We start from the raw sequence: 144,179 nt of genomic DNA, 5'->3' as shown, positions 1-144,179 counted from the left end.
TATCCTGCAACTTTACCAAATTCATTGATGAGCCCTACTAGCTTTCTGGTGGCGTCTTTAGGATTTTCTATGTATAGTATCATGTAATCTGAAAACAGTGAAAGTTTTACTTCTTCCTTTCCAATTTGGATTCCTTTTATTTCTTTTTCTTGTCTGATTACTGTGGTTAGGACTTCCAAAATTATGTTGAATAAAAGTGGCGAGAGTGGGCATCCTTGTCTTGTTCCTGATCTTAGAGGGCATGCTTTCAGCTTTTCATCAGTGAGTTTTGATGTTAGCTGTGGGTTTGTCATATATGGCCTTTATTATGTTGGGGTATGTTCCCTCTGTGCCCATTTTCTGGAGAATTTTTACCATAAATGGATGTTGAATTTTATCAAAAGCTTTTTCTTCATCTATTGATACGGTCATATGGCCTTCAGTTTGTTAATGTGGTGTATCACATTAGTTGATTTGCAGATATTGAAAAATCCTTGTATCCCTGGGGTAAATCCCACTTTTTCATGGTGTGTGACCCTTTTAATGTATTATTGGATTCAGATTGATAGTATTTTATTGAGAATTTTTGCATCTATGTTCGTCAGTGATATTAGCCTGTTATTTTCTTTTTTTTGTGATGTTTTTGGTTTTGGCATCCGGGTGATGGTGGCCTCATAGAAAGAGTTCAGAAGTGTTCCTTCCTCTGCAATTTTTTGGAATAGTTTCAGAAGGATAGGTGTTAAGTCTTCTATAAATGTTTAGTAGAAAAAACCCTTTATTTTACTCTCCTCCCCTCACAATTACTGTTTTCAATATCATATATTTTACATCTAATTGTTTTGTGTATCTCTTAACTGCTTATTGTGGATACAAATGATTTCATTATTTTTGTCTTTAACATCCCTACTAACTTTGTGTATGGATGATTTCCTACCTTTACTGTATGTTTGCCTTTATCAGTGAGCTTTTTCATTTCATAATTTTCATGTTTCTATTTGTGGCCTTTCTTTTTTCACCTGGAGAAGGTTCCTTTAACAATTGTTGTAACGCTGGTTTGGTGGTGCTGAATTCTTTTAGCTTTTGCTTGTCTTAAAGCTTTTGATTTCTCCATCAAATCTGAACAAGAGCCTTGCTGGGTAGAGTATTTTTGGTTGTAGGTTTTTGCCTTTCATCAGTTTAAATATATCTTTCTACTCCCTTCTGGCCTGCAGAGTTTCTGCTGAAAAATCAGCTGATAGGCTTATGGGAGTTCCCTTGCATGTTATCTGTTACTTTTACTGTTGCTGCTTTTAATATTCCCTCTTTATCTTTAATTTTTGTCATTTTGATTACAGTGTGTCTTGGTGTGTTTGTCTTTGGCTTAATCCTGTATGGGACTCCCTGTGCTTCCTGGACTTGGGTGAATGTTTCCTTTCCCAGGTTAGGGACGTTTTCAGCTATTATCTCTTCAAATATTTTCTCAGGTCCTTTCTCTCTCTCTCTTCTCCTTCTGGGTCCCCTATAATGCACATATTAGTGTGCTTGATGTTGTCCCAGAGGTCTCTTAAACTGTCCTCATTTCTTTTCTTTCTTTTTTGTGTTCAGTGGCAGTGATTTACACTACTCTGTCTTCCAGCTCACTGATCCATTCTTCTGTATCATTTAGACTACTATTGATTTCTTCTAGTGTATTTTTCATTTAAGTTATGGTATTCTTCATCTCTGTTTGGTTGTCCTTTATATTTTCTAACTCTTTGTTAACAAATTCTAACTTCTCACTCTACATCCATTCTCCTCCTGGAGAGAATGATATCTTTACTTAGTTCTTCTGAGGTTTTATCTCATTCTTCCATCTGTAACATATCCCTGTGTCACCTCATTTTGTCTAAGTTGCTCTTTGTATTTTTATGTATGTGGTGGGTTAGTTACATTTCTCAAACTTGGAGAAGTGGCCTTCTGCAGGAGATGTTCTGTGCATCCCAGCAGTGCACTCCCCTCTCATCATCCAAGCTATATGCTCTAGGGGTTCCCCCTAAGAGGGCTGCATGTGTCCTTTTGTTGTGTCAGGCTATGTGGGTGGTCTGGTAGGCTTGCTTGTTGCCAGGTCCTGCCATATGCAGATGCTCCAACTGCAGTTTAGCAGAGCCTGGCCATGAGGCAGCTGGTTACAGAAGCCTAGGGGGCCAAGGAGCTAGTGCTGTCTCACTGGTTGGTAGAGCCAAGTTTCTGAAGACTCCAGGGCTGTTGCCAGATCCTGGGGTTAGTGCCAGACTACTGGCAGGCAAAGCTGGTTCCTGGAGTCTGCCTGCAGGGCCCAGGGGTCCAAAACCTCATTTCAGATCATTGGGGTGGGGGTGGGAGCAGTTCCTGATACAGTTGGGTATGGGGTCCAGGGTGTCCTGAAGGTTGCATTGGCCAGCTAATGGGCAGGGCCAGGACCCAGCTGGTCCCAAGGTAGGGTATGAGCTGCTATTGGTGGACTCTGTGTGCAGGATGCAAGATCATAGTTTTCTTGATTCTGGTGTCTACCCCCTGATAGATGGAGCTGGTCTAGAGGCTAGTGCAGACTTCCTGGCAGGAAGGGCTGGTGCCTGCCCACTGGTGGATGGAGCTGAGTCTTGGCCTTCTGCTGAGCAGGGCCACATCTAGGGGCATGTCTAGAGGTGGCTATGGGCTCAGAAGTCTTTAGGAAGCCTGTCTGCTGATGGACGGAACACTGCCCCTGCTTAGTTAGTTGTTTGGACTGAGGCATCCCAGCACTGGTGCCTACAGGCTGTTGGTGGGGGGCCAGGGCTTGGTACTACTGAGCTAAGATGGCAGCAACCAACAGGAGTGTTTACTTTAGTTGAATGTTCCTAAATATGTCTGTGTCCCCAGGGTAAGCCACAGCCACCCCCCCCCACCTCTCCAGGAGGCTCTGCAAGACCAGCAGGTAGGTCTGACTCAGGATCCTATCAAATTACTGCATTTGCTCTGGGTCCCAGTATGTGTGATATTTTGTATGCACCCTTTAATTCTTCTAGGTCTTTGTTAAACATTTCTTGCAGCTTCTCGATCCTTGCCTCCATTCTTTTTCTGAGATCCTGGATCATCTTCACTATAATTATTCTGAATTCTTTTTCCAGAAGGTTGCCTATCTCTACTTCACTTAGTTGTTTTTCTGGGGTTTTATCTTGTTCCTTCATCTGGGACATATTCCTCTGCCATTTCATTTTGTCTAACTTTGTGTGATTGTGGTTTCCATTCCACAGGCTGCAGGACTGTAGTTCTTCTTGCTTCTGCTCTGTATTTCTTTCTTGAGATTCCTTTCAAAACAGGTGAAATTTTCACACCCTGTGTCACCTTTCACTATTTCTCAGAGATCACCGAGGTCTCTGTTCGCCCTCTTATCAGCTTCCTTGGTTCTGACAGGCTCAGGCCTTTCTTGTCTTTCTGTGGTGTTGAGAAAACACAGGGGACAGCAGGGCTGAAAGATGAAGGGCAGCTCTGATCTCTGCTGAGTAGGGACGGTCGACCAGAAGGAGATCACAGCAGCAACTTTACCTGCTGCCAATCAGCCTTCTGCCTGATCCACATGCCCAATTTCTGCAGCCACATGATGGTCAGGATCCAGGGGTAAGCCAAGAACTTCTTGTAGTGCAGCCCAGCCCCTTGACACAGCACAGACCACCTCCTAACTGTGCCCCTCATTTGGTCTAAGGGTGCTTGGTGCCTGTGATAGTGCAGGTCCCGAACTCTTTAGTTGGCTGAGGCCAGCACTTCAGGGGGTCCCTCCAGTTCATGTGCACCCTTTAAGAGTGAAATCTCTTTCCCCCTTCAGTTAATCCCCACTGGCCTTCAAAGCCAGGTGCTCTGGGGGCTCATCTTCCCAGTGCTGAACCCCCAGACTGGGGAGCCTGATGCAGGGCTCAGAACTCTCACTCATGGTTTGCAAGCAGTTCCCTGACCCCAGCTACAGAGCCATGCCACAGCTCTGGGGACCTCACACACCTCAGCTAGGTGAGCTAGAGCTCAAAGTGTCTACCACTACATGACATTTTAGGATCTTTATTAACTATTTAATAATGCCATACATTTGTATAAGGTTAGACTGTTTGAAAACATCTGTTTACATTCCATATTCCAATAAAATGGTATTGGTAGAAAAAAAAAGGGTCATCCACATAGGGGGTATGGGATTTCATTATATCAGGAGTCCTCCCCTCTTACCCATCTTGTTGTGGTTCCTTCTTTGTGTCTTTTAGTTATAGAAGATCTTTTCTGGTAGGTCCCAGTGTTTTTGATTGATGGGTTCTTCTGCAGAGAGTTGTGATTTTAGTGTGCTCATGAGAGAGAGTGAACTTACTACTCCACCATCTTGGCTGCTCTCCTTTACTGGACTTTTTTTTAGCATACCACTTTTATCTTTAATCACTTAATTCTTAAAGACCTTTAACATTATTTTTACTGCTGTTTATGTAATAACTGCAAGAAATGGTCATCTGGACAAATGTTCAACAGGATACTTCTCTAAAGCTACTCCCTGTTTTGAGCTAAGACTTGAGGCCGTGCCTTAAGATGGCCCAACTCCACTATCCAGCCAGTGTTTGAGGAACCTCCTAATAAGATGGTACTCTAAAGAGTCCTACACTTTGCAGGTATCCTAACATAAAATGGCCACACGACCTCTTGACTGCACAGAGTGGCTACACTTGATCCAGCCCACTAAGCCTGCCCATTTCAGATCAAGATATCCAAGAGTCAGCTACAGCCTACTAAATGCTTAAGTTAGAGAGAGCTAATGGCTTTCCCCCAGACCTGTAGATTTTAAATCATCTGAAATTTATTCTTTATCTCAGGTGGCTGAGATCCAAGGCTCTAAATCCATATAATGGCTGTAGAGCTTGCCAGGGCTTTAACTAGAGATAATCCTTTCAAATTTCCAAATTTCATTAAATATTTATTGTGCGCCAGGCAGTATGATAGATATAAGAAGTGTAAAGTCGAATAAGACATGGATTCTCTCCTCAATGACTTTATGGTTGAGTTGGAGAGCAAAACAAGTAAAACAACAATTTAATACAGTGGGGGTATGTTTTATTGAGATATGTTATAAGAACACAGATGAAGGGTATCTAAAGCAGAGAAAGCCTCCAGGAAAGGGTGACAGAAGGTAGGCCACCAGGATCCCACACTATCAGTAGACTACTGAAGCCCTTCCCCAGCACCCAAGAGCCCTCTGAACCATGACACAGAGTACCACAAGCTGACAGGAGGCATCCCATGAATGCTGAATTAAGGAGGGAACCAGGCACAGAAGGGGGCCCCTTCTGTAGAGACCCCATACTAAGGAACAGAGGTACATGAAGTAGAGATAGGAGCAAGCAATAGTATAATCCCACCTGTCCCCAACCCCCTGCCACACACACACATGCATGCCCATCCACGGAGCCTCTGCAGTGGACAACAGAAGGAAAACTGGACACACACAAACACCCAGCACTCAGTCGTGACTCCAGGAAGCCAGGAGGGAATAAGACAAGACACAGCAGGTATCATTAAGGCTTTACTGGGGATCAGACAGGGCTGGGCAGGAACCACCCTGGGAGGCAGGGCCTGCACACCAGGCCAATTCTGATCTTCAGGGCAGTGCTGGGAGCTCAGAGCAGAGCTCTATGGGCCAGGGGTCTGGTCGGGCTCCTCACAGCAGAAGCAACCATGGAAGGGAAGGATAGTCTGGTTGGCTTTAGTGCAGGAGGGATAATGTGGGGTGGGGGAGGAACTTTGCTGAAGAAAAGTGGGGAACTGAATAAAGGATGGATGAAAAGGGGGTTGGGAGGGAGATAAAGGGGGCCAAGATGGCATCTAGAGTGAAAAGAAGGAGAAAGAAAAAGGTGGTTCTGTGCACAGGGAGGTCCACCTGGTCTCCAGAGCAATGGCTCCTCACTCCCGTCTCCTGGTTACAGGGCAGTACTTGTCGCCCCACACAGCAGTCTTTAGAAACAGAGGGCCTGGGAGGAAGCGACTGGCCTTCATGTAGGCAGAGATCTTCTTCAAGCCCTGAGGGTGGGAAAAAGAAGGCCAGGCCTCAGGTCTGCTGCCCCACTGGGGCTCATGCAGGTCTCCCCAAGTTTGGTACCCTGGTACAGCCCTTCCATGTGGGGTCAAATGTTGGGGCAAAACACAGTCTTTTGGGATGCTCAGCTCTGGAAAGTTGACTCTTCCAAGTTCCTGTAATTCATTTGATTTCTTAATAAGACATCACATATGGAGACTCTCCCCTGTATAAGGTGCTGTATATCCACTAGAGATGATAATATAGGTTTAGAATCTCTACACGACTACCTGACAAGATAGGTTCTACTGTCACCATTTATCAGAAGGGAAACTGAGGCACACAGAGGATAAGCACCTCCCTTCTGCTCACACAGCTCCTAAGTAATATGTCTAGAATGCAGCCTGGCTTGCTCTCTCCATTCTGAGCTCTTTCTGCTGCACTCCCTTCCTCGCAGCTGGAAACAAAAAGAACAAGGAGGTTCATTCATCATCCACTTATACAAAGAGTTAAGTCACCACTCAGGGCAGTTGCTCACCAGCAGTGTGCCTGGAGGGGTATTCAGGATGGAAAAAAACAAGATGAAACATTCTGTGTTTCCGATACCTGGCCCCTAGATAGTTAGGATGCATAACTAAGGAAAAACTCCAATCATCTCAGATTTGTGCATCTTTCCATCCACAGAAAAGCACTAAAATCACTAACTTGAGATACCTGTTTTTTGGTCATTAGCAGTGATCTTTTACCAAGACTTAGAGTTGATTATTCCTATTTCCCAAACCTCCTCCCCTATTTCTTGAGAGCAGTTCCTCAGAGCTATCTGAGAGGCTGTCTCCTGGGATACAGTCCTCAGTAAGTTCCCCCCAAAAAGGGAAACTCACCTCTCTTACGTAGTGTGGGTTTTACTTTCCAGTGGACAGTTTTGGCGGCCACAAAGGGGCCCAGAGGAGACTTCTTCCCCTCACCGGAACTTTACAAGGATCTGGAGCCTTGGTACCAGCAAGGCCCCTTCTGCCGGTCCACCTCTCTACATGTCCATATGAATTTGGGTGAGTCTCTCCTGATCTCAGTTTTACCATCTTGGTTGACAATCCTGAGTTTTATTCAGTGGTAGATGAAAAAGGTACCTGACTTATCAGTTCAGAGATACTGAGAAAGTACCCAGTCAAGAGCCACTGGGATGGTTCAGGCTGGGTGAGTAGGTAAGGGGCCGGTTGGCATCTTTCCTTGAATTGACTACTTTAACAGAATTGGTTGGAATATAGTGTAGATGCCATGTAAGAGCTCTTAGCTCCAAAGATAAGGGACAGAGCTCTTCCTGGCCAGGTGTGGCTTTCTCAGGCAACTGAGAAACTTGCAGGAGTGGTGGAGGCCAGTCCTTCATACCACACAGTCCCATAGGGAAACCCGTTCTTTAATTTACAGAAAGTGACCCATCTTGGGACACACAAAAAGATTTGGCCATCCAGTGTTCCCAGTGCCCATCGAGGCTTTAGACTGTCAGAGGGAGAAACTGAGACGTGTAAAAGACCTGAAATGAATCTAGGGTGACAACTAGGAGAGTTCAGCTCACAAACAGCACACTGGCCCACCACATACAGTTATCAATAGTAATTTATCCTGACAAACAGACTCTGAAATGGGAAACAAATCTTTCTAAACAAAAGAGAGAAGGGTGACAGATTGCTAACCTATGACTAACACCACAGCCAGGTTTAGGTACATTACATACGGAGCTTATACCCGCAAATACTTAATTGGGGAAACTATACCAAAGGAGATCTCATCCTAAAAATGGCCAAAACGGGGTTCTTTGGACATTCCAATACTGGGTTTTTTGGGTGTACACAGCTAGAGAAAGCGGGCTATAAGATCAAACAGACTGAATGGAATGCTCATTTCGATTGGTATTTAGAAGCTTCTAAAAGAGGAAATGAGAAAGTAACTTCTTGCAGGAAAGCAACAAAAAATGGCTTGAAATTATATCCGAATTTTTAAAAGGCCCCTGAAGCTGGACCTGCTCTCCATTGCGCCTCCCCGCTCCTCTAAGTGTCCACTGCAATGCTCTCCTTCATGCTATTCATCTCTCTCTCAACTTCATTTTTATAACACCAAAATTGACTCCCCACAGAAAGCAACAATAATTCAAAAGCCTTGGTAAAATTGTGATTATTTTAGTCAAAAAGTTTTTAAAACTTTTTTTTTCAAAATTCTGACCTTAAGGAAACAAATGCCCTTCTAAAAAACTTGCATCATCTCCCCATGCCTTTGAGATATAAATGTTCTACCTGATCTTAGGCATCTTCTACTGTGTTTTGGTAGCTTAGTCTCTGCAATTGAGAAGGCACACATATGGACTACATTTGGCAGAAAGTTGCATAGACTGGGATTCCAAGCAGTCTTTTTGTCCAGCTATGCCAGCTTTAGGGAAATGTGTCATAAAGGGTCCCAGTCCACAACGCGCCTTTGTTGTCTCAACCTTCCTTGTGTCCCTGTACAACAAAGGCCTTTACTTTCTTAGACTATATTTGGGAGTAAACGTTCTGGTTCTTGTGAAGGCTGCATTCTTTGCACTCTCTTTTGGGGATGCCTCTTGCATCTTATTGGTTTGAATCACAACTAAGGATCCTAACAATGGATCCTTTTTTTTATATATAAATTTATTTATTTAGTTTTGGCTGCGTTGGGTCTTTGTTGCTGTGCATGGACTTTCTCTAGTTGTGGCGAGTTGGGGCTACCCTTCATTGCAGTGTGCGGGCTTCTCATTGAGGTGGCTTCTCTTGTTGCAGAGCACGGGCTCTAGGCACATGGGCTTCAGTAGTTGTGGCACACGGGTTCAGTAGTTGTGGCTTGCAGGCTCTACAGCACAGGCTCAGTAGTTGTGGCGCACAGGCTTAGTTGCTCCACGGCACGTGGGATCTTCCCGGACCAGGGCTCGAACCCGTGTCCCCTGCATTGGCAGGCGGATTCTTAACCACTGTGCCACCAAGGAAGTCCAATGGATCCTTTAAATTGGAAAAACTTCTAAATTGGTAAATTTTTAGAGACCTCTCATTGTAAACAGTTGTTTTATTGGTACCTATGGAAACACCAAACTAGAAGGTGGATACAAAGAGATATAATGGCTAACCTTAAGAACTCCCTTAGTTTATAGGATGGAAATCTTTAGATGGTTATTAAGAGATGGGGTAAATGAAACAGACTTTGACAGCATTAAAACAAAGGTTTTGATACAACACTACCAAAAAGAATGTTTTGGAGAGGCCAAAAAGACCCTTTATTGGTCCTCCTAATGTTAAAGGGCCCCAAACAAGTCCACTCTATTTACCCCAGTTTAGAAAAATTTTAAAGGCAAGAAGGTAAAAAAAATTACACTCAGATACTTGACCAGCAATTGCTCGGGGCAACATGCCAATCAATCAGGTTAAAGATTGACAAAAAGCTCTGGGTCCCTTGGCTCAACCCCTCACTGGAGACTCCAAAGCCTTTTATACAGAAATGGGTAAAATGGCCAGGGAATAAAAAGGAAAGTTTCTGGGACTCCTTATAAGACCAAGACTGGTTAATAGGGTCCTAGTGAGTGCTACAGTTAAAGGTATAAGAGTTGATATAATTGAGATGAAAGTTTATTAAAAATTGGTGTATTTGTGTTTTTTAAAATAAATTTATTTATTTATTTTTGGCTGCATTGGGTCCTTGTTGCTGCGCTCGACCTTTCTCTAGTTGCAGCGAGTGGGGGCTATTCTTCGTTGCGGTGCACGGGCTTCTCATTGCGGTGACTTCTCTTGTTGTGGAGCATGGGCTCTAGAGCACAGGCTCAGTAGTTGCAGCGCACGGGCTTAGCTGCTCCACTGCCTGTGGGATCCTCCCAGACCAAGGCTCGAACCCATGTCCCCTGCATTGACAAGCGGATTCTTAACCACTGCCCCACCAGGGAAGTCCCAAAAAATTGGTGTACTTGAACAGGCTTTATGTAAGATGGTTCATCTCTTTTACCTAATATACTGTGGGGATGTACAGTATGTCTCACTGGGGAATGCTCCCCTGCCTGGTATAAGACAGGGCATATAATCTGTCTCTCAGGCAATGTTAATTAAACATGGTAAAGGAAACCAATACGGTTACATGAGTCCACAGAGTATGAGGTAAAAGCTGGGGTCTAATATTCAGGGGCTAACAAAAGCAATAATGGAGTTCGGTTTGGGGGTTTTGTTTGTTTGTTTTGTTTGTCCCTAGGGTAAATTGGTCTGAGTTTGACTTGTGCACTCAGAAAGAGGACCTTCTGCAAACATTTGAAGGCATGATACACTGATCCCTAAAGTTCTGGAATATGGAAATCTTTTTGATTTCCAGTGGAAATTTTCCTTCTGATATAAAAAAACAAATTAAAGAAAATGTAGTTGGGCAAATCAATCTTTTGATATCATTTAGGTGGCAGCCCATTTCTTTGGGGAATTAAAAGCAACTGTGGGGACTTCCCTGGTGGTACAGTGGTTAAGACTCCAAGCTCCCAATGCAGGGGGCCCAGATTCAATCCCTGGTCAGGGAACTAGATCCTGCATGCATGCTGCAACTAAGAGTTCACATGCCACAACTAAGGAGCCCATGAGCTGCAACTAAGGAGCCCACCTGCCACAACTAAGACCTGGTGCAACCAAATAAATAAATAAATATTTTTTTTAAAATAAAAGCAACTATGTCTTGCGAATCCCCACATTTCAGAAATGTAAATACAGCCCACAATGACCTGAGACTGAACCTGATTAACTTAATAAGGTAGAACCTGAAACCAAAGGGAAAAAATAAAGGAAAAGAGGCCTTTTTAAATTCAAATGGTTAGAAAGGCTCCTTCACCCAAAATCTAATTCACAGCCTCTTTTAAGGATTTGTCAAGAATGAATGTAAATCTTAAGTCTTTTCCACGAATAGTAAAAAGCCTAAAGAGTCTCCCTCATTATCGGTTTTAGAAAGGAGTAAGCTGCAACCCACTGTAGTCACCCACTGACAGTGCGCCCTGAGGGGAATTCAGGATGGAGAAAACCAGGATGAAACATTCTGTGTTTTGGATATGGGGGACCTCAGAGAGTTAGGATGCATATCGAACAAAGAATTTCAGTCACCCCAGATTCATGCATCTTCCTACACATAGAAAAGCACTAAAATCATTAACGAGATATTTGTTTTTCGATAATTAGCACTACTCTTTTACCAAGATGCATGCTTGACTACCTGTACTTCCCAGCCAAAAATTCGTATACGTACTGTCTCCTACCTTACGTCTTGAGAGCATTTCCTCCGAGCTCTCTGAGAGCCTGTCTCCCGGGCTACAGTCCTCAGTAAGGTCCCCAAATAAAACTGAAACTCACTGCTCTTAACTTGTGAGGGTTTTTTTTTTCCAGGCAACATCCTGTTATAGGAGTACTTGTTCTTCCCATTCTGCAAAAACGTTCTTTTTTTCAGAAAAGACTTCTAGGTTCCCAGGGTTTGCCCACAAAGGGATGGATGCCTAGCAAAACAAAGGGGCTCAGAAAGTGCCCAAGCAACTTGCAGAAGAGACCAGATCTCACTCAGCAAAACCTGGATGAAAGGTGAGAGTGAGGCAGGAGATAGATGGGACCCAGGCCAAACAGCTGAAGTTCATCCCCTGTGGACAGAAACTCCATAATAGCAGAAACTCCATAAAAGCAGGATGATGGAGGAGGCTGGGCCCTGCCCAGATAAGAGATAAAAGACCACATATTCCTCATTCTCGAAGTCAAGGAGACCTCCCCGACTACACATGCACAGAAAGCCTCCTTGGAGGTCAAAAAGGGAGGGGGCGCCACCTCATAGTAAGTGATGTCAACTACCCATAGGCCTCTTCGCTAGAATCCATCTTGGCTAAGAGAAGTGCAAGCACATAGGGGAGGACTCTGAGATATACCAAATATGGACTGAGAACCAGGCAAAGCAAGATGACTGGTCAAAGGAAACCTGGAAGAAATGCCCCATAAAAGTGATTCAAACTACCACAAGGGTGTGACTCTCTCTCTGAGCCCAACCGGTGTCTATCCACACGTACTGTACTCTTTTTTTTTCTCCTAATAGACACTTTACTTGTTTCACTACTTTGCATCTTTGTGGGAATTCTTTTCTGCAAAGCCAAAGGGCCAGGGCCTTGTCACTGACCACTGTTCTAGTGGCTAGGATTTGGTGTTCTCACCACCGCGACCCGACCTTGGTCTCTGGCCAGGAACCAAAACCCTGCTTCAAGCCTCTACAGGCCTAGGCCACTTGAGATCATATTTGGTGCTGAAACCAGGGAATTTAAGGTAAATTGCAGGTTTTGCCCAGCTGCGGCTTGAGGCCTCTGACTTTCACTCTTGCCCTCTTTCTCTTGCTCTCTGCTTCACTTTCTTTTCAAGTCCCACCCCTCAGGCCCTCAGGTCCTGACCCCCATGGCATTTTCCATTGCGGCCAACTCCAATTCCTCCGGAGTTCCCCCTTCACTCCAGGCGTTGGCAGTCAATACACTGCAACGGACAGCCTATTGGGCTGGCCACCTTCAAGCAGACTGCAATGCTCAAGGAGACCCCTGGCAATGCACCAGCCAGTGGTTCAAGGAACCCCTCACTCGAGGGACTGGGTAGACCAGAAATCTCTGGTCAGGGATCAGTGGGAGAGTAGAGGACACTCAAAATCCCACCAAGCACAGGATTTGAAGGAAATTCAGAGGATGCTCTGAATCTCCTTCAGGTACCTCCTAGTAATGTTTCCAGGATGCTGGACTTCATTTCTAGGAGTGCAGTTAAGCCAGACGGACTGAGAAAGGAAAGCTTAGGTCCTGCTGAAACATTGCCTGGCCTTTATTTAAGTAAGGGGATGGAAAAAAATGGCCTGAAAATGGGTCTCTTACAATTAGATCTTTACTGCCATAGTATGGGAAAATGGACTGAGGAAGACTCTCCTGATGTTCTAAATGATCCCTTCTAACTTCTCCCAACTCTCAGGGGGGAACCGAGCTTCCCCTTCCTGCAAGTTCCCTCACTCCTTCAGACTCCTCTGATCAAACTAAGACCCCACCTCCCTGGAGGGACAATCCCTGCCGGGACAACATTTTATCAGCCAGTCTGCCCCTGTATCCAGGCTAATCTGAGCATTAAATTGGTCTAAATTTTAGCTATGAAACTACTCTGACCAAGGAAAAAGAAAGATGATTTTTGACAGTGTGGCCACAATATTCTTTAGACTCTGGAGAAAACTGGTTAAGAAAAAAACTTTTTTAAATTCCAAAACTGGTTCTTTTTTCATGTGCAATTAGAAAAAGCTAGCTTGTTACTTTTTTTCAGAATTCTGACACTGAGGAATAAGTCCTACTAGCAGAACTTGATTTTCTCGCCCTGTGCCTTGAGACCAGGGCTCTCAGGAACACTTATCTTATCTAGACTATCTCTAATTCCTGAAACTGAGAAAAAAAACTGGAATGAAGCCTTTTAAAATTTTTCTTATTCCAACTGTTATTTATAAACTAGTGAGTTTTACATTGTGATACCTAATTCATGACTAAGTTTAGAAAATGAAGTTAGATCTCTCGTTGTGTCTGTCTGGATATATGTATGTCTCAGTGTATGTCTTTGTCTTTGGATAATATTGCTGAGGTTAATTTGTAAGTGAGCTCTATTTAATTGGCTTAAAGAAAAGTAAGGGCTTATAAATCAGGCAATTCTAAATACAAGAGAAATTAAATGAATTTCAGGTTCACATGAACTGGGAAATATTCAGTATTAAATTAATACCTGGTATTAATGTTTAAGTTTGTTGATCTAATTAATATAGACATGTCTTTAGAGTCACCAACATTAAGTATAACATTTTTATTGCATCTAGGTTTAATATAAGCTAAATAAAATCTTGTTATATCCATTGTAAATTTGTCAGCAAGGAAAGTAACTCAATGTGAAGAAACTTTGAAGGAAAAAAATTCAAATGAGATAAGAGCTTCGGGTGAACTTTTTAGGAATAAAATAAGATACTGAAACATTAATTACTGAACACTGGCTTCCTTTTACAGAGAAACAAAAGGTCTAGAACTATTAATAAATATGTTTGGTGCCACACTGAGATATTTTCTGTAAGAAAGCACATTTTTCAAGAAATTATTATTTGGATTTATGTTTACCAATCTACAGAGTGCTGATATAAAGGACAGTTCATGCTTGCTTAAAGAAAGTAGGATGTGTGTTTTTAGTAAAGAAGGTATGAGAAATGGAATTGCATTTTATTAAGGGAAAAAGAAGTAGGTCTGGGGCTTCCCTGGTGGCGCAGTGGTTGAGAGTCCGCCTGCCGATGCAGGGGACACGGGTTCGTGCCCCGATCCCGGAAGATCCCACATGCCGCGGAGCGGCTGGGCCCGCGAGCCATGGCCGCGGAGCCTGTGTGTCCGGAGCCTGTGCTCCGCAACGGGAGAGGCCACAGCAGTGAGAGGCCCGCGTACAGCAAAAAAAAAAAAAAAAAAAAAAAAAAAAAAAAAAAAGAAGTAGGTCTGACTTACAGGTGGCTGCTCTAGATAGAAAAGTAAAGTAATGGATACAGAAACTGATAAAAAGGTGTGTGGCAAGTGGACCCCAAGAAAAGAGTTTGGAGCATGGTCAGGATTGACTAAGCTTAAAATAAATTTAACTGAGTAAATGAATTTTAAAAGTAAGCTGGTGCAAAACTTGAATTTGGGGACTTCCCTGGTGGCACAGTGGTTAAGGATCCACCTGCCAACACGTCCTCAATGGTGAAAAACTGAAACCATTTCCACTAAGATCAGGAACAAGACAAGGCTGCCCACTCTCACCACTCTTATTCAACATAGTTTTGGAAGTTTTAACAACAGCAATCAGAGAAGAAAAAGAAATAAAAGGAATCCAAATTGGAAAAGAAAAAGTAAAACTGTCACTGTTTGCAAATGACATGATACTATACGTAGAGAATCCTAAAGATGCTACCAGAAAACTACTAGAGCTAATCAATGAATTTGGTAAAGTAGCAGGATACAAAATTAATGCACAGAAATCTCTTTCATTCCTATACACTAATGATGAAAAATCTGAAAGTGAAATTAAGAAAACACTCCCATTTACCATTGCAACAAAAAGAATAAAATATGTAGGAATAAACCTACCTAAGGAGACAAAAGACCTGTATGCAGAAAATTATAAGACACTGATGAAAGAAATTAAAGATGATATAAATAGATGAGAGATATACCATGTCCTTCGATTAGAAGAATCAACATTGTGAAAATGACTCTACTACCCAAAGCAATCTACAGATTCAATGCAATCCCTATCAAACTACCACTGGCATTTTTCACAGAACTAGAACAAAACATTTCACAATTTGTATGGAAACACAAAAGACCCCGAATAGCCAAAGCAATCTTCAGAAAGAAAAACTGAGCTGGAGGAATGAGGCTCCCTGACTTCAGACTATACTACAAAGCTATAGTAATCAGGACAGTATGGTACTGGCACAAAAACAGAAATATAGATCAACGGAACAGGATAGAAAGCCCAGAGATAAACCCATGCACATATGGTCCCCTTATTTTTGATAAAGGAGGCAAGAATATACAATGGAGAAAAGACAGCCTCTTCAATAAGTGGTGTTGGGAAAACTGGACAGCTACATGTAAAAGAATGAAATTAGAACACTCCCTAACACCACACACAAAAATAAACTCAAAATGGATTAAAGACCTAAATGTAAGGCCAGACACCATCAAACTCTTAGAGGAAAACATAGGCAGAACACTATATGACATAAATCACAGCAAGATCCCTTTTGACCCACCTCCTAGAGAACTGGAAATAAAAATAAACAAATGGGACCTAATGAAACTTTAAAGCTTTTACACAGCAAAGAAACCATAAACAAGACCAAAAGACAACCCTCAGAATGGGAGAAAATATTTGCAAATGAAGCAACTGACAAAGGATTAATCTCCAAAATTTACAAGCAGCTCATGCAGCTCAATATCAAAAAAACAACCCAATCCAAAAAAGGGCAGAAGACCTAAATACACATTTCTCCAAAGAAGTTATACAGGTTGCCAACAAACACATGAAAGAATGCTCAACATCATTAATCATTAGAGAAATGCAAATCAAAACTACAATGAGATATCATCTCACACTGGTCAGAATGGCCATCATTAAAAAATCTAGAAAAACTAAATGCTGGAGAGGGTGTGGAAAAAAGGGAACACTCTTGCACTGCTGGTAGGAATGTAAATTGATACAGCCACTGTGGAGAACAGTATGGAGGTTCCTTAAAAAACTACAACTAGAACTACCATACGACCCAGCAATCCCACTACTGGGCATATACCCTGAGAAAACCATAATTCAAAAAGAGTCATGTACCAAAATGTTCATTGCAGCTCTATTTACAATAGCCTGGACATGGAAGCAACCTAAGTGTCCATCATCAGATGAATGGATAAAGAAGATGTGGCACATGTATACAATGGAATATTACTCAGCCATAAAAAGAAATGAAATTGTGTTACTTGTAGTGAGGTGGATGGACCTAGAGTCTTTCATACAGAGTGAAGTAAGTCAGAAAGAGAAAAACAAATACCATATGCTAACACATATATATGGAATCTAAAAAAAAAAAAAAAAGTGGTTCTGAAGAACCTAGGGGCAGGACAGGAATAAAGACACAGACGTAGAGAATGGACTTGAGGACACGGGGAGGGGGTTAGGGTAAGCTGGGATGAAGTGAGAGAGTGGCATGTACTTATATACACTACCAAATGTAAAATAGATAGCTAGTGGGAAGCAGCCGCATAGCACATGGAGATCAGCTCCGGGCTTTGTGACCACCTAGAGGGGTGGGATAGGGAGGGTGGGAGGGAGATGCAAGAGGGAGGAGATATGGGGATATATGTATATGTATAGCTGATTCACTTTGTTATAAAGCAGAAACAAACACACCATTGTAAAGAAATTATACTCCAATAAAGATGTTAAAAAAAAAAGAAACGAAGACCCAATACAGCCAAAAATAAATTAATTAATTAATTTAAAAATAAATAAATAAAACAAACAAAAGACCCAACTGTCCACAAGTCAGCTTTCTTTTTTTTTTATGTGAACTTCACCTTGATAAAAAAAAGCTATGCATTTTAATTTCCATTGTTTTGAACTTTACATGAAGGCATGCCTATGTGTAATCTTTTGAGACTTTTTAAAAACAACGTATTTCTCAGTTGCATTTATACTGTTCTTTTTTTTCTTTATTTATTTATTTTCTTTATAACAAATTTAATCAGTTATACATATACATATGTTCCCATATCCCCTCCCTTTTGCGTCTCCCTCCCACCCTCCCTATCCCACACCTCCAGGCGGTCACAAAGCACCGAGCTGATCTCCCTGTGCTATGCGGCTGCTTCCCACTAGCTATCTACCTTACGTTTGGTAGTGTATATATGTCCATGCTGCTCTTTCACTTTGTCACAGCTTACCCTTCCCCCTCCCCATATCCTCAAGTCCATTCTCTAGCAGGTCCGTGTCTTTATTCCTGTCTTACCCCTATGTTCTTCATGACATTTTTTTTCTTAAATTCCATATATATATGTGTGTCAGCATACAGTATTTGTCTTTCTCTTTCTGACTTACTTCACTCTGTATGACAGGCTCTAGGTCCATCCACCTCATTACAAATAGCTCAATTTCGTTTCTTTTTATGGCTGAGTAATATTCCATTGTATATATGTGCCACATCTTCTTTACCCATTCATCCGATGATGGACACTTAGGTTGTTTCCATCTCCGGGCTATTGTAAATAGGGTTGCTATGAACATTTTGGTACATGTCTCTTTTTGAATTATGGTTTTCTCAGGGTATATGCCCAGTAGTGGGATTCCTGGGTCATATGGTAGTTCTATTTGTAGTTTTTTAAGGAACCTCCATACCGTTCTCCATAGTGGCTGTACCAATTCACATTACCACCAGCAGTGCAAGAGTGTTCCCTTTTTTCCACACCCTCTCCAGCATTTATTGTTTCTAGATTTTTTGATGATGGCCATTCTGACTGGTGTGAGATGATATCTCATTGTAGTTTTGATTTGCATTTCTCTAATGAGTAAAGATGTTGAGCATCCTTTCATGTGTTTGTTGGCAGTCTGTATATCTTCTGTGGAGAAATGTCTATTTAGGTCTTCTGCCCATTTTTGGATTGGGTTGTTTGTTTTTTTGCTATTGAGCTGCATGAGCTGCTTATAAATTTTGGAGATTAATCCTTTGTCAGTTGCTTCATTTGCAAATATTTTCTCCCATTCTGAGGGTTGTCTTTTGGTCTTGTTTATGGTTTCCTTTGCTGTGCAAAAGCTTTGAAGTTTCATTAGGTTCCATGTGTTTAATTTTGTCTTTATTTCCATTTCTCTAGGAGGTGGGTCAAAAAGGATCTTGCTGTGATTTATGTCATAGAGTGTTCTGCCTATGTTTTCCTCTAAGAGTTTGATAGTGTCTGGCCTTACATTTAGGTCTTTAATCCATTTTGAGTTTATTTTTGTGTATGGTGTTAGGGAGTGATCTAATCTCATAATTTTACATGTCCCTATCCAGTTTTCCCAGCACCACTTATTGAAGAGACTGTTCTTTCTCCACTGTACATTCCTGCCTCCTTTATCAAAGATAAGGTGACCATATGAGCGTGGGTTTATCTCTGGGCTTTCTATCCTGTTCCATTGATCTATCTTTCTGTTTTTGTGCCAGTACCATACTGTCTTGATTACTGTAGCTTTGTAGTATAGTCTGAAGTCAGGGAGCCTGATTCCTCCAGCTCCATTTTTCGTTCTCAAGATTGCTTTGGCTATTCGGGGTCTTTTGTGTTTCCGTACAAATTGTGAAATGTTTTGTTCTAGTTCTGTGAAAAATGCCAGTGGTAGTTTGATAGGGATTGCATTGAATCTGTAGATTGCTTTGGGTAGTAGAGTCATTTTCACAATGTTGATTCTTCCAATCCAAGAACGTGGTACATCTCTCCATCTATTTGTATCATCTTTAATTTCTTTCATCAGTGTCTTATAATTTTCTGCATACAGGTCTTTTGTCTCCTTAGGTAGGTTTATTCCTAGATATTTTATTCTTTTTGTTGCAATGGTAAATGGGAGTGTTTCCTTGATTTCACTTTCAGATTTTTCGTCATTAGTATATAGGAATGCCAGAGATTTCTGTGCATTAATTTTGTATCCTGCAACTTTACCAAATTCATTGATTAGCTCTAGTAGTTTTCTGGTAGCATCTTTAGGATTCTCTATGTATAGTATCATGTCATCTGCAAACAGTGACAGCTTTACTTCTTCTTTTCCGATTTGGATTCCTTTTATTTCCTTTTCTTCTCTGATTGCTGTGGCTAAAACTTCCAAAACTATGTTGAATAAGAATGGTGAGAGTGGGCAGCCTTGTCTTGTTCCTGATCTTAGTGGAAATGGTTTCAGTTTTTCACCATTGAGGACGATGCTGGCTGTGGGTTTGTCATATATGGCCTTTATTATGTTGAGGAAAGTTCCCTCTATGCCTACTTTCTGCAGGGTTTTTATCATAAATGGGTGTTGAATTTTGTCGAAAGCTTTCTCTGCATCTATTGAGATGATCATATGGTTTTTCTCCTTCAGCTTGTTAATATGGTGTATCACGTTGATTGATTTGCGTATATTGAAGAATCCTTGCATTCCTGGAATAAACCCCACTTGATCATGGTGTATGATCCTTTTAATGTGCTGTTGGATTCTGTTTGCTAGTATTTTGTTGAGGATTTTTGCATCTATATTCATCAGTGATATTGGCCTGTAGTTTTCTTTGTGACATCCTTGTCTGGTTTTGGTATCAAGGTGATGGTGGCCTCGTAGAATGAGTTTGGGAGTGTTCCTCCCTCTGCTATATTTGGAAGAGTTTGAGAAGGATAGGTGTTAGCTCTTCTCTAAATGCTTGATAGAATTCGCCTGTGAAGCCATCTGGTCCTGGGCTTTTGTTTGTTGGAAGATTTTTAATCACAGTTTCAATTTCAGTGCTTGTGATTGGTCTATTCATATTTTCTATTTCTTCCTGATTCAGTCTTGGCAGGTTGTGCATTTCTAAGAATTTGTCCATTTCTTCCAGGTTGTCCATTTTATTGGCATAGAGTTTCTTGTAGTAATCTCTCATGATCTTTTATATTTCTGCAGTGTCAGTTGTTACTTCTCCTTTTTCATTTGTAATTCTATTGATTTGAGTCTTCTCTCTTTTTTTCTTGATGAGTCTGGCTAATGGTTTATCAATTTTGTTTATCTTCTCAAAGAACCAGCTTTTAGTTTTATTGATCTTTGCTATCGTTTCCTTCATTTCTTTTTCATTTATTTCTGATCTGATTTTTATGATTTCTTTCCTTCTGCTAACTTTGGGATGTTTTTGTTCTTCTTTCTCTAATTGCTTTAGGTGCAAGGTTAGGTTGTTTATTCGAGATGTTTCCTGTTTCTTAAGGTGGGATTGTATTGCTATAAACTTCCCTCTTAGAACTGCTTTTGCTGCATCCCATAGGTTTTGGGTCATCGTGTCTCCATTGTCATTTGTTTCTAGGTATTTTTTAATTTCCTCTTTGATTTCTTCAGTGATCACTTCGTTATTAAGTAGTGTATTGTTTAGCCTCCATGTGTTTGTATTTTTTACAGCTCTTTTCCTGTAATTGATATCTAGTCTCATAGCATTGTGGTCGGAAAAGATACTTGCTACAATTTCAATTTTCTTAAATTTACCAAGGCTTGATTTGTGACCCAAGATATGATCTATCCTGGAGAATGTTCCATGAGCACTTGAGAAAAATGTGTATTCTGTTGTTTTTGGATGGAATGTCCTATAAATATCAATTAAGTCCATCTTGTTTAATGTATCATTTAAAGCTTGTGCTTCCTTATTTATTTTCATTTTGGATGATCTGTCCATTGGTGAAAGTGGGGTGTTAAAGTCCCCTACTATGAGTGTGTTACTGTCGATTTCTCCTTTTATGGCTGTTAGTATTTGCCTTATGTATTGAGGTGCTCCTATGTTGGGTGCATAAATATTTACAATTGTTATATCTTCCTCTTGGATCGATCCCTTGATCATTATGTAGTGTCCTTCTTTGTCTCTTCTAATAGTCTTTATTTTAAAGTCTATTTTGTCTGATATGAGAATTGCTACTCCAGCTTTCTTTTGGTTTCCATTTGCATGGAATATCTTTTTCCATCCCCTTACTTTCAGTCTGTATGTGTCTCTAGGTCTGAAGTGGGTCTCTTGTAGGCAGCATATATATGGGTCTTGTTTTTGCATCCATTCAGCCAATCTGTGTCTTTTGGTGGGAGCATTTAGTCCAGCTTTCTTTAATTAGTGTTAGGAAGCTAGCTTCTAAATGTAATTCAGACTCAAAAATTTCCTCCCTGAAATATTCTTTAGCTAGCGCAATTACAAAACATGAGAAACTGTCTCCCTAATCATCCCCTTTAGACATTAATCAGAATTAGCTCGTGATGTTATTCTAATTCCCTTCCCACTTTTTTGTTGATGGTTTAACATCAAAATGTAAACCAAAATTGGAAAATCACTCCATTGCACGAACTTCAGTTTCTGGTTAAGCTTTTTTTTGTTGGTTTGTTTTGTTTTGTTTTGCGATACGCGGGCCTCCCACCGCTGTGGCCTCTCCCACCGCGGAGCACAGGCCCCGGACGCGCAGGCCCAGCGGCCACGGCCCACGGGCCCAGCCACTCCGTGGCACGCAGGAGCCTCCTGGACCGGGGCACGAACCCACGTCCCCTGCATCGGCAGGCGGACTCCCAACCACTGCGCCACCAGGGAAGCCCTGGTTAAGCATTTTAAAGAAATTTTGAAGACCAAAAAACAAAAGAACTGCCATAAGAAATTGTCCTATTTGTCTAAAGAGATCACTTTGTTTAACGTGGGATGCATGCCCTCCTTCATTTACATACTTTGGGGGTCAATAGGTGCTTATGCTTTAATCTTATGGCTACTTTTTGTGTCCCAGACAAGGTGAGGGCCTCAGAGCTGGGCTGGGATGTCCCTCTTTAGTGCTTACTTAAGCCCCAACCCAAACCTTGAGAAGAGTAATCGTGAATGGTGACACCTGTCAAATATGAGTTTTTGGAGTCAGACCACACCTTGAAGTGGGGAAGGGAGAGGATTTCCCCCAAGGGGATATTTGTTCCCCATTTGCTCCACTAATGGTCAGAGGACTGGAAGAGAAGGATGGGGGAGGGATGGAGTGGGGAGTGAGGCAATTTGACCTGGAATCCCAGGTGTGGGGAGCCATGCTGATAGAGGCTGAATTTGCATCTCCTGTTTAAAGTCTTCTGAGAGTTACATGGGACTCTCAGTAAGGTTTATGCCTGTGGCTGCTACCCGTAAACCCTCCTAGAGACACACTAGCTTCTTTGGCTTAGCTGCCTGAGGTTGAGAGATTAGTTTCCTCATCTGTTCAGTGGGGATAGTAACAGTACCTACCTCACTGGGTCGCTGTGAGGATGAAATGAAGCAGTCGGAGCTGCCTAGCACACAGTGTTAGCTGTGAAGATGATGATGATAGCAATGATGGTAATTCCTTTCATTGTTCTCACACTTGGAGGAAGGTCTTGTTAACTGCTTTCCACCTGCTTTCAGTTCAAGGCTCTGAAGTGGAAACACAGGGGTATGAAGGATGTCACCACAGGAGACAGCTGTGCCTGGCTCGAGGCCATCACACTGGAGTCAGAGCAGGGGAACAGGGGACACTCATAGAGTAGTGCTCTGGGCAACTAGCAGAAAGAGAGAATATATGAGCTGGCACTTGGGTCAAAGAGGCTTCTGCCATTCACAAATCAGTGTAAAAGTGAAACGTTATCTCAGCGTAGGTTGGGAACATACAGGTTACAATATCCCAAGTAGTTCTGCACAGCAAAAGAAACAATCAATAAAATGAAAATGCAGGGGCTTCCCTGGTGGCGCAGTGGTTGAGAGTCTGCCTGCCGATGCAGGGGACACGGGTTCGTGCCCCAGACCGGGAAGATCCCACGTGCCACGGAGCGGCTGGGCCCGTGAGCCATGGCCGCTGGGCCTGAGCGTCTGGAGCCTGTGCTCTGCAACGGGAGAGGCCCCAACAGTGAGAGGCCCATGTACCACAAAAAAAAAGAAAAGAAAAGAAAATGCAACCCACAGAATGGGAGAAAACATTTCTAAGCCATATATCTGATAAGAGGGTAACATCCAAAACATATAGGGAACTCATACAACTCAATAGCAAAACCCCCAAAAACCTGATTAAAAAATGGGTAAAGGACCCAAATAGACATTTTTTCCAAAGACAATATACAAATGACTAACAGGTGCATAGAAGGTGCTCAACATCACTAGTTATCAGGGAAATGCAAATTAACACCACAATGAAATATCACCTCACACCTGTTAAAATGGCTATCAAAAAGATAAGATATAGCAAATGCTGGTGAGGATACAGAGAAAAGGGAACCCTTGTGCACTGTTGGTGGGAATGTAAATTGGTATAGCTTCTATGGAAAACAATATGGAGGCTCCTCAAAAAGTTAAAAATAGAACTAGCATATGATCCATCAATCCCACTTCTGGGTATTTATCTGAAGGAAATGAGATCACTACCTCAAAGAGATACCTGTGCTCCCATGTTGATTGCAGCATTATTCACAACAATCAAGATATGGAAACAACCTAAGTGTCGACAGATGAATAGATAAAGAAAATATGGTATATATATATATATACACACACACACACACACACACACACACACACACACACACACACACACACACGGGAATAATATTCAGCCTTGAAAAAAATAAGGAAAAGGAAATCCTGCCATTTGTGACAACATGGACGGACCTTGACCATTATGCTAATTGAAATAAGTCAGACAAAGAAAGACAAATACTGTATGATCTCACTTATATGTGGAATCTAAAAACACCAAACTCAGAGAAACAGAATAGATTGGTGGTTGCCAGGAGCTTGGAGATGGAGGAAGTGAGGAGATGTTAGTTGAAGGGTACAAACTTATAGCTGTACAAGGAACAAATTCCCGGGACCTAACGTACAGCATGGGGACCATAGTAAACAATATTGCATCGTGCACTCAAAAGTTGCTCGAAAGTCTACTCGAAGTGAGTAGATCTTAGATGTTCTCACCGCACACTGTGCAGAAATGGTAACTGTGAGGGGATGGATTTGTTAACTAACCTTGCTTTGGTAATCATTTCACAACATATACATACATCAACTCATCACATTGCCTTAAACTTACGCAATGGTATGTGTCAATTATATCTACTTCAATAAAGCTGGGGGAAAAAATCCCAAGTAAGCCTCCTGAGCACATTAGTTCTTTTCACAGAATCAGCACAGTAACTCTAAATACATCCTTTCATCTCTTTGTCATATAATCCCAAGTTAAGGAAACCTGGCAAGACAGAAGAGCAGTTTGTCAATCAAGGCCCGCATCAGAATCACCGGTGGACAGAGTCTGTGAATGCACATCCCTCAACTCTCCCCCAGACCTGCTGAGTTCGAATCTGGGGAGGGTGGTGGTACAGGGCACTTGCATATATTTATTCCAGACGCACAAGTGCTGCTGATGGGCAGCAAGGGTTGAGAGGCCCAGACTGGAGAGAACATCCCCAGGCTGGGCAGGGCAATGCTCAAAGCCCTCCAGGCTCCAGAACAAGAGAATGAGCAGTTCCGGGGCTGAGGCGGGAGGGGAAATGGTGAGAAGTGGGTAGAGGGAGAGGAGGGACGACGCGGAGAGGTGGGGAGCAGAAGAGCCCCAAAGTGAAGTGGAGACCCAGCCACACCGGTGGCCACTCTCTTTCTAGCTTATCCTTGATTTCTTTCCAAGTTAGTTTCTTCTCTAACAGATGACCCCTTGTAATAGGGAAGAAACATTGCTATTACAAGTTAATCACTAAAGGAATGTCACCTGTAAGTTTAAATTATACATAATGGCCCATCTCTGGGAGCCCTGCCTCCCAGGTAATGAGCATTAAACTAAAATACCTTTGTTTAGCTCGCAGGAAACATCCTGACCAGGCCCACCTGTGAATGACTGCAGGGAGGAAGAAACTAACACATGCCCTCCAGCTGACCGGAACCAAGACTTTACTCCCCAACCTTTTAGTACAAAAGAAGGCTGAATTCTAACTCAGGCAAGATGGTTCTTCCAGACCATCTTCTCGGTCTTCCAGCTTTCCGAATAAAGTCGCTATTCCTTGCCCAACAACTCGTCTCTCGATTCATTGGCCTGTCATATGGTGAGCAGTACAAGCTTGGACTCGATAACACCCTCACAGGCTGCCCAGAAGGAAGGGCAGGTTCAGACACCATCACACCCATTTCTCACATCCTCACTGAACGTGCAGAACACGCTTGGACAGTCCAGAAGGATTTCCAGTTGGATGCAAATCCACCAGCCTTCAACCCTGGAGATCTAATTCCCTGCAACACCCTTGTCATCAGGAAAAACTAGAGTCTGCAAACTTGTAAACCAGACCTTTTATTGAAATATAGGAAAATTGTATTCTGTGAAAATGGGAAATCAAGGGTAGGTGAAGCTAAGTGCCCCAAACGTAACTCTCCTGAGGTTACAAATATCTACAGATAGCCAAGGTAGGAAAAGCTCCAAGTAAGCAGGTCACAAGAAGGGAAAGAAACTGGTCAGACGTTCTGTGAAAACAGGCAGTGGGGAGACTGGGAATCCAGAGGCTTGCAGACAGCTTCTCACTGTGGCCTGGGTTCCAATCCTGACTTGGCCCTTTACCAGCTGGGGAATCTTGGGCAAATTACTTAATCTCTCTGCATACTTGAATTTCCTCTGGCAAAGCTCACTGGGTTTGTTCATTCACCGAATTTGTAGCAGGTATCAACTATGTGGCAGGAACTCTTGTGAAATTCAACAGTGAACAAAATAGACAAGGTTCGGATTTCGCAGAAGCCATTAATGGGGGGTGGCTTGGGAAACTGAATCTCCTAACATGTGAAAAGCACTTTGATCAGTGCCTTGCACGTGGCGAATGTTCCGTGAGCGTGTGTCATCCTCAGGCCGGGCCTGGCTTGCTGCCTGTGGAGTCTGCAGCCACTCTCCTAAGACTGGGGCCTGAGTGCTCATCTAAGGCCCCTCAAAGCTCTGTTATTCTCTGAGGTTTGATCCCACGTTTGGCTGCGGGCCTTTTACCTAATTCCTCAGAACAGCGCTGCCTCTGCCTCACCCAGCCCAGATGGAGGGCCCAGCTCCTCAAACCAGCAGAAGTTGGAAATGGCCTTTCTCCTACTTTTGTCTGAGGGTGCAGGTCCCTAGCACCACGTGGCAACGCCTCTCCCCTGCACCCTGAAATACCCCTCTCCCTGACCTCTGCTCCTGGATGTCTTGGGGAACAATAACTTCTTGGCAGCCAAAGATGTTTGGAAAAAAGCTGTCTTCCTCTGTAAAGGAGGGGTCTGTTTGCATTGACTGATGATCCCAGCCAATATTTCTGAGTGCCAATCACATCTACTATATATACTTTCTCACTGAATTCTCAAATCATCTCTTTAAATTACATATTTCTCCCCCCATTTTTATGGATGAGGAAACTAAGGCTCAGAGAAATTAAGTAACTTGCCCAAGGACACACAGCTAGTAAGTCACTGAAATGTTTTTGATTCAGTCCAGCCAACCCCAAGGCCCAGTGCTACCCAGGATACCACACTGCCTGAAAAGCCTGCAGAGTGAAGCCACAGGACCGGAAGATCCGACAACAGTCCAAGACTGTTTCCAAACACTGTGGGAGCTGATGCTAGGCAAACTTGGCAGTAAGCAAAGGACCCTCACACACCAAGCACAGTGGATGTTTCTTAGAACGCTTTGTGTCCCTTGTATTCCTTATCAGCAAGAAATGCAACTTCACAAGGCCAGAATATTTCAGTGTAAGTAGATCTTATAAACACTTGAAGTGGTGTCAACAAGGTAACTGATACACCCGAGAGAGACCATAAGCCAGAAAGAATGTGCTGGAAAGATTCAAAGCAGTGGGTTGGAGAGCAAAAACCTCATTGGGCTGCAGAAGACCCGTTGTATCAAACCTTTGGGCTTTTGCACACCATGATAAGATTAGTGAAGCAAACTTCTAAGTACAAAGAAAGTGTCAGAGAAAGGCTGGGACCATGTGGAGCGAGGTGTAAACAAAGAAGAATAGAGAGCATTGCTCATCACCCAGTTCTGCAAGGACTGACCCACTGCAGTTGCTAACTGATAGTGCACTCGGTGCTCCAGACAGAGGAAATGACCATAATAACAGGATGTCCTGTGCTTTGGACAAGCAGACCTCTTAGATGTATATCTCAAGAAGAATTTTAATGACCCAATATTCTTGCACCTTCCCATACATAGGAAAACACTTAAATCATTAACTTGAGATATCTGTTCTTTGTGGCTAGCAGTAATCTTTTACCAAGATGTATGCTTGACTGCACATATTCCCTAGCTAAAAATCACATATAAACTGGCTTCTCCCTCTACCTCTTTGGATTAGTTTACTCCAAGCTACTGAGCGACTGTCTTCTGGGCTACAGTCCTCAGCAAGATGCTGAATAAAACTTAAACTCACAGCTCTTACACTGTGCATCTTTCTTTTGGTTAATAGTTTCGGTGACCACAAAGGGACCCAGAGCAAACTTCTCTCCTTCACCTGAACTCTACAAGGATCCAGAGCCTTGGTACCAGCAAAGTCTCCTTGTGCCCATACACCTCATCAGCAAGTCCAGTCAACTGGGTAAGTCTCTCCTGGCTTCAGATCTCACATCTTGGTTGATGATCCTGAGTTTTATTTGATGGTTGGTAAACTCCTTGCTATGAGGAGAAGGTTTCTCTGAACTTAAGGAAGTTCAGGAAGAGGTACCTGGATTCTCAGTTGAAAGACAGTGGGAAAGTTGCTCAGTTGAAAGACACTGAGAGGGTTTGGACTGGGTGACTAGGTAGGGAGCTGGCCTGGTGTTTTTCTTTAATTAGCTACTTTAACAGAGTTTGTTGGAATAACAGTGAAGATATCATATAAGAGCTTTCAGCTCCGAAGGTAAGGGACAGAGCTCCTACTGGCCGGATACAGACTTCTAAGGCAACTGAGAAGTTTACAGGAGTGGTGGAGGTCAGTCCACATACCGTGCAGTGGTCCCATAGAGAAAACCACTCAGTAATTTTAAAACTGCTTGTCTAAAGTGAGAGAGTGGCATGGACGTATCTACACTGCCAAACGTAAAATAGATAGCTAGTGGGAAGCAGCCGCATAGCACAGGGAGATCAGCTCGGTGCTTGGTGACCACCTAGAGGGGTGGGATAGTGAGGGTGGGAGGGAGGGATATGCAAGAGGGAAGAGATATGGGAACATATGTATATGTATAACTGATTCACTTTGTTATAAAGCAGAAACTAACACACCATTGTAAAGCAATCATACTCCAATAAAGATGTTGAAGACTAAATAAATAAATAAAATAAAAACTGTCTGAGAGACACACACATAAGGATTGACCATCCAGTGCTCTGAGAGCCACAGTGGTTTTAGGCTGCTGCAGTGAGAAGCCAGACACGTAAAAGAGTTGAAACGACTCTCGGGTGACACCTAGAGGAGTTCAGCTCACAAACAGCACACCAGCCTGCCACACAATTTTCAATAGTAATTTTATCCTGACAAACCAACACTGAAATGGGAAACAAAGGCTTCAACTAAAAAGAAAAAGGGGCACCAGATTGTCAAACCCCGACTAACACCCCAGCTGGGTTTATGTATGTACAGAGCTTATAATACTTAGAAGTACTTACTTAAATGGGAACTAAAGGAGATCTCGACCTGAAATTGTCAAGATGGGGCTCCAAATTGTGTGTGTATGAAGCTAGAGAAAGCCAGTTTGAAAAAACATTTTTTCAAAGTTCTGACCCTAAGGGAACAAAAGTCCTTCTGGGGGGAAATTACATTTATCTCCCTGTGCCTTTGAGATGTGAATGTTTCTCCAGGTTTTCTCTTATCTAGAACATCTCCAGGACTCTCTTATCTAGAACATCTCCAATTCCTGAGACTGAGAGGGGAAAAAAAGGGAAAATAGGCCTTTTTAAACTCAGACAAGTAGGGCTTAATTTATTCCAACTGTTATTTATAAACTAGTGAGTTTTGTATTATACCTGTTTCATAACTAAAACCTTAAAATGAAAACTATGCCATCTCTGTGTCTATCTATTATGTCTGCATATATACTATAGATATGATATGTTTCTAACTCCAGAAAGTATTGCCAAAATTAATTTGTAAAGCAGCTCTATTTAACTGGCTTAAAAGTAAATACTTATGAATTAATTTTTTTTTTTTTTTGGCCACACCGTGTGGCTCGTGGAACTTCCCTGACCAAGGATCAAACCCATGTCCCCTGCCGTGGAAGTGTGGAGTCTTAACCCCTGGATTACCAGGGAAGTCAGAATTAAATATTTCTAAATGTAATAGAAACTAATCCAAATTCTTTTAAGATCACGTGACCTAAGATTAATCCTTAGTAAATAAAAACAAGTTCATTGGTTGGTGTAATTAAATAGGCCTATCTGTCAAGTTATCAACATTAAATGTAAAACTTTTATTCTACCTAGGTTTACCAAAAGTGAAATGTTCATGTTATCTCTTTAACAAAATTTGTCAGCAAGAAAACTAAGTTGGTATGAGAATTTTTTCATAAGTAAATTAAATGTAAATGAGATAAGAGCTTTTAGACAAACTTTTAAGAATAATTATGTTTATGGTATGTCTACTTAAAAACAGTTTCTCCAGATCTTTTTAGTAACTTGAAACTTTAGAGTTTTGCTACATTAAATTATGGAATTCATTGAATGTCCAGATTATCTCCAAAATAAGATTAAATACTTATGCATTAATTGCTAAGCAAGTCTAAGTTTACCTACTTTTGTCTTCTTACTAGAGAAAAAAAAAGAAAGAAAGAAAGATGTTTGGGTTTATCGGACACACATCTTGTACCACATTGAGGAAATAAATTATGCTGTGAGGAAATGTGTGTTTCTAGAGGCTGTGGAATGTGTTCGTAAGTTTGCCAATCTACAGACTGCTAATGTGAAAGACAGTTTATAATTGCTTCTTAGTTTTCACTAGAAATTAAGTTTTTTCAAAGTTAAGAATTCTAATTAATATGTGTGATTAAAACTACTAAAATTAATAAGGAAAAACATCTTGGTATGCAAGGAAAGAAAGGTATAAGGAATGGAAATGCGTTTTGTTAAGGGGAAAAAAGTAATTTTGTCCTAAAGAAAGGTTAAAAAGAGAAAGAGAAAGGGAAAACATAGAACAAAATCTGAAGATAACAAAGAAGGTTGTAAAAGGTTTGTGGAAGAAACCCTGAGAAAAGAGTTTTGTGCATGGTCAGGACTGGCTAAGGTTAGAATGAATTTAACTGAATGAATGAATTTTAATATTAAAAGTAAGATGGTACAAAACTAGAAATTGTTTTTCTCTCTATTAAGAGGACAAAGTTTTCTTGGAATATCAATCTGCTTTTGATAACAGATTGTAAAGTTTCTTCACCTTTTAAGTAATCTGTTGAAACTTTGTGTATTTGCCTTTGAAATCTTTATTGTCACTTTGGTTAAGTGAATAAGCATTGTTTCACAGTGACCTATGACTCTATTTGGCCAAGTGTTTTAAAATCTTTTGATATCTTTGACAAACTTTCCAAAATCAAATTCTAAATGAAGTCCTTTTGACTCCTAGCTAACTTCGGAACATTTCAGAGGGGCTCTGAAAATTTCAAAGAAAGATATTAAACTAATTAGGCTTATTTGGTGTATTAAATTACATGAGAAGCATTGTCAAATCAGTGATAATAAACCTTCTTAGGTTATATTGTATGGATAAGTGTTATTAATATAAATGCTCTAGAAATTATACTAAATTTGCATATGCCCTGGTATAATGTTATCAGTCACAATTCTAGTTATTATCTTGAAATATTGTATGTCACAGAAATAACCAAATTTCTTTGTCAATTGCATCATAATCAGATCTTTAACCATGCCATTTTAAGTCTTGTCATTTACAGACAGTTATTGTTTTACTCTGATGCTTTTACAAAAGGCTTTATAATCTTCAAGACAATTCATAGAAAGAACTTTTTGACAAGTAGAGGTTTCTGATAACTTTTAGATCATACCACTGAACTAGGTTAGAAATTATAGAACTCCAGTGGAGAAACTGATGGCTTCCTAAAACTGTTAACAGGGGCTTCCCTGGTGGCGCAGTGGTTGAGAGTCTGCCTGCCGATGCAGGGGACACGGGTTCGTGCCCCGGTCTGGGAAGATCCCACATGCTGCGGAGCAACTGGGCCCGTGAGCCAAAATTACTGAGCCTGCGCATCTGGAGCCTGTGCTCCGCAACAAGAGAGGCCGCGATAGTGAGAGGCCCACGCACCGTGATGAAGAGTGGCCCCCGCTCGCCACAACTAGAGAAAGCCCTCACACAGAAACGAAGACCCAACACAGCCATAAATAAATAAATAAATAAAGCAAACTGTCAACAAGTAAAAATAAGCACTATTATATTAAAAAAAAAAACTGTTAACAGAAGATCAAGATCAACAAGAATTAGTTACATAGGGCTGAAGGTTTCCTTATGTTGGAAACTGTCAAATCATACTAAGGATTATCAGCCTAATAACAGTAGGAAAGTGGGCTGGGTGTCTTATGAACAATACCAATATATCATTACCCTTAAAGATAGCAGTTGGTACAGAACGGACTGAGTCAGGTAACTGGGGATAAACTGGGCTGCACCTAATGGAAGTTCTTGACTGAAATTTTTACTTGTTATTAGCTATATTGTATTCGGCTTATTTACAAGATTGTTGTTTCTTGTATTTCCCAATGAGTAAGTGAGCCTCCAACAAAGATAATGATGACTAAGTTACTTGAAATGATTGACCAAATATATAGTGCAATGTAAGATTAAAGTGATTGTAATAGTGTAACTCTTGGTATAGGAAGAAACAACAAGGCAGAATCATGTCCTGGACCATAACAGTAAGACAGGTGGTCCAGAGACTTTTACAGCTACCATTAGAAGGGCCCATTCCAGTCGTAACATATTGAGTGGCCTGTCAACAAAATCCTCATTTGACCTAGGAATGAGCCTTCCTAGCACAGTGGGACATATTGGTCATGAAATGCCTCCCAAATATTGGTTGAATTTATCAACAAAAGGGGAGAAACTGTAAGTAAAGAACAGAGAGCATTGCTCATCACCCAGTTCTACAAACATTAACCCACTGCAGTCGCTGACCAACAGGGCACTCTGTGCTTCAGAGGGAGGAAACGAAGACAATAACAGGATACTCTGTGCTTTGGACAAGTAGCGCGTAGACAGTTAGGTGCATGTCACAGGAAGAATTTTAATGACCCCAGATTCTTGCACCTTCCCATGCACCGTAAAGCACTAAAATCCTTAACTTGAGATATCTGTCCTTTGTGACTGGCGGTAACCTTTCACCAAGATGTATGCTTGACTGCATGTATTCCTAGCTAAATATCACATATAAACTGGCTTCTCTCCCTACCTCTTCAGAGCATTTTACTCAGAGCTATTGAGCGACTGTCTCCTGAGCTATAGGTTGTAAGACCCTGAATAAAACTTACACTCACAGCTCTTGCATTGTGCGTTTTTCTCTCAATCGATGGTGGCAACAAGTTGGTCTGGCAGGAGCACAAAGCAGGTTGTAGGCTTGGCTCCAGAAGACTGGAACTGGGCCTTGTATGCATTCAGGAGGTCTGACCTGGGATGGGAGAAGCAGGAACCTCTAAGTAGCGATGGTGGTGATGGTGATCTGGTTCAGGGAGTTCTGCCCTTGGTAGAGCATCAAGAGTTAGGGACACCCCTAGAGGAGGGACAATGAGAGCTGTGGTCTCAGCGGGCAATCTGGGATACCAGGTCAACTCCAGCCTGGCTGAGAACTGCCCAATTAAACATGAAGCAGAGGTTGATGCAGGCTCATGCAGAAGTGGCTGGGAGAGAAGGAAAGGCTGTGACTTTGTGACACGGAGGGGTCAGACACACCTCGGATCCCCAGATCCCTGAACCAAGGAGACCAACTCCAACCCACCAGCTCCTGGGTCTGAGCCCTCCCACACTCGGCCTGCCTCTCAGCATCAGCCCGGCCCTGAAGGCAGAGGCAAGGCCATTAGTGCAGTAGCTGGGGGTGGCTGGGCCTTGGACCTCCACTCCAAGCTCACCCCCCTCGGTGTAGAAGACACAGCAACCCCTCGACTCTATTCAGGGTGTAGGCAAGAGAAGGAGAGGAGAGGAGAGGAGCCTAGAGGGATCATCTGGCCATGAGTCAGTATGGGGCAGGGGGATTTTCCCCTCCCCCTCTTCGTTCTTCTGGCTGGCATAAGGCAGATTAACAGGAGAAAACAAATTTAATATGTGCACACAGGCAATCCACATAAGTATGAAGAATTTCAAAGACAGCAGGCAAGATGAAATACACACACACATACACACACACACTGGACCAAAGAGAAGGATATGGTAGGAGTTTGAGACTTCAAAAGTAAGTAAGGTGAGACCTTCAAGGTGGCAGAGTAGTAAGACGTGGAGATCACCTTCCTCCCCACAAATACATCAGAAATACATCTACATGCGGAACAACTCCTACAGAACACGTACTGAAGGCTGGCAGAAGACCTCAAACTTCCCCAAAGGCAAGAAACTCCCCACGTACCTGGGTAGGGCAAAAGAAAAAACAGAGACAAAGAATAGGGACGGGACCTGCACCTCTGGGAGGGAGCTGTGAAGGAGGAAATGTTTCCACACACTAGGAAGCCCCTTCACTGGCGGAGATGGGGGGTGGCGGGGGGAAGCTTCAGAGCCATGGAGGAGAGCGCAGCAACAGGGGTGTGGAGGGCAAAGCAGAGAGATTCCCGCACAGAGGATCGGTGCCTTCTCTGCTCACCTGCTGGGGCGGGTGGGGCTGGGAGCTGAGGCTCGGGCTTCGGTCCATGGGAGCGCAGGGAGAGGACTGGCGGCGTGAACACAGCCTGAAGGGGTTAGTGCACCACGGCTGGCCGGGAGGGAGTCCGGGAAAAAGTCCGGACCTGCCGAAGAGGCAAGAAACCATTGTTTCGGGGTGCGCAAGGAGAGGGGATTCAGAGCACCACCTAAACGAGCTCCAGAGACGGGCGCAAGCCACGGCTATCAACGCGGACCACAGAGACGGGCATGAGACGCTAAGGCTGCTGCTGCCGCCACCAAGAAGCCTGTGTGCGAGCACAGGTCACTATCCACACCTCCCTTCCGGGGAGCCTGTGCAGCCCGCCACTGCCAGGGTCCCGTGATCCAGGGACAACTTCCCCGGGAGAACGCACGGCGTGCCTCAGGCTGTTGCAACGTCACTCCGGCCTCTGCTGATGCAGCCTCGCCCCGCATTCCGTACCCCTCCCTCCCTCTGGCCTGAGGGAGCCAGAGTCTCCGAAGCAGCTGCTCCTTTAACCCCGTCCTGTCTGAGTGAAGAACAGACGCCCTCAGGCGACCTACACCCAGAGGCGGGGCCAAATCCAAAGCTGAACCCCAGGACCTGTGTGAACAAAGAAGAGAAAGGGAAATCTCTCCCAGCAGCCTCAGGAGCAGCGGATTAAATTTCCACAATCAACTTGATGTACCCTGCATCTCTGGAATACCTCAATAGACAACGAATCATCCCAAATTGAGGTGGTGGACTTTGGGAGCAACTGTAGACTTGGGGTTTGCTTTCTGCATCTAATTTATTTCTGGTTTTATGTTTATCTTAGTTTAGTATTTAGAGTTTATTATCATTGGTAGATTTGTTTATTGATTTGGTTGCTCCCTTTTTATATATATATATAGATTTTGTTTTTTCCTTTTTCTCTTTTTGTGAGTGTGTATTTGTCCTAGGGTTCTGTCTGTCCGTTTTTGTTTTTGTTTTTTAGTGCAGTTTTTAGCACTTGTTATCATTGGTGGATTTGTTTTTTGGTTAGGGTACTCTCTTCTTTCTTTCTTTTTTTTACTACATTTTAATTTTTTATTTTTCATAATATTTTTTATTTTAATAACTTTATTTTATTTTATTCTTTCTTTCTTTCTTTCTATCTTTTTTTCTCCCTTTTCTTCTGAGCAGTGTGACTGACAGGGTCTTGGTGCTCTGGCCAGGTGTCAGGCCTGTGCCTCTGAGGTGGGAGATCGAAGTTCAGGACATTGGTCCACCAGAGACCTCCCAGCTCCATATAATATCAAATGGCGAAAGCTCTCCCAGAGATTTCCATCTCAACACTAAGACCCAGCTCCACTCAACGACCAGCAAGCTCCAGTGCTGGAGACCCTATGCCAAACAACTAGCAAGACAGGAACAAAACCCACCCATTAGCAGAGAGGCTGCCTAAAATCATAATAACTTCACAGACACCCCAGAACACACCACCAAACGTGGTCCTGCCCACCAGAAAGACAAGATCTGGCCTCATCCACCAGAACACAGGCACCAGTCCCCTCCACCAGGAAGCCTACACAACCCACTGAACCAATCTTAGCCACTGGGGGCAGACACCGAAAACAACGGGAACCATGAACCCGCAGCCTGAGAAAAGGAGACCCCAAACACAGTAAGTTAAGCAAAATGAGAAGACAGAGAAACACACAGCAGATGAAGGAGCAAGGTAAAAAACCCACCAGACCAAACAAATGAAGAGGAATTAGGCACTCTACCTGAAGAAGAATTCAGAGAAGTGATATTAAAGATGATCAAAAATTTTGGAAATACAACATAGAAAATACAAGAAACGTTTAACAAGGACCTAGAAGAAATAAAGAGCAAACAAACAATGATGAACAACACAATAAATGAAATTAAAAATTCTCTAGAAGGAATCAATAGCAGAATAACTGAGGCAGAAGACGGATAAGTGACCTGGAAGATAAAATAGTGGAAATAACTACTGTAGAGCAGAATAAAGAAAAAAAGAATGAAAAGAATTGAGGATGGTCTCAGAGACCTTGGGGACAACATTAAATGCAACAACATTTGAACTATAGGGGTCCCAGAAGAAGAAGAGAAAAAGAAAGGGACTGAGAAAATATTTTAAGAGATTATAGTTGAAAACTTCCCTGATATGGGAAATGAAATAGTCAGTCAAGTCCAGGAAGTGCAGAGAGTCCCATACAGGATAAATCCAAGGAGAAACACGCCAAGACACATATTAATCAAACTATCAAAAATTAAAAACAGAGAAAAAATATTAAAAGCAACAAGGGAAAAACAATAAAAACATACAAGGGAATCCCCATAAGATTAACAGCTGATCTTCCAGCAGAAACTCTGCAAGCCAGAAGGGACTGGCAGGGCATACTTAAAGTGATGAAAGGGAAAAAGCTACAAACAAGATTACTTTACCCAGCAAGGGTCTCATTCAGATTCAGTGGAGAAATTAAAAGCTTTACAGACAAGCAAAAGCTAAGAGAATTTAGCACCACCAAACCAGCTTTACAACAAACGCTAAAGGAACTTCTCTAGGCAGGAAACACAAGAGAAGGAAAAGACCTACTATAACAAACCCAAAACAATTAAGAAAATGTTAATAGGAACATACATATTGATAATTACCTTAAACGTAAATGGATTGAATGCTCCAACCAAAAGACGTAGACTGGCTGAATGGATACAAAAACAAGACGCATATATATGCTGTCTACAAGAGACCCACTTCAGACCTAGGGACACATACAGACTAAAAGTGAGGGGATGGAAAAAGATACTCCATGCAAATGGAAATCAAAAGAAAGCTGGAGTAGCAATTCTCATATCAGACAAAATAGATTTTGAAATAAAGACTATTTCAAGAGACAAAGAAGGACACTACATAGTGATCAAGAGATCAATCCAAGAAGAAGATATAACAATTGTAAATATTTATGCACCCAACATAGGAGCACCTCAATACATAAGGCAAATACTAACAGCCATAAAAGGGGAAATCAACAGTAACACATTCATAATAGGGGACTTTAACACCACACTTTCACCAATGGACAGATCATCCAAAATGAAAATAAATAAGGAAACACAGCTTTAAATGATGCAATAAACAAGATGGACTTAATTGATATTTATAGGACATTCCATCCCAAAACAACAGAATACACTTTCTTCTCAAGTGCTCATGGAACATTCTCCAGGATAGATCATATCTTAGGTCACAAATCAAGCCTTGGTAAATTTAAGAAAATTGAAATCGTATCAGGTATCTTTTCTGACCACAACGCAATGAGACTAGATATCAATTACAGGAAAAATCTGTAAAAAATACAAACACATGGAGGCTAAATAATACACTACTAAATAACCAAGAGATCACTGAAGAAATCAAAGAGGAAATCGAAAAATACCTAGAAACAAATGACAATGAAAATACGATGGCCCAAAACCTATGGACAGCAAAAGCAGTTCTAAGAGGGAAGTTTATAGCAATACAATCCTACCTCAAGAAACAAGAAACATCTCAAATAAACAACCTAACCTTAGAACTAAAGCAATTTGATGAAAGAAGAACAAAAGAGAAAGAAGATCAGAAAAAACCCCAAAGTTAGCAGAAGGAAAGAAATCATAAAGATCAGATGAGAAATAAATGAAAGAGAAATGAAGGAAACAATAGCAAAAATCAGTAAAACTAAAAGGTGGTTCTTTGAGAAGATAAACAAAATTGATAAACCATTAGCCAGACTCATCAAGAAAAAAAGGGAGAAGACTCAAATCAATAGAATTAGAAATGAAAAAGGAGAAGGGACAACTGACGCTGCAGAATACAAAGGATCATGAGGGGTTACTACAAGCAACTATATGCCAATAAAATAGACAACCTGGAAGAAATGGACAAATTCTTAGAAAAGCACAACCCTCCGAGACTGAACCAGGAAGAAATAGAAAATATAAACAGACCAATCACAAGCACCGAAATTAAGACTGTGATTAAAAATCTTCCAACAAACAAAAGCCCAGGACCAGATGGCTTCACAGGCGAATTCTATCAAACATTTAGAGAAGAGCTAACACCTATCCTTCTTACACTCTTCCAAAATATAGCAGAGGGAGGAATACTCCCAAACTCGTTCTATGAGGCCACCATCACCCTGATACCAAAACCAGACAAAGATGTCACAGAGAAAGAAAACTACAGGCCAATATCACTGATGAACATAGATGCAAAAATCCTCAACAAAATACTAGCAAACAGAATCCAACAGCACATTAAAAGGATCATACACCATGATCAAGTTTATACCAGGGGCCCCGGAGGAAGATGGCGGAAGAGTAAGACGCGGAGATCACCTTCCTCCCCACAGATACATCAGAAATTCATCTACACGTGGAACAACTCCTACAGAACACCTACTGAACGCTGACAGAAGACCTCAGACCCCCTAAAAGGCAAGAAACTCCCCACATACCTGGGTAGGGCAAAAGAAAAAAAAGAATAAACAGAGACAATAGGATAGGGATGGGACCTGCACCAGTAGGAGGGAGCCGTGAAGGAGGGAAGGTTTCTACACACTGCAAGCCCCTTCGCAGGCGGAGACTGCAGGTGGCGGAGGGGGAAAGCTTCGGAGTAGCGGAGGAGAGCACAGCAACAGGGGTGTGGAGGGCAAAGCGGAGAGATTCCGGCACAGAGGATCGGTGCCCTCAGGCACACACCAGCCCGAGAGGCTTGTCTGCTCGGCCGCCGTGGCGGGCGGGGCTGGGAGCTGAGGCTTGGGTATCGGCTTTCAGTCGGAGCGCAGGGAGAGGACTGGGGCTGGCGGCAGGAAGAGAGCCTGAAGGGGTTAGTGCACCACGGATAGCCCGGAGGGAGTCCGGGGAAAGGGTCTGGAGTTGCTGAAGAGGCAAGAGTCTTTTTTCACTTTCACTTTCGTTTCCTGGTGTGCGAGGAGAGGGCATTAAAAGGGCTGCTTAGGGAAGCGCCGGAGACAGGCGCGAGCCGCGGGTAAGGCGTGGACCTCGGAGACGGGCGTGGGCCGCCGCGGCCGCCGCCCACCGCCCGCCGCCGCCCACCGCCCGCCGCCGCCCACCGCCCGCCGCCGCCGCCGCCCGCCGCCGCCGCCACCGCCGCCGCGGCCCGCCCCCGCCGCCGCCTGCCGCCGCCCGCCGCCGCCGCAGCCGCGGGGCCTGTGTGCGAGCGCGGGTCACTGTCCGCCCCGCCTTCCAGGGGACCTGTGCACCCCGCCACTGCCGGGGTCCCGAGACCCGGGGACGGCTTTCCCGGGAAAGCGCACGGAGCGCCACGGGCTGCTGCAACGTCACGCCGGCCTCTGCCGCCGCAGGCCCGCCCCACACTGCGCGCCCCTCCCTCCCCTCTGCATGAGTGAGCCAGAGCCCCCGAATCAGCGGCTCCTTTAAACCCGTCCTGTCTGAGCGAAGAACGGACGCCCTCCGGCGACCTACGCACAGAGGCGGGGCCAAGGTCCAAGGCTGAGACCCGGGAGCTGTGAGAGCAGAGTCAGGGAAATCTCTCTGTGCAGCCTCGGAGGCAGCGGATTAAAGCTCCACGGTCCATTTGATGTGCCCTGCGTCTGTGGAGTGCATGAATGGACAGCGAATCATCCCAAACTGAGGAAGTGGACTTTGACGACAAGATTTAAGACTTTCCCCCCTTTTCCTCTTTTTACAACGAATTATTCCAAAGTAAGGAGGTGGACTTAGAGAGCAAGATTTCAGACTTCTTGCCCTTTTCCTCTTTTTACAACGAATTATCCCAAATTGAGGAGGTGGGCTTGGAGAGCAAGATTTTTGATTTTTCCCCCTGCTCTCTTTTTGTGAATGTGTATGTGTAATCTTCTGTGTAAGATTCTCTCTGTATAGCTTTGCTTCCACCATATGTCCCAGGGTTCTATCGGTCCGTTTTTTTTTTTTTTCAATAATTACTTTCTAATTTTAATAACGCTACTATATTTCATACTTTATTCTATTTTACTTTACCTGCTCTTTCTTTTTTTCCTACCTTCCCTTCCTCCCTCCCTCCCTCCGCTCTTCCTTTCCTTCTTCCTTTTTCTTTCCTCCCTCCCTCCCACCCTTCTTCTTTCCACTTTCTTTTTCTTTCCTTCCTCCCTCCCTCCCTCCTGTCTTTCTTTCTTTCCTTCCTCCCTCCCTCCCTCCCTTCTTCCATTCACTCTTCCTTTTGCTTTCATTGCTCCCTCCCTCCCTCCTTTCTTTCCTTCTTTCTTTACATCCTTCCTCACTCCCTCCCTCCTTTCTTTCTTTCTTCCTTCCTTCCTTCCTTTCTTCCCTTCTTCCTTTCTTTCCCTCTCTCTTTCTTTCTTCTACTAATTCTTTCTTTCTGCTTTTTCTCCCTGTTATTCTGAGCTGGGTGGATGAAAGGCTCTTGGTGCTGCAGCCAGGAGCCAGTGCTGTGCCTCTGACGTGGGAGAGCCAACTTCAGGACACGGGTCCACAAGAGACCTCCCAGCTCCACATAATATCAAGCAGCGAAAATCTCCCAGAGATCTCCATCCCAACACCAGCACCCAGCTTCAGTCAACGACCAGCAAGCTACAGTGCTGGTCACCCTATGCCAAGCAACTAGCAAGGCAGGAACACAACCCCACCCATTAGCAGAGAAGCTACCTAAAAACATAATAAGGCCATAGGCACCCCAAAACACACCACCAGACGTGGACCTGTCCACCAGAAAGACAAGATCGAGCCTCAACCACCAGAACACAGGCATTAGTCCCCCCCACCAGGAAGCCTATACAACCTACTGAAACAACCTTAGCCACTGGGGTCAGACACGAAAAACAACGGGAACTACGAATCTGCAGCCTGCAAAAAGGAGACCCCAAACACAGTAACATAAGCAAAATGAGAAGACAGAAAAACACACAGCAGGTGAAGGAGCAAGATAAAAACCTACTAGACCTAACAAATGAAGAGGTAATAGGCAGTCTACCTGAAAAAGAATTCAGAATAATGATGGTAAAGATGATCCAAAATCTTGGAAATAGAATAGACAAAATGCAAGAAACAGTTAACAAGGACCTAGAAGAACTAAAGATGAATCAAGCATTGATTAAAAACACAATACATGAAATAAAAAATACTCTAGATGGGATCAATAGCAGAATAACTGAGGCAGAAGAACGGATAAGTGAGGTGGAAGATAAAATAGTGGAAATAACTGATGCAGAGCAAAATAAAGAAAAAAGAATGAAAAGAACAGAGGACAGTCTCAGAGACCTCTGGGACAACATTAAACGCACCAACATTCGAATTATAGGGGTTCCAGAAGAAGAAGAGAAAAAGAAAGGGACTGAGAAAATATTTGAAGAGATTATAGTTGAAAACTTCCCCAATATGGGAAAGGAAATAGTTAATCAAGTCCAGGAGGCACAGAGAGTCCCATACAGAATAAATCCAAGGAGAAATACACCAAGACACATATTAATCAAACTGTCAAAAATTAAACACAAAGAAATCATATTAAAAGCAGCAAGGGAAAAACAACAAATAACACACAAGGGAATCCCCATCAGGTTAACAGCTGATCTCTCAGCAGAAACTCTACAAGCCAGAAGGGAGTGGCAGGACATAATTAAAGTGATGAAGGAGAGAAACCTGCAGCCAAGATTACTCTACCCAGCAAGGATCTCATTCAGATTTGATGGAGAAATTAAAACCTTTACAGACAAGCAAAAGCTGAGAGAGTTCAGCACCACAAAACCAGCTTTACAACAAATGCTAAAGGAACTTCTCTAGGCAAGAAACACAACAGAAGGAATATACCTACAATAACGAACCCAAAGCAATTAAGGAAATGGGAATAGGAACATACATATCAATAATTACCTTAAATGTAAATGGACTAAATGCTCCCACCAAAAGACACAGAGTGGCTGAATGGATACAAAAACAAGACCCATATATATGCTGTCTACAAGAGACCCACTTCAGACCTAAAGACACATACAGATTGAAAGTAAGGGGATGGAAAAAGATATTCCATGCAAATGGAAACCAAAAGAAAGCTGGAGTAGCAATTCTTATATCAGACAAAATAGACTTTAAAATAAAGACTATTAGAAGAGACAAAGAAGGACACTACATAATGATCAAGGGATCGATCCAAGAAGAAGATATAACAATTGTAAATATTTATGCACCCAACATACGAGCACCTCAATACATAAGGCAAATACTAACAGCCATAAAAGGGGAAATCGACAGTAACACACTCATAGTAGGGGACTTTAACACCCCACTTTCACCAATGGACAGATCGTCCAAAATGAAAATAAATAAGGAAACACAAGCTTTAAATGATACATTAAACAAGATGGACTTAGTTGATATTTATAGGACATTTCATCCAAAAACAACAGAATACACATTTTTCTCAAGTGCTCATGGAACATTCTCCAGGATAGATCATATCTTGGGTCACAAATCAAGCCTTGGTAAATTTAAGAAAATTGAAATTGTATCAAGTATCTTTTCCGACCACAATGCTATGAGACTAGACATCAATTACAGGAAAAGATCTGTAAAAAATACAAACACATGGAGGCTAAACAATACACTACTTAATAACGAAGTGATCACTGAAGAAATCAAAGAGGAAATTAAAAAATACCTAGAAACAAATGACAATGGAGACACGACAACCCAAAACCTATGGGATGCAGCAAAAGCAGTTCTAAGGGGGAAGTTTATAGCAATACAATCCCACCTTAAGAAACAGGAAACATTTCGAGTAAACAACCTGACCCTGCACCTAAAGCAATTAGAGAAAGAAGAACAAAAAACCCCCAAAGCTAGCAGAAGGAAAGAAATCATAAAGATCAGATCAGAAATAAATGAAAAAGAAATGAAGGAAACGATAGCAAAGATCAACCAAACTAAAAGCTGGTTCTTTGAGAAGATAAACAAAATTGACAAACCATTAGCCAGACTCATCAAGAAAAGAAGGGAGAAGACTCAAATCAATAGAATTAGAAATGAAAAAGGAGAAGTAACAACTGACACTGCAGAAATACAAAAGATCATGAGAGATTACTACAAGCAACTCTATGCCAATAAAATGGACAACCTGGAAGAAATGGACAAATTCTTAGAAATGCACAACCTGCCAAGACTGACTCAGGAAGAAATAGAAAATATGAATAGACCAATCACAAGCACTGAAATTGAAAGTGTGATTAAAAATCTTCCATCAAACAAAAGCCCAGGACCAGATGGCTTCACAGGCGAATTCTATCAAACATTTAGAGAAGAGCTAACACCCATCCTTCTCAAACTCTTCCAAACAATTTCAGAGGAAGGAACACTCCCAAACTCATTCTACGAGGCCACCATCACCTTGATACCAAAACCAGGCAAGGATGTCACAAAGAAAGAAAACTACAGGCCAATATCACTGATGAACATAGATGCAAAAATCCTCAACAAAATACTAGCAAACAGAATCCAACAGCACATTAAAAGGATCATACACCATGATCAAGTGGGGTTTATTCCAGGAATGCAAGGATTCTTCAATATACGCAAATCAATCAATGTGATACACCATATTAACAAGTTGAAGGAGAAAAACCATATGATCATCTCAATAGATGCAGAGAAAGCTTTCGACAAAATTCAACACCCATTTATGATAAAAACCCTGCAGAAAGTAGGCATAGAGGGATCTTTCCTCAACATAATAAAGGCTATATATGACAAACCCACAGCCAACATTGTCCTCAATGGTGAGAAACTGAAACCATTTCCACTAAGATCAGGAACAAGACAAGACTGCCCACTCTCACCACTCTTATTCAACCTAGTTTTGGAAGTTTTAGCCACAGCAATCAGAGAAGAAAAGGAAATAAAAGGAATCCAAATCGGAAAAGAAGAAGTAAAGCTGTCATTGTTTGCAGATGACATGATACTATACATAGAGAATCCTAAAGATGCTACCGAAAAACTACTAGAGCTAATCAATGAATTTGGTAAAGTAGCAGGTTACAAAATTAATGTACAGAAATCTCTGGCATTCCTGTACACTAATGATGAAAAATCTGAAAATGAAATCAAGAAAACACTCCCATTTACCATTGCAACAAAAAGAATAAAATATCTAGGAATAAACCTACCTAAGGAGACAAAAGACCTGTATGCAGAAAATTATAAGACACTGATGAAAGAAATTAAAGATGATACAAACAGATGGAGAGATATACCATGCTCCTGGATTGGAAGAATCAATATTGTGAAAATGACTCTACTACCCAAAGCAATCTACAGATTCAATGCAATCCCTATCAAACTACCACTGGCATTTTTCACAGAACTAGAACAAAAAATTTCAAAATTTGTTTGGAAAAACAAAAGACCCCGAATAGCCAAAGCAATCTTGAGAACGAAAAAAGGAGCTGGAGGAATCAGGCTCCCTGACTTCAGACTATACTACAAAGCTACAGTAATTAAGACAGTGTGGTACTGGCATAAAAACAGAAAGATAGATCAGTGGATCAGGATAGAAAGCCCAGAGATAAACCCACGCACATATGGCCAACTTATCTTTGATAAAGGAGGCAGGAATGTACAGTGGAGAAAGGACAGCCTCTTCAATAAGTGGTGCTGGGAAAACTGGACAGGGACATGTAAAAGTATGAGATTAGATCATTCCCTAACACCATACACAAAAATAAGCTCAAAATGGATTAAAGACTTAAATGTAAGGCCAGAAACTATCAAACTCTTACAGGAAAACATAGGTAGAACACTCTATGACATAAATCACAGCAAGATCCTTTTGGACCCACCTCCTAGAGAAATGGAAATAAAAACAAAGATAAACACATGGGACCTAATGAAACTTCAAAGCTTTTGCACAGCAAAGGAAACCATAAACAAGACCAAAAGACAACCCTCAGAATGGGAGAAAATATTTGCAAATGAAGCAACTGACAAAGGATTAATCTCCAAAATTTATAAACAGCTCATGCAGCTCAATAGCAAAAAAACAAACAACCCCATCCAAAAATGGGCAGAAGACTTAAATAGGCATTTCTCCAAAGAAGATATACAGACTGCCAACAAACACATGAAAGAATGCTCAACATCATTAATCATTAGAGAAATGCAAATCAAAACTACAATGAGATATCATCTCACACCAGTCAGAATGGCCATCATCAAGAAATCTAGAAACAATAAATGCTGGAGAGGGTGTGGAGAAAAGGGAACACTCTTGCACTGCTGGTGGGAATGTGAATTGGTACAGCCACTATGGAGAACAGTATGGAGGTTCCTTAAAAAACTAAAAATAGAACTACCATATGATCCAGCAATCCCACTACTAGGCATATACCCTGAGAAAACCATAATTCAAAAAGAGACATGTACCAAAATGTTCATTGCAGCTCTATTCACAATAGCCCGGAGCTGGAAACAACCTAAGTGTCCATCATCGGATGAATGGATAAAGAAGATGTGGCACATATATACAATGGAATATTACTCAGCCATAAAAAGAAACGAAACTGAGCTATTTGTAATGAGGTGGATAGACCTAGAGTCTGTCATACAGAGTGAAGTAAGTCAGAAAGAGAAAGACAAATACCGTATGCTAACACATATATATGGAATATAAGAAAAAAAAATGTCATGAAGAACCTAGGGGTAAAACGGGAATAAAGACACAGACCTACTTGAGAATGGACTTGAGGATATGGGGAGGGGGAAGGGTAAGCTGTGACAAAGCGAAAGAGAGGCATGGACATATATACACTACCAAACGTAGGGTAGATAGATAGTGGGAAGCAGCCGCAGAGCACAGGGAGATCAGCTCGGTGCTTTGTGACTGCCTGGAGGGGAGGGATGGGGAGGGTGGGAGGGAGGGAGATGCATGAGGGAGGGGATGTGGGAACAGATGTATATGTATGACTGATTCACTTTGTTATAAAGCAGAAACTAATTTAAAAAATGGAAAAAAAAAAAAGTTTATACCAGGAATGCAAGGGTTCTTCAACATATGCAAATCAATCAATGTCATAAACCATATTAACAAATTGAAGGAGAAAAACCATATGATCATCTCCATAGATGTAGAAAAAGCTTTCGACAAAATTCAACACCCGTTTATGATAAAAAGTCTCCAGGAAGTAGGCATAGAGGGAACTTACCTCAATATAATAAAGGCCATATGTGACAAACCCACAGCCAACATTGTCCTCAATGGTGAAAAACTGAAAGCATTTCCTCTAAGATCAGGAACAAGACAAGGTTGTCCACTCTCAGCACTATTATTCAACATATTTTTGGAAGTTTTAGTCACAGCAATCATAGAAGAAAAAGAAATAAAAGGAATTCAAATCAGAAAAGAAGAAGTAAAGCTGTCACTGTTTGCAGATGACATGATACTATACATAGAGAATCCCAAAGATGCTACCAGAAAACTTCTAGAGCTAATCAATGAATTTGGTAAAGTAGCAGGATACAAAATTAATGCACAGAAATCTCTTGCATTCCTATACACTAATGATGAAAAATCTGAAAGAGAAATTAAGGAAACACTCCCATTTACCATTGCAACAAAAAGAATAAAATATCTAGGAATAAACCTACCTAAGGAGACAAAAGACCTGTATGCAGAAAACTATAAGACACTGATGAAAGAAATTAAAGTTGATACAAACAGATGGAGAGATATACCATGTTCCTGGATTGGAAGAATCAACATTGTGAAAATGACTATACTACCTAAAGCAATCTACAGATTCAATGCAATCCTTATCAAACTACCAATGGCATTTTTCACAGAACTAGAACAAAACATTTCACAATTTGTATGGAAACACAAAAGACCCCGAATAGCCAAAGCAATCTTGAGAAAGAAAAACGGAGCTGGAGGAATCAGGCTCCCTGACTTCAGACTATACTACAAAGCTACAGTAATCAAGGCAGTATGGTACTGGCACAAAAACAGAAATATAGATCAATGGAACAGGATAGAAAGCCCAGAGATAAACCCACGCACATATGGTCCCCTTATTTTTGATAAAGGAGGCAAGAATATACAATAGAGAAAAGGCAGCCTCTTCAATAAGTGGTGCTGGGAAAACTGGACAGCTACATGTAAAAGAATGAAATTAGAACACTCCCTAACACCACACACAAAAATAAACTCAAAATGGATTAAAGACCTAAATGTAAGGCCAGACACTATCAAACTCTTAGAGGAAAACATAGGCAGAACACTCTATGACATAAATCACAGCAAGATCCTTTTGGACCCACCTCCTAGAGAAATGGAAATAAAAACAGAAATAAATGACTGGACCTAATGAAACTTCAAAGCTTTTGCACAGCAAAGGAAACCATAAACAAGACCAAAAGACAACCCTCAGAATGGGAGAAAATATTTGCAAATGAAGCAACTGAAAAAGGATCAATCTCCAAAATATACAAGCAGCACACACAGCTCAATATTAAAAACACAAACAACCCAATCCAAAAATGGGCAGAAGACCTAAATAGACATTTCTCCAAAGAAGATATACAGATTGCCAACAAACACATGAAAGGATGCTCAACATCACTAATCATTAGAGAAATGCAAATCAAAACTTCAATGAGATATCACCTCACACCAGTCAGAATGGCCATCATCAAAAAATCTACAGACAGTAAATGCTAGAGAGGGTGTGGAGAAAAGGGAACCCTCTTGCACTGTTGGTGGGAATGTAAATTGATACAGCCACTATGGAGAACAGTATGGAGTTTCCTTAAAAATCTAAAAATAGAACTACCATACGACCCAGCAATCCCACTACTGGGCATATACCCCGAGAAAACCATAATTCAAAAAGAGTCATGTACCACAATGTTCACTGCAGCTCTATATACAATACCGAGGACATGGAAGCAACCTAAGTGTCCATCGACAGATGAATGGATAAAGAAGATGTGGCACATATATACAACGGAATATTACTCAGCCATAAAAAGAAACGAAATTGAATTATTTGTAGTGAGGTGGATGGACCTAGAGTCTGTCATACAGAGTGAAGTCAGAAAGAGAAAAACAAATACCGTATGTTAACACATATATATGGAATCTTAAAAAAAAAAAAAAAAAGTGGTTCTGAAGAACCTAGGGCCAGGTCAGGAATAAAGACGCAGATGTAGAGAATGGACTTTAGGACACGGGGAGGGGAAAGGTCACGCTGGGACGAAGTGAGAGAGTGGCATGGACACATATACACTACCAAATGTAAAATAGATAGCTAGTGGGAAGCAGCCACATAGCACAGGGAGATCAGCTTGGTGCTTTGTGACCACCTAGAGGGGTGGGATAGGGAGGGTGGGAGGGAGACGCAAGAGGGAGGAGATATGGGGACATATGTATATGTACAGCTGATTCACTTTGTTATACAGCAGAAACTAACACAACATTGTTAAGCAATTATACTCCAATAAAGATGTTTAAAAAATAAAATTTAATTTAAAAAGTAAGTAAGGTAATTCACAGGAAGATAGAAAGATTAATGTTTGGTAAACAAACGTTTGCTGGGCCAGCAAAAAACAATGGGACACAGAGAGGACTGATCAAAAGGGCCTTGCTAGGTTCCTCTCTGTCTAGCACACCTAATTCATACTTTACTATAGTTAGCTCCTTCCTGGGACAGGCTTCCTATCATAAATTCTTTTAGGCAGTAAGGGAATTTCAAAGGTTCTTCCTGAGTCTTTTGGGCCTTGCTTGTTTTCAGCTCAAAATAATCTACATGCCAGAGGGACACATCTTGGCGTAGCCTGCCCTGAACCCCATCATCGGCGACATGAGAAGACTGGTGAACTCCGACATAACTCACACTTAGTAGACTGCATGGTTACCAGGAGGTTTGCAAGTTTAAGTGATTGGTATTCTGTAAGGTCTGAGTCCCAGCCCGATTCACAGGGAGGACAGCTCCAGCAGTGACCCTGGTGGCCATATGTGCAGGTCCCAGGAGGGAGAGGGGCCACGCCTTCCCTCTTGCCCAGGGAGTGTCCAGCTTCAGCCTCTCCAGGCCTCCCACAGAACCCTGCCTGCTCCCCAGCAGTGCCACTACTCCTGCAAGGGGCACACCTTTGTCCACATGAGAGCGGCAGCCCATTACATGCCACCTCGCAGCTAGAGCTCTTCGGGGGTTTTGCCCAGGGATGTAAGCCACAGCCCCCAGGGGCCAGCAGGGAGACTGGGGCTTCCCTGTTGCAACCCTAGGAAGTGGCATTCAGAGAACAATGGCCACCTTTTATTGACGAGCTGCAGTCGAGCCACTTTGCACACACTGTTTTATTCCTTACCACCTCCCATGAAGTAAGTAGTATTATTAGCCTCTTTTTACCAGTAAGGAAACCGAGGCTGGTTGTTTCTTCTCACATTTGTTTTATATTGAGGTGAAATTCACCTAACATAAAATTAAACGTTTTAAGGTAAGCAATTCAGTGGCAATAAGTACATTTACAATGTTGTGTAACCGCCACATCTGTCTAGTTCCAAAGGTTTTTATCACCCCAAAAGGAAGTCCCATACCTCTTAAGCAACTCCTCCCCATTATCCTTCTTCCTCAGCCCCAGGAACAACCAATCTGCTTTCTTGTCTCTATGGATTCACCTATTCTGGTATATTTCATATAGATGGAGTCATACAGTATATGACCTATTGTATCTGCCTGCTTTCACTTAGCGTAATGTTTTCAAGGTTCATCCATGTTGTTGCATGGATCAGTACTCTATTCCTTTTTATGACTGGATAATATTCCATTGCATGGATATTCCATTGCATAGATATACCAGTGTCGTTTATCCCTTCATCTGTTGATGGACCTTTGGGCTATTTTTACCTTTAGGTTATTGTGAATAGTGCTGCTATGAATATATATGTTCATGTACTTATTTAAATACCAGTTTTCAATTCTTTTGGGTGTATACCTAGGAGTGGAATTGCTGGGTCTGATAGCAATTCTATGATTCAATTTTTGAGTAACCACGAAACTGTTTCCCACAGCGGCTGCACCATTTTACATTCCCACCAGCAATATATGAGGGTTTCAATCTCTCCTTGTTTCCTTCCTTCCTTCCTTCCTCCTTCCTTCCTTCCTTTTTCTTCCTTCTAATTATAGCCATCCTAGCGGTTGTGAAGTTGCACTGAGACTGATTTTTTAAGTGAATTAATTTAAAATCAATTTTAAGAAAATAATAGCATGGCTCTATGCAGATAGGGTAGGAAAGGCTGGCAAACACTAAGCCTGAAGCTTGGAAGCAGGAAAACAGATTTATGTCTGTTTGTCACTCTGTACTGGCCCACACTGCCTCCCCTCTAGCCACCCATGCCAAACCCAACCCCGACTCTGCAAGAGGCCTCCAAATCTTCTTTATCCCCTGCATCAAGGTGAGCCCCAGGTGGAGGCAAATCTCCTCTGGTGAAGGGCCATAATTGCGCCTCCCACTTTAATACCAGGGACCTGACCCCAGAGCCCAAGTCTCCTTTGTAGTCTCTACCTGGTCCTGTACATGAGAATGCCCTGACTCAGATCGCCAGGGTTCCCAGGGCAGGTCTGTGGGTTAGCCCCACCCTTACCCATGATTTTGGTTTTTAACTTCTTACTGGCATATTAAATATGTATAGGAAAAGTACACAAGTTACAAGTGTACAGTTTGATGTATTTTCACAAAATCCACACTCTGGATAACTGGCACCCAGATAAAAATAGGGCATTATTAACACCCCCAAACAGCCCTAAAAGTCTGTACTACCCCCAAGGGTTACCACTCGAGTAGTTTGCCTTGGTTTGCAGTTTACATAAATGGAATCACATAGCATATACTGTGCTCTTGTGTCTGGCTTCTTCCAGCAGCACTGCTTGTGTGACGTTCCTCCATGTTTGTGTGTGACTATGTTTTGTTCATTTTCCTCACTGTCTAGCATTCCTTTGTGTGAGTCTGCCATATACATTTATTTATTCCACAGCTGACCAGCATTGAGCAGACCCCTTGCTGAGCAACCTGGATGGTGCTGCTATGACATTCTACCTCGGAGTGGGGTTCCTGGCCACAGGGCGTGCCTATGTTCTGCTTTGCCAGATACTACCAAACAGTTTTCTGTAGTTGCACCCATTGACACTCCCACCAATGACACATGAGAGTTCCAGTGGCTCCACATCCTCATCAGCACTTGGTGTCATCAAGCTTTTTCCTTTTGGTCAGTTTGGCAGGTGTCTGGTAGTAGCAGTTTGAGGCCTCAGTTTAGATTTCCCTGATGGCAAATGAAGATGAACACCTCTTTGTGTGTTTATTGGTCATTTAGATGTCCTCTTCTGTGAAATGCCTGACCAAGACCTCTGTTTATTTTCTAGTGTTGTCTTTTTCTTATTGCTTTGTAGGGACACTTTATTCTGGATGCAAGCCCTTTATTTTCTGCTCTCATCCTGTGGCTTTTGATAAACAGAATTTCTTTATCTTAATATAAATCTCATTTATCATTTTTTCCTTCATGATTTGTGCTTTTGTCTCCTGTTTAAGAAATCTGCACTCCAGTGTCATCAAGGTGTTCCTCTATATTTTCACATAAAGCAGATCTTCAAGACCTGTGAAATTGACTTCTGTATTTAGTGTGAGGCTGGAGTTGTTCGCATTGTTTCCATATGCACATCCAGTTATTGAAAAGGCCATCCTTTCCTGACCCCCAGTTTTGAGGTAAGTGATGATAGTAACTTCTCTTTGACTCAGGGTAGAGGCAGGTAGAAGGCATTCTGTTTTCTCCAGGTCTTGGATAAGGGTTGCACTTAGGACTATATATGTCATAGCCATATAAGTGGTAAGTAGTTCCAAGGAGAAAAATAATTCTGCTCAGGAGTCAGAAGGCAGTAAGGAGATCAAAGGAAGACCCTAAAAGCCAGAAGAGGTATACAGGTGTAGGTGGGGCATTCACAGGGAGTCCAGGGGGTGGCGCTTTGGCTTGGCAGGTATGAGACAGAAAATTGGGACAAAGAGTTGATTCTAATTTTGGGTAACAGAGACAGGACAGGGCCCAGGCTGCCATCCCAGAGGGTAGGGCTGTAACCACAGCCTCCATGTGGAAATTCACTGAGAGGGGCTGGTGAGGCCAGCCTTCCCTGACAATCTGTGGGACCAGCCTCCACCCTGCCTAGCCATCATGGGCTCCTTGGCCACCTCATCCACAGAACCCAAAGGAAGAAGGCAGTGGGGCACTGCCTCTGGAGACAGACCTCCTGGGTTGGCATCCTGGGTCCACCACTTCCTATCTGTGTGACCCTGGGAATGTCACTTAACTGCTCTGTGCCTTTTTCCTCTGTAAATGGCAATAATAATAGTGCCTATTTCATACGGCCGATTTGAAGGTAAATGAGGTCATACATGTAAAGTTCCTAAAACAGTGTGTGGCATATGGAAAGTGCTTAATAAATGTTAGCGATTGTTATCATTATCCTTGATGGATGAATTCAGGCCCCCAAACTCCCTGCCAGAGCTGTATGCTGGGCACCCACGGGGAACAAAGTACTGAACAAGCCTCCCATGCCAGCTGACTCAGCCCGTCTCCAAGAGGCAAGGAGACCCCTCCAGGTCCCACCCCAGCGAAGCACTGCACCTGTGGCCTTCAGGACACTGACCCCACACCAGAGGATGAGGGGGAGATGCCCCCAAGCAGCCCCAGGATGTCTTCCTCCCTCCCCCTCCTCCATGAAGGTTCTCTCCATCCTTGCCGAGCCCGATCAAAGCCCACCTCCTCCTTGGAGCCCAGAGCTTCCTCCCCGCTGACCACCACAGCCCAAATGGACCTCTGCCAGCACTCTTAGCAAGGAACCTTATGTCCTCGACTAGGACTGGGGTGCAGCTGGTACATGGCAGGGACAAATAGGCCTTCCTCAAGCTCTTAAGGTTACAGGAGAATCCACTCAGAGGAGATAAAATGAACTCCTGCAGAAATCATCTTAAAACTAAGAGGTGTTCCAGATGAGGAGCAGGGGCAGCCAGGAAACCCAGTCAGGATCTGCTGAATGTAAAAGGAGAGGGGGCCTAACCACACGTGGCCCACAGAGCTGAAAGAAGAATGTGGTAACGAGAGAAAGGGGTAGAGCGGGGTCTAGAACAGCACAGCAAAAGGATTAGAATCCTGGGACTTCCCTGGCGGTCCAGTGGTTGGGACTTCACCTTCCAGCGCAGGGGGTGTGGGTTTGATCCCTGACTGGGGAGCTAAGGTCCCACATGACTTGCGGCCAAAAAACCAAAACATTAAACAGAAGCAATATTGTAACAAATTCAATAAAGACTTTAAAAATGGTCCACATCAAAAAAAAAATCTTTAAAAAAGAAAAAAAGGATTAGAATCCTTGTCCAGGACAAAGGGTGTCCACGTCAGCTGGCCCCCGGGCAGGTCTACTCCTGGGGGACTCCTGGCTTAGCCTAAGCCATATCTCACGGGGAGGATTTGTACGTGAGCCAGTCTGCCTACTGGGCTAGTGGGGCGGAGCCCCACAGGTGCCCACTGCATGAGTCAGTGGCATGGATGCCTGGAATGGGTGCCCCAGCCCAGCCTCAGAGCCAGGAGCTGCGGGCAGAAGCCCATAGGGTTCTCACAAGGATCTCAGTACTGTCACCGTGTGGACACGTTGGAAACTGCATAGGGCTACCAGTCCCGGGTTGCGGCTGGGCAAGTGGAAGCTGAAATCCAGTCTACTCTCTGCTCACCAAGGAACTCGCCCTGGCATGGCTGCCTGTGATTACCTGCGTTGGGGGAGAACACCCTTTTCTCTACCCAAAAATGCCATCAGTTCTGTGAGCTGTCACGGCCACGTCTGCCCAAAGGCGCCACCTTTTCCTATCCTGCCACAAAGGTGATACGCAGGTGAACATCAGCCCTGGGTTTGCGCATGACCCAGGTGTTCAAGCAGCCCTGCAAGGCCCCTGATGCACAGGGACGGGATGTGGCAGAGGGGGCGGGAGAGAGCCATGCGCCCGATTCTTCACAGTGGGGTCTCCAGCGCCCTAGGCAGACTGTCCTGGGGACACTGTGGCATGAACATGTGCACCCCGACAGCAGTACTGAGGCACTGGGGCAGCTCTGTGGGCACTGAGCCTTATTCAGCTACAGGACAGGGATGGACCAGAGGTGACTGCAGCTTTATCTGACTCATAAGCTCATGTAGGATGCTGCCAAGAACTCCCAGACCTGGCTGGGTGACATCCTCCAAGGGCAGATGCGAGAGCCAGTGGCATCAGTGACAATGTGGCTGCACACACACCCTCAGGCTGCCCCAGGGCCAGTCTGCTACCTACATCCAACAGGGTGTCCATTGACAAGAGCCCCTGGGTGATCAGGGATCAAAAGCCAGCCTATTCCCTGCTCACCAAGCTGTGCTCCCCAGCATGAGGCCCGTCTCCTCAGAGAAGGGGCATCTTTTTCTAAATACACAGAGGCACTCTATGAGTTAGAACGGCTCTGCTCAGGGACACATGGTTGCAGAGGAGGAGCCGCAGGGCCAACAGAGGCTGTTCAAAACCCTGGCTGCATCTCACCACTCACCAAGCCACTGCTGATTGCCTTTTTTTTTTTTGCACTACGCGGGCCTCTCACTGTTGTGGCCTCTACCATTGCGGAGCACAGTCTCCGGACGCGCAGGCTCAGCGGCCATGGCTCACGGGCCCAGCTGCTCCGCGGCATGTGGGATCCTCCCGGACCAGGGCACAAACCCGCGTCCCCTGCATCGGCAGGCAGACTCTCAACCACTGCGCCACCAGGGAAGCCCCCTGCTGATTGACTTTTGAGAAAATCCTCTGCTTGGTGTTTTGATTCCCTCTCATAAGTTGGTGAGTAACTTGCCTGTTCTGCTGTGAGACTTGCATATCTCCTGTGACCTCGGTCAGAGGGAGTCGGGTCCTGTCCACTGTTCATCTCCGGACACCATGACAGACAGAGGATCAGGCCTGCAGGGTTGCCTCCCTCCGCAGCTTTTGAATACCATCTCCATCTCGACCTCTGCTAAGATGCTCACCCACCGAGGCCCTCAGTGAGTACAGCCAAGGGGTCTCCTCCCTGCTGCTCTCCTCCTCCACCTCCGCCCCAGCACGTGCCTCTCGCCCAGTAAATGTCTTTGCTGCCTCTGGGATGTGAGCAAAAAGCAGCAGCAGGAATCGGACTCCATGGTCTGCTGGGGAGAAGGAGGGGTGGATGGAGAGATAGAGACAAGAAGCAAAAAGGGCATTAAGGTTTCATAAGTTTCACATGAGCACCAAGGGTTTTCTGTGTGCTGATCACTCTGCTAAGAGCTTTATATATGGTATTTAATGTCCACAACAGCCAGTGCAGGAGACCTTGGTGTCTCCATCTTATAGATAAGAGAACTGAAGCTCAGAGTTCATAAAATTTGCCCAAGATCACAGCTAATAAAGTGAAACAGCTGTACCGCGAAACAGTGATTTTAACCCAGGGATCACAAAGTCAGATACCTCCATGGCAGCGTGTGGATTGGGCCAGGTGAAAGGCATCAGGGAGGGATGGGGCTTGTGGCCAACTGGAGTACACACCTGCCTCAGGGCATTCACATACTCAGTCTTTGATCAAGCTGTGCCAGCCACTGAGGCCAGTTCTTCCACTCCTTTCTCTTTTATTTGCCACCCCTTTCTTCACCACTGGTCTTAACTGCCTCCCCACAAAATCTCGTCTCCACTCCCACTCGCACCTGGGATGCTACAGGAGCCTCCTCCACAGCCTTTGTGCCTCCAGCCTTGCCTCTGCTGGTCCATCTGCTCACCAGAGCCAGGCACTGTCCCTTCCCTGAGCACCCAATTCTACAGAGATCCACCCCCACCAGACATGCAGTACTCACAGCTCCCTCCCCACCCCGCCCCAGGGACCGTCATAGAGTAGGAGGAACAAGGACTTTGCAGCTAGACTGTTCTAGCTTCAAATCCCAGCTCTTCCATTTGCCAGTGGGGTCACCTTGGATAAGTTACTTAACCTCGCTGACCCTCAATTTTCTCTCTAAGGCAGAGCGTCATGATGAGAGCTAGCATGCAGAGTCCTTAGGCACACGAAATGCACTCACACTTGTAAAGTGCTCAGCCCAGTGCTGGGTGCCCAGGAGGTATTTACCCCACATGGAAAACACAGGCTGAGAATGGGTTGTCACCCCCAAACCAAGAAAGTCAGGGAGGAGGGGCGACTTGCCCAGCTAATAAGTGGAACACTCAGGTTTCAAATCCAAGTCAGTTTCTCATCTGCAAAATGGAGACAAACTCCAGGCACACATGGTCCTGCACAGACTTAGAGAAGATGCCTGTGGCAGTAAGAGGTGCCCTGCGTCTGCCCAGACTCATTAGGGAGGCAGGAGGGCAAAGGGGCCAGGCTAGTCCGGAGCTGAGCTGATACCCGCCCAGAGCAGGACTGCAGGGCGGGGTGCTTTCAGCCCTTTCCAGACCCTGCATCTGATTCTCGGAGGCCCCACCCTCATCACCACAAACATTAAAACTGCACCCACATTCCTCATTAAATATAACTCTGCTTGAAATGTAAAAGGATTTTTATGAATTTGCTTTTGAAATTACTAGACTCTGAGTAACGCTTTCAATTTACTACTGGCTATGATTTCTCTTCAGTCATTCCTGCATGTTCTGGAATTCATGACAAAAATCCAACCTACAAATTGTTTTCAAATATAGTGACATTTGTATGGATACCAAACTTAACAAATATTAAAGTTGACATGTTACTTTCTGAAGGCATTTAGTTAAACATTTAGCAATTTTGACACTTTTTCATATTTTTCAGCCCCCAAAGTTTTTCTTTCAAGTCTCCAGCATTTCCTGGGCCTTTAGAAGTCCGCCCTGGCCCCTGGATAGGACGGGATTGCTCGCGAAGCCAGAACACTGGCTCCTCTCCATCTCCAGACAAGCAGCCTGCCCCTGCAGGTCCAGCTGCCAGAGCACCCAACTCCGGATGGTCCAGGGCATCCTTATTTGGGTAATTGTATTCTCATTTTGAAAACAAAGTAATTTGCCAACTGTTGGATTAAATGTGATTTAATGCTTAAATCTTTATTGGAGTTCCATATACATACATTTACGAATGAGGCAATGCTTTGATGGGGCGAATGTTCTCATGTAAGGTTTGGAAATCAGGATCACTGTCATCCTAACCAAGCCTTACCAGCACCTTCCATCTGGGGGCACAGCCAATTGCCCCCCTGCTCCCTCAAGTCCCCCAGGATGGGGCACCAGAAGGTGAAGCAGGGCAGGGTAGGGTGTGATGTGGCCTGGCACAGCCCGCCCAGCCACAGCACTTTTTGACTGACAAGGGACAGTTCCCCAGTATAGACGTCACTCAGGGCCGGGCCCATTCAAAGCAGACCGGCCGAGACAAGTTGATTTGCCTGTTTTATTGTACTCTGTCTGGGGCCCTTCAGAGCAGACCAGTTTTTTGAATTCCCTCTGCCATCCACTCCACTCCCTTCTCCACGCAAGAGGCAGAAGCCCTGGATCCCGACCATCGAGGAAGGAGGGAGAGGAGGGAAGATGCAGCTTCTTCACAAAGACTTCCACACACACCTCCCAAGCAGGCCACGAGGAGGGTCATGACATAATTCCAAGAAAGGGAAGGAGGTAGAAGGACTGCACTGGAGTGGGTGAGACAGAAGGCAGGGAAAGGACTTTAACTTCAGTTGACACACTTTGATTCATTCTATCAAGAAGCAATAAGATAGATATCTTGGACCTGGTCATTTCATTCACGGTCATCTAGATTAGGAATAATCTGTAAAGCCCTATATGCAAAGATAATATTTAATATTTATTGAGCACTTACTGCTTTATATTGAGACTCAGTGAATCCAAAATCAACCCATGAGAAAAGTGCTATTATTATCCCTATGAAATTGGTGAGGACCTGGAGGCACAGAGAGGGGAAGTAACTTGCCCAAGGTCACACAGCCAGTAAGCAGTGAAGCCAGAATTCAAACCCCAGTGGTCTGGAGCCAAAGCAGATACTGGTAGCCACGACATTAGGCCATAGTTATTCTTAACAAAGAAGAGCCATTATGGTGAGGCTCATCATGGGGCAGTGTACAGTGATTCAAATGTATAAAGAATGTAAAAATATTAATGAAATGTGGAAGGATATTAAGATATTTTTAAAATACAAAATTATACACGTATGGGCTTCCCTGGTGGCGCAGTGGTTGAGAGTCCGCCTGCCGATGCAGGGGACACGAGTTCGTGCCCCAGTCTGGGAAGATCCCACATGCTGTGGAGTGGCTGGGCCCGTGAGCCATGGCCGCTGAGCCTGTGCGTCCGGAGCCTGTGCTCCGCAACGGGAGAGGCCACAACAGTGAGGCCTGCATACCGAAAAAAAAAAAAAAAAAAAACATGTATGATCTCAACTTAAAATGCCTTTTTAAAAAGAACTGAAAGGAATATGTAAATATATAAAATATATTTTAAACATATAAATGTATCTCAGACAGAAGTTGATCAAATATTTGTTGAAACTGGTAGATTATGAGTGGGCTTTTTTCCTCTTCCCATTTTTTCTATATTTTCCAAACTTTTTACATGAAAATTACTCTTTTCAGTTAGGAAAAAGTACTAAGGTCTGTTTTAAAATTATTTGCTCTCAATAAATGTTTAAAAGAGAAATTTCTGAGAGACAAAATATCTAGAAGCAAGTTGTTTAAAAAAAATTAGTGGGGAGGTTGTTAAACTTTTAAAATTGGTAATATTCTTACAGCTAGGCCTCAGAACACTGAGAAGAATGTACAAGGGATGAGAAAATGGAATGAAGGATTCTATTACATGACAAGTTCAATAAGAAAATACAGAGTCTTGGCTGTCCTAAGTGCTAGCAAATGAGACAGGTAATTCTTGCCTTCTAGAAAGATCTTCTAATCCTCCTTCCTTGTCTTACAGATGAAGACACAATGTTTTTACTATTAAATACATTCACCTCCTTGAAAAGTAAGTTCCCTTCAGCCTGTTAAAGCATCCTCCCTTGGGCAGATGCAGGCCCAGCGTGAGGTGGGGAGCCCTGGACCCCGAGTTCCCCTGGCTCCAGCCCACATTCCGCCACCAGCCAGTTGCATCTCCTGGGCCTGTTTCCCCAACCAGAAACCAGCCAGACTTGTACAATCTCTTGCTCAGCATCCAGCTCTAACGTTCTGCTCTACGTTGTGTAAACGGCTAGAACAAATTGGCTAGAGATGCCTTCTGAAGACAGAAGGACCCTTGGTCTTGGCCAGGAGTGAACCTGGCTAGTAGCCCTCAGGAGGCAGTGGCATCAGGGGAGCTTCTGCCCAGAGGGCTGGGCAAGATGCAGATGCAGGAAGAGAGGCGGGGCTGGAGCAGAGCGAGCTGCCCAGGAGTGGGGAGGAAGCCAGCCTCCTGTTCCCGCTCCAGGCCCTGTTAGGCAGGCTCACACTGTTCTAGGGCTAATTGTGTCTGAAGCGACCAGCCGTCTTTCTCCCCACTCAGCAGCAGCAGCAGCAGCAAACAGCTTCTCCATCGCCAACCCAAGACCCTGCACAGCACAGGGCACATTCCACTCTCCTCCTTACACGGGCAACAGAGTCTAGCAACCTCTGTGCCCAAGGAGGTGCTCCAAAAATCATACATTAAACATGGGACTGAAGCCAAGCTGGTTAGGTCTGGATTCAGAAGGCACACGCTTGCTCCAACCCTTTGCAAGAGAATCTGCCGGGAGCTTGGCAGATTTCTGCACTATGCCTCCCACCTACTGAATCAGAATCGCAGAGGGTAGGACCTGGAAACAGCATTTTAAACAAGCTCCCCAGAAGGGCCTGATGTCCCCAGAGTTTCAGAACCACTGGCCTCAGGCTTGCTTGTAATCTCACATTCTCACATCTACTAGGGTGTCCTAAGAGGCTGGAAGTGAGGAGGAAGTAGAAGGTGGAAAGGGGATGCTACTTCCCAAACTGATGTGACAGAGACGTGCCTGAGACCTGGGGCCAAGTGTCCATTTCAGAGGGGGCGGGCTGGACGAGGGCCTAGGGGCAGCAGTCAGGTCCCCGGTGGGCCTCTCCTCCCACCCCGCTTCCTTTGTCAGTTTCCACATGCATAAACACACTCAGTCAAGCCCAGTCACTCCCCTCAGAATTTGCTGTATCTCCATCCACAGTGTTCCTGGACCCGACCTCAGCCACCATCCACCACGGCTCTCCCTCTCCCAACAGAGACCCCATCTGCCTCATTACTTAAATAATCTTTATTTCTCATGCACTAGGAAAGATGGGACTGTATGAAACACCACACTTCATAGCAAAGGCCTCGGTCCAGAACACAACACAAGGGACCAGGTGGGATCCAGGTCTGGTCAACACTCTGGGAACCATAGTAGGGATACTACCCTCAGGACTGGTGGCAGATCCAGGAGCCTCCAGCTGCAATGGCCCCAGACACAGCACAGGGCAGCTGCCCCCTCCCACAGAGGCACAGGAAGCTGACACCAGGGGAGCACATGGACCAGAGGAAGGACGGTGAAAGCTGCTGGGCCGTGACTTGGCGGAGGTGCTGGTCCAGCACCTCCGGGGCCCGAGCCCAGACAGCCAGGGCTGTGACTCAGCCAATTCTACCTGCCACAGATCCCTGGCAGCCCGTGCCCACAACACACGTTTACAGGCCACACCTGACTGCCCCTCAGCCACATAAGCAAGACAGAGGCCCAAACTCAAGCCCCAGCCAAAGCTCAAATTTGCCGAAGCCAGGACCCCAAGGGCCAGAGGGGCCAGACCCCCACAACCATCCCTGGCTCTTGTGGACACTCAGATGCCCGCAGGACAGCCAGACTTCAGAGGATCCTGGGACAGGTCCACCAGCAGGGCAGACCTCAAACCTGGGCCATCAGGTGCCACCTGAGCCAAGACAAGGGTAAAGCGGCTCCTGGGCACCATTTTCCCTGGGTGGCACACACACAGGTAGAGACATGCAGGACAGAACAAAGAAGAACAGACACATGCAGAGACCACAACAGGGCGGGAGGGGTCTGAGGACAGAACGTGGTCAAGGTGTCAAGACGCGGGGGCACTGTGTGGGCTGGGCTCACTGAGGCCCCGGGCTCATGGTGATGCCCCCCTCCTCCGGGATGGTCTCCAGCATCTCGCTCTGCACGGCCTGCGTGATGAGCGCCAGCTCCTGGCACAGGGTCTCATGGCGGTAGCCCACACGGATGTCCGGCACATTGGTGCGGCGGATGTCATTGCCCTCGGGGCCCTCCTTGGTATAGTTGGGTCCCAGCCAGTGGCTCTTCACCTGAAGGGGCAGGATAATGGGCAGGGCTGCAGCCAGCTCTGAGGGGCCAGGAACGCTGGGACCTTCCCAAAATGCAGAGCAGGGGAGGAGAGGGGATGCCAAGGGGGTGCAGTACCTTGTGGGAGAAGCCACTCATGAGCACACTGTTGCGTGCCAGCTCGCACATGTCGCAGGAGCTGAGCTTCCACACCTGGGTGGCGATGCTGTACTCCTCCATCAGTGGCTCCTGCACAGGCCAGGTTCCCTCAGGCGGGTGGACCGGGCCTGCCACCCGCCCCTCCCATGGACTTGCCACGAGGCATGCTGCACTCCACCGGCAGAGGGCAGCACCAGCCCCGAGACCTGCCCTGTCCCGGTGGCCTTTGGGTCCCAGGACACCCGCCCACCGGGCTGCCGCCGTGTGCTGACCTTGGTGAAGTGGAACTGCAGGGGATCGTCGGTGGACAGTGAGACCATGAGGCCACGGGACAGGTACTCAGGTAGGGGGTTCCGGTGGTAGCTGAGGAAGAGGCTGTTGTTGCTGAGCGGGGACATGGCGATGCCAATCTGGGCCAAGTAATACAGGTACTGCAGGACCGGGGCCTGGGCAGGCAACAGGGAGGGCAGGCCTGTCAGGTGGCCTCCAGGCTGAGGAGGACACCTGGTCCTGGGGGTTACAGGTCACAGTGGGGAACAGGGGGAAGTCCAGGCTGGGCCTGAGTTGCAGAGGGTCGGTTACAGCCAGAATCCAAGTTGGGGCCTCAGTGTGGAGGTTGGGGTCCAAGCTGGGGAGGAGGACCAGTTGCTGAAGAGGCTTGAAGGGCTGGGAGGAGGGGAAGCTGGGGTGCAGAGCCTGACCTTGCGCAGAAGCAGCCCATGCGAGATGTTCTCAGCCAGCATGAAGGCCGACACCAGATGGTGGATGGGCCCGGCCTCCCCACAGTGCGGCCTCAGCACAAACGTGTGGAAGCCCCTCTGCCTGGGGGGCATGAAGACAGCGTCGGGTCCCAAGCCTGGCTCGCCTGGGCTCCTGAGCCCCCACCCAGTGACTTTGTGGGCCTAGGACCAGGGGGCAGGGGCAGACTCTTGGCTGCGAGGGCTGACCCACAGGGCCCCGAGGGCAGAGAACCCATCCGATCTAAGCCTGGGGCCAAGAGGTGGGTCAGAGATCTGGTGGCCCCAGCCCAGGGCAGGCCCAGAGTAAGGCCTGCTGGCTGAGAGCCGGCAGGGCAGGCAGAGACACGGCACCAGTGGAGCCCAGGGGCAGGCACCTGCGCAGGTGGTTCAGCATGGCCATGTTGACGAAGGTGTAGTACAAGTAGTAGGCATACGGTGGGTTGTCCTCCTCCACCCAAGCCTCAGGGAGGGGGCTCTCCAGGTTAAAGATGTGGTTCTCAGGCTTGGACTCATCATCCACGCTGTCAAAGCCGTCCACCTGGCACAGGACTCTGGGGTCAGGTCCAGAGCCGCAGCCGGGCCTGAGGCAGTGTCCCCCCCATACCCAGCCCTGGGCCACGCCCTCACATGCTCCAAGAAGAGATGCAGCTCCGGGTGACTGGCAGGGTGGATGGTGGCCTCGAACAACGGCAGGAAAATGTTCTCCAGCATCTCCTGGAAGTTGGCCAGCTGGCCCTTGGTACGGTAGACGTCACTGCAGGTGAGACGAGTGCACACAGGTATGTGCAGGTCAGGGCAGAATCACAGAAGCACTTTTGAGCCATATTGGGTGGGCCGGGCGGGACAGACCGTGAGTGGACCAGGGAGTCCCTCCTGTTCCGAGGGCTCGGCTGGGACAGGGGAGAGCCAGCCATCCCAGGAAGGCGGGAGGAGGCCCTGGCCTCTTGACCTCTGCCCCCACATTCCCTCCTACTCCAAGGGACACTCACAAGAGGCGGGGCACCTGCACGAGCCAGCGCACGTTGGGAGAGTGTACACGGTGCATGACGGCCCAGCGCGCCAGCTTGTCCCACTCGTCCCTTGAGCGCCCGTAAATGGAGAGCCTCAGCTCCGCGTTCTGGTATTTGCTCTCCTCCAGGTCCGACATCACCTCCTGGGACGTGCGAGGCAACTGTCACCCTCAGGCTTCTCACCCGTCCCTGTCTTCGTGCCCACCAGGTGTGCTCAGTCAGAACCCTTCATGCCTCTCACCCACCCTCCCCACCCAGCTATGCAAGCCCCCAGCTACCCAGTCAGGGAGGGCTGCCCCAGGCCCATGCTGCCCCTCCCTGTACGTGGGCCCCGGCAGCCGCTCCTCCCTACCTTGATGATGTGAGCAAAGTACTTCCCAGAAACCCTGTTGTCGGTCTTGATGAAGATCTCTCGGAGGACAGACTCCCCAATAGGGTTATATTTGGCATTGAACTTGTCAAAGCGATGGAAGGTGTTCCTGTCCTGGGGGAGAAGGGCAGGCCCAAGTCACCCCTGACCCCTGGCCCGCACACTGGCCCAGCCCCTCAGCCCCTCTACCACTGGGACGGACCGCATGCACATCGAGCGTGTCCACACTCAGGTCGTAGGCAGTGAGGTTCATGCTCTCGAAGACCTCCCGCAGCGTCTGCTCGCGACCCTGCTCCATGTGCACGATCTCCTCCAGGTGCCGCTTCATCGCCCGTTTGATGAAGCGCAGCAAATGCTTCTGGTTCATGCAGGACGAGGCATGGATGTGCGTGTCCACCTGGGGGGGAACGGGGACTGCTGGGTCCATGGGAGGCCAGGATAGTCCGGAGCCTGGGCGGTGGGATGGGAGAGGGCTCTTCAAACTGGATGCTGGGTGGGGACCCAGGCCCTGGAGGGGGAGGCTGGGCAGAGGTGCAGGGTCAGGCTTGGGGGTGAGGGCCCACCTTGCGGATGTTGTAGAAATCTCGGTGTGGCACCTTCTTCTGGGCGGCCAGCTCCTTCATCTCGTTGAGCAGCACGTGCATCTGGAACTTAGAGCTCAGGTACTGCAGCCGACGGTAACAGAATGACTTTCTGGGCAGAAGGAGAAGCAGGCAAGGGCTCAGGCCCGCAAGGAAGCACCTGGGAGGGCCTGGGTGGCAGAGCAGAGGGAGGAAGCAGGAAGGTGCAGACCTGAGGCTGCCAAGGGGGCAGGAGATGACGGGAAAATCTAGGACTCAGTGACTGAAAGGGTGGGAGACTGGGTGACAGGTGTCTGGGGCAGGGCTGGGGCTGGAAGAATCCGGGCTGGGAGGGGAGCCGAGTGTCTGGGACGGGCACAGACTCACATGGGGCCGTTGATAATCAGAGCCATCAGCACATTGACATCTGCCACAAATTCCTGCAGGTCGGGGTACGGCAGCTCCACCTCTGAGCAGCTGGTGTGTAGGGGGAGCTTGAGTGAGGAGAGCAAGCCAGGCCCTGTGGGCCCTCCCGAGCCGATGCAGCCCGCCACGGCTTCCCCCCCAGCATGCCCCACGCCCCTCTTACTGCTCATCGGGTTCCCTGCGGGTGTAGACGTGAACCACACCCTGCACCATGCGCAGGCCCAAGCCCAGGTCCCCCGGCATGGTGCTTGGTTCACAGTGCTCATACGGGTGCTGCTCCAGCGCAGGGGGGTGCACTGGGGCATCTGCAGGGGTAAGAAGGGTGGAGTCAGGGCCAGGCCTCTTCCAGGCCACCCACTGCCTAACCCAGAAGCCCCAGCAGGACAGCTCCTGCCCCTGCCTCCGCCCCTGCATGCCAAGAGGCTGGAATGAACTCGGGTGTGGGAAGAAGCAGGCACGCTGAGGTTCTTGGGCACCAAGCTCAGGGAGCCTGGGATACCAGGGCACTTGGAGTAGGACAGGGATGGGGGGTCCCACCAGCGGACACAGGGGTGTCCGGGCCCTGCTCATAGGTCCGTGTCTCCAGGGGCTTCTCGGCCAGCTGCTGCAGGTACCGGCGGGTGGTGGGGCAGAAGCTCTGCAGCGACAGGGCCATGTACTTCTCCCGGATGAAGAGTGCCCGCACCACGCTCTTGGCTGCGTCCAGCAGGTCTGTGAATGGCACCTGGAGATGGGGACACGGAATCACTCTCCTTGGTCCCAGTCCCAGACCCAGACCCAGACCCGGCTCACCCTCACCTCTTCCCTGGGCCTTGACCCCAGAAACTCTCAGACCATTCTGCTCTCAGCACAGCAACTAGCTTCCAGCCAGACTCTCTGCCCCTCCAGCTTAAAGAAAGATAAACACCCTCCTCTCTAGCCTCTACCCGCAGCTGCCCAGACTCAGGGAGCCCAGCAGGATCCAGGGGACGGGGACACTCACCCCACACTTCTCCTCCCCAGAGATGGTGACCCGCTGAAATTCCCGCTCCAGCACCACATCTCGCTCCCACAGGCCCCGGTCGCCCTGCCCCTCATGCTGCTCCTTGTAGAGCCTACAAGTGGAGGGTACGAGGGAGGGGCTAGAGACAGCAGTGGGACAGGCCCCAGCCCTGCATCCACCGCACCCCTCTGCCCTCCTCACTGGAGGTCCGAGTCACTGTCTGTTTTCAGGAAATCTTGCTTGGCCCGAAGCAGGATGTCCGGCTCCAGCCTAGAGGTGAGGGAGTGAGAGGTCAGGCAGCTGATGAGGCCCTTGCTCCCAGGTCCCTGCACTGTACTAGGTGCCGTGCATGTGGTGTCACTTGTGGTCCTCACAGGGATGTAGAACCCTATGCCGTGGGTGCTGCTCTTGCCCCACATCAGAGATGAGAAAGCACACCCAGAAGTTAAGCACCGTGTTCCAGGCCACGCTGTTGGGTAGAAGACAGAACCAGAACCCAGCAGCCTGACTCCAAAGCCTATGCTTCACACCACTGCTCTGTGCCGCCTCCCCAGGGGGCCCCAGAGGGAGGACTGGTTGGAAGAGAAGAGAGATGGGGCTCTGAAAGCGTCCGGATGGAGACAGAGGGATGCTGGGCAAACTGTCCTGTGTCCCTCCCCACAACCCCACGCTTCCTGTGCCCCCCACCCCATAGCCGCCTGGCTGTGCCCTCCACCCCATGGCCGCCTGGCTGTGCCCCTCACCCCATGGCCGCCTGGCTGTGCCCCCCACCCCATGGCCGCCTGGCTGTGCCCCTCACCCCATGGCTTGCCCCTTGAGGTGGCCTGTCTGGCTCTGAACCTGGGGGCTTACTTGACATCCTGGCTGATCTGCCGCTCCAGGCGCTGCCGCCGCTCCTCCAGCTGCTCAATGGGGCTCTCCTCCGGGAACTCGTACGGGGCGCTACGGAGCTCACTCTCAGCCAGGGAGCGGCTGAACAGCTCCTGGTGGGAGGGAAGGAAGGGTCAGTGTGGCCTAGCCATCAAGGTCTGGGGATGGGGTGAGGGCACAGGAGCTGGGGGTACCTGGTACAGGCTAGGGGATCAGGGCACAGCCAAGCGTGAAGTAAAGGGACAGGTGAGGTGGAGGAGGGGTGAGGGGAACAAAGACTAGGCGTGGCAGCAGTGATGGGGGGACACAGGGTGCAGTGTCAGGCGATACCTCGGCGATCTCCTTGCATTTGCCATCCATAGACGTGCGCAGGTCGAGCGGGAAGTGCTTGAGGCAGGGGGCAGGGCCTGGCAGGGATCGGGCAGACTGCAGCGGAGGGGCCCCCAGCCCACCCCGAGCCTCTGTGGAGACAGTGATGCAGGGTCAAAGGGTGAAGGGCAGGGCCTGGGTGCACTGGAAGCCCTGGGCCCCTGCCTGCCCCAGGCCAGCCCCGGAGAGAGGCCAGTCACCCCTAAGAGGCTGAGGAGTGAGCCCGCATGTGGACCTCACCTGCAGTCTGGCATGGGGACCCCTCACCCATTCCAGGCTCATGCGTGGGGCCACGAGTCTGCCCCTAGAACAAGTGGATTCATTCACCCCAGGAATAAAAATCTGAATCCTGGACTAGGGGCCACCCCATCAGGCCATGAGAGAACCTCCATGTGAGTACCTGCTACAGGCAGGCACCCACGTGTCCATGTACACACACACATACACACACACACACACACACACACTCCCCCCCCCCACTCCAGGCGCTCATTAAGGCCACACCAGCGATGCCAAGTGCACAGCTTCCAGGGCAGACAGCCCAGGATCAGACCTGCCTCTGGACCAGCAGATCCCCCTCTCAAGGGCCAGGGTCTGCGCCTGATACCCTAGACCTACAAAGCCTGGGGAAGCCACAGTTGCCACTCAGCTCTGACCTGGGGACCAGCCTTCAAGGGAAGAGGAAGAGAGGAAGTGGAGGACCTGGTTGGCAGCAGGAACCCTACCTCCTCCCTGGAGACCTGCCCTCTCCCCCAGGACCCCAGGGCTGCCAAGCTGTGGCCTGGCCCCAGGCTGCCCCTCCCACTGCTGGCTGCCCCTCCAAAGGGAGCTGCCACAAACAGTCTGCGCCACTCAGAGGCCCCAGGATCTGGGCCGGAGGCCCTCGGGAAGGGAGTATCATAAGCCAGAGTCTCTCTCCACGGAAGGAAGAATTCCTCAGCTTCCAACAGGAGGCTGGCACTAAAAGCCTTGAAGCTGATAGTCTAGAGAAGCTGCCTGAGCTCCCAGCCCACCCCAGAGGACCCTCCCTGGGCTCCCCAGCCCCACCCTCCCAGCAGGAAGCTCTCCCAGTCAGCCGTTGGGGGTACTCCCCTCCAGCACCCTCCTTTTCCCTCTCCACTGTGGCTCAGGATGGACTAGAGGCTCTACCAGGCAGCATGCCTTGAAGTCTCTGGGCCCACTTCCCAATACCCCAGAGTCCTGTCCTAAGGCTGGACAAAAAGAAGAGGGGGTGCCTGCCCCAGATCCAGGACCTAGCCCCCCCCCTCGCCCTGGTGCCTGCCTGGGCCCTACCTGCAGTCAGGCAGCGCCGGCCAGCAGCCCTGTGCCCCTTGCCCGCCTGTTTGCTGAGTGGAGCTGCAGCCAGTCCCCCAGGACAGCTCAGGGGCCGGCACGGGCTGTACCAAGTGCAGCTGCATGCAGGGGAGACCCTGGGATGACGGCAAGCAGGGGGCTGGGGAAGCTCAGGGGAGTAAAGAAATCAAGGGAAGGAGTATCAGGTTGGGAGATAAGAGGAACCCCCAAACTGAACAGGCCCTTAACCTCTACAGTGCCAGGGCCCAGCCCAAAGTGGGGCCCCCAAGGGGGAGGAGGCAGGGCAGGCCGATATGGGCAGGGCAGGCTGGCAGGGAAGGGACAAGCCTCCTTAAAATGCAGTACCCTAGGGGATAGTGTGTAGGGCCTGGCTAGCCAAAGAGTAGGAGGGGACGAGCAGCCCTCCTCACCTCCATACCCAACAGCCCCAGGCCAGCTTCCTCTGCCCAATGGCCTTGTTTTGCTCACCACTGCCCTCTGGGCCCCTGACTACAGGGTCTCTTGGGAGAGACAGGGCCCCTGCTGGGGACAGGAACTGGCTGGCAGCCAGGGTAGAGGCTCAGTCCAGGAAAGGACCAGTTACGGAGCTTCCCTGTTGCCCAGGGGACTGGTTCATGGCCCCCTAGACCTCCAGCCCCTGTCCAAGCCTATCGTCGGGGACAGACTGCCCAGGAGAAGAGGTTCAGAAGTGGGACTAGAATTTGGAGGACTTGAGTCTGACTCTGTTCCCAATTACTGGCAAGTCTCTACCTTCCGGAGGCTTCAAGTCTGCCTATAATGGGGTGATAAGGGGTCCTACCCTGCCTAGCCACAGCTGCTATAAGGCGCACAGAGATACGGCTCTGCAAGTGTTCTGGAACGTACCATCATCTGTGATTATGAACTCCTGGGACCCTCCAAACACTCCCCACATGCAGTCCCACCCACTGGGGGTGTGGGGGGGGTGCTTCTGGGCTCAGCGTAGGCCAAGGCAATGAGCAGTGAGGGTGTGAAGAGAACAGAATTGGCAGGGTGGGAACACTGTCTCTTACTTGGAAGAGGGCAGAGCAGAAAGAGGAAGGAAGATGGGCACCAGCTCTGCCCTCAGAGTGTTAAGACAAAGCCTAAGGCCCTTGCTTCCCCCAAGAACCCTGACCCTACACGGCTCCTCCTCACTTCTAACCCCCTCCAGAGAGGCTGACCACAGACATCCAGGGCTGGTGTGTATCGGGTCAGCAGAACTGAGTCAAAGGCCCTAATCTCAACCACCTCTCCTAGCAGGGTGACCCAGGGTCTCCACAGAAATGCTGGGGTGACCAGGACAGGTTCTGGCACGCAGAGCCATCCCCCCAGCCTGCCAAGCCACCACACAGGACTGCCAGGGTTCACTAGAGGTGACAGACAGGCAATAACCTCCACACTTCCTGAGGCCAGGTCTAGAAGACCCAGCTGCCTGCTGGTCCCTTCTCCCAGGGTCTGTGCCACAGCACCACACCCACACCCACACCCACACCCACACGGCGTGGGGAGGGGTGGTCAAAAGCCAGAGGGGGCTACTCCCCAGCCATTCCCACTAACTCCAAGATTCTTGCCAACCTGTCTACCCACTTGACCAGACTGCCTCGGCAGGAAGAGAGGTACCCAAGGCTTTGACCCCCAAGAATCAGATGCCCCCACCATGTGACCATCCCAAGGTATACAGATCTAGCCTCAGGGGACACACCCTCTGGAGGCACAGACCTGGGCACAAAGAACACAGACCCTCAGGCCAATACAGAACTCAGGCCAGCATCTTCAGTAGCATAAGAAAACCGGGAGGTAGGCATAAGCAAAATCAGGCTACAGGTACAGACAGGTGCTCCGGGGGTGGGGGCACTGGCTTGACCTGGTCACCAAAGTGGGGGTGGTCTTCCCTTAGCCACAGGCCTGGGAGCAGCAGACGGCAGGTAGCTATCCCTCAGCAAGCACCGACCCAGGCAGCCGAGCCCTCAGGGCGATGGGCACAGCTGCACCACACTGCCAGATCCAAACGGTGCAGAGATGCCTACAGGAGTGGGAGCTGAACCAAAGGGTGCAGGAGCACACGCAGGCCGGCAGCGGCCCCAGCCTGAGCCCCCGCACGGGCCCAACCCAAGGGCACCCCATACTTCTGAGGAAGCTCACAAGACAGATCAGGAATGAACAAACTGCAAACAATAGATACAGTTGAGCCCCTAGATCCTGGATGCCCGGCGGCAATAAGTATGCCTTAACATCAGACCCCCAGTAAGGGGGTTCAAGATCTAGGATCCTAGAAAGAGTAACTAACTGCAAGAGGACAGCCTGAGCCTGCCTGGTAAAGGCACAGCCACCAGCTGTGTGGCCAGTCTGCAAACTAGTCAGTCCCACACACCCCCCACTCCATTCACACACACTCCACATGCAAACAGTCTTAGCACATCCACACGCTGACACGTGTGCAAATACACTCTTGCTGCACCCACACCCACGCCCACTCCTCGTTACAGAGGACAGCATCCCCGACACAGAACCCTGTCACCCTCCCCCCCACCTCCCCCCCACACCACCTCCCAAGCCAGCTGTCCCTGGGAAAGGGACAAGGGGCACCACTGCAGAGAAGGTGCAGGAGAAGCCCCCCTCCTGAGGGGACCAGTGGCCTGGGCGAGACGTAGGGGCAGAGCCAGCCTGAGGCCAGGAAGCACACGCTCACCTGGTACTGCAGAGGAAGCCTGCAGGCTGGCCCGCTTCTTAAAGGGATATTTGGCCTTGGATTTGCCGGAGCCAGATGAATAGGATGCCATGGCTCCGGCCGCAGAGACGGCGGGGGGAGTCTGAGCCGCACCAGCTGGGCCTGGCTCTGCCACATCCAACCCCTTCCTCTGCCCCGCCCCCAGCGGGAGTGACTGATGCAGGAAGCAGAGGCCCCGCAGGCGGAAGAGGCCCTGTCCATGATTTCTGATGTTGTCTAGGCAACCTCAGGAGGGGGGCCTCCATCCCTGCCCCTTTAACCCTCCCTTCCTCTCCTCAGTCCCCGGAGTTACACGGATGGTCGTGTCACTTGTTTCCTCACTTCCCCTGGGGGGTGGAAGTGAGGAAACAAGATGGAGAAGGGCCAGCCCCAGCACTCCACGAAGCCCTCAGGAGCCCCTTGCCCCTTGCCCCTTGCCAGGGCTCTGGAGCAAAAGAGTCAAAGTCCAGGCTAACTGGTCCAGCCAGCCAGGGAGAAAACAAATAGTAATAGAGAGAGATCCAGTGCAAGCACCCCCAAACTCAGAACACTTTCCTCTCAAGGCCAGCGGATTCCATGAAAATCCAGCCCCTCTGGGGCAGAGTCCCCTTTTTTCCTCGTCTGACCCCCGGCCCCAGGGGTAGCCCAGCTCGGGAAGGATAGGGTAGAACTGAGAATCCCAGCCCAGTAGGGAGGAGCCTGTCTTGGGAAAATTCCACTGTCCACAGAAGCTACCCTCTAGGAAGGCAGGGAGGCCAGGAGTCAGGGGCTTCTCTGGGGTCTGGGAAAGAGACCCCAGCGGCTTCTGACTTTTCCTTCTGTCTTTCCACACTCAGGCTCTGCTCTCCAGGCGCTCCCCGGGAGGAGCTGTCTGCCTCCCGTAGGTCTGCAGGCTGTGCCCACCCTCTTGTCACCCTGGACACTGCACTTCTCTGTCCCAGAGACCCTGCCCTCCTTCACATGCACACACACTCACCTGAGGCCATGCTGCCCGAGCCCTGAGGGGTACCGGGAAGTCTGCTCTCCAGGGTCTGCAAAGCCGGGAAGCCCGGTCGCGAGGGACGGGAGAAGGACTGGGATCCAGACCCCGGCAAGTCGCTCCAAGGGCCCCTGCCCTGACACTGATATGGGAGAAGTAAGACAGTCTTTCAAAATTGCTGGCTGTAGGGAGGCGGACCCCCGCCGACCTGGGCCGCTGCACTGGCCTTGTAGACCCCGGCGTCCCGACCCCCAGCCCCGCACTCCAGAGGCGGGCAGGCCACGTGCTCCCCAGAGAGCGGGACCCGGAATTCGTCTGGGCTTCTCTCCACACTTTCTGGGTATTCGGGTCGGACTCGGGTAGCTGGACTGTGGGGGAGTCACGCAACAGGTGCAACCCCACTGAAACCTCGCCAGCGCCGGCGCGCTTCTCCGCAGCCCCAGGCCCAGCCAAGTCCTTGGCCCCGCCCCTGCTCGGGCCCTCCCCCGCCAAGCCGGCCCCGGCCCCGGCCCCGCCCCCGCCATTTTTCCTCTTCCCGGCGCCACGTGGGCAGCCGCCACTCAGCATCCGCCCCGCAGTGTCTTGGGCAAGTACTGTGCTTCAGCTTCCTCACCAGTAAAGCGAGATGGGGTAATCGCAGTACCTCACTCAAAGGGGTTATTGTTAGGATGAAACGTTAAGCACCTTTGCATGATACCTGGCACAAAGTCAGTGCCCAATAAAAGATAGCTATTATTATTGTGCCAGGGTTCTCTTTTAGCAGAAGTCCTTCCCGGCAGGCGTAGCTAGGCAAGGTGTGTCCTGCAATTCTGACTCCCCTTCCCACATTTATTTCTGTATTTGTTGGTCAAGAGCTTAGGCTCTGTAGCCAGTGTGGTTCAATTCCAGACTCCACCTACTTCCTGACTGCCACTGGGAATGTTAACTTCTCTGTGCTTCTATTTCCTCTATAAAATGAGTGTAAGAGACCCCACTTTATATGGTAGTTGTTAGGATAAATGAACTAATATAAGTTAAGTGCCTGGCTTGTAGTTACTACTCAGTTAATGTTCCGTAATATCATTGCTGTGCTTTGGCCTTGGTCCCCTGTTTACACTCTCAGAGGTTGATTCACCTTGCAGTCTATAAAGGAGTGCTGGGCTATTTTGGGGACTGCAGATACCCCACACAACCAGAACCCCCACTCCCAAGTGGCAGAGAATCCTACTTAAAGGAAACCTGTGGGAGAAAGGCCCTATAACGTCACTGCACATAATTAAACGTATTAGCAGCTATTAGTCTGTTCCTGTGTCTCCACCTTGTGGGAGCCCTTTGCCCCCACACCCAGTTGTACTAATGCTGTTTGCCCAGCTCTTCCCAGTTCTCACCACCTCAACCAAATTCCTTCCCGAACTCTGCCTCCTCCCCTCCTACCCAGACTGGATTGTGGACCCTGAACCCTATTCTCTACCTGCACCTGGTGTTGCCTCCATTGATCCCTGCCTACTTACTGCTCTTCACCCTGGACAAACTAAAAAAAACATGGCCTCCGTAAACATGGGGGTGGGGGAAGTTCACCTCACAAAGAATCAATAAAACTAAAAAGAGAACAAGGAAATACCATGTTTACCCATCAAATTAGCAAAGATTAAAGGAAAAGAAAATCCTAAAGCAGGCAAGGGGGTAGTTAGTGAGATGGGACACACATATCCTACTGGTGGTCGTAAAAAACATTGATATAACCTTCCTGAAAGCCATTTGGCAACATCTACTCAAAAGTCTTAAAAAGGTTCATATTATCTGATCCAGTAATTCCACTTCCAGGAAATTGTTCTTCTAAAAAGCGCTGCAAGAAAAGTATGCACAAAATTGTTCATAACTTCAATGTTTATCACATAGAAAGGTTGGAAACTTAAAGGTCCAACAATAGGAAAATGTTTAAATTATGTCATATGCATACAATGAAATACAACCATTAAAAATCGTTCTTGAAGAATCTCTTAAGGTGAAAATGTTTACAATGTAAAGTTAGGTGAAAAAAATGGATGCACAAATCTGTACATACAGTATGACCCTAATTATGTGACATATATGCATAGAAAACAAACACATCAAAAAGTGTAACAAATGATTATCGGTGAGTGGTGGAATTATGGCTTTTATTTTCCTCTTTATACTTATTTGCATTTTAAAAACTGTCTACAATGCATATCCATGATTTTTATAATCAAGGAAATGGAAAGCAATAAAAGTCTATAAAAATCTGTAATAGCCTCCACATCCCACCTAGTTAAGACTCTCCTATGTCTTAACCCCAGACTAAGTTAGTCTTGGGGCCTTTAGGAATTTTGAGGCTGTTGGGCTCTCAACACTGAATAATAAAATAAATCTCAAAATTAAAAATCAAGTCCCAGGTAACCATGTAGAAGGTCATCTATATTCTGATACAATGCAAATTTTGATGTAACTTTAAAGGGTGGTATCTTGTATTGGGCAAGGTCTTTTTAGGATTCCCCCTTAATCCAGACCTACCTACCTGTTTACCTACCTAACCAGCCCATAGGTGGCAATTCCTGCCCTCCACCCTACCTAGGAAAACCAGTTCACTAGTCCCTTCATGCTCCTCCCTAGTCCCATCTACAACACACCCTTCACCCTATAACCCTCCCATTTCTAGACTTTCAGTATGCTGTCCCTGCTAGGAAGTCTGCCCTGATTACAGCTAAGCCTCAATCTCCCCACCTACACAACATCAGCAAGAATCTTAATGGGGTTTCATTGTCTATGTAGAACAGTTTGGGAAATGAAGGAGTGAGTCATCCTCTCTGACCTCCAGCTGTTTTCATACTGGGGACTTAATGTTGTCTTTGAGCCTCTGGGATGTTCCCTAGCTTGAAACCAGCTTCCTCACTGCCTAGCCTGTACCCCAGATGGTTCCTGGAATGGCCCTCCCTGAACCTTAGGCCCCCACTGACAATGCACTCCTTAATTCTCTGAAGAACTGCTTCTCTTAGCTTCTCGCCTGATGCTCACCTGTGATGTCAGCCTCCTACCAAGGTCAAACCACTTTCAGCAGATTTTAGACTTCGGAGAGAATACCTGCAGCCTCAAAAAGATCATTGGCCATGAGTTTCCTAAACCAAACATTATGCCTAGATCCTTCTAGAATCAAGCTGTTCAGCTCTTTTCTCAGCTTCTCCCAGGAGCCAGTCCCCCACCCCAGTCACCTCGCATTTTTTACAGCACCATGCGGCTGTATCCAACCATACTTGCTTATAAGTCTTAAATGGGTTTTAGCCAAACCCTTTGTCATTCAAGGCCTTTCACTGGCTAGCCCCAATTTTCCTTTCCTGTTCTCATCTCCCAGCCCTCCCCTCCATGCACTTTCCACTCTTTTACTCCAGTCCAGTCATATCAAACTTCCCAGTCTTCTCTGAGCACACTTTGTACCTCATGCCTCCATGCTTTTTCTCAAGCTCTTTCCTCTCCTCCAAATGTCTATCCCCCATTTCTATTGTTGTTCTGCTTCTCTGTTGAAAGTCTGTTCATTTAAAAATTTTTCCCTCCCTTCTTCTACTAGAGAATTTATCAATTTGACAGTGAGATATGCAATTGTCTTTTCTACCAGGGGTACAGGCTAGATTTTAAACAGCTCTGAATTCTCCAGCACTAGCACAGTGCTCCTTTAACTAAATTGTTTCTCGGTGCATTTACACCAAATCTTCCTTTGGACTGGAAGACCCTGAAGGGAGTTCCTCTTTCTTCATGCTCACCCCCCAACTCCAGCTGGGACAAGGCTTTACACACAATCCCTACCACTGGGTATAAGACAGATCCTAAGACTTCCCCTTAACTCAGGAAGCAGGATTAAATTAGTTGGAAAACAGTGATTTTTTTCTTTCATTCAAAATATTGTAACTACTCAAACAATAAAGTCTGTTGCTAAAGAAGCTAAAAAATTTCGGGGGGTTATAAGGGCTGTGGACTAGGACACATGAGCTCTAGCTAATTCTTTTTTTTTTTTTTTTTTTTTTTTCTTTTTGCGGTATGCGGGCCTCTCACTGTTGTGGCCTCTCCCGTTGTGGAGCACAGGCTCCGGATGCGCAGGCCCAGCGGCCATGGCTCACGGGCCCAGCCGCTCCGCGGCATATGGGATCCTCCCAGACCGGGGCACGAACCCGTATCCCCTGCATCGGCAGGCGGACTCTCAACCACTGCGCCACCAGGGAGGCCCTCTAGCTAATTCTGATACTAACTTTAGTAACATGTGGATCGCCTTTCTGTGCTTCAGTTCACTCACCTCTAAAATGGGAATAGCACCTACTCTACCAGGACACTGAACCCAAATGGGATAATAAAGGAGAACAGCCACAGGAAAGGCACAGGAGCTTAAGACAGGAGGCAGGAGGCATCAGGATGGTCCATGCATAGTAGCGGGCAGGTCTGTGCAATTAGAGGGCAGGTGAGGGCCAGGAGTTCCCATAGTCAGCTTAGTAGTGGGAATTGGGAGCCCAGCAAGCTAGGAAACAAGGAGAAGCAGCACAGAAGTTTGCTGAGGTGGTAGGTAAAAAAGGAACAAGCTCAAACATTTTCCCCACTTGTGAAACAAGTCAGTGGCTCCTTTAACAATGCAAGTGCTGCTGTTACTGAGCTCATGCATTTGCCCGTCTTTTTTTGCCCAACGTTCTTTCTCTGGCTGCTTTTGTGGAGTAGTGGAAAGAAAGATTGCCTGGTTTGTTTACTACGCTATATGACCTTGAATAAAAGTTACTTAACCCTCAAGTCTCAGTTATCTGGTCTGTAATTTGGGGACAAGAGCACTTACCTTGAAGTCAGTGTGAGAATTAACTGAGATGAGCCACGTAAACTGTCTAGCCCAGTTCCCGGCAGTTCCTTGCTCTGAACAGTACAGGCTGCAGCGCAGCTCTGGCCTAGGTATAAGTTACCAATATTGTGGGTAGGTTAGGCAGGGCTGGTGAGGTATCATTACTGAAACTTTATAGCCAAGATTCCAAGACAGTCACAATTTCAAAGACTCTCCTGTTTTCCCTTAAGTCAATAAGCACCTGCCAATTTTTGATTGGGAAAAGATGATCGCCATGGAAGGCACCTTGGCGGCTGCCTACTTCTCCATCAGCCCTGAGAGTCTGGGCTCCAGGCCCAGGGCTTCTCAGCCAGATACCCAGATATGCAGGCGAGAGGCGGTGGGTAGGAGGAAGGTGATCAGGGATAGCTCAGGGTACCTGATAGATGGGAGACCTAGGTTCTACCTCCCACTTTCTCAGTCTACCTGGCCACTGCTGCGCAATTCCACTCTAAAAGGAAAGAGCAAGTTAAATACTTGGTGCTCAGTGTATCTCTGCATTGGCTGCATATTAGAATCACCTGGGAAATTTTAAACTCTTCATGCCTGGACTGCACTCCAGACCAGTTAAATCAGTATTTTTTTTCTTTTTTTAAGTTCTCTGGGTAAATTCCAATATACACCAAAAGCTGAGAACCACTGTTCTAGATCAGGGTTTTTCAAACTGTGTTAGTTTAGAATACAGTTTCTCAGGCTCTAGAATTGGCACTACTACTGGAACTTATTGATTCTAAAACACACTCTTTTAAAAACACACATATATTAACCTCTTTGAAATCAGAATGATCTTTCATTCAGTGCCATCTAAGATGTGATGAAATATAGAAACAAGCATCCCAGGTAATTCTTATGATTTGGCCAGTGTGAGGAAAAAACAGTTCTCTAGTACTCCCTAGGGCAGAGCTTTCCAATCTTTAGTATCCTTAGAGTCACCTGTGATCCTGTTAAAATGCACGTTCCGAATCAGAAGGTCTGTGTTAAGGCCTAAGATTCTGCACTTATAAGCAGCTCCCAGGTGATCTGTGCTGGGCCTTTCACCACATTTTCGGTAGCAACATTCCCTCTGAGGAGCTTCCACAGCAACTCATTTAAGTAAACTGAAATAATTGGCATAGACAAGTATGACCAATGGAGAGAGTCTTTGATATGTCTGTGAGGCAGTTTGTAGGCTGCACGCTCATCTCTCCCTGGGAAGGGGCAGCTGCGACGAGAGCCAGAGGAAGGGCTGCCCTGACCTTTGAGGAGCCAGAGGCTAGAGTCTAATTTCCCGAGGAAGCACTGTTATGTGAGGCAGCACAAACCCTCCACACTAAATACCAGCAAAGTTCACTTGCCAAGTGAAGTTAGGCCCCAGGTGGCTTTAGTGGGTAAGCAGCCCCGTTCCCTCTACCACATACCCCTTTTCCTCTTTCCCTCACTCATCAAAACTTCATTGAGGATCCACTAATAAACCACAAGGTCTGAAGGATTCAAAGATGAATCAGATTTGGTACCTGACCTTGGAGGGGAGGAATTCAGTCTGGAGGAAACCCATCTGTAAAACAGACAATAATGAAGTGATTAAGTGCTAATAACAGGAGTATATATAAAGAGATGAGCCAACATAAAGGAACAATGCTAATAGCTTCCTGGTGCAGCAGCCACTGGAGGAGCTGGAGGAAACATTTCTAATCTTTCCAAAAAGGGGTAAACCTCAAACAAAGATTCCTTGCCAGGACCGGCCTGCTATGATGGAAGAGTGTGCGTTGGTGCCTTGAAGCTTTGTAATCTGGAGTCTCAACGTGGGGAAAGCTTCCTCTGTTTGTGTCTTTAATCTCTAGCTCTAAGATGCAAGTGAATCTAAGAAGGAAGAGACTTTTAGGGGATCAGCCCCTCAAAAGGATGGGGCAACCATTATCTTATTCCAGAGAGTTCCAGCATTGCATCCTATCCTCCTGTGTCAGAATCCAGCACATCATTTCCCTAGTTACAGAAACACTTGGGTCTTCGCCCTTTGTCATATTGAGCTCTTAATTGGCTCAACCCATCACATTGCTAGATATAAAGGCTACAGTCCCTAGACTAAGTAGGTCTCTGGCTGGGGTACATAGTCTCGGGCAAGACAGGCAGGGTACGAGAATATAGAGCCCACTCCCTCACCCAGCTCCCTATAGACTGGCTTTTTAGGAGGACTAAGAAACTGATACGTGATCCGATCCCAATTTACTTTTTCCTTATCTTCCATCTCTCAGATAGGAAACCCTAGAGGAGAAGCTTAAGGGCCAGAGGAAGCCACCAAGGAGGAGACAGCAGAAAGATGGGGAGTGGAGCCAGCGCTGAGGACAAAGAACTGGCCAAGAGGTCCAAAGAGCTAGAAAAGAAGCTGCAGGAGGATGCTGACAAGGAAGCCAAGACCGTCAAGCTGCTATTGCTGGGTGAGCGAGATGGTTAGATGAGCCAGAGAAGGAGAAGGTACTGCTCCTTCCTGCTTATCCTGGATGGTAGGTGGTTTCTAGCCCACTGTGTGGGGAGGAGGGATGGAAGGTCATTTTTCTTCTCCCAATCCAGTCTCAGGCTAGGGGATCAGGAGCTCTAGGGCTGAACACATCCACCCCAACGAGATGCAGAATGCCAAAGTTACTCTGGAACTGTTCTGCTCTTCCTTGAACCAGGAATAGTGTGAGGGCCAGGATGCACCCACCGATCTCCAGATTTAACCAAACCTAACACCTAACAACTTAGCAAATATCATGAACTCTAGGCTTGCAGACACTTACTGAATCTACAAACAGAAACTCTGAGTCAAGGACTCAGAAAAGGACAGTGCACTCAGAAGTCCTACCATATAATCAGTGTCATGTAGTCCCAAGGATAGGCCTAATGGTTCTTACCAAGTATACTGGTTCCTTCTCCTTGCTTTCAGTAAAAAAAATTTGTAAAAATATGAGAAGTGGGGAGCCCTGAGTGGGGAGGAATGGAGTCTTTAGAGAAGTCCTTTCCTGGCTTTCTATTCAGCAGCTGCCTCTAAAGCCCCTGCCAGATGGGAGGATCATCAGCTTGATGAGCTCCTAAGCAGATCACAGGTTTGTGCTGAAAAAAGAAAAGCACCTCAGTCGGTCAGAAATTGATCATGGCTGTAAACAGAGCCAAAACAATAGAGTTTGGGACAGCTGGCTTAGGAAAAAACCCCAATGGTAGTACAGAAGTAGGCAAGCTGGAGCAGGTAGGATCTTTATAGCAGAAGACTGGCTGGCTGGGCTGGGTTTCCAAACCCATGAGGAGCCTGGGAACTAGGGCCCCAAACTAAGGCACCTCCCTTCCCTCAGCTGATCTGTGGCATGGCCCTAAGGACACACTAAAGAGCACATCTCTGTAAGCAGACTCCAAGGAGCCCAGGAGGCTACAGAGGGGAAAGAGATGGCAAGGCCCCTGAGAGATCTTTTAAGCCTAAGCAGCTTTCTTCTACATTCAGGATAAGAAGCTTAGAGGGACCAAGCACAGGATAAGTGGTGGGGGGGGGGGATGTTTAAGGCATCAGGGATAGTATAGAGTGGGGGAGAGAGCTTAAGGGTATGCGGGTCTTTGATAGAGGGAGAGTGGGGTGTGAATGATGACCTAAGAACATTTTAGTCAATAATGGAAACAGTAAGATAACGAAAAAATAGTATTTCAGTGAGGTGATCCAGCTTTCTCCAATCCCACCCCAAGATCACTCTCCTGAGTAAAAACAGGCAGAGTAGAAACGTGTTAAAGGAGTTCCCCTGAAGCTATCAGTGGTTCTCAACGAGATCTTGTACACCCCCACCCCAAGACACTTGGAAATGTCGGGAACATTTTTGGTCGTCACAGCTGGAAGATTGGAGTGCTACTGGCCTCTGCCAGTGCTGCTAAACACCCTACAATGCACAGGACAGCCCTCCACAGAAAAAACCATCCAGCCCAAAGTGTCAATAATGCAGAGGTTGAGAAACTCTCCTCCGATTCCAGATCAAATGGCCTGAGCTCAAAGCTGGCAGAAATCGGGGCAATAATCATCCCTATGTGTTCTCCCCTAACAAGGCTCCCAAGCGAGCAGTGGCTTAGACTTCTCACGGGCCATCTACTGGAGGGGTGGGGAGAGCCGGTGGAAATCTGAAGCATAAGCATTTCTCCCTGCAGGTGCTGGGGAGTCAGGAAAGAGCACTATCGTCAAACAGATGAAGTGAGTAGGAACAAAGCCCCTAAGGACTGAGGTAGGGTGAAGAAGTCAGTAGAGCCAGTGGAAGCATGGATGATAAAGGGCTCTTTATCTGGGTTCTTAAGGAACCCAGATGTAAAGGATATAAAGGATCTTATTCCCAACGTTCCTCATCTGCATGCCCCATGTCCCTCACTCTCCACTTCGGGATAGCAGTAAGAATAGAGAGATTGGGTTCTTATGACCCTTTAAATCCTCCCAGAGTCCCAATCCCTTAGGTCTGGTTACTCAGGTCCAACGAAGGGCTGGGTGTCTCCTCCTTGCAGGATCATTCATCAGGATGGCTATTCACCAGAAGAATGCCTGGAGTACAAAGCCATCATCTATGGGAATGTGCTACAGTCCATCCTGGCTATCATCCGTGCCATGCCCACACTGGGCATTGACTTTGCTGAAGCAAGCTGTGTGGTATGTGGTTAACGCTATGTGGTTAAGGGTGGGAGGAAAAGCTAACGAGGTGAACAGGCCAGTGGCCAATGAGCTATGAGGAAACATGGGTCAGAAAAAAGTGTATGTAACTAAAACCCCACTTGCTGAGCTTTTTTTTACTTCAGTCCTAGCAAAGCATGCAATTCCTACCTTAATAAATGTTCATTAAAAAAAAAAATCTGCTCAGCTTCCTCTGCCTTTTGGTCTTATTTTACCATCTAAATTGTTCCCCTCAGGTTCTTTGCCCTGGCTGTGGAACTTTTATAAGCCAAATTCCTAGTTCCAGTATTGTCCTTTTCCTAGATTTGAATCATTGAAAAAAACAAAGGTGATAGGTTCCTGTCTATCATCTTGTCCATTTCATGGTCAATCTGGTCTTTAAACTTCCAATCTCCCTGCAGCAGAGCACCCACATTTAGTGGCAGGACACTCACTTTTGGACTAAGGATGGAAGATGGAAACACCACAGAGGAAGCCCCTGGGACCTCTTTTATCCACTAGGCATCCCAGGACTGGATATATTGCCACCCTCTGCATCTCAGAAGCACCCTCAAAAATTAATCGGTGTTTATTTAGAATCTTTGCTGGACACCATCTCCACCTTAGGCTTTGGTTGCAATGCAAAATGCTTTCCTTTCAGCAGAATTCCCAAAAGCCTCCTGGAAAGCCATTACTCCCGTGTAATTCTCATCCTGGTTTCTGCCTTACAGGATGATGGGCGACAGCTCAACAACCTGGCTGACTCCATTGAGGAAGGCACTATGCCTCCTGAGCTGGTGGAGGTCATCAAGAAGTTGTGGAAGGATAGTGGGGTGCAAGCCTGCTTTGACAGAGCTGCAGAGTACCAGCTCAATGACTCGGCATCCTAGTAAGACTCTGATTGGGGAGGGGGTGGGATGAGGCATCAGCAACCTTCTAGGAGAAATCACAGCGAGCCGAAAATTTTAGGCACTGACAGCTGGAGACCCAAGGACTGAATTCAGGCTGCATGCCTGTCTTATTAGGCTTGAGCAGTGTTTTACTATGCTTTGAATTTAATGCCTTTATATTGGGACATTTGCCACAGTTCCCACCACTCTGTATTACTTACACTGGTTCACTGCAACCTACAAAGCTGAAGACTCAAAATTCAAAACAGAGGTGCTCTGTTTAACAGCCCTCAGCTCCTGCCTTCTTAAATCAAACACGTAGCCTCTCCTTTCAGAATCATGAACACTAATACAGCCCTGCAGCTCTGCCACGCATTCTCCTACGAGGCATGATTCATCATGACCCTCTCAGGGCTGAAATTTCTAGCTGGCAACACAGGCTCTACTTAAGCCACTAGCCTAAAATGAAAATCTCCTTCACCCATAGCATCTTATGTCAAAGTGCCAGGGCACAGGACACAAACTGCCAGGGCAAACCAAAGAAAGTTGGTCAGGGATTAGAGAGCACTAACTCTGCAAAGTTGGTCCCCAAAAGATAAGGTACACAGAGTTTATCAATCCTACCTCAAACAGCATGATATCATAGATGGGCATGAGCTTCAGAGTCAAATAGACCTGGGTTTAGCCCCTGTTTTATCACCTAATCTTATAATAAAGTTATCATTTACTATCCCTGGAGCACACCCACTCACTCACTCAGGCCTAGGCACTGCTCAGTGCATTAGGTACACCTTTTCATTTAATCTGCACAATATGCCTTTATGGTAGATAGTATTTTTTATTAGTCCTATTTACAGATGGAAAACCTGAGGTTCAGAGAAGTAAATTAACTTGCCCAAAGTCATATAGATAAATGGCAGAGGCTGGATTTAAATCCAGGTCTATTTGTCCACAAAGTTGAATGTTTTTTTACAGTATACCACAATGCCTCTTGTCCTGGACAAGTTATTTAACTCTTCTGGATTTTTCCTTCATCTGTAAAATGGGATATGAAACTTGAAGGTTTATGAGGTTAAATGAGAATTTAAATGTGAAAATGTCTGGCATATAGTTAATTTGCCCTCCCTCTTTCTCTCAGTCCTCTCACTTCACATCTGCTTTTTTTTTTTTTTTTACTTTTTAATGGTAACTATCAAACACATACAAAAGCAGAATACAATCAATCACCTGGCTTCAACTGTTACCAACCGATGGCCACACTTGTTTCATTTTATCTCCATTCCCCACTGGAATATTTTCAAGTAAACTCCAGATATATCATTTCATCCTAAAAATTTCACTATGTTATCTCTAAAAAATATTCTTTAAAAAAAAAGAATCACAACATAATTATATCTAAATATTTAATAATTCCTTAATGTCATCAAATATCCAAGTCAGTGTTCATTCAAGTTTCCCCAATTATCTCAAATGTTTTCTCTTCAACTTGATTCAGGATATAAACAAGGTCCATGCATTGCACTGGTTCACATCTCATATATTTCTAAAATCTCTTTTAATATACTCCTGCTTCTTGATGGAATTTTGGCACCCATTTAAACCACCAAGTCTCATTCAAGGGTCTAGAAAACCTTGTAGTCAGGTGAAACAGAAGGAAAAGTTATCTGACTTGACTTAAATGGGACAGAACCTCTGCCTCAAATGGGCCAGTCCCTCAGCCCATCCCACACTTCCTTTTGTAAGGACACAAGAGGGTTTGAAGGAAAGACTCCTAGATTTAACCATATGAATTCTAGGCTGGTTCTATCATTAAGTTAGCTATATGCCTTTGGGTAAAACCCTTCACCTTTCTTGACTTTGGCTGTGGAAAATTTAATATTATCAATGCCAATCGATTTTTTTCCAGCTACCTGAATCAATTAGACCGAATTACAGCCCCTGACTACCTCCCTACTGAGCAAGATGTGCTACAATCCAGAGTCAAAACCACAGGCATCATTGAGACCAGGTTTTCTGTCAAAGACTTGAACTTCAGGTGAGTACATGGTTCCCTGGGAGCATGTCAGATACCCAAAAAGGGACGTAGGTATGCTTCTTGGCTTTCACAAAAGCCCAGTCTGACTTCCTCCTCCTTCTCCCCCTTTCCTTTCCACTTCCCATCTTACTGCTAACTGGCCCCAAAGTTGCCACCTCTGTGGGGTAAACACCAAGTGCATGTGGGTCACACATTGGGTATACGTTTGAAAACAGGTGTTTCTTCTCTCAGGATGTTTGATGTGGGAGGGCAGAGATCAGAGAGAAAGAAGTGGATCCACTGCTTTGAGGGAGTCACCTGCATCATTTTCTGTGCAGCCCTCAGTGCCTATGATATGGTGCTGGTGGAAGATGACGAAGTGGTGAGTGAACTTTGCACCAAGCAGCTTTGATAGATAATTCCCCTGTGACCCTTCCTCTAAACTTTGTGTCACTCCATTACCCCAACTTGGGTGATTTCAGCTAACACTAACAGTCTAGCAGTCTTCTAGCAGACCAATGTCTCAGGCAAATAATTCTAGAAAAACCTCTTCTTCTGAAGGTTCTAGGTTAGCACTTTAGAGCTCCAGATTTACTGAGAGCTTGGTCTCCGATTAGACATCCAAGTACTACTTGGGACATCAAAAATCTCGTAAGACAAACTGAGTATTAAAGGAATAAGTGATCATTAACTTGGCAATGCAAAGGAGTCACACTTAGTAGTCTCCCAGGCTGCCTATGGAAGTAAAGGAGATGAAAATGATAGAGCAGAAAGAACAACGTACGACGTGTATCTTTATGCAACATGATAGAGGGGTTGCACACTAACCTCACTTGGAAGCCTAAATATATACTCAGTGTCAACAGGACTAGAGAGAGACTGGCAAACCAGTTTTCTCACATGCCACTTAAATTGGCAGCTGGAGAACTACCTGAGGGTGGTCCTCTTGAGCCTGTGGAGTTTTACAAGACAGGAGCTCTGCAGGAACAGTGTCAGCCCATCCAGGTACCTTCCAAGTTTAAGACAGGGCATGTCAAAGGCATGGAAAACGCCAATTTTACATATGCATCTGCTCTATAAACAGAGGCCCACAGTTTACTGATAGAAGACAAAGCTTCTATCCTTCTATTCCCTGCTCCAGTTCTTCTCCCTTCTCCTTAGCAGTTTAGGTTCACATTAGTGCACTCTGAATATCTTCTAGCCAAAATGTCTTAGAGGGCCATTCATTTCCCAAGATCTCTTCCATCTTTAACCTTGAAGTCTAGAAGGTCTTAAAGGGTTTTTATAGGAGTATTAGCAATGAGAAAAGGCTACTAATTCGTTTTCTTTATTAGGTGAAAAGATTGAGCCCAAGTCAGCTAACAGCACACTTCAAGACCCTAAAGGTCTACTCCCTAACAATAGGCTGGTTTGGGGCACTGGGTAACCTCTGGACTCTGCAGATTACAGCACTACTTCTCACTTATTGAAAGTAGCAATCAGAGAAGGAAATAAGGCAGAAGTGCTTGTGCTGTGGCACTGGGAAATTCTTTAGCCCTTACCGTTTGGCACAAGGGCCAAATAATCCCTATTATGTTCCTGCCTGAACTGAGATCTGGGACTTTATAACAGAAGCCTATCAAAATCATCCTGGAGATGTATGTGGACATGTTAACTTGGGCCCAGTTTCAACCCTGAATCAGCAGCCCTTAAGGATATCAAAGTCCTAAGCTGTGCCCTGGTTGCCAAAGATCTGCATAACATTTACTGTACACCACCTACTATCATGGACACTATACGTACATGATCTCATCTGACTTTCATAATAATCCTGAGATAGGGAAACTGAGACTCAGAAAAGCTCAGTACTTTCCCTCAAATCATACAGTTGTGATATAAAGAGGATTAGAAGGAAGTCCGATCTCTTTGGCTCTACTCTACCACACTAGAAAAGAGATAAGCTGTTCCCTATCTTTCCTTTTACATTTGGAACACTGGTTTCTTCAAGGGGAGCAAGAACAGGAAGTAGACAGATATCCCATAAGCCCAACCTGATATCTCTGATGGTGTTTCCTCTTACTAGAATCGTATGCATGAGTCACTGCACCTGTTCAACAGTATATGCAACCACAAGTTCTTTGCGGCTACTTCCATTGTCCTCTTTCTCAACAAGAAGGACCTCTTTGAGGAAAAAATCAAGAAAGTCCATCTCAGCATTTGTTTTCCAGAGTATGATGGTAAGTGCCAGGGGCTGGAGACAATTCTTTCATAGTAATGACAGGTGGCTGCCTCATTTCCTATACCAAGGAGACATAAAGGAACTTGTCTTTAAGGAGTAGTAAGTGTAACTCCTCTGCTTTGCCAAGTTGATGATCCCTTATCCCTTTAATATTCAGTTCCTCTTATGAGCTTTATAATGTCCAAGTGATATTTGGATGTCTAACCCGAGAAACTTGAGCATTCAGTTAGAGGTTTAAATTCAGATGTCTCCGGAATAGAGCAGACATTAGATTCAGGAGACCCACCGACTGTTCAGATGACAACTGCCAGAAACCAAGGTGGAGACATAGACACCTCTCTCCTCAATTTCTTTGCTCAACTCAAGTGGGAAACACTGGAGTGCAATAAAGGAGAGGGCCCTCCGTCTAAAAATAGGCCCCCAACTGCAGCTGTCTAATACAACGTTTTGAGGATCAAGTGAGTCACTTAAAAAGTGAGCAACTAAGAAGGGTTAATTTATCCCACTTCTTCACTATTTTTCTGGAAAACCAGGGAACAACTCTTACGAGGATGCAGGGAATTATATCAAGAGTCAATTCCTTGACCTCAACATGAGAAAAGATGTCAAAGAAATCTACAGTCACATGACCTGTGCCACAGACACCCAGAATGTCAAATTTGTATTTGATGCAGTTACAGATATTATCATCAAAGAAAACCTCAAGGACTGTGGACTCTTCTAATTCTCACCACTCCTCAAGTATACGTTCTATAAACAGGTTCAGAATCTGGGTAACTTCAAGCAGAAAATTTTAGGTCAATATACCATGACAAGAATACATCCATTCTCCCTTGGAGATGGAGTATGTATGATTGCAATTGTGTCTCATATGTTCTTTTAAAAGTGGGATAGGGCCTCCCTGGTGGCGCAAGTGGTTGAGAGTCCGCCTGCCGATGCAGGGGATACGGGTTCGGGCCCCGGTCTGGGAGGATCCCATATGCCGCGGAGCGGCTGGGCCCATGAGCCATGGCCGCTGAGCCTGCGCGTCCGGAGCCTGCGCGTCCGGAGCCTGTGCTCCGCAACAGGGGAGGCCACAACAGTGAGAGGCCCGCATACCGCAAAAAAAAAATAAATAAAAAAAAATAAATAAAAGTGGGATAGCTAGTACAGTTTAAAGAATGCAAGGCCAGGAGTCAGAAGACCCAGATTCCAGTACTGGTTCTGCAACTTACTACAAAAATGTAAATATTTCATTTCTCTGAGTCTTGAGTTCCTCATCTATAAAATGAAGATAACTTCTCTATACTACTTCACAGGGTTATTCTAATGATCATAAACATAACTGAAGGAGGGGAAGGCACATAAAAGCTGTGTGGTTAGTGACAGAGAGAAATCCTATATAAAAGCCCCCATTCATGATATTCAACACCAGGTTTTTAGATGAATTATCCCAAACAAAAAAGCAAACCTTCCCTGCAGTCTGAAAAAAAACTAATTAAAAACAGAACCTCACTAAACCTACCACCCTTTTTTACTAACAGACCTTTATGTGCCTTAGCTCAGAGACCTGAATCACCAGATAATAGTTGTGAGTTTCTTAGTTTCTAGGGTATACATCCAGAAAAGATTTTTTTTTTCCTTTGGCCGCTCACACTGTTTGCAGGATCTTAGTTCCCCGACCAGGGATTGAACCCCGGCCCTCGGCAGTGAAAGCACAGAGTCCTAACCACTGGACTTCCAGGGGATTCCCAAAAATGATTTTTATTAAGCACAGATTATCCCTCTGCTCCCAAACTGCCAAAAAGACTGTGTTCCCTGTATCTCTGTAAGTATAGGGATACTTATCCCTGTAAGTAACTTTATCAGCTATACAAGACACTTTCTGAATAAACTTGGAGGACAGAACACACTCCCACTTGGAGTATTACTGATTTTATTGCTCCCACTTCTCTATCACAGAATTTAGAATAAGTGAGCAATCCTAAAATCCTTGTTTCAACCACTACATGTTTCGGGAGAACAAAAAAGGCAGCTGATTTTGCTTTAGGCACTGAAAATCTTTGCAGTTGGGTCCATGAGATGCCTGGCTAAAAACAACATCTCCCCAAACAGGCCAACAATTAAATTATTCCCTGAACTCCTTTGGGGGGAAACGAAGCTTGTATTCATCTTGACAGGAGGTGGTGAAGTCAAGTATAGATTTAGCATTTACAACTACTAGTGAGGAAAGCTCTGGGCATCCAAGATTTAGTATATAAAAGAAAGTGTCAATTAAAATGAATATCTGCTCCTTGCCAAAAATATACATTCACACTTAGGCTACTACTAGCAATATTGATACTAGAGAGCCATATGAGCTTGAAATACACTGAAGAATACATTTGCAGCTGTTAAAATTGGATTCATTTAATAGTCTTTCTGATTCCTTGAAGAGAAACCAACTTGGGAAAATTACCAGAAAAATAAGGAAAACTACTCTGCCCACTGCCGATTAAAACACTTAAGCCAAAGAAAAAAATCTGGGTAAGACTTCTTGCATCCAAGCACTGTTCAGGGACTATACTAAAGGGCACGCTCCAAAGATCACTAACCTCTTTGCTTTAACTCAACATATAGGGGCTCTGAGTCTTTTTTTTTTTTTTTTTTGGTATCATAGATCCCTCTGGCAGTCTGATAAAACCTATGGACCTCTTCTCAGAGTATTTAAAAATGCATAAAATAAAATTCAGAGAATTACAAAGGAAACCAACATACTGAACCCAGTTTTATCTTTGAAGTTCTGAAGCCCCAGGTTAAGAATCTTTGCTATAGCTATGATCTTATCTATTCAGGGCCCAGATGTAACTTTTCCCATTTATTCTACCTTCAAGTAGGGTAGCCCCACCTACCCCCAAATCATGCCAGATTATTTGCTTCTTTTATTAACTTTTCCTTGATCTTTGACTCTAGGCAGGAATTGGCTATGGGCCAAACTGTAAAAGCCCAACCCAGGCTCCTCGGTTATTAACGTTCATATAGAACCTGCCCTTACAGTACTAGCATGAAAACAAAGCCAGTGGGACAGGTCTTCTGGTAGAACAATCTCTAGCAGAATAAAACACGGCTGTGTTTTCGTTTTCTTTTGCTCTGGTAGATATCCCAACTTTTAACTGGTTTATAAACAAATTCACACAAGCCACCCTATATGCACTTTGCAAAAAGGTTACCTTGGAGGCTGGATGGGGAAGTAGCAGTACTTAAAAGCAACACTTCTACAGCTGCTTTACTGAAGTTAGGATCTGGTTATTCATCTTATAATATTTTCAAGCTAAAACTCTTCTGGTGAGTCTACACAGAATAAAAACAGCGGGCCTTGGTCATCCATTCTCTTGCTCCTTAGAACAAAGTCAAAACAATTTCCTGAAGCTCTTAGCCAACACCGAGATGTTCTCTGAGTAAAGGTAAGAGGACTTCAAATGTTCTGGATAAGCTTCCAAAAAAGGCATTAATCCTTACCGCAGCTTGTTTGTCAGGCTCAGAGATGGTTCCCAAACCTCATACTATTAGAGACAACTCCACTGGTACTTCTCCTACCCAACTGGCTTATTTTTATCTCATGGACATTTTGATTGTGTGCATGAAAAGTTCTCTTTGCATAAAACAGCTGTTAGAAAGCTTAAAACCAAAATTATGCCATATACTCACTCTGCTGTCTATATCTGTCTTCTTTTGCTTCATTTTAAATTTACACTATACTGTTGAATTTTATATCATCAGAAATTGTTTTCTTGTAACAAGATAGGTGAAATTGTTTTTTTGTGACAAGGTAGGTCAGAAACTAATACTCAACCCTATTTTCACATACTGCAATCTTAATTCTTAAAACGATAAAGCTAGAAGAAACTTAAAATATTCCAGGTCCACTAGCAATTTATAGATAAGAAACTGAGGCCAAGGGAGGTGGAGAGTCTTCATCAAGATCACACAGCTAGGAAGTAGCAGAACTAGAACTCCAAAACAGGTCTTCTGAATCCAAAGCCAGTGGTCTTTCTATATGCACCGTAATACCGACAGCCCACCATACACTATAACGTCAAAGTCAATTTTCTCATTCTCCTAAGCTCCTTCTATTCCCAAACAAATCCTTGGTCATTTTTAAATTATGACATCTCTAAATCATAGATATTTAACAAAATCATCTCCACACTAAACACAAATTGGTCTCAAAATGGAATGTGAAATTAGCATAAAACAGTAAAAGTATAAATAGCTTTGTTTGTTGAAGGTATAATTTTCTGTTCTTATACTTAGAGGGCAGAGACTGTAACACTTCCCTTGCATTGCATGATTAGACATTGATGAAAGTAAGCCAAATGTAAATTAAGTTCCATTTCATATAAATCTGATGACAGTTGTTTTTTTCTTATAAAAATATGATTGACTCAAAGGGACAAATACAGTATGATTCCACTTATATGAAGTACCTAGTCAAATTTATAAAGACAGAAAGTAGAATGGAAATGGGAATTATTATTTAATAGGTATGGTTTCAGTTTGGGAAGATGAGAAAAGTTCTGGAGATGAATGGTGGTCATGTTGTATAACGATGTGAATGTACTTAGTACTACTGAACTATACACTTAAAAATAATTTAAATGGCAAATTTTATGTTATGTATATTTTAACACAATAAAAAAATGGAAAAAATATAATTGGAAATGTGCTTTTATGTTTCTGTCAATTAAAGGAGGAATAAAAGCAGCACAAAAATTCAGTCTAAAAATTCAGTATAACTATAAAAGACACATTTACTTGTAACAGTTCTTACTCTGATAAAAAAAAATCACGTACCCCAAATAGTCCAAATCTGGGTGGCCCCATCCCCAAGGGGAAAAATAACAGCATTCAAAAACCACTCTATACTTGGAGATGTGCCGTAGACCAAAGTGTGCCGGCCATGCTGGGTGGAGAAGGTGGTGAAGGGTGAAGAGCTCTTACCTCCCACTTCCCTCTCTACCCGGCACAGCCCCCGGAGCACAGATTCCAGCAGGACTTCAGTGTTGGGCCAGGGACTGCAAGTGTGCCAGAGCCTCTGGTGATCCTGCTAGGTAAACGCGTGAAGACATCTCTGTGAGGTCAAACAGATATACTGCAGACTGCAGGAACTTTTCTGTCCTTTGCTCATGGAAAAGTAAGCACCAGTTTGAACAGAAAATAAAGAACTGGATTTAAATGCAAAACAAAGACCTTTTCACCCTGCTTCGCAAAATATAGGGTAATTTGTAGTTGAACTTCATTTCAGGTTTTCGAAATGAATATGGGAAAAGTGATGCTGAGAAAAGACAACCAGCTACAATGAACACATTTGTTGGTATTGTCTGAGGTTACCTTTTTTGCAGTGGAGTACAATCTTGAGTATCATAAAGAGTATTTACAAAACACTTTTAAATGTGTTATTTCTATTTGATCAGAACCATAGAATATCACAGCTAGAAGAAATAATTTAGTCTGTCTTTAGATGAGGGATATAAGACTGAAAGATTTCATAGCTAGCTGGAAGCAGGGAAAAGACCAGAACCCAGCACATCAAGCAACTCTCCAACTTCGTAAGAGTCTGAGGACCTTCATCTTACATAAGCAGGAAAAAACAGGTAATTTCTTATGATTTGTTATATCTACTGAGATATTCTCTTACATATAAACAAGCCTCTCAGTAAAAATGTTTGGATAACCCAAAGGAATATGGCTGGGGGGTGGGGGTGGAGGGTAAGAAGACAGGATAAACCAGGTTGTACAGAACTTAATATGCCAGCTGTCAAAGATCTCACAGCTTAGTGAATGCTAACACACTGAGATGGTGTATCCCAGAAGTATGTTTACTAATATTTGATTATTTCTACTACCATGTTGATTCCCATTAGATTTCAGGAAGGGAGAACATATACCACTGGGCATACAAAGATTTTATATTATATTTGACTCCTCAATTATTCCCCTTACCTACCCCTTCCCAAACCCTCTCAAGAAGACTTTCATTCTATAGCTAGCTTTGCTCTTTTATCTGCCAACTGTAAATGAATATTCATGTTATTACACATAGTTACCTTTGTCATAGGATTTTATCTTTACTTTGGTATATCTTTCAATTTTCACTGAATAAATAAATGGAGTGAAATAAACAAAAGTTCGGAAACCCCAAGTTCCTAGTTTTGCCTTAATTTTATATAAAAACTAAATACTCTATCTAAAACGTAGGAATATTCTTTGACCAAACAGTCCTCATACTAATTTTCTGGGTGAAAGGCACTTTAAGTCATGTAGGTGCTTTATACTTAGTGGCAAATAAAAAATAACTTAGTCATTCACTAGTGATTTTGAGGTTGTCTACTATTTGGGTTGATCTTTAATATAAGGTCTATTCAGTTGTCCCCAAATATTGGCCCAGGTTAGCTGCATCAGAACCACCTGAGGAATTTATTTTAAAAATACCTATTCCCAGAACCTGGCTCAGACATTTTAACTGAGTGGAGTTTAGCCAGAGAATCTGTATGTTAATCTTGCACCTCAGGTATCTACTGCTGCATAATATTCCATATTATCTCTTATTCCTGAGAGACTTGAGTAAAGCCAGGTGTAGGCCTGACATAGTATCAGAAAATAACCATCCTGCCCTGATTTGTTCTGAAATATGCTTTCCTCAGCAGAAGTAACTCATAAAAGGTTATGAGAAAACTGGGGGGTGGGAATGGGGATTTAAAACCTAAACAAAGGTAAAGGAACAAGGATCTTGACCACCCTGGAAGTTAGTTCTCCAGTACGCCTCACTTAAATCTTTTACTTTCTGATAGTTCATAGTAAGAGCAACTTTCAGTTCCAGGCCTCTAAGCAGCCTGGTTTTCTCTTGTGTTTGGTGGCCGTAAAGTTATACGGAGAGCTGTGGCTGGTCCAGGTCAGATCTCTGATTTGTACTTTGAAGTCTAAACTGGAACACAAAAATTACCTGGCAGTACTTGGAAACTGAGATAATTTTGTTCTTAAAGTCAGTGTCACATATGAAAGATTTCACAGGTAATATCAGTGAGTAGAGAGCTGTTGTTTTTTGAACATCTAGAAAGGAAAAAAATCAAAGACAGGTTTTTAATTGGATGAGAGACTAACTTTCTCTTATATGTAACTGCCAATACAGCAAGGAGCTCTGCAACAGGAAACTCCAGAACTATGCTAAGCAAATGGATAAATATAAAAAGTAACTAGTCAGGTCAGGCAAGCAATGTCCAAAGAAAGTCACAGCTACAAATCAGAGAACAGTGGCCAGGATGTAAGAATAACAGGTGGACAAATAAATTAGAAGAACCAGCAGTTATTCCTAAATACTCCATAATGTGCATATAATAAAACACAAATATAATACATTAGAGAATAAAAAAGAAACAAGGGAAGAAAACAGCTTTTAAAAATTTGATCCATCTATTCTTAGAATGCAGCACCTTGTGAAAAATAACAACCCATCAGTATGATACACTGAATTAGAGGTTTAGAATTTAAACTGTCCACGGTGAAAAAGACATTTCAAGATCCACTTATGAATAACTGTAAAAATTCTTGGAATTTTCATGCCAGGAGGTGAAATCTGTTGCAAGGCTGAAATTATAAGGTAAGAGAAGACTGGCCATTAAGGAGCAGAATACTTCCTCTCTACATAGAGCCTAATGGATGGCAATTCTACAGCCCAGGGTTTTAATCAGGTGGAGAAGATGTGACTGTCAACAAAATAAAGGTACTGTTAACAATCCTTCCTGCTAGTGTCTGTTTCCTGTTCTTTATTTGTTAAAATTTAATTTTCTTAGATGTGCTGATTTCTTATGTGGTCCAAAGACTGGGCACCTAAATTCTGAAACACGATCCATCACAAATCTCCAGTATTCTCCACCAAAAAGACACAGGCAATTTTTCACTTCTTTGATTACAAACATCAATCCTTTTTCTCCAGGCTAATAGATATGAGGTTTCATTCCCACATTCTGGCTCTGCTGTAAGAAAAGACCTTTTAATTCAATATATTGATACAATAATGATTTGTAAGGCTGATGATCAGAATCACCTTTTTAAAATTACAGAATGCCAGCCCACCAGCCAAGAGTCAATCTCTGAGATGGATCCAGGTGATTTTGACTTAAGGCATATTTGAAAACCACTGATTGAAACTGTGTCCCTGTGTCCTTAAGGAATGTGCATTTTGATAAATTATTTGGCATGGGGGGGTAGGAGGTGATCCTCATGTAAACACAGGACAAATGTAAATGGTGTAGAGGCAAAAATGTGGAGAACTACTGTTTTTCATTGACAGAAGGGCTAAAAATTAACGTATCAGACAGACATATTCAAATGAAAATGCATTTCAAAGTATTAATTTTTTTGGATTATCCCTTATTTTGTGTTATCAACGCCATCCCATTACCCAGACTATAGAAAGACTACAGTTAAACCAACATTCTACCAGTTCTCATTTCCAGATGATCCTGTATCACAGAATACAATAAGGAAAAGATATATTCAAAATGAACAAGAACTATCCCTATTTACATTGTGGGCATAAGTCAATCACCAATTGAAGCTGATAATTTTCTTTCTTTTAGATGCAGTTTTGCCAATCCTAAAAAAAAAAAAAACTGTTAGATAATACGGTTATACCATCTGTATAGTTATATTTTTCCCACGAAAGAAAAACAAAAAAACTACCAATAAAGGCACTGAAGTGCTGTGGCTTGCTTTCTGAACCAGCTTTGATGACCACCAACCATTTTTTTTTTGAACTAGTGAAAGGTCACATCAAAAGATGAAATAGAATCCAATCCAAAAAGATCAGACCCCAAAAGGCACTGCTCAAACTACTGATTTGGAATGCTTAAAATGCATTCTCTTCATTTGCCTTCCCCTAATGGACCATTCAATATTTAATGACATTTGCTGTACATTGTACAAAAGGACCTGCAGGCTGAGGTGAATAGAGCTCTCCACACAACCAAAATGTAAATCTGGAAAATGAGTTTTGACTGCATATCACTAACACAGATATGACATAACACGCTCAGTCAGGCCAAGATTCAACAATACTATTACACCAAAAGACTAACACCTTCAGGGAACCCTTCTACCTAAACCCATTCTCAGACAAAGGCCTAAGCACACAGCAGGGGCAAAAAGCAACAGAAGAAAATACTTCCAGAAAGGACTAGTTACAAACAGGAACAAACCTGGACTCTTTACTCACCATTTTAATACTGCTGCCAACTATAACAGATTAAAATCTGTACACACAACAAAGTGGAAAAAAAGTCCCCAAATCAATAGTTTCAGCAAAAGAAGGTACTGACTAAGGATTACTACAATGAACATTGCTACGATAAAAACAATGGCAAACAGGGATTTGGCACCACGTTTACAAAGTAAAGGCATGCACTGTTAATACACTTTAGATGTTTCCCAACAGAAAAAGCCAATGGAAGATGGAAAACAAGGGGCATCTTTTACAGAACTCCCTATGACTGAGACGGACAAGCAAGAATTGAAGTGGTCAATTTAGCAGATGTGTAGCAGCAAAGTCACTGGTTCTGTTTGGAATTCAGCAATTTGCATTTCTAACTGGCAGCTGCCCTGGGTGTGTCTGTATCCAAGAAGCTGACTTCATACTACATCAGCATTTATCTAGTAATTCGGTAATCAGCATAAACCAGGTTAACCTTCAACCACAAGCTTAAAAAAAGAGCTGGAATCTTACTACAGAATTCTTCAATGTAATTACCATTTAGAAACCGTAATGGTACTTTGAACAGGATAATAACATAAATTTCATCCAAAAAAGCTAAAATTAAAGCCCCAATAATTGTAAAGAATTAAGTAATTATGGAAATATTACATTCTGACCATACCAAGAGTTAAAAACAAAGAGTTCCTACTAAGAGGAAAATTTTCAAGATGATCTGGTCACATCATGTGCATAGTTAAGACTGTGTGTGTTTTAATGAAGATTCTTTCACAAAGAAATAAAACTTAGTGAAGTTACTCTTCCCTTGATAAAAAAAAAAACAAAAAACAAAAAAACCAACTTAAAAAATGAACTACTGGTGGTTTGTCAAGAAGGAAAAAAAAAGAGTAAGCTACATATTGAAGTTCTGGAATGCAGCACCTCAACTTGACATCTGCCCTAAACATTTGAGATTGTGAAATCCAAGTGATGTCTTGATGATCAAATCATACTTTACAGTTGTTCCAATTCCAATGTCTGACTTTAGCATCTCATGTCAATTAAGAGTTCCCTAATACAGAAGATTGTGCTAAAGAGTACTAAAATTCTGCATGCCGCTGCCATTCCCTGGTCCCGTTCATGCTTGCAGCTGCCCAATGAGACAGCAAAAGAAGTCTGGTCTCAACACTCCACACTGTAATAACTAGGAAAGAAGAACATTTGTAATTAGAAAAAGTTTACAAAGTCAAGAGACATCAGTACAGCACTATAATTAAACTGTTCAAGGTTTTACCTTTTATTTAACATCCACACTCTTCAATAAAGTCCACATTCCTTTAAGTTGTTTTTAATGATGACATCTGTAACAGCATCAAAAACAAACTGCACATTCTTGGTGTCTGTGGCACAGGTGAAGTGGGTGTAGATCTCCTTGGTATCTTTTCTTCTGTTCAGATCTTCAAACTGGCACTGAATGTAAGCAGCTGCTTCTTCATATGTATTGGAACCTGAGGCAGACACCCAATATTCTCAGTTCAAATTAAAACAGTTGCTTGGACTCAACTAAGTCAGGCCATCACAATTTACTTATGGAGAGAGGAAATATAACACAATTGAAATAAACAGATTTCTATTTTTCTATAATCATTACATGTTTCTTGAGTGCAGAATCTCATTATAAGTAAAATAAAATTATCACAAAGACCCAGGAAAACAAAACTTTAAGTTTCTTTCCCTTCTACTTAGACTTTTTAGCTAAAAAATCTAGAAAGCATAAAAGGAAACTAGGGAAGTAGGAAGATGCATTTCTAGAAGAACATAACTGTTTAAAAGGTCAGAGAGCTTGTGCTCCTTGGAGTGATGCTGAAATAAACAATTCAAAAGGGGAAGTCACGCTTCTTTTCAAAATCATTCCAGGGCTTCCCTGGTGGCGCAGTGGTTGAGAGTCCGCCTGCCGATGCAGGGAACACGAGTTCGTGCCCCGGTCCGGGAAGATCCCACATGCCGCGGAACAGCGGGGCCCGTGGGCCATGGCCTCTGAGCCTGTGCGTCCGGAGCCTGTGCTCCGCAACGGGAGAGGCCACAACAGTGAGAGGCCCACGTACCGCAAAAAAAAAAAAAAAAAAAAAAAAAAAGAGTTGAAACGTAGTTTAAAGCCCCGTGGCCTCTGTTTTCTTAGGGAATTTGGAAATGTTGTCATCTGTTCAGAGGGAGGAGGGAGGTGAGAGTTGGGTAAGTTGATGGAAAGTATCCAAGTGTTAGAATGGGAGAACAATCTTACTTAAGACAAGTAAAGGATTGACATTAATGTTTCAGCTGGGAATCTTCACACAAAGCAAAGAGTCCTCAATATCATGTCCATTTATTTTTGGGTGGCGGGGGGGAGGGTGAATTTCCAAGCCTATCTTTCATTGACTTCACTCTTAAGGATTCTCACAGTCCTGATTTCCCAAGTATCAGTATCTGTTCCTACCAGACAAAAATCTGGTGTTACGTGTTTCAAACATCTGTCTCCTTTAATTTACAGAGGTTCTGCACATCTCAGTAAATCTATTTCAAGCACCTACCAAGCTGTCTTCCTTCCGTTCTTTAAACAGTCTGTTTAAATAATAGTCATTTCTTTCTTAAGCCTTTCTTTGTTATTTAGTCGTCTTTATATACTTATTTGTTGATATATTTTTGTCATGCTTAATGTCACTGAAAATAGCCCCTAGTTCACGGGAATAACTGTGTATGCTGTCTTTGTTGAGTTTCCCTGGCTCTGCAGACAGTTTCTAAGGCTGTTCTAAAGATTCACAAGTAGACAAGATTGTGTAGGAAGCAGGCGATTAAGAGTGTTAATTACCAATGTTGTTGAAATAGGGTTTAACTTTCAGGTCCCCCTCTTTGAAGAAATAACAGATTTATTAGGGTAAAATTCACATACCATAAAATTCACCATTTAAACGTATACAATTCAGGCCCCTTTCCCTTTTGCATCTACTGGTTTACCTTTGGTATTTAAACTATTGCCCTAAGGCTCTGAGGCTAAGCTCCGTTAAAATTGGAATGATTTTTTTTTTTTTTTTTTTTTTTTTTTGCGATACGCGGGCCCCTCACTGTTGTGGCCTCTCCCGTTGCGGAGCACTGGCTCCGGACGCGCAGGCTCAGTGGCCATGGCTCATGGGCCCCGCCACTTTGCAGCATGTGGGATCTTCCCGGACCAGGGCACGAACCCACGTCCCCTGCATCGGCAGGCGGACTCTCAACCACTGCGCCACCAGGGAAGCCCCATCTCAACTTTTTAACCCACCACCTCACTTAAAACGTTATCTGTATCTGCACTTATTTGTACCTTTGGTCTTAGAGATGTCTTCCTTTTGATTCAAAATTCAACTGCTCTATCTATGCTCTTTTTTTTTTTGAAGCTGAAGTGAAATTCACATAACATGCAATAAATTTACAATACAGTGGCATTTAGTGCAGTCACATGCTATACAATCACCACCTCTCTCTAGTTTCAAACTTTTCCACCACCCCAGAAAAGCACCCCATTCCCATTAAGTAATCATTCCTCAATTCCCCTTGTGCCAATTTCCTAACAACCAACAACCAATCTGTTTTCTGTCTCTATGGACTTGCCTATTTGGGATATATCATATAAAAGGAATCACACAAATGTAGCCTATTCTGTTTGACTTCTTCCATTTAGTATAAAGTTTATAAGGTTCATCAAAGTTGTGGCATTATCAGTACTTTGTTCCTTTCTATAGCTAAATAATACTTCATTGTACAGATATACCAATTTGCTTATCCATTCATCCTACCTAGACTTTTGATTCCTTCTTTTCCCACCTGCTTACAAATCTTGCTCCATCAATTACATCCACTTTTTGTAACTTCTCTTTTGCTGTAGGATCTTACCTCTAAGCCCATAAACGTTTAAAGATCTCTCCTTCCCCTGTAATCTAAGTTGCTCAAGAGGAGGCTACACTTGTCTTCATTTCTTCACTTCCCACTCAGTAACTCACTGGTCCTGGCTCTACTCTCATCATCCCACTGATAATGCTCTCCATAACAGTCAATGGTCTCCTGATTGCTAACTCCAGAGGCCATTATTTCAAAATGTATTTACTTACCTGCATATGACATTGTTGACCACTCCTCACTATTTAGACTCTCCTCTTAGTTTTTGATACTTTGGCTTTCCAGATTCTTCTCTTTGTATCCTATAAAAACCTTTCTTTTTCTCCTGCCAATAGAGGCTGGTATCCGCTCTCATTCTATTCTTTTCTCTCCTCATTCTATATCATCACTCTAGGTCATCTCATCCATTTCCATGTTGTATTTACACATGACCCCAAATCAGTATCTGTTACTAACCTGTAACCTCTCCCCAAGCTCCAAGGCCACATATACAACTATCTGTTAGATATCTCCATCAGGATGTTCTGTAGATACTTCAAAACCAACATCCCTAAATATGAATTCAGATCACAGTACCAGGACCCAATTAAGACAGAACTCAGAGTACCTTTGACTCGTCCCACTTCCTTACCCTAGCTACACCCTTTCACCTTACTATATAAAGCACTTACAGTGTCTGCTCAGCTAACAAGGGGTCCCCTCTCCTAGAAATACTCAATTCTGATCTAAAGGTCATAGTGATATAGCCCTGGCACTCATGTTTGTGTCCCTAACCTCATCTGATTGAACTAAGGGTTTCTGCCTGACTTAACCCTGGCCAGAATCTCTTTTAGGAATTTGAACCTTGGGCCAAACAATCCCAGTCTAGCCTGATCTTTTAAATGGAGGAGATACAGAAACTGTGGCAGGGCCATCTTTTATCACATAAACTGAGCAGCAGAGAAAGTTGGTAAGGAAAGAGAGAAGAATATAGAGACACAGAGAGGAGAGAACAGAGATGTGGAAAGAAGTGCTCCCAGGGTTCTTGACAGTGCTTGCAGGGTTCCTAATTCTAACTGCATTCTTGAGAACTGTCTGCATTCTTGTCCTTGACTTCTATGATATATCCCTGTATCTTCATCAAAAGTTTCTATTTGCATCCTAAGAGAGTCCTCACTAATTCAACTCCCTTACTATCTATCTTTATTGCCATCTATCACATAATCTTTCTAAACCAGTTTCTACTACATCATGTACCCCAATGAATATCCTTCAATAGTTCCCCACTGTCTCAGCATGGGATACAATGCCCTCCACGAGCATCCTTCTCCAACCACTCTTCCCCACCACTTTAAGCTCCAGCAATACCAAATTCCTCGTAGGTTTCAGAAAAAATCATGTCATTTTTAACTCCATATTTCCATATATGCTGTTTCCTCTTCCTAAAATGTTTTTATTCCCCCGTCTGCCCGATGATTCATAGTTCATCCTCTTACTATCTCACTCCAAGTGCCATTTCCTCTAGAAAAAGACTACACTGATCCCACTGAGGTAACCCCTTCTTCTGCTCTTCTATTAATGAACATTTTACACTAAAATAAAATTCTTCAAGTGTCTCTCTTTCTACAACATCAGTTTCTTGAGTGTAATAACTGCACCTTATTCTTGTATTTTGTGAATATATTTATACCAAATTTTGATTTTTATCATTCTTTATTTGCCTCAGAAAATGAGGAGGACAGAAATATAAAATAAACACAGTAAACTCGATTATGTCTGGAATAGCACTTTAGACTTAAGGGGTCTTAATCACATGCTTAATGTTGATACCACTACCAGTGAACACTCTCCATAAGGAAATACACACAATGTTCAAAACAAAAGACAGCTGTAGGAAGGTCACTAAAGTTTTGATTCAAGATGTATACCTCCAACAAAATCTTTCATGATCCCTTACCTGTGTATTCTGGATAACAGATAGTTAATGGACTCCTCTTTATTTTTTCCTCAAAAAGATCCTTCTTGTTGAGGAACAGAATGATCGAAGTGTCTGTAAACCATTTGTTGTTACAAATGCTGTCAAACAGTTTCATGCTTTCATGCATTCGATTCTAAAAAGGAAACAAAGGATGATAGGTCAGTAGCAAAAAAGTAAAAGTAGATTAACTGTTAATGAACAACAGACCAAAAAGGTTTTTTTTCGGGGGGGGGCGTGCTACGAGGCATGCAGGATCTTGGTTCCTCGACCAGGGATCGAACCTATGCCCCCTGCAGTGGAAGCACAGAGTCCTAACCACTGGACCGCCAGGGAAGTCCCAGACCAAGAAGTTTTAAAAGCGCTGATGGACAATCATGAAAAGAAGTCAGACACTGATAACACAAAAGCTGAGTCAGTCCTCATTTTTATAATTCTTAGCGGTTGAGAGGTGGGAATAAGGACTGGCTAACAAAAGGACTTAATCCTGCCCACATACTCAATGGGCTGTCATATCTCCTAAGTTTAAGAGGGCATGGATCAATATTTTGAAAAATCTAATCACACTGACAAGGAGAAAAATTAAGGATTTTAAGTTTTAGTTCAATGAGTAAGTGGATGCACAAAGTCTTCCTAAGAGTTATTTTCCGTTTTCTGCTGCATTAGACAGGCCTTTTATTTACCAGAAGCTCCAACATACCATCTCCTCATCCTCAGCCAGAACGAGGTCATAATCACTGAGGGCCACGCAGAAGATAATTGCTGTCACTCCCTCAAAACAGTGAATCCACTTTTTTCGTTCTGATCTTTGGCCACCTACATCAAACATCCTGAGTAAGGGGAAAGAAAGCACAATTTCAGCAAGGTCATGCACACACACATCTCCCTAAACTGAACTGGTTAGGGAACTTCCCACTATTGCATATTCAAAACCCCATTTATAACAGAAAAGACAAACAAGGAGCAGATAAAATGTAGTCAAAATAATTATCTGTGGTTAAATGTAAAAGAGAACAATATGAGAAAATAAAATTTAGGAACAATTAAAATTCTCATTTTAGATAAACAGTTGAGCCTCTTCACTATCAAAGCTTGTGTCAAACGTGCCAAAAGTCAGTAGAGTAAGCACTGAAATGGATTAAAAGAAGGAGGGAAAAAAGACAGGAAAAATGAAGAGCTGAACAACACAACTTAAGATAGTAACAATAACTAACATTTACCAGACACTAAACGTCTTAAAGTACATTAACTAATTTAACCCTCATAACACTCCTGTCAGTACTATTATTATTCCCATTTTACAGATGAAGAAGTTGAGGCACAGATATGTTAAATAATTTGCCCAAGGGAACACTACTAACAAATGGGGACTGGAACTCTAACTCCAGCATCCAACCTGGTACCCACAACACTACTCTACCTCTCAAAATGGTTTATCTCTCTAGCTAAAAAAAAGAACAATAAATCCCCAACTTGCATTCTGCTTCCGTAACTCTACTGATTCAAAACTTTGTTTTCCTTACTTTTTGTTTGTTTCTTTTTTTTTTAATTGAGGTTAGCTGAGATACATTTTTCTTTAAGGAAAACATTTTAGAGATTAATTACAGAAAAAAGTAAGTTATATTTTATGGTAGGACTCTAAGAACCCAATATCTAAACACAAACTTTAACCAATATTTCCCAACTCCAAGTCTTATTTAACCTAATTAAAAATAACAAAGCCTCAACGGTTCACACATTTTATGTCCCACTTCAGATCACTTTTAGACCACTACTCCCTTCTGGGGTGCTTACTTGATATCCTGAGTCAACTGCTGAACTTCTGTCAACTGTGTCCTCATCTACCACCTATAGTAAAAGGAGGACCTGCACGGCTTTGTGTTTTAACTGGTACTAGGGTCTGAGGAGGTATGCATACAAATGGTTAGCTACTCTTAAGATATATGTTTGGGGGCTTCCCTGGTGGCGCAGTGGTTGACAGTCCGCCTGCTGATGCAGGGGACGCGGGTTCGTGCCTCGGTCCGGGAAGATCCCACATGCCGCGGAGCAGCTGGGCCCGTGAGCCATGGCCGCTGAGCCTGCGCGTCCGGAGCCTGTGCTCCGCAACGGGAGAGGTCACAGCAGTGAGAGGCCCGTGTACCGCAAAAAAAAAAAAAAAAAAAAAAAAAAAAGATATATGTTTGATGACAATGATAAAATGTTTTAGGGTTAAACTCTGCCAAGCTGGTTCAGTGTGTCAGATCTACAGTGACTAGGGATCTATTTCCAGAGAATTTTCTCCCTAGAGATTGAGAGAGATAAGACACAGTTGAGTAATTTCTCAATGTATGTTTGAAAGAGAACAGTCATCTCATCTCTTCATGACCCAACTTTTTCTTTTGGTCTTTTGATCTTCCCCAGTTCTTTTCAACCTTTAGTCCTGACACCTGGAATGAGGCAATCACAAGTTGGCTCTAATACAAGGTCATATTATAGGTTTTAAGAAAGCTAACATCACATATTTCACCATAGACCTTTCAAGAGCAGACACACACTGGTACACCATAATTTGAATTTGCTCCACCATTTCTTTCTATAAAGTCCATAAAACTGGCAGAACATTGTGAAGTTCCCAAAGTGGGCTTTTCACACATATTAACATTTACAGTATCATTCACTAACAGATCAACATTTTATAGACATTACCTCATAACTGAGAGGCAAGTAAGCAATTACACAATGCCTTGCATATAGTAGATGCTCAATAAATGTTTGAATAAATGGATAGTGGTTTTGCCTAGAGAGAAGAGGAAAAGGAAGAAGTGATAGTACTTCATAACAAGATATCTACATGCCAACAATAAAGTGGGTGCAGCACCTTAATTATATCTGGCTATTGATCCTGACATAAAATGACCAACAGGAATCACCTAACTAAAGATCAATCTATGACATCAACAAAAAAGTTTCCCACACTAACAAAATAAAGGTCATGACATATAATTATGAATGGATTACTAATCTTATAGCACACCAAGAGATATCTCACTCTTACGGTTTCATGGGTGATAATCCATGGAGACTCTGCTATTCTTGTTAAATAAATCCATCAGTACTATGATAAGCAACTCTTCTATTCTAAAAATATTCAGCTGAACTGCTATTTTCCTGCACCAGGTTTCAAATCTGTTTTGTTGTATTAAGATTTCAAGACCTCAACTAGTATGTAGTAGTATCTAAACTCTGTGTGGGTTTTGCGAAACCTATGAAGCAATTTTTTTCAGAGAAAAGAAAATTGAGAGAATCTGAACTAAAAGTTACATTTGCATGCAACAATGCTGAATATCACATTCTACATACAAGCATAACGAAGTAGCTAAAAAGGACATCATATACTGATGGGGGTAAATTTACTCCTAATCTCAAAGGTCATAAAAGCAGAAAACAAGAACCAAAAAGACAGTTCTATTATTTACAAAAGACCATTAACACAGAGACAAGCTGAAGCGTATTCTACAATTACTAGTGCTGATGAGAAAATCCTCTGTATTAGAATACTAGAATCTTCTCTCTCTAAAACAATAATGTTTATATTATATCATACCTCCACAAAATACCTCTATCCCTAGATCGATATTCCATTCTGTACTGTATTAAGAACTAAGTTGTGCATGATACTGTGCACAAATCAGTCAAAGGCCATGACAGTGTTAGCTTCATTCCAGTAAACTGAGAGAGAAGTGCGATCCAGTAAGAAAGGATTGACACTGGTGAGAAAAGCATTTCTGTTTTAATATCAAAATGCCAGAACAAAGCCACATAAACTAAACCAAAACACTAGCTTTCTATCCTTTTAGTATTGTTGTTACCCTTCTAAACAACAAACATTCAATACATGTTTTGGCGATTCCAATAAAAAAGCAGCTACATATAAAATTAAAAATAACATAAATTGGTAACCATATGATTACTTTTATTGGTATGTAAGTTACAATTTAATTTTGAATTTAAGTTCCTCCAAATGGAAAATATACTTGATGCTATTTGGAGAAAGAAGAAACGTCTGGGCCCCCATTCAGTTTAAACAGTCAAATACTGGCTGATGAATATAATTATAAGTTTCTAAATCAAAGAATATTGCCTACAGAAATTTTACCCTGATTAAGAGATACTAACTAAAAGAAAGATATTTGTGTGTGGCATATCTAGAAAAAGGCTAATGACTTACTTGAAGTACAGGTCTTTGAAAGTGAAATGTGTTTCCACAATGCCTGTGGTCTTCACTCTTGTCCGCAAAACATCTTGCTGAGTTGGAATGTAGTTGGTTTGGGATATTCTATCCAAATCATTTAGGTAACTAAGTAAGTAAAATACACATTTATTTTTACTTAGTGAAGCCAACCATGTGCACAGCAAGTCAACAGACTAAACTAGTTCCCTGCCAAAAGCAGGTTCTGAACCTGTCACTAAAGTAGCAGAACAAATCAGATCTTCAGTATCACAGAAGATAATGAGAAAAAAATGAACCTAGCATAGGACAATTAAAGTAGGCTTTATATACACTACACAAAAGTGGTTTTAATTCTACCAAAATTAAACTGTGAAAGCCAATTAAAAACAAACATGGAATGCTATTCTTAATAAAGATTCCTGAAACTTAATACTAAATCAACTGTGCACTGCACAGTACAAAAACCTAACCAAAACAAAAGCCCTCAGACGTTTAATGGGTCTTCTGTACGTTTAAACATTTGCTAGGACATTAGAAAATGCTGTTTGAATTACTAAAATTAAAAAGAACTACTTAGCTCAATAAGAATGAGTATTTCCTGTTTTCCTTCATGAAACAGAAAAGTTACAGGTTTTTTTTTTTTTTTATCTAAGCCAAATACCTCCAAAGAAACTTCATTTGTTCAGTGGAATAATTTAAAAACTGCTTCAAAGCTAAATTAAATTCTTCACAATTTCAGGGTTCCCAAAGATTTTTTTTAATAGGTGATACCATAATAACTGAATTTTTAATGATCTTCTATAAAACTAAGTACCATCATTAATGTTAAGGAATCAGTCAACCTCAGATCAACAATTATGAAAAAAAAACCTCTATAAATCATGTGTCTTCAGGTGTAGTTAGAGGATTCAGAGCTTACTGAATGTATGTTAAAAAAAATTACAATCTAGCTTGATGACTACTGCGAGAATTATTTAAACTACCAACATCTGCAACTGAAAATATTATTGAGATGGACAAGAATCCTGAAACGTTTCTAAAGTCCAGTTTTCATTTAAAAAGTAAGCTAAGTTCTTCAAATATCATTTCATCTTTTTATAATAATTTGAGCTAGAATAATAGGAAAAGCAGGAAAATATAATATTGGAGAAAATACCTTAATGCTTAGAACTGCCTTCATTTAGTATGGAGATGGATACAAGTAACAAGAACTTACCAAGCCCCCCAAAAGCACATTAAGAAAAAACCCCCACACATTCTGAATATAGGTCTTATAAATAAACATATTGTAAAAGAAACAATATAGGACAACATGTAAGAGCTTAACAGAAGTATTAATTATCAATACAAATTCTCTAAAACTATGTAACATTAGAGAATTTCCTTAACAAATAGATGCTTCAACTTCATCCCAAGACTCAACATTCTCTTTCTATACAAAGTCTACTATTGTGATCTGGCAAAAGATTTATAAGTGGTGACTAGTACCAGAGAAATCCATAGTGCAGCCCAGCCACAGAGAGTTGTATGCATAAACAGGATATCACATATTAATTTCCTTTGCTAGCTGGCAATCAATGCAAAGTCCTTATGCAGAGGGAACCTACTGAGTTGGAAGAGATCCAGGACTCAGATGCAATAGATTTCTCTGCTCTTTCACTTCTTTACTATAAATGACCACGGAGCTACTTTCATGATGCAAAGTCTCCCATTTACACTCCAAGAGGAAATATTTTTCTCCAAATCATATAAAATGACCAAGGGCTCTATAACACTAAACTGAAACAATCTTTATAAAGGGATCCTACAGAATTCTAAAAGTGTCTGTTCCTTAAATATTTCCTTAAGAATGGGCACTGAACTTTCACTAGGGTCACCAAGTTACTTTCTGTTTTCATTTCACAGAGAAAAATTACTTACTATGAAGCAGAATCATTGAGCTGATATTCCCTGGATCTGCTGAAGCAAGCCTGCACCCCACCGTCTCGCCATAACCGTTTAATCACTCCTGCTAATTCTGGAGTCATGACTCCTTCTTCCGCACTGCCAGCTAAAACAAATAATTGCCGGGCATCATCCTGAAGAAAGCAGTTAAAGGAGAGAGACACATGATTCTCCATTTCTTAAAGAATTGACAAGAGTCTCTTTAACACACACGCAGATATACATTATATGTTATATTACTTAAAAGAGGTATGGGGCTTCCCTGGTGGCGCAGTGGTTGAGAGTCCGCCTGCCGATGAAGGGGACGCAGGTTCGTGCCCCGGGCCGGGAAGATCCCACATGCCGCGGCGCAGTGGGGCCCGTGAGCCATGGCCACTGAGCCTGCGCGTCCGGAGACTGTGCTCCGCAACAGGAGAAGCCACAACAGTGAGAGGCCCGCACACCACAAAAAAAAAAAAAAAAAAAAAAAGAGGTATGAAAGAGGCCTTTCCTGGCAGTGCAGTCTGAGAGAATTTACAATGAAGTCTGTCCCCCTTCTCTCTCCACTACAGTTAGAAGTGCAGAGCAGAGTTGAAGAATGATTTCACTCCCACTACCACTTTTTCACACACCACCATCCCCTGAAAAGATCTCTTCTGATTGTCCTACAAATCCCCATCCTGGTTACTCATGATTTTTTTTTAAATACATTTATTTATTGATTTATTTTTGGCTGCATTGGGTCTTCGTTGCTGCGCACGGGCTTTTCTCTAGCTGTGGCGAGCAGAGGCTACTCTTTGTCGCGATGCGCAGGCTTCTCATTGTGGTGGCTTCTCTTATTGTGGAGCACGGGCTCTAGGCACACGGGCTTCAGTAGTTGTGGCTTGCGGGCTCTAGAGCGCAGGTTCAGTAGCTGTGGCGCACAGGCCCAGCTGCTCCGCGGCATGTGGGATATTCCCGGACCAGGGCTCGAACCCGTGTCCCCTGTATTGGCAGGTGGATTCTCAACCACTGTGCCACCAGGGAAGCCCATGATTTTTTTTTTTTGACAGAAAAATACTGATCTGTCTGTGAGACAGGCACATGTAACACATCCTCACTCTGTTAAAGGAAGCCTACAATAAAAATAGAAATGAAGGGCTTCCCTGGTGGCACAGTGGTTGAGAGTCCGCCTGCCGATGCAGGGGACATGGGTTCGTGCCCCGGTCCGGCAAGATCCCACATGCCGTGGAGCGGCTGGGCCCGTGAGCCATGGCTGCTGAGCCTGCGCGTCTGGAGCCTGTGCTCCGCAATGGGACAGGCCACAACAGTGAGAGGCCCACGTACCACAAAAAAAAAAAAAAAAAAAAAAAAAAGAAATGAAAAGACTAGCACATAAGAGGTAAAGTCTAAACATGTCAAAGGGAGTAAAACATTAATCAAATTTAAGGAAACTGTCCTCTTTTTCCTTCTTCATCTCAGAGGAACAGGAAGAAGAGACTGAAACATTTAAGAAGTCTGGAAATCTAGTAGGGGAAATAAACCCCTAAGGGAATAATTCAGTCTCTACGTTCCCCAAAGGTATAATAATCCTCTAAATGAGAGAGAAAGAAAGGCAGAAGGAGAAGAAGAAAGTAACACAGAGATCTGATCAAAACTTCGTGAGTCACAGACATAGCTTTATAAGTGGTTACAGGTTTTTTTGTTTTCTGTTTTTTGCGGTACGAGGGCCTCTCACTGCTGTGGCTTCTCCCGTTGCGGAGCACAGTCTCCGGATGCACAGGCTCAGCAGCCATGGCTCACAGGCCCAGCCGCTCCATGGCATGTGGGATCTTCCCAGGCCAGGGCACGAACCCACGTCCCCTGCATCGGCAGGCGGACTCTCAACCACTGCGCCACCAGGGAAGTCCTGGTTACGGTTTTTAAAACTAAGATATGTGAGAGGTAAAGAGGGCAGAAAGGGCTGAGAATTGTGATTGCTTTGCTTTATTCTACCTAGCACTGCTTGTCAGATACTTTATAAAAATAAACATAGGTCTCATGGGATGATTTTCCCACCTCAAATCTAATATTTATCTGCCTCAGGAGATTTCCAAATAATCATAAAAATGCAACTACTAAAGAAAAACATATACTGGGTAAAGAAGAAGTAAAGGGGGAAGGGGAGCAATCAATTGTATTACAAATAGTCATTAGGACAATAAACTAGCACGCACAAAGCATTTCAGACCACAGGTGAAATTGTAAACAAAAATTCCTAAGACTTTTGTATTCCCCAAACTCGTGCATCCATCTAAGCAAAACAAACCAAAACTAACCATAGTGCACTCCAATTAATTTTGCCAAACCCAGGATCTTCAGCCTTAGCTGAGTAATATTCTCTTCCTTTGAGATCCTTTCCAGTATTCTTCCTAGTAATACTTTAGACCCAATCGTCTCTAAGAAACTTCATCTAATATCTATATTCCCCTCGTCTCTTTTTAGAGATAAAAATTTTCAATAAAGGAACGAATGAGAAAAGCTGAAAAATTACACAAACTGGCAATGTACTCAACAGTGGGCATGTCCTTCTACACATATGGAATAGTACTTTATTTAACATTTAATGACTTTATAGTCCCTTGGTTCTGAAATTTGACCTATACTCATGCAGGTATTCAAAACCTCAATAAGTATTGCTTTTTTTTTTTAAATACCATGATTCTAATTTTAGAAACTTTAAAATAGAGAGAGAGCTACTGCTACGTATTTTTGCTGTCCTGACTTTGTAAAGTTTTAGGACAAAACATTTTTCCCTTACCACTTAACCCCTTTTACAGACCTACTCCTGCTTGCCCATAATAAACCCTCTTTTATAGGTCAATAAAGAGGCCCCTCTTTACAGTGAACTTCATACCTCCACCCTTAAGCAGATATGAAAAAGCAACCTATTCCACACCCAGCTTTATGCTTTTCTATTCACTCTCCAGACAAGTGTAAAAAACTAGAGAAGGATAAGAGAGGAGCTATAAATATAAATCCTTACATATGCAAGAGGAAAAGAGAAACTTCAAAAAAAGGGCTGTAGATTAGGATGAGTGAATGCTGGAGGGCTAGGTGATTCAGGAGGCCTGAGAGGAATTAATAATGTCAACTGCATCTGGTGACATGGGAGTGTTAGGACCCAGAGATTAATGATACTGATTTGATAAAAGAGAAGTGAAAGGAGGAAGGATACTATGGTGTGAATGTTTGTGTCCCCCCGCCAAATTCTTACATTGAAATCCTAATGTCCAAGTGACAGTTTTAGGAAATAGGGCCTCTGGGAGAAAATTAGGTCATTAGGGTGGTGCTCTCATGAGTGGGATTAGTGCCCTTATAAAAGAGACCCCCGAGAGATCCCTTCCCCTCCTGCCAAGTGAGGACACAGCGAGAAGTCTACAACCTGGAAGAGGGCCCTAACCAAACCATGCTGGCACCCAGACCTCAGCTTCCAGCCTTCAGAAGTGTGAGGAATAAATTTCTGTTGTTTATAAGCTACCAAATCTGTGGTACTTTATTATAGCAGCCTGAACAGACTAAGACAGAATATGACGACTACATCTGGTGACAAAGGAATGATAGGACCCAATGATTAATAACAACTAATTTGATAGTGGAAAGAAAGGAAAGGAGGAGGGATGACCAAGAGACAGAAAGGAGGTCAGACAGAGGGTGAGAAGTAAAAAAGGAGGAAACTAAGAAAATAAGTAAATAATTGAGATGGAGAAAAAGCCAACAAAGAGAGGGAAGAGAATAAATACAGTATTACTAACCAATTATTGGATACAGCAAATACAACAGAGAAACAGAGTTGGGTAATAGGAAGGAATGAGAAAAGGAAGGAAAAAAGTAAGAACACAAGAAAGAGCTGGTCGAAAGAGGGAGGAAAAAGGAAGAAGAAAGGCAGCTGAGAGAGGGGATAGAAGGAATAAGACAAAAATAAGAGTTTGTTTATTCTTGCCTTAGCTATCACATTTTTCCTGCTCAGAGGCTTAGAAAAATAGTGTCTGATTTTTTGTGATATGGAACCCTTTTACAAAAATGTAGAAGTCATGCCCCACACATTCCTCTTCATTTCTTCTTTTGCTCCTCTTCTTGCCAATCATTTTACAACCCTTACTCTAGCTGCCCTTCCTTTATGGCACCTCTAGTCTTCCTAATCTAATACTATCCAATTAGAACCATCCTTCTATTATTTTTCCCTCCAAGAATTTCCTCACTTATTTACTGAATATTAATTTACATCTGAGAAACTGAGAGTTGCTTAGAAGAGTTCCTAAGCTACTTCACAGACATATAGGCTTTGCCTTTCCAGGCAGTCTCCCCAAGTCACTTCCTTTTATTGCCCATAGCACCTAAGTATGACACTGAACACACCTGATGACTCCCTTAGTTCTAGGAAAGCGTTCTATACATTCCCAGCCTTCTCCTGGAATTTAGCTGATGATGATATAAAAATCCCCCACTTTCATTTTGGCTCTCTCCCCACTGTATCAAACATCCTAATTTATAAACTAGACCTTCAGGGCCCACTAAGTATTATAATCAATCAACACAACTTCTGAATATCTGACATGTGCAAGAATTATACTAGGACATGGTATAATCCAATTCTATAGTCTATAGTACAATGTAGTATAGGGATACAGTTATTCTTGAATACTGGAAATTTGCCTCTAAAATTAAGACTTAGTGTTCATGTCCTTACCAAGTTTATTCTGCGACACTGATATTTACCTTTAATCTCTACACCTCAGAAAGCAGAGCTCCATATCATGACAACCTCTCTTAGATTATTTCAATTTACTATCATTTACTACTATAAAAGTCAACAGTGCTGTAAAAGAAGCAAGTGAATAAAACAGTTACCACAAAAACCTATAGTATATCCACAGAATCCCATTTCCTAGACTTACCTTTGTGGTAGTACTCTAATATCTCTTAAAGTAGATTGCTAACATGTCTCAAATGAGCAGACAGTACTTTGCTACATCTTAGAGTGTTGCTTAAATTTATTTCCCTAACACATGAAGCAAATTGTGCTTAACTGCATCTACTGAAAAAGAGCAAGTAAAGAGGAAATGAGAAACACTTACTGCTCTGGCAGCTTCCCCAAAGTCAATCTTTAGCCGTCCCATGGCTCTTATGATTGCAATGATGGACTGTATAGTATTGCTGTAGACAACTACTTTATATTGTTTACATTCTTCCTCTGAATAGCCATCCTCATGAATGATTCTTTAAAAAGAAGAAAACCACAACTCATTACCATGGACCTAAAATGAAAAGACACTATGGACTTTTATGCATTATGAGTAAATGTAGTTTTACAAAAGACGATGTTCCAACTTACTTCATCTGTTTCACAATGGTGCTTTTACCAGATTCTCCAGCACCTGAAACAAAAGAAAACCAGACTTTGAATTCATCTGTAATCCAGCTCAAAAGTATGAAATCAACATAAGTGATAATTCTAGATTAACAGAAACCACAGGTCCTAGGGAAAACTTTGGTGAGGTTTTCTATCTATCAGGAAAAACTATAAAGCTTCTCCAGTAGAGATTTTTCTTTCTTTATGTAACACAGCAACCAAATACAATTCACTGAAAGTGTTCCAGGGCCATCTTGATTATCACCTGTGTAACGTAGGCACTCTAAAGGAGATACAGCAACATAAACACCTCTAGGAACTCATCCTCTACATCCAGAGTCCCCAAGCCCTGGGCGGCGGACTGACAGCAGTCCTCAGCCTGTTGGAAACCAGGCCGCACAGGAGGAGGTGAGCGGCGAGCAAGCGAAGCTTCATCTGCCGCTCCCCATTGCTCGCATTACCACCTGAACCATCCCCCTGCCTCCCCTCTGCCTCCCGTGGAAAAACTGTCTTCCATGAAACGGGTCTCTGGTGCCAAAAAAGTTGAAGACCGCTGCTCTACATGAAACATCGTGAATGACATAGACACTGAACATACGCAAAAATGAAATGATTTTTTTTGGCTTATTCACTTTTATTAATTCCTCTGTCAACATCCATGGACCTAAGAAGCAGCAATCCTCTCAGCCATGAGACTAAAGAGTTCACAACAGAGGAGGCATCGTCCCTACCACTTCTCCACTGTATACCCCCTCAAGACCACATTTCCCTCCTCAGCCAGCTGGAATCACTTTAACAACCACAAATGTCAGATGGACCACCTGAACTCCTTGACACTCCACCTGCACTTCCTTAGTCAACTCATTCTCCCCCCTTCCAAGATGCCCATCTGACACCACCTTCTCTCTCTCAAACCTTACAAACCCCTACCCACTCTGACTCTCAGCTAATGATCCTGCCACCCTCTTAATGGAAAAAGTAAAGCACTCTGAAAAAATTATCTCATTTTCCCATAACCAAACCCACCAATCTATCTGCACCTCCATTAATCTCTACCTTTATCAGTGGATGAACTACCTCTGCCAGTGTCTAAGACTAACCCTGGAGAGAGTTCACAATTGGAGGCTGTGCACTTACCCACCTCATTTTACCTATTCAGGGTCTTGGCTGCTACAATTGTCCCATGTCACTCAAATATCGTCAAGTTTTCTCTACCCACTGGGTCACTCTCTTCGTTATACAAACTTGCTATACTATCCATCTTAAAATCAACACAAACACACCCCATTTCCTACCTTTCCTTGACTCCACAAATCTTCCTCTAGCTACCACTCCATTTTCTCTCTTCTTCTTCATAGCAAAACCCCTCTGAGTTGTCTATATACATGTTCTTCAATTCTTTCCCCCAATTCTCTCCTTAACCCACTCCAATCAGGTGTTCATATGCACTACTCTACCCATTTCTCAAAGTCTCCAACTTCCATCTTAACAAATCCAATGGTCAATTCTCAGTCCTCATCTTACTCAAACTCTCAAGCAGAACTAGTCCAAGTTGATGACTTCTCTTGAAATATTTTCTTCATTAGGCAAGCTTCTAGGTCCAACATCCTACTGGTTTGACTCCTACCCCACTCCTTCTCAGTGTCCTCCCTCCTGTCTCTGAATTCCAAAGGTTGTATTGCTTCAGAGCTCCTTCATTGGACCTTTTCTCTATCTAAATTCACTCTCTAGGTCATCTCATCTAAGCTCATGGTTTTAAACACCACTCATAAACTGATAAGAGTTAACAGCTAGTGAGTACTACATGCCAGACACTATTCTAAACACTTTACTTGTGTTAACTCATTTAATCCTCACAATAACCCAGTGAGGTAGATATTATTATTATCCCCATTTTATAGACAGATGACAAATTCACTTGTCCACCACTACATAGTAAGTGACAAAGCTGAAATTTGAATACACACAGGTTGGCTCCAAAGTTCTTGTACACTGCCTCTGTGCTAATGATTCCCAAATTTAGATCTCTAATCCATACCCTGGCTTCTAACCTTGGCTCCAGACACATATATCTAAATTACTTACCTGATAAATCTTATATTTCTAGTAGACATCTCAAACTTAAAATGCCCAAACTGACTTACTGCTTCCCCACCTTTACCCTCAAACAAACCCTGCTCCACCATGTATCTCATCTCAGTAAATGACTTCAACATTCACCCAGTTACTCAGGCCAAAACTGGTAAGTGACATGTAGCTAACATACAGATGGAATGTGGGTGCCAGGACCAATATGTATACTGAATTAGTAGAGCTTAATTTTTAAAAATAAAAATAAATATAGCTCTAACAGTTTCTTCTTGCACCACAATGATCATGAGCATACTGGAAACCATAGGCCTAGATCATTGCAAAAGCTTCCTAAATGGTCCAATGCTTTAGACCTCACCTTTCCTATGGTCAGTTTTCCACTCAGTAGCTGGAATGAATTTTGTAAAATGTAAATCAGATCATGTCACAACTCTGTCCCAAAACTCTCCTATGGTGTCCAATTACACTCAAAATAAAACTCATGGGCAATAATAAGGCCCAATATGCTCTGGCCCCTGTCTACCCCTTTACCTTCAACTCCTATTTATTCTCCACTTTGTTGTCTTGCACTTGTCAGACCAGCTTTCTTGTTTTTCCTCCAACATACCAAACTGGTTCTCAGTGAGCTAGATCTTGTCTCATGATCTTCACATTTACCATTCTCTCTGCCTGGAATAAGTTTTTACAAGATCTTCTTCACCCAGGTTTCTGCTTCCCTCAGAACAGCCTTCCCTGACTAATCTATCTAAACAGCCCCCACCCAATCACATTCTCTCCCCTTACTCTGTTATATTTTTAAAAGCACATGTCACTTCTTCACATTACATATTTCATCTCCTGTCTTCTCCACAAAATATAAGCTCCATGAACGTTTATTTATCCTCGTATTCCCAGGGCCTAGAACTGTGCCTGACATAAATTGGTTACGTAGATAAATACTGCTGAACAGATGAATGACTATTGTTCAATAAGCATGATCCTTTATTAATATTTCTCAACTCTATCAACCAAAAACGTTAGTTAAAATAAAGTTCAAATAATTTTATAATTTCAAACATCTACATTTTTAGAGAATCAAAAGGCACATTTATATATGATTTTATCTCTGTTCTTATCACTTAATTGATAATCGGGGTAGCACAAAAACAGTTAATATTCAAGGAGCACACAAAGAACTTCCTAATGACAGTGTGAGAAAGAAGTGATTTCTCCCATGCATATCTAAAAAAACCCCTAATGATTCAATTTTGAGGAAGAGAATACAAAAGCATACCACTTACATTTAAAATAGTCTATAACACACAATTCCCAGATTATCCCATGTTAGCAGCAACTACAAAATTAACTACAAAAAGTAGAGATTAATGAAGTAATATGCACCATTCTTTAATGTATTGAAAACAGCATTTCTACCATTGATGTTGGATTATTTTGAGTGAAATAATAAGTTTATTAATCTCAGAATCAATTTTTACCCATCTCATTAAGTTCTACCCCTATGAAGGTGCTGATTTAAAAAAAAAGAAAAAGAAAGAAATGTTGCACTCTCTCTCTCATGTTTTTCCAAGGCTCCCTGATAAAATGTCAGTTTGTCCTTCTCTTTATTATCACACAACATATATTCACCCAAGTTTTTATTAGGCATCCAATTCTATCTCTTAAAAGAAAGCACCTCTTACTGACCACAGAACTAAATACAGGATTTGTTTCAGTAGGTGTTCCATAGCATTTCATACAAATAAAGAATGAATTGTTTTATACCAAGGCTTTGACCCATTCAGCTTCTAGATCACCATGAAAAGTGCCACCATCTTACCTTCCTTCCAGGTACGAAATCTAAGAGTCATCTGGAACCTACTCACCCTTCTCTCCTTACATCAAGCTGTAACAAAATCTTCTTCTTATGCATTTCTCAAATTAATCCTTTCTACTCCTCACACATCTATCTGAGCCTGACGTATACCTACTGGATGTTACTGCTGCAATTTTCTCAAACTTCTAGCTCAAAGCCCCTCTTCCCTCTCATCGTCTCCAAATGGCACTATTAAAAAAACATCAGGGCTTCCCTGGTGGCACAGTGGTTGGGAGTCTGCCTGTCAATGCAGGGGACACAGGTTTGAGCCCTGGTCCGGGAAGATCCCACATGCCACGGAGCAACTGAGCCCATGTGTCACAACTACTGAGCTGTGCTCTAGAGCCCGCAGGCACAACTACTGAGCCCATGTGCCACAACTACTGAAGCCCGCACGCCTAGAGCCCGTGCTCTGCAACAAGAGAAGCCACCGCAATGAGAAGCCCACGCATCGCAACAAAGAGTAGCCCCCACTCGCCACAACTAGAGAAAGCCCCCGCGCAGCAAGGAAGACCCAATGCAGCCAAAAATAAATAAATTTTTAAAAAACATCACTTTATCTAATAATTCTCCAAATTCTTCCAACATTTTCTATGACCCTTTCTTATTAGGTCTGAACTCTTTATTTTTACCTCAGTCCTCTGTGCTCCACTGCTTCAGTAGTATGTTCTCTCTCTAATAACTTTTCACTCTTAGGTTTTCCCCAAACTGCTTCCCTTGTCTCACCTTCCTTCCCCAATACACATGTGGTGTTTGAAACTTCCTAATTTTATGTACATCTTTTTATGTATCTTCCTTCAAAATTCATCACAAATTTAAGGAGAGACTCATTTGCCCATCTTCAATCTTCAATAATAAGGATATAAAGAATGGGATAGACATAAAGGAATTGCAAAGACAGACTCTATGGCTTGAAGAGGAAGGAACTGAAAATGATTTTGTAGGCAGAAGGGGAGGAACTGGGCAGGCGATAGGACATATAGGGAAGAAAAGTCTGAAAGGCTCCAGAGACAGGAGGCAATGGGATCAGTTCAACTTAAAAGATTTATCCTTAAAACGATATGTATCTAAAGTACATCCAATATAAATAGGAAAAAAGGATGAGAGCTAAAGCTACAGAGATTTTTGAGAGAAAAGGAAGACAAGTAACTAAGTTAGATGGTCTTGTTCTCAACAAAAGAAACAAGGCAATCTGCAGAGAATAAAGGAATGGAATTAATTTAGAAAACCATGTTATAAACAATCAAACAGAACAAGAAAGAAATGTGTGTACAGGTTAGCACACAGAATCACCAACACCGTTAGACAAAAAACAATTTACCAGTATATATTCTACTGTAGACTCACTGTATTTAGCTAAATATACTCTAAATTTTATTTTTAAGGAGCTCCTTGAGAGCAGGTACCATATCACAGGCCCACCTATTTCTTCCCATAACATATACTACATTATGAATGTGAAAAATAAGAAATGGTGATGATTTCTTTGCAAGATCTTTAAGGCCAGTGAATTGCTAGTATAAATTATTATATATGAGTAAACACATTCAGCTCACATACACAGTGATTTTAAAAATTTACCCTGAAAGATGGCTGACACTCAAAACCACAGTGTCACCTGATGCCTCCTCTTTTTTCTCTCTCATTTTGACTAAAAGAAAACTTAAAACCAGCCCAAAGAAGGTACATGAGTATATTACGCTCCTTCATACTTCTGTGCCATCAGGCATAATGAATTTCCTCATCTGTAAAACAGGGGTCAATAGATGATTCTTAGAACAGTGCCTAGCACATACTAGGTATTCAGTAAATGTTAACCAGCCATTATTTGTGAATGCTGTTTCCTCTGTTCCAAGTACCACCAAGTAATGTTAAGGCCCAAAGTGTTTAATTTAATAAAGACTTCTTGGATACTGATGTTGGTTCAAAACCTCAGTAGAAATGGTGTAACTACTTAGCTGCTGTCTCACAATAACAATACCGTGGATAGAACCTGGATTCACACACTTAGTCAGCAACTTATAACCTAAAAGCTACAGCAAACTACATCAAAGCATTAGTCATTTTCTCTGCCCTACCCTGAAGAACAAAAACACTTTCTCCCTAAAATCTATTTTCAGCCCTAGATACTCCTGTCTGCTACCTCTTCTCCCGTACTTCTCACCCATCTGCACCTCTGCAGCTTTTCCTTTAAGTTTGCCCACAGTCTGCACCACTACTTCATGTACTAGTAGTTATTCCAGTGGCACCTGAAACACCTCCTTTTCCTTTTAAATACTTGCTTCTGTAGAGAAGTCATGAAACTCCTAAAAGGCCAGGATTATAACTACAGCACACCCCCTTTTCTAGAAGTCTCACAGCCCCAATATGCCACTATTTTTGGATAACCCTCTAGCCAGTGCTAGACACACATGCTCATGGTCTCTCTACAGGCCTGCATAATCAGATATATGGGAACATATGACTGCAATAGGCACAGACCAGCCTCTCTCCCACAGCAGATTGAAAGCTTAGTCAGTAACTTGATTTTTCTTTCTAACTTATTCTCACCTTTCACTTACAACTCAGGCACTTAAAAAGATTTTTTTAGTTAGGGATACCATGTAGGAACAAACTCTATGGAAGAGGAGACTTTGGTCCTAGCTCTGCCATGACTAGCTTGTGACCTTGGGCAAGTCACCTAATTTCATGACAGTCTCCTTACACATAAAATGTGAAGGACTTTGGCTTAGATGTGCTTTATGGTTGCATTCTAATATTCAATGATTATAATTATTATAATGCTAAAGGCAGACTAAATCTCTAATTCTGACACACAGAGGCTTCAAATCAAACCATGGATCCACATCTTCCTATTAACCCAACAATCCACAATACTACCATAGTACAGTGATCAGCATGTTCTTCAATTATGCACTACTGATCAAGAAGGGACAAAGAGCAGAAAGAATTAAAGAGTGTAGCAACAGTAAGGAAGTAAGAGTTGTCTGGCAGCCAAGCTCCTATATTCATGCTCAAGGATATTCTATATACAGTCTTAAACTAGCAGAACATTCAAGTTAGACTGCTATTCTTAAAAAAAAAATGTGAATATCTATAACTAAGGATCACAGGAGCACAGTTCCTGCTATTTCCAAAAATAAGATTATCTATTGTTCCCACTGATTCCTTTCTATAGAGGTATAAGTAGCCAAGATAATAAAAACTCAGATTAAGGTAAAAAATGACATTTCATCCAAAATGCTTTTCAAGGTACCATACTTAACACAAAAACCAGTTTCCAGCTTCCTGATTCAGTAAAAGAAATGGTTAGCAAAATTACAGATGGGAAAAATGTCACAGAGCAAACAAAAATTGTTATTCAGCCTTTAAAACACACACACACACACACACACACACACACACACACATCCTGCATTGCCTGGCATTGCTAGACAATGAGACTTCAAATACAAATAAGTTTAGGAATTTATGGTCTCGTAGGACAAGTTAGATATATTTTTCTTGTGAAATTAGCAAGTTTCCTTAACCTAAAATAACAGAATAATTTTTTCACCCAGCCCACTGTCCCTCTAAGCATGCCAAGCCTCTGCAGTTAAACATTTTTGAAAACCCTATTCAACTCAAACTTCAATCTTTGCTGAAGCCTCTCCCATTCCCTCTGAACACAATTAATAGTCCCGCTCTGTTGGCTGGCACAGATTATTCCCTTTCAGCATCAGTCCCAGAGGTTAATTTCCAAAATCAAGTCCCAAACTGTCCTTCCCAGACACCTGACCTCATTTTATCTCTAGCCAGCTCTGGCTACTCAAAAATAAAATTTTTTTTGTCTCTATTTCCAGCTCCGAATCTCATAAACTGCTAATGGGTTTTCTTGATTTTGATTTAAATGGTAACAAAACTCTTTTTGGTACAACCTGAAAACCCTTCCACATCTATGTAATTCTCCCTCAAGGTGACTCTGACCAGATTCAACCTGATCCTACAGGTTAATGTCAAACACCACAACACTAATACTTGGTCAAATTATTTTAATTATTTGGGTTGGTGCCTGTTTAGTATTCCACTAGTCCTAAACTCAAAAGCACACTCCTCGGAAGCACAAAATAGTGTCTTCTTTTTGTGCCTCTACCCCCAGTCTAGAGCACAGTCTAGGACACAGTAGACACATTAATAATTGTGAGATGAATGGCTTGAGTTTCTATGAGATCCAGCGGTTGCCTGATTACATTTTCCAAATGCCAGTTGCAATAGATGGAATTTTCGATATAGGCAGTTAACAGAAACAGAAGATTTCCATTCCTCTGCTATCTTTAGTCAGCCCCACACCCATTCCTGGTTACGCCTTCAACTCTCATCTCACAACTATACTTGGCAATAAATTTGGACTCATTCACAAGCCTCCTGTTCTCCCTATTCCCCTCTAAACCTCACTCTCAAAACCCAGTCCCAGCTCCTTTGTGCCCACCATCCGCTTCAGTGAAATTAACTGCTATGAATCTGTCCTGCCCACTCTGTATCCTAATACCTGAAGGAGTGCAAGAAACATGAGTGGTCATTAAATATTTGTTCAGTGAATGAATGAATATCTTAATAAAAGATAGCAGTGAGTTGTGACTGGGACAAAGATAATGGGTCTCTTCTCTGAAAAAGATTTTTCTAGGAAGCAATCACATACCAATCACCAAAGAGGCTTAAAATGCATTAAGAAATTTTTGATAAAACTTAATTGATATATTATAGTACCTGCCTGCCCATAACCCCTTCTGGAGAAATCCCTATTTCATTTGCAGGGCAGGTGGCCTACAGGATCTGGGCCATGCCCCTCTCTGTGGCTGGATAATGAGTAAATAAATACCTGACACAGGAGTCACCCAGTACAGGGGGACAGAGAGCCTACACCCTCTGTGATCTAGCTCCAAAAGATGAGTAAGACCAGCCAGATTTTCTGAGGAATCTGCACTGGAAGATACAGAAAAAGTCATCCTAAACTACAAAGTCACAATGTGTGAAAACCTAGGTTACCATTATAGGGCTTCATGCACATCAATACCATAAAGGAAAGAATTCAGAGGAAGTTGATCTGGAGAGAAAACAGAATAGACAAAGGCACAGAGAGACTTACAGATGTCATGAGAGAAGAGAGTCCATACAAAAGGAGAGATAGAAAATGAGTGAGGAAAGAGACCAAGGAGACAAAAAAGAGAGGAAGAGACCAAGGAGAACAAGTAAAGACAAGAAAGTAAAAAGAGGCAGAAATAGTAAATAATGAAGACAATGAGAAAGAAAGAGAAGAAAGGCAGAGAAAATAGCCTGGCCAATGCCAGAGCTGCCTCAGTTTCTGTGGCCTGATTCTTCAGGTCTTCCTTCATTCTCATAAAACCTATCTCTATTCTAACAACAATTCCCCTCTCCAAGTCTCTGAGCTAGTTTGAGTGAGTCTTCTATTCCTTGTGACCAAACAAAACAAAAACAAAAACCACCTTGAATGGAACTGGCTTTAAGTTAATTAGAATCAATTACCCCCTTTTCAGCCTTTAAAACTTTTTAAGTTGTTTCAATTAAATATTGAATACAAAAAGGGATATTTATGACATGTGTGTGACAAAACAAACGTCTGTGTACCTATCACCCAATATAAAAAATTAAACATTACCAGTTATCTCTGAAGTCACCTATGTGTTCCTCCCCAATATCAATTACTTTTTCATTAAATATTTCCAGAGGGTGAATATGCAATAAGGGAGGGGGAGAAATTTTTTTAACTCCCTAACAACCAAAATATGTCCAGCTTACACAGTAGTGCATCATTTATTCAGTTTCACATCTTTCATGGACATGATCCTATCATTTTACAAGCCTTATAAAACCATAAAGCAGAAAGCTAATAGCCATTTTAACATTCATAAATCACCTAAGGAAAATGTTGGTTTGATTAAATGGGGAAAAAAAAAAAGAGGCAGCTCACTCAGCCAAGTAGCTCTCCTCAATATCTTTTCACCTGAGAATATGAACAAGGCAACTCGAGTGTTGCTAAGAATCATGTGTTCTCTTTGGGCAACTGGCCAATTTACAGGGAGAAGAGGGGTTTCTTCCTCACTTTTGTGGAATATAGAAAGAATGCTTAAGGGATCAATCACTTGTGAGCAAGAAGGGGGATCATCCTCTGGCTCCCGCAATGTTCTAATTTTGGCTTCTGGTAACTTTCCCTTTACTTCTTTGAAAGCAGAGCAACAAAATGTCTCTATGGTGCTAATGCTAAATTACATGGTATGTACATATGACCTGACTGAAAACTGTTTTTGAATAGGTACATTTCTTACTAGCTCTGCCTCAAAATTTTGTGAGATAAAAATGTAAAATATACACTTAACCCACACAAATAATTCATATGTAGTGGAGGTGTCCTACAAAGTTAACTGCAATGTTAAATCCATTCATCAAATTTTCACATTGAAAAATATTAAAATCATATCCCTATCTAAGTCGCAAACATTGACGGCAGCATACAGCACTTTTCTGCATGCCTATTTAATTGAATGTAAATTAATACCAACTTTAAAAATTCACCAATAACAAAACATTATAAATTCAGTTGCCTACAATTTCAACTCAGTTTCAATTCAAATTCAGTTCCACATTCCTAAGGATGCCTACAATTTCAATTTCCTTTACCATATAAATGCTCACCAATGTTGTAAGTCAAAACCCAAATGGAATTTGGAATGGCAAAAAAGGCAGGTAATAAGAGGGAGGAGAGCGCAAAGTCTCTAGGTGGCTTCCCCAAATTATATCTATATTTATCTTTATCTATCTATAATAAACTGTGGCTTTTTCAAAATACAGCTACTGGGCTTCCCTGGTGGCGCAGTGGTTGAGAGTCCGCCTGCCGATGCAGGGGACATGGGTTCGTGCTCCGGTCCGGGAAGATCCCACATGCCGCGGAGCGGCGGGGCCCGTGAGCCATGGCCGCTGAGCCTGCGCGTCCGGAGCCTGTGCTCCACAACGGGAGAGGCCACAACAGTGAGAGGTCCGCATACCGCAAAAAAAAAAAAAAAAAAAAAAAAATACAGCTACTAAAAATTCAAATCAATACTCTCCAAATCCACTGCAAACCTTTCCAGCCTTACCTCCTACACTCCTCCCGCGCCAACCCTTTATACCAGGGCAAATCTATTTGCTCACTCATATTTCTGAGTCTTTGTACATACTATTCCCTCTGTCTGGATGTGCTTCTCTCCAGTCTCTGCCTTAAGAGTTCCTATTTATCCCTCGAGGTCCATCTCAAATGTCACCTCCTCTGGGAGGACTTCCCTGATTTGTCTCTTCCTCCTCTTCCTCCTCCCCAAACTGGCTACTCTTTCTGTAACCATTCCATTACCATTGTTTACTTGTATATCTCCACAAGTTGAACTGCTTAAAAGTTTTGTCTATTTCTCATTTATACCTCCAGGCTAGGAAAGTACCTGTGTACACATAAGACAACCAGAGTTACCTAATCATAAATAAGTCAATAAATGAGCCTCCTTCTGAACACTGAAAACCAAAAAGCTTAATAAAAAGTGGCTTTGACTAAATGCAATGCAGTGGCCTGGATTAGATCCCAGAGCAGAAAAAGAACATTAACGGAAAAACTGCTGAAATTCAAATAAAGTGTGAAATTTAGTTAACATTAATGCACCAATATTAATCTTTTAGTACTGACAAATACACCACAGCTATGTAACACATCAACACTAAGGGAAATCAGGTGAACAGTACACAGGAACTCCATGCATTATTTTTGCGGCTTTCCTACAAATCTAAAATTATTCCAAAACAAAAAGCTTACTAAAAAACTTTTCAGTAGTCTAGAAAAAGTTGAAAGAACTACAAATACCAATGAGAACATGAATGTGGATTTTAATTGCAACCATAATAACAAAAATAAAAGAATAAGAAATATACTTCTCTTCTTAGAAGTAGACAGGAAGGAAGTTATTTTTAATAATATGAAATGAACCAAAATATGTCAGGATTTATTAATGTTGCCAAATGGTTAAAAGATTTACATCATTAAACTGAACTAATTCAATTTTTATTTTCAGAAATAAATAACTCAATATTGAAATAACCTGCATAGAAAAGTTAAGACTGTGCTATCATATCCCATACATCAGAACTACATTATCTACATAAATCATTATAGTATTTATATCATTACTTCAAACAGAGCTCTGTTTTGAAGTTAATGATTCCCATGTTCTAACTGCAGGAGATAGAGGGGGAAATGTTCTATTAAAGGTATCTCATTCTAAAACAATCCTTCTATAATTTATAGTAATTTGTAAAATATAACTTCCAAGGTCCTGGGCAAAATTCATTTCCACATTAGCTCAAGAGCAGTGACTAAAGAGGAGTTTTGCTGTTTCTCAACTGATTTTAAAATATTTTAAACTTAATGATTCTAAAATCATATTGGTAAGTTCCAAGATCATATCATAATATACAAACTATCCACTAAATAAAAACATAAAAACTAGGGATATCAATACATGGCTAATACAGAAATCCAAATACAATGTAACATTTTCATTAGTTCTTAGAATTCAATGGAATACTATTTTAGTTTTCAAATCCAACTTGAAAGGATAAAGGAAATTTTGAGTATCTGACCCAGTGTAAATAGGTTGCACAATCAACCACTACAGGAAGATTAATTACAATATGACAAGAATCCAGCTACCTTGCTAATTTTAAAGAGGTCTGATTTAAATGGTCCCTAAATCACCAGTGTAATAAGTGTTAACAGCAGGCCACATGAATAAAAGCAGGAGATACAAGAACAATTTAAATATACAAATAGTGTGTATTTTATAATCCTGGTGAGAGATGCCTGACATGCCAGCTGTAGATTTACATGAGCAGCTAGAAAAAATTTAGAATACTATCTACTTTTAAGTTAAGCAACGAAAACTTTTTGAGATGTAAAATACTAACATCATCCAAAAAACTAAGACTTTTGTATGTATGTTAAAACACTTACCCATTTGAGAATTAGACTGATGACTATAGCAGCAAAATAGTAATAGAACAATGTATACAGTAACATCTCAGCTAATCCTTAACAGTCTTAAATTTTAAGTATCTTCCAAGTCTAACTTAGAAATCAAAGGAAATTCATGTCTAAAGACTATATCCGGGAACTCCCTAGCGGTCCAGTGGTTAGGACTCCGTGCTTTCACTGCCGAGGGCCTGGGTTCAATCCCTGGTTGGGGAACTAAGATCCTGCAAGCCATGCGGCGCAGCCAAAAAGAAAAAGGAAGAAAAAAAAAAAAAAAGACTATACCCTCCTGAAAATTGTTTCTAAGATCACCTAGGCCATTATTCAGGTACAAGTCAAACAAATTTGGTCTTTTTGGTATCTTTTGTTTGCTTGGTTCTTATCAGATATGTTCATTTCTGTTACCACCTAATAGCAAAACATTGAAAACAGTATATTTCATTTACATACAGCATTGCACCAAAACTAGAACAATTAAACAGTGATCCTAACACAATGTTATTCAGTTCAAGCAGCCTGAATTACAGAAACGATATACATGATTACCAAGGAGGTAAAAGGATAGCCTGGATAGATAAAGGCCTAAGGATAACTCTAACTTGCTCAGCACTGATAAAGAATTGTACCAAAATGAAGATAATTAAAATTGGTGGAGAAATCAAATACTAGAAGAACTTCTTTATATTCCCTTGAACATTTACATACGGGTACTTTGTGAATTTATGTCTTTCAGGTTTTTAACTTCAGTTTTTAACTATCTTCCTAAACAGGTTTATTAAGTTAAACTACTTTCAATCAAACTCAAGAACAAGAGAAATAACAACACAAAAACAGCCCTCTTTATAATTTGCTAAAATATTCTATCTAGTTGATAATATTAACTTCACAGACAAGGGACCCCTGAGGTCAGACCTCATTGTACAGAAAAAGGAAAATGAAGCTCAGAAATTAGGACTGCTCTCCCAGTCTTCAGTCTCTGCTCTTTGCCCTACATTACATGGTATCTCCTATTTCTGAATTGAGTTACTAGTTCCAATAGATGGATTTTATTAGTGCTAGTCTACTGTATTCTGTTGACTACAAAACAAATTTTAAAACAAATTTCAGTAATCTGAACAAATTTAGTGTCCACTGCTCTAGACAATTCTTATGAGACCCACGTTTAAATTTTTTGGTCTTTACTGCTAATATTCTAGCTCTTGAATACTTAAAGCATCTCTTCCTCCCCATTTCCCCCGACAAGCCCCAACCCACAATAAAACAAAACTAAACTAAACAGGAGAAGACACAGCATGGATAACTAAAAGCTATGAGCAATCTCTTTGCCAAATGTTTTTACCTACTCCCTAACAAAAACCTCTAAGCAAGATTATTAACAAGGAGCAAAATGGTCCATTTTACCTCTTCCCTTAGCTCTGGACAATTTTCTGGTGCTCATAAAAATAATAGGGGGGAAAATTAACCGGAAAAAAGCAGGGACAATGAAGCATAGACCCTGAACTGATTATAGGCATTTAAGAAAATTAATTCCTGAATTAAAATCGAAGGTAATTAAAATCAGGTGACATTAACTATTCTGAGTTGGATGCATTGATAATGGGAGTTTAAAATCCTGCACCTACCTCAAGTTGAATTTAATTACATCTCCCAACCATACAAAATGACAACTTAATATTGAGAATTAGCAGGCATGCTCTTGTGAATTAAAGAAAAACTAAAGCAATGATATGTTTAGTTCTTCAATATGTCCATCTCATTCCATTATTTTCACCTTATATTCAGTGAGTGTCTACTAGCTGGTAGGCACTGTCATCTATTAAACATTAACTTTCTAGCCATACCTTTTTAATTGAGAACTTGACCCACCTTGTCCCTGAAAGGGTCAGCCTTATGAAACTCATGATACCCCACAGCCCTGCCATATTCCCACCACAGATGACTAGACTGCGGCAGGCACCTGACAAGGAAGGGCCAATCTGATATTCTTTCCCAGGAACCTGGAATGCGAATCCTGGGAACCTGAGTCAGATGACATGAAGTGCCTGAACTACCAGGTTAGGCAGTGTGAGAGCCAGAGGTATGAGAGTAAGTCAAAGTTGAAGACTGGGGGAAGGGGAGTAGGGGCAAAGAAGTCCTGTGAGCAGAGAAAGCTGTTCTGAAGAGGTGACTTACCAACAAAGCAGAGCAAGTGACCAGTCTACTCTAGGAGAAATGGGGGGAGGGGACATGTATTACATTCCACGTGCACGCAACCTGGTTGTATTGCATTTCTTATCTATCCTTGTCTGATGCCTATGAAGGTACCTACTGTATCCTTTCAACAAAGCCTTCCTTGACTGGAATAAGTATGAATTTCTATTCCTTTCAGGCAAAACACCTTAGCATTATCTTAGGTGCTGCAGCACATATAAAGATAAGAAATACCTAGTTAGTTCTCTTGGCCCTCAAGGACCATATATAGTGAGGAGCTGCTAAGTATACAAATAACCATAATATATGGTAAACAGTAAGCATAAAAAGTACTATGAGGTTTCAAAAAGAGGGACAGATCATATCCAATTCAGAACATCAAAAAGGTTTCATGGAGGAAAGGGAACTAAAATAGAAATAATAATAGATGGACCTTGGGATATTTTTTAAATGTATTTACTAACAAAAATAAAATGTCAGAATCCTAAGTCAGTCAACAACAAAAAAATTAATTTTACTGGCCCATGAAATACAAAAATCTGGTAACAACTGAGTCATAGAACTTGGCAACTGACTGGTTATATGGATGAGAGCAAGCCAGGAGTTAAAAAAACAAGTTCAGTTTTCAGTGTATATGATTTTGAGAATGACAATGCCGGAACAGAAAAGTTCACAACAGGTGGATTTGGGAGAGAGAAGTGAGGAGGGGTGGCAAGCTCTGTACTGGATATATTGACTTGAGGCAAGTGTCACTGGGGGAACTGGAGAAAGAGGAGCCATCTCAAGTACAGAAAACAGTTTTCTCAAAAATTCCAAGGAAAAAACTTTTAGAAGACGTAAAAGACCTTTCACAACGTCTAGGTTTTTTCTTTTTCATTCTGAATGTTCCATTTTTGGCCAGCTACTGATTTTCCTGGTCCAAAGATGAGGGACTTTAAGGAGGTTAGGCAGTACCATGGAAGAAGAACTTGATGAAAAATATGGCTCTTCTCTCCAGAAAAACACATGTAACCACAAATTTTGCTAAAAATTTTAGAAAGTTCATGGATCTTCTGAAGACCTAAGGGGTACACACACCCCAGGTTGTTGTTGTTGTTGTTGTTTTTTTAAAGGCATGATGTGGAAGAAACTGTGAAAGAAGAGACAGGGTTCAGAAAAAAGAGGAAATATCTGTAGAGACTCATCCACTCCCTTTTCCTTTCCAAGCAACTAGAGGATGAAGCAGCTCAGCACCACAGGGGAGGGATAAAGAGCACAGTGCTTGAGGTTCTACCTCACTTCTCTATAAAAGAACGAACTATTTTTATCAGAGACCACTGCTCCAAAACTAAAAGACTTTTTGTAATAGTGCAAATACATTCAATAGGCTAAAATTTTTAAAGAAACACAGTTGCAGCCCTGATTAAAAAGTTACATGTCCTGTCAAATCTAATAAGTACTAAGCACCCAACTCTATGGTCATCCCTGTACTTACTACATAATTAGCATACTCAGGCAAGATTACAATACTATAATTCCTGAAAGGGATACCACACTTTCAGATTGCAGAAGTGATGAATGCAAATAAAAGACACAAAGAATAATAAGTGCTTATAAGAAACAAACCTATTTTTGCACTGTGAATTTCTGTTTTTTATGCCAGTTTCTTTTGCCCAGGCACAAGACGCACCCCCACAAGAAATCTAATAACTGTCCAGGAATCTCAAGCCAAATAAATAGCAAACATTATAAAGAATATCATCTTATGACAATATAATAGCATATTTATCAAAGGACAGTCTGATTTTCAATAACAAGCATATTCAGCCAGTAACATGCAGATATTTAAATGTAAATAATCAAATATAAAATATAGGGTTTAAGTGAATTAGATGATTCCAATTCTCTGCATGCAACTCAATTTTTGCCATACCACTACCAGCAAAATCCTAAAGAACAAAGCATTAACCTCATTTTGTGTAACAATGTTTTCTCAAGATCTGCTAAGGGGAACTATCAAGAAATGGATAGATAGAGATTGCACAGGAGTAGATCATTCAATAACTTACAAAACTAAATGATAATGCTTAATTCCTTTTACCACACAACAGTTATATTAAAATTCCTTGAAGATCTTTGAAAAGGGTACATTAATATTTGAAAAATAATCAAATATCTGTCTGAAACACCCTTGAAAAAAGTAGCTAAAATGATAAGTTTTCCAAACATCATTGTAATGATAGAAGTCACCATTTAGTGAATATTTATCTAAGTATTTTACATACGTTACCTCATTTGATCTTCTGAAATAAGCATCACATCTCCACTTTATATATGTGAAAATTAAGACTCATATGTTTAAGTTACATGCTCTGGGTCTCACAGCTAGTAAATGGAGGTGGGAATTGAATTCAGTTTTATGAGACTCCAAAAGCTGTACTGTTATGCTTTATCCCAGTGATTCCCAACTTTGGTCACATCATGTCGCATGCTGAAAATGGTAATACTTGTAAAGCTTACTGGGGTAAGTTGGAGGGACTTGGTGAAAATAATACTTTTTTTTAAATATTATAAAATTATGACATGAAAAATAAAATACAAAATAAATATTACAGATGATATTAAATACTAATTGGTATAAGCCTTCTGAATCAAATATTTTCAATTGCCAAATTCAGAGTTTACTGATGGAATCATACCAAAAATGTTCAAATATCATTCCAACTGCTGTAAAATTTTGAAAAGTTAATCATAAAATGATTTAAAAATCATAACATCATAAAAATGATTTAAAATGTCAAAACCATAAAACATTTGCAAACAGCACACTGTATGCCTTCCTATGCACTACACTCTGGTTAGGAAGCCCTGCATAACATAATTTTGTTTTTCTGTAGAATATTATGATTAAACACTAATTTGGTATATCAAGAGCTTCTCAATAACACATCTAAAAGAAATTTAAACCAAAGGTAACCAGAGAATTATAACACTGCATTCTTCCTTAACTAATCTGAATTTCTATAGTACCTTTAATCTATAACATTCATTTTGATATAATAATAACAATGATGGCTAATATTCATCACACTAATATTTTGTGCCAGACTGTGTTCTACTTCACATTATCATATTTAATCCTCAGAGCAATTCTATGAAGTACCTCTGTTTTCTCCATTTTAAAGATGAGGAAACTGATGCAGAGAGAAATTGAGTAAACAACTTTCCAAGGTTATAGTTGGTAATTGGAAATTAGAATTTGAAACAGTCTGACTTCAGAGCCCATGTTGTTAATCACTATGCTAAATTACATCCCCGCAAGGAAGGAAATACAGTAATATTTAAAGAACACCTATTATGTGCCAGGAAACCCAAAAGTAAGTAAATAGATCTCAACTTAGACCAAGTTTGATAGTTTTACAGTGATGAAGTTAAAAAATGACTTGCATGTACATCAAAGGAGGTATTCTACAGCAAAAAGAAAATTATTTGTATACAGTGATGGGTGCATTTTGCTTACAGAAATAGCAAGGAAGATAACTTTAATTTCATAAGTGTGTTATGTTATGGTTCAAGCAAGAACATCTCTCTCTGCCACCTATTTGAATTTGTTGATTTAACTTGCTCAAGAATATAAAAAAATATTACTTAAAACAATGAAACTGATGAAAAGTAAAAGCAAATGTTTTTACTTACTGCTTTTGAAGTTCCCTAAGTGATCATGTGTTTAATTTTGTTTTTAATTAAATGCACTACTTATAAAGTCCTGTATCACAATAGGCTAATGTCCTGAGGGGATCTCTAATGATGAATGTAAATCAAAATAACCACAGAAGATGAAAATACACCTTTACTTTCATAACTAATCGATCAATAGAGACAATGCTAATGCCTTGAGTATTATGGTTTATATCAAACATCTGAAAGGCCCCAAGGAGCAATGTCCAACATTAGCTGGCACATGCTGGTTAACAGTATATATTTAAGAAGCACCTACTATGTACCAGGGACCACGCTCATTCACAAATGATACTGTTATATGGACAGTGGCAGTCTGGAATTTCAATTTTATTTCATACGTTCTGTAAGATCGGGTCTTCAAACTGAAAGCTCAAGCTCCAATGCATAACTTTCCCTCTTTATCCAAAAAGCTGTTACCAGGGCTTCTGCAATCTACAAACCATCAAACATGTTAACATGAAAAGACTAGCATGGCCACCCAGAACACCCTGGAGTACAAAATAAACCCTGGGTTATGGTGCTGCATTGTGTCCTCTGGAGCTTTACACCATAAAAATTTGGCACTTCTAAAGCAACTTCTTTTTCCCAAAAATCACTTGTTTTAAAAAGTAAAGTTCTATTGCTTACAGAAACCATTACTCTTATTTAGTCTTCCCTAACAGATCCCTAGAAAATACTAAAGGTGAAGAAATGTGGCTTGATCTTTTGGTAAGCTGATACCAGGGTACTTTATGTGATTTACTGAAACCAGTCTCTCAAAAATTCTAAAACTAACCATGCTGAGTAAAATGCATCTGACTGTACATAAAAGCTACTTAAAACAAATGTCAGGTAAAATAAAAGTAATTCCTGAAGCCAATATTTAAAAAAAAAAAAGAACAGCTCACCAGAAATCTGTCACTGTCACACCTTTTACAGTAAATATGTCCAATATTTATCTTATCCTAAGATAACTGCAGTCCCACTGCACATCATCCCTAGCAACTATTCAGCAACTCCCACTGTGTAATCTATTATCATCACATCTTATGCCACAAACCTCAAACCAGCAAGTCCTTAAATCTCCTCAGCTCACACAACCTCCCACTTTATAAAAACAAGGAAAGGAGTTATAAAACCTTAAGAGAATAAAAATAATAAAAAAAGGTGGATAAGTACACACAGCTTCTGCACCCAAACTTTTCCTTTATACCTGCGAACTTGTCATTTATCTCAACCACACACCTTCCTGTTCCTGGATAACCCAGAGTTCCTCCACCTTACCGATAGTTCAAAATGCCCACTCTCTAATAAATGACAACGTCCTATGTGACCACTCTGTCCCTGCCCCCCTCTCTACAAGCCCAACACACTCTCCCGTCCTCGCTACCAACTCACTCCAACCCCTCCCCCTTGCAAAACCTTCCCTAACAGCAGCTCTTCCTTTATGAGCTTTTCCCATATTCCTAATAGTCTCAATGTCCTACTGGACCACACTTCCAAGCTCTCTTCGCTGAACCCAATTCCAGCATGGAGGCACACCCTCTCTCCAGCCTAATTCCTACCACCCCAAAACCCCACCCCCTCATCACGCCCTCCGGCCTCAGCCACCAACCCCCCACACCCCGCCCCACGTCCGTCACGCCCTCCAGATTCTTCGGGGTCCTCTCCTCCGGCGCGGCCTGAACCCCCGCCCAGGGCTCCCAAGTGCCTGGGCCCTCGGGAACACCCCGCCAGCCCCGCCCCCAGCCCCTCACCGAGTAGCAGCAGCTTCACTTCTTTGGCCGCTTTCTCCCCGTCCTCCCGCAAGTTGCGGTCGATCATCTTGCTTCGCTCCACCGCCGCCTTGTCTTCGGCGCTCAAAGTGCAGCCCATGGCGGCGGAGGGAGAGGGGACCAGGCCCGGCCTCACTCACACACCGGAGACTGCGGCGGAGCCGGCAGAGACAGCGACTACTGTTGGGCGGCGGCCCTCTCCGTCAGCTCCCTGAGCGCCCAGAGGAACCGGATATCCGGCGGTTTACGACACTTCCGGCAACGCCCGCGGCTGTTACTTCTCGGCCCTGTCTAGCTAGGGTAAAGGAGGAGCAACCGGGAGCGAGAGAACGAAGAGAGGTGCGAGCAGGTCAAGGGGCCGTTCCGTGGTGTAGGGCTGCCCTGTCGAGCTCGCCGGGCGCCGCTCGACCTTAGTCCCCTTTCACCTTTTCGGCTGCCTTATTTGGATAAGTGTGGAAAAAACAGGGACTGGCTTCTCCGGCTCAAGACACTCTCCCGAGGTCACACAGGCGGCTTCAGATTGACGTGGGGGATGGGAATTCCCAAATAAAAGGCCGCAGCCCACACGGAAATCTCTGCTGGGAATTTCTCACTGGCCAGAAAACCCAGTTGGACTCTGGCTGTGTAGATACGGAGCCTCTGCCCAAGTGTAGGACACTTTCTCGGCCGAAGTTGTCTCAGCCAGATCTATAGGATGAGAATTAGAGTCTGGGCCCTGGCCGCGCTCCACATCTGAAATTAGTAAGACCGACCATGCCTGGGACTTTATCGATCCCTTTCTGCCCTCTCCTCTGGCCCACCGCCTCCTGCTCTCAAAATGTACCCAGTGAACTTGAGAGTTGCCCAGCTACTACGTTGGTAAATGGTCACTTGAAATCGCTAACAGATCTTACTTTACTTGAAAGGTAAGAGTGTAGTTTCTCCATAAAATTTCCATGCTGTCTTTCCCCAACATAAGCCAGTTTTAGCGCTCACATATCGTCCTGCGTTAAGCGCTTAGGACTTCTACCAGGATTAGTCAACCAAAGTTCCACACCCTAAAACAAACCAGTGCATCCTGTGACTCTCCTATTAAAATTACCTGTTGTACCACATGAAAGGGAAGTTCTGGTAAAATTTGCCTCTCAGCCATAGCATCACCTGAAAGTTGATAAATCCCCTATAAAAGCCCCAGACTGATAGCCTTTTTACTCATAATCCTGGATACTACAATGAAAGTAGCCCTAAATTACCTTTACTTCCAAATAGCCCCACAAATACTCTCACCATATATTCTAGGGTGGGGAACTCTTGTAGCCCCCAAAACCTTTCCCTACGCTTAAATATTATCTCCCCAATAGAACCTAAACCTTAGAATATACGGTCCAAACAGAAAGGTCTATATGGTGATTGATGATCATTAGAGGAATTTCTTGAGAGCCACCTTAAACAGCCTCATCCACCATAATTTATTACTGCCAGTTCTTCAAAGTTCGAAGTCTCCTACTCTTTTCCAAGTGACCGTTAGAATAAAAGGGACTGCTTTCCCATAATCAATGCTTATGGGGAAAAAGGGCAAGAGGAAAGGGAAGAAAAACCAATATTTATTGAGTACCTATTTGCCAAGTATGGCTAGGTGCTTCCATGTATCATCTCTTTTATTCCTCACAACAACCCTGTGAGGTAGGTTAATATTATCCCCATTTTTACAGATGAGGAGATAGGCTCAGAGAAATTAAGCATCTTTCCCAAGTTCACACAGTGAGTAAGTAGATCTGACTCCAAATTCACTCCTTTTCTACCATGCTACTATAAGATGTTACCTGGGAGACCTGACAACAGAAGGTTTTCATCTAGGATTGAGAGTTACCCCAACACCACCAGGGTGCGGGGAAAAAATAACTTGAGAGCACGGTTTTCTCAACCTGTTGATTTCTTCAGTGGATTTAGAGGTCAAATTTTGTCCAGGAATGGCTTTCACAGCTAAGAATTACATATGGAACTTTACCAAGTGATCCTGGTGATTAGAAAACCCCTGGAAGGTGGTCATGACAAATTGCTGGGAAAGTTCTCAGCATAATAGAAGAGAAAATTTTATTTCCTTCATGATCCACTCCGGGAAAAATAAATGGCAAATGAACCAGCATATGTCAAATTCTGTAATAAACACCAGTGAGATCACAGTGTCAGGAAACTTCAGCCTGAATTAGCCATATTCTTGTACTTAAGATTTTCTCCTTTGATGTATGCGAAGGAAGAGTTGGAGGGCAAAGTCAAACAAAAAGGCAAAATAAGTTAACAAAATGGCTGCCAGGCAGTGTTTAATGTCCCCCCCACCCCTCCCCACCTGCACTCATCTTTCCTAGCTCCACTGGACTCACACTGCCACCTGCTGACAATGTTTAGGGTCGGCTAGCTCATCAGTGGTGTTCGGAAGAAGTTTTCCCCCTGTCTAGGAATGAGATTCGTCCCTTATGAATTTACCTTTAGGAGAGAGAGGAGGACAACATGCATTTCAATCGCAAAAGACTCTCCTCAGTGTACATATTATCTAAGGGATTTCCTCAATGTAATAAGCACTGGACTAGAGTAAGTCTAGTGGTAGGAAGACAGAAACGTGGAAAATTTCCTAGATCTGAGGAGGAGAAGCTGCCCCGTTTCATGTGATAAATTATTTTCTTCAACTAGAGTTTCATCTACAGCCCCCAGACTTTCAATCTGCAGGAAGACTCCATATAGGCATCTTGCTGCAATAGGCTGAACTCTCAGAAGTTAGAACCACGAACATATTCCTCAATATATTTCTCTTAACACATTCCATAGTGCTTTACTATATGTAAGTGCTCTGTCAAAATACAAGGTACCTGATCAAATTAGACTGAACTCCTTGAAGGCAGTGACTGCAAATCCTCTGTGAGTCTTACAGAATAGGGTATTCAACTATCATGCACTGAGTTGAACTGAAGGAGTCAATGTTGATATCAGCATAACTTTATAATAAAAATTATTTATTAACTGTTCAGAGGGGAAACTGTCCCACCCCCACCAAGCCATCTTCCTCTTTGATGCTCAGTTAAGCCAGGAATTTGTTCAAATACAGATCACACCACCATGTGGTCCGGCCTCAACTCTCTAATGTGACCTGATTGAATTGAGGGAAGTGGACGGACGGGTAGTCCTAGATGGGTGTCCTGTCCAGTTTGTGATTATTCCCCCTCCCTTGAATATACCACCACCAAGACCACCCAACACAGTTCCTACAGTCTCAATCAGTGAACAGCTGAGCCCAACTCCCATGCCCCCTCTCCAACCCAGGGCTGCAGATAGGAGAGAGATTTAAGTCTTTGTCACTGAAGCTAATTTTGAGAGCGATGAATGGGAGTAGGGAGGCATTTAATGAACCATGGAAACCCCACCTTTCCCATTCCCAACCTTAGTCTCTTGTACCCGATTGTCCAGAGGGCTGGCGATGGGTCACTGCCGTGAAGAGAGAGATCAGGGAGGCCAGCTCTGGAAAAAAAAAGATTTACAGTATTATTGGTCTGGGTTACTACAGGCCTCTCTGTATCCAACCACCTTAGCGATTCAAATGCTAACCCCCACCTTCAGCCCTCCAACCCCCAATCTTTCCACTTCTTCATCCTAAAAGACAAAGAGAAAAACATTCCTGCTTTATTCTTGCCTCTGCTAAGATCAAGCCCCAAACTTAATCTCCCATGTCCAAAAGAGAAACTGAAAAATACAACAAAACGGCTGTTCCTGGAGGGTGGGAGAGAGAGAGCTGCAGTCAACTTTCCTCTCTTCTACTCTGTGTGCCCTGATTGCTGTTTCCCCTTGCTTGACCAAACTCAAGAAAGGAATATACCCAGCTGGTCCTCTCGCTTTAAGGAAACCTCAGGTTTAAAACTAGAAAAAAAAAATCTATTAACTCAAAGGAAACACTTGGCTGTAATTTAGTTGTTTTTAAACCTAGGAAGGAAATGAGAAGACATGGGTCATTTTCTTACCTTGCTTGAGTGCAATTTCTGCCCTGGACAATTACACTGAAAAATGAAAGATCCTAAAGGGTCCCCAGAATAACTCCAAGCCTGGTCTGCTGCCCTATATCTTCCAACTCCTACCCTTAGAGTTTCCCTGCTTCCTGAGTCATGGAAGTTCATTGGTTGAGAGGCATCATCTCACCTTCTTGACCCTTTACTCTCGTCACCATCTCACCAGGTTCCCTCCCCCAGGAGTCAAGGCTCACAGCCATGTCCAAGGCTTTTGCCACATATCCATCCAGTTGGCTCTGTTCCTGACCCAGAAAACACTAAGCGAAAGCTGTGTGCAGAGACCCCCAGCCCCAGCTAGCTGGGAAAAGGTGATACCACAAGGAGTTCCTTGCGGTCCTAACCGGCCCCCAGCCCCATCTCCCTCCAAGTGTCCAGCAGCCCATCAGGACTCCACTCGTGGTGAGGGGGCAGGACGGAGGTAGCTGTCCGACATGATGATGTCGCTGGTGAGTTGTTGCTCCAGGAACTCAGAGGTCTCCTCAGCTATCTGGCCGGGGATTCGAAAGTCAACAGCAGGTGGCTCCTGCCTGGGGCTGGGTACAGGTCGGGAAACCCAGGACTCCGTGGGACAGCCAGTGCCCTGAAGAAACTGCAGGAAGTTCTCCTCAATGGAGCCCTCCCGGCTAGGCAGCCTTAGCTCCTCCTCCGGCGCCTGCTTGAAGAAGCACACAAACTGCTTGCTGAGCTCCCCCCGGATCTGCCGATTGAGACATCCATAGAAGAAAGGGTTGGAAGTGAAGCAGAAGTAGCCAATCCAGGTCACCACATTCTCCACCTGCCCGGTCAAAATGGGCTGAGCACTCAGGGCGACGTAGAGGTGAAAAGAAAAGTAGGGCAACCAACAGAGCAGGAACTGTCCCCCTACAGCCAGGAGGACCACTGCTGCCTTCCCTCCCCCAAACGTCCGGTGCGGGGTGGTCTGGGGGCCCCCCGAGCTGGTGACCATGGTGGAGCGGCTGCTGAGAGACTCGGAGCGTTGCCGGGGGGTCTCCATCCACGTGGGCAGTGGTCCGTGCTGCATGGCAGCCACTCGGGCTACTCGGAACATGCTGCAGTAGACCACTAGGATGAGGAGCAGGGGCAACAAGAAGTAAAGGACAGCAAAGACCACCACAAAAAGCTGGCAGTAGGCACTGTGACTCCATTGGAGTGAGCAGCCTGGGGGAACACGGGGAGCTCCCTCCTCCAGGGAGACCCTTCCCAACACCGGCACAGAAGCCATGGCCAAGGCCTTTACCCACACACCCACCAGAACAGAGGCCACCAGCCCCAGCGTCATGCGCACCTCGTAGCGCATGGGGTGGACCACATAATAGTAGCGCTCCACGTTGATGGCCGACACCGAGAGAATGGCCAGGCTAACAAAGCATACGCTCAGGAACAAGTAGAGGCGGCAGGCAACCTCCCCAAAGAGGTCATGGTCAAAGAGGGCGGAGCTGGAGAGCATGGCCAGGGGCATGAGGGTCAGGGCAGCCAGCAGGTCCACCAGGCAGAGGTGGAAGACAAAGACAAATTTTCGAAGGGCGGGTGTCTTGGCGATAACAGCCATCACAGCAGCATTGCCAGCCACAGCGGTCAAGTCCAGCAGGAGCATGAAGAAGAGGGCCACAGATTCTGAAGCCACGTCCCGCAGCCCTACCTCCGGGACCCCACTGGCAGTAGAGGGACCTGGGGTTTGAGGGACCCTCCCCAGAGTGGAAGAGTTCCCTGAGGACGGGGGGATGGGGGAGGACTCCATGGGGCCGAAAGAGGACACCCAGGGCACCTCCTGTCACAGGCCCATCCCCCATCCTAGTCCAGTGACCCTGGGATGGCAAGCCCAGGCCCAGGCTTCCCAATTTTGTGTGTGCGGGTTGGGGTGGGGAGAGAGCGCCTCCTGCTGGAGCCTCTCGGGCAGGCTCTTGTTGCCAGCCCTCAAGGCGGGGGACTGAGGGCTCGAGAGGCAGCTCCGGGTCCACCTTGGTGACTGCAAGGAAGCAGGAGCGTGAGAGATGCGGGAGCCTCACCCACTCAACACTCCGTCTTCTGAGTGGTCTCCAGCTCCTTTCCTCTCTTCTCCACACCCTTCTCCCCTTTCAAGGACTGTTATCCAGGGACTCTAAATCCTCTGTCTCCCTTTCCCAGGGTCCTGCTGAACTCTGGGATAGTGCCCCAGTATTAAGGTTGCTTATGTAAACTTCCTGATTTCTTGTCTCCTCAGAATGGCAGCAGCTGTCGGGGAGGAGAAGGAGCACGAGACCTCGTTTCCAGTCCTAGGTCTGGGAACTACTAACTCTTCTGAACTTCAGTTTCCTCATAAAGGCATCTGTGAAATGAAGGGAATAATACCTACTTCACAACTGTTTGGAAGATGCTGCAGAATTTATTAATAAAAATGCTAATAATAAGCAGTTACATGTCTATGGTGCTTTCCATATACCAGACCCTGTTCTAAGCACTCTACGTATATTAACTCTTTTTTTTTTTTTTTTTTCGCGGTACGCGGGCTTCTCACTGTTGTGGCCTCTCCCATTGCGGAGCACAGGCTCCGGACACGCAGGCTTAGCGGCCATGGCTCACGGGCCCAGCCGCTCCGCGACATGTGGGATCTTCCCGGACCGGGGCATGAACCCGTGTCCCCTGCATCGGCAGGCAGACTCTCAACCACTGCACCACCAAGGAAGCCCCTATTAACTCATTTTAATCCTTACACAACCCTATGAGGTAGATGTTATTCTTATCCCCATTTTGCAATCCATAAAACTGGGGCTTGCAGAGATAAAATAACTTACCAAAGGTCACACAGCTAGTAAGTAGCAAGGTCCAGGTACGCACCCGGGAGGCCTGGCTCCAGGGCCAGTACTCCAGCCCACTGTGCCATACTGTGTTTGATGGTGCCCTCCACAGTGGCTGCAACATAACAGACATTCAGTAAATAGTTGTTGAATTTGAGCCATCTCTAAAAATGTCTCTCACCACTAGACAGAGATTACCTGAAAGGGGGAAGGACTGTGCATTAGTGTGCTCAGACATCACCATCCCCAAGACAAAGAGCTGCCACTTTGGGAGTGTTGAGAAGGACCAGTGAAAACAAAACATCCCAGGTGGAGGGAAACTGGGAGCTCAGCTCATCCAGACTCCACTGCTCCCAAGGCCAGAAGGGCGTAAGTCATACGAAAGCTGCCCTTCTCCACCCACTCATTAACTTCCCAAGGTCACTGTTCCCCAACAGGTGGGAGAGGAGCTACTCTTAACCTCCCACTTCCCAAGCCCCTGGATCTTGGGTCATTGGAGCGGATCATCACAGGACCCCTGGCCAAAACCCTCCTATTCCTGGACTGTTACCACAGTCCCAGAACAAGGAGGGAGGAGTAGGCATCTGTGTAAGAGGTATGGAGGGGTGGAGGTGGGTGAGCATAAAGCAGAGAGGAAAACTGGAAGAAACTGGCAAGGGGCGGAGTCTGAGTGTTCAGTGTCTCTCATTTCTCCTGCTCAAAGCTGTTTTACGTGTCTCATTATCCATGCTGAGTTTGCACAGAATTGAAATAAGTTGCTCAATGTACAGTTGACCCTTGAACAACATGAGTTTGAATTGTAGGAGTCCATTTACATGCAGATTTTTTTTCAGCAATAAATACTACAGTACTACAGGATCCCATCAGCAGTAGATTGAATCTGCAGATGTGGAACTGCAGATTCAGAAGAAATGTAGGATGGAAGGCCAACTATAGATTATACCTGGATTTTCCGCTGCTCAACGGGTCAGCGCCCCTAAGCCTCACATTGTTCAAGGGTCAGTTATAATTTTAATTTTTTTTTGATTTCCATGTGCCATTCTTGAAGTCCAGATTCCCTCAACATAGTGTACTAAGGTATCAAAATTAGAGGCCAAGTGTGGACATGCCAAGTCTGATGGGCTTTCTGCAGACAAGCCAGAAGTTTCCTGGGTCAGTTTCCTAATCTGTAAAATGGGAGGTTTGAACTGGACAACCTCTAAGTTTCCCATATATAACAACATTTGATGGCTCAGTGAGTTCCTTGGCTATGGAGGGCCTGGTGGCTGCTCAGTTAAAAACCCATCATTTCTCTTACTGCAGTAAAGGGGCCCACTTGGGGCAGATGGGTCCTCTTGCCCCTGCATTGCTACAGCCTTACAATCACCCTTGGTTTTTGGCATTACCACCAACCTTGCACTAATTTAACTTCCAGCATGCCATGCATGCGATAGGTGTTCAGTACAATTTTGTGACCTGAATCAAACTCAGATTGATCAGTTGTATCTCTGCCCCCTAGGACATACTCTAAGAACACTCAGTCCATCAGTTGTGTGCCAGCCAGGGGCCTGTCTTCTGGAACGAGTAACTCGGGCTCCTGGACTTGAGGCAGCCCTAAGTTTGAACAACTACCTAGAGATGTGCCTCTCCCCGGGGATAAGAGACAGCACGTGTCACATAGCCACTGGGTCTGCAGAGAAGGTGAAGAGAGGGCCCAGAAATGCAGACCCTTCTCATAAGACAATCTGCCAGAAAAAAATGTGGAACGAAACACCAGGGGAGGCAACATTGCCCCTTACTCTCTATGCCATGACTCCCGCATTCCTTCTACCTGGGAGTGGGACCCAGAAGACGTGACTCTGAGGCCCTGGAAGCTAAAGGAGTCAAGGCCCACCATGTCTGCATGGACATCAAGTGTCTGCCAGCAGGGCTCACCCAGGGTCCCAGACTGCAGGAGCAGACATGGTTTCCACGTGGAGATGGAGGGGTGCTGTGCAGCCATGATGGAGCCCTAGGCAAGAAGGCATTGGACATTTCTCTTTTTCACCCCCTCAGACTTGCCAGTATCTCTGCACTGACCTCTAAATTCCAGTATTCCCATTTACCTTCTAAAAGAAGAGCCAATATACCTGCTCCCCAGCACTTCCTCACTGATGGACCAGGGTAAAGCCTGAGAGGGCTGTGGGTAACGGTTTCACAGGGGAAGCCCAGGGAGCCTCACTCCATTCCTAGCTCATATCATCATGCCTTCTTGGACACTCTTGTCCTCCCTCTGCTCCCTTCCAGCAAACCTTCCCTCACCTCTAGGACTTCTCAGTACCTGGAAGGCTTTGCCACCCTAGAAGCTGGGGTCTGGGCCTCTAGCAGGGGTATGGTCAAGTTACAAACAGCCGTGTCTCAGGATGCAAGATGTACATAAATGCCCAGCCCAAGGCCACAGAGGTGTTGGGATTCACATATACCTGTTTCTTAGATACAGAGCCTCCATCCCAAGGACCCGAGACTGGCCTCCCTTCAGACAAGAGCGTGCCCCTTCTAAGCCAGGAAAGATTTTCAGGGGGCTACAGCACCTCTCCCCAGGAGAGTTGCCCACGCCCAAGACACAGAGTTGCCCATCGGCCTGGATGCCAAAGGATTCATTCCTAGGATGAAGGGGACCCATTTTTACGACATAGAGCAAGATAGATGAGGAACCCTGTCTGCCTGCAGGATGTGGGTACTCCTGCTGGCAGCAGATCAACCCCCATCTCTAGTCTTCAGAGATGCCCACACCCCAATATTGCCTTCGGGATACCTGGGGGCCCATCCCCTGACAAAACTGCCCACTGTAAGGTAGGATGGGCTGTACCCTTCTGTACAGTACCTCAGCATTCACCACCAGGCCTGGGTCTGGCCCCCATTCCTGGCCTAGTCGGCAACTCCTACCTTTGCTGAGCAGCTCCCGGCTCCCATGTGATAGCTCCTCTCAGCTGATGCTTCTCCAAGGCTGCTGAAGCCTGAACCACTGCAGTGATCAGTGAGAGGCAGCCGGCAGAGCAGGATGCGCTGAGAGCTTCTGGGTCCTAATGGCCTCCTGCTTCCCACCCAGCCCCTTGGAGCCACTTCTAGAGCCAGGAGCCAGGCACCAGTGCCCCCAGGCAAGGCGCCCAGGAGTGGGCCCAGCCCCTCCCCCTCCTCTCAGGCTTCTGGAGTGGTAACTCAAAAACCTGTTAGGGTCAGGTGATGGCAGGCGGGGGAGACCCTCCTGGCCAGCCTGATGACATAAAAAGAGCACTCAGAGTCAGAAAGTCCAGGTTTAAGGCCTGGCTCTGGCGGTTACTAACTGTGTGACCTTGGGCAAGTCACTTGCCATTTCTGGCCTTAGTTTCTTATCAGTTCAAAAAGAATATAGGACGGATGATCCCTGAAGGTTCCTGACAGCCCTGCCATTGCATGGTTCTGTGACATCAGAACCAAGGTGCTTTTGTAGCCAGGCCAGTCAGTGCAGACACAGGGCACTAGGGTCAGGTCTGGCAGGGGCCGTGGCTCGAGGGCGTGGCCCAAGGTTTGGCTCCTTTGGAAGCTGCCGCGTGTACAGAGAGGACAGGTTCAGGAGTGGCTGTCGGGTTTGAAGAGGAGCTAAGGGCCTTGTCCTAACCCTGCACTTGCCCCTCAAAAAGTGCCTTCCTATTGTCTTCTTAGGTGGTGTATTTATGTGGTGTGGGGCTGAGAGAGCTGGTGGAGATGGGGGAATCCAACATCCTCATAAGCCACCT

The 144,179-nt window shown here is 43.8% G+C and overlaps 4 protein-coding genes across 8 annotated transcripts; 1 reads left to right on the top strand and 3 right to left on the bottom strand.

The window, feature by feature from the left end:
- Window positions 1-60,307: 60,307 nt before the first annotated feature.
- On the bottom strand, window positions 60,308-72,399 carry AMPD2 (adenosine monophosphate deaminase 2). 5 transcript variants are annotated; one of them, XM_060090222.1, is made up of 18 exons: window positions 71,830-71,914; window positions 66,794-66,924; window positions 66,446-66,576; window positions 65,795-65,863; window positions 65,594-65,705; window positions 65,149-65,335; window positions 64,775-64,916; window positions 64,573-64,662; window positions 64,189-64,318; window positions 63,828-64,022; window positions 63,608-63,739; window positions 63,235-63,398; window positions 62,873-62,999; window positions 62,620-62,783; window positions 62,207-62,327; window positions 61,778-61,951; window positions 61,485-61,595; window positions 60,308-61,369 (listed from the first exon to the last, which is right to left on the bottom strand). In XM_060090222.1, the coding sequence occupies exons 1-18, from the start codon at window positions 71,837-71,839 to the stop codon at window positions 61,160-61,162; spliced, it is 2,400 nt and encodes a 799-aa protein (XP_059946205.1). In that variant the 5' UTR covers window positions 71,840-71,914; the 3' UTR covers window positions 60,308-61,159. The 5 variants fall into 5 exon arrangements, with proteins under 5 accessions (XP_059946205.1, XP_059946206.1, XP_059946204.1 ...); XM_060090223.1 differs by lacking the exon at window positions 66,794-66,924 and adding an exon at window positions 67,073-67,136 and having other exon boundaries at window positions 71,830-71,891; XM_060090221.1 differs by lacking the exon at window positions 71,830-71,914 and adding an exon at window positions 70,836-70,992.
- A 6,572-nt stretch (window positions 72,400-78,971) lies between these two features.
- Window positions 78,972-87,145, top strand: GNAT2 (G protein subunit alpha transducin 2). The gene is made up of 8 exons (XM_060090218.1): window positions 78,972-79,089; window positions 80,813-80,855; window positions 81,158-81,299; window positions 82,031-82,188; window positions 84,096-84,224; window positions 84,456-84,585; window positions 86,266-86,419; window positions 86,955-87,145. The coding sequence occupies exons 1-8, from the start codon at window positions 78,972-78,974 to the stop codon at window positions 87,143-87,145; spliced, it is 1,065 nt and encodes a 354-aa protein (XP_059946201.1).
- Window positions 87,146-93,456: 6,311 nt separating this feature from the next.
- Window positions 93,457-133,877, bottom strand: GNAI3 (G protein subunit alpha i3). Its single transcript, XM_060090217.1, has 9 exons — window positions 133,623-133,877; window positions 112,973-113,015; window positions 112,716-112,857; window positions 107,617-107,774; window positions 105,694-105,822; window positions 102,187-102,316; window positions 101,469-101,622; window positions 96,921-97,134; window positions 93,457-96,830 (listed from the first exon to the last, which is right to left on the bottom strand). The coding sequence occupies exons 1-8, from the start codon at window positions 133,738-133,740 to the stop codon at window positions 96,944-96,946; spliced, it is 1,065 nt and encodes a 354-aa protein (XP_059946200.1). The 5' UTR covers window positions 133,741-133,877; the 3' UTR covers window positions 93,457-96,830; window positions 96,921-96,943.
- A 4,176-nt stretch (window positions 133,878-138,053) lies between these two features.
- Window positions 138,054-139,424, bottom strand: GPR61 (G protein-coupled receptor 61). Its single transcript, XM_060086295.1, has one exon. The coding sequence runs from the start codon at window positions 139,407-139,409 to the stop codon at window positions 138,054-138,056; it is 1,356 nt and encodes a 451-aa protein (XP_059942278.1). The 5' UTR covers window positions 139,410-139,424.
- Window positions 139,425-144,179: the final 4,755 nt, after the last annotated feature.

Source organism: Mesoplodon densirostris, chromosome 2 (assembly GCF_025265405.1).
Source record: "Mesoplodon densirostris isolate mMesDen1 chromosome 2, mMesDen1 primary haplotype, whole genome shotgun sequence".
Lineage (NCBI taxonomy): Eukaryota > Metazoa > Chordata > Mammalia > Artiodactyla > Ziphiidae > Mesoplodon > Mesoplodon densirostris.
Note: the sequence above shows the minus strand (reverse complement) of the source record. Positions and strands in the feature narration are given on the sequence as shown.

Coding starts and splice junctions, on each gene's coding strand:
- GNAI3 (XM_060090217.1), bottom strand. CDS start 133,740: ATGGGCTGCACTTTGAGCGCCGAAGACAAGGCGGCGGTGGAGCGAAGC. Junction 113,016..133,622: donor AGTGAAGCTGCTGCTACTCG/GTGAGGGGCTGG, acceptor CTTTTGTTTCAG/GTGCTGGAGAATCTGGTAAA. Junction 101,623..102,186: donor TGGCTGAGGATGAGGAGATG/GTATGTTGGAGC, acceptor TTTCCTTTTTAG/AATCGAATGCATGAAAGCAT.
- GNAT2 (XM_060090218.1), top strand. CDS start 78,972: ATGGGGAGTGGAGCCAGCGCTGAGGACAAAGAACTGGCCAAGAGGTCC. Junction 79,090..80,812: donor CGTCAAGCTGCTATTGCTGG/GTGAGCGAGATG, acceptor TTCTCCCTGCAG/GTGCTGGGGAGTCAGGAAAG. Junction 84,586..86,265: donor TGGTGGAAGATGACGAAGTG/GTGAGTGAACTT, acceptor TCCTCTTACTAG/AATCGTATGCATGAGTCACT.
- AMPD2 (XM_060090220.1), bottom strand. CDS start 72,399: ATGCTGAGTGGCGGCTGCCCACGTGGCGCCGGGAAGAGGAAAAATGGC. Junction 63,000..63,234: donor GTGCAGGTGCCCCGCCTCTT/GTGAGTGTCCCT, acceptor TCTCACCTGCAG/TGACGTCTACCGTACCAAGG. Junction 61,952..62,206: donor ATGGGCTGCTTCTGCGCAAG/GTCAGGCTCTGC, acceptor TTGCCTGCCCAG/GCCCCGGTCCTGCAGTACCT.
- GPR61 (XM_060086295.1), bottom strand. CDS start 139,409: ATGGAGTCCTCCCCCATCCCCCCGTCCTCAGGGAACTCTTCCACTCTG.